At 40.8% G+C, this 125,356-nt stretch overlaps 1 protein-coding gene across 1 annotated transcript; it reads right to left on the bottom strand.

Annotated features, from left to right (window-relative positions):
- Positions 1-4,320: 4,320 nt before the first annotated feature.
- On the bottom strand, positions 4,321-95,313 carry LOC126480244 (dentin sialophosphoprotein-like). The gene is made up of 7 exons (XM_050103849.1): positions 95,197-95,313; positions 95,053-95,115; positions 83,557-83,719; positions 45,829-49,092; positions 29,505-29,688; positions 14,974-15,040; positions 4,321-4,509 (listed from the first exon to the last, which is right to left on the bottom strand). Exons 1-7 carry the CDS (start codon positions 95,268-95,270, stop codon positions 4,410-4,412), a joined length of 3,915 nt encoding a protein of 1,304 aa, XP_049959806.1. The 5' UTR covers positions 95,271-95,313; the 3' UTR covers positions 4,321-4,409.
- Between the last annotated feature and the right edge of the window lie 30,043 nt (positions 95,314-125,356).

The raw sequence follows: 125,356 nt of genomic DNA, 5'->3' as shown, positions 1-125,356 counted from the left end.
TTAAAGTAGTAGTTGAGTTTTGCTATTTGGGCAGCAAATGATGGTTGAAGTAGAGAGAATATAAAATGTAGGCTGGCAATGGCAAGGAAAGCGTTTCTGAAGAAGAGAAATTTATTAATATCATGTAGAGATTTATGTGTCAGGAAGTCTTTTCAGAAAGTATTTGTAAGGAGTGTAGCCATGTATGGAAGTGAAACATGGACGATAAGCAGTTAAGACAGGTAGAGAATAGAAGCTTTCGAAATGAACACATTTTATGGCGTTGAGTACCATGTATAGTAGAGGAACAGTTCAGCTGGCAATAACATTCTTGAAATAGACTAGACAGCCCAGAGTTGTGACTTGAAACCAATGGTACAGCTTTTGGATAAGTTAGAATGTAGACTTCACTCCAGGTCCAATGTCCAATGTCAGATTAGGTGGGTAGATCATGTAACTAATGAGGAGGTACTGAACATAATTGGGGAGACAAAGAATTTGTGGCACAACTTGACCAGCAGATGAAATCGGTTGGTAGGACATGTTCTGAGGCATCCAGGGATCACAAATTTAGTATTGGAAAGAAGCGTGGAGAATAAAAATCATAGAGGGAGACCAAGAAATGAATACACTAAGCAAATTTAGAAGGATGTAGGGTACAGTAGCTACTCAGAGATGAAGAGACTTGCCCAGGATAGAGTAGCATGCACAGCTGCATCAAACCTGTCTTTGGACTGAAGACCACAACAACAACAACGAGAATAGATCATTTATCATGAAAATGCATATTCATACCCAGACAATAACTGAAGTAATCAGCTATTACCACTTAACATCATGCAGCGCACACACACACACACATACAACTGAACATTTTAATTGATAGTGTCATGCAAGTGTGATAGAACGCAGAGACCTCCACTTCTACACATATCAAGGGCACAGCATGTTGCACCCCTACACAGTTGCTACCTCACAAATTATTATTATTATTATTATTATTATATAATGGGTTTAGGCCTACATTCAACCATATATTTCTTAATTATGGGAAACTTTCATCTTAGTCAACAACTCTCTTATCTAGGTACTATGGATATTTTTTTGTCCTGGGCTTATTTCACTCCAGTTCCAAATTGACTTTTAATTCTTGTTGGTGACTGGAGAGCATATGATGTTCTTGTAAATCTTTTGTAGTGATCTAAGCTTTGAAAGTCATTGAGGTCAATGTCTAGTTGCTCAAAGACATTCCTAACTAGTCTTGTCCACTTTACGTACGTCTCTTTCTGTATCTCTTTCTGTCACTGATTATTTATGGCATCAATAAAGATTCTCGTCATTCAAATGTGGTGTCACTTACATAAATTCAATGAGCACTAGTGGAAAGAGCTCATGGGGACATGTCATTTAAAGAGGCCAAATTAATTTCTATTTACTCATTATAATCATGTTTTCTTTGTTTAACGTGTTAAGGATGTATGTGTTGATGATGTTTGGTTTGTGGGGTGCTCAACTGCGCAGTTATCAGCGCCCGTATGAAGTCCCAATTTTTACACAGACCAATTCTTACACAGTCCAATCTAGCCACTGTCACGAATGATGATGAAATGATGAGGACAACACAAACACCCAGTCCCCGGGCAGAGAAACTCCCCAATGCAGCCTGGCATCAAGCATGTATGTGTACGTCGACAATATGCAATTTTATTTAAATATAGTGAATCAATGGGCTTGTAGGATTAAAAAATAACTAGTGAAGGGAGGTAGTTTGCAACATGTTGATTGTATACGTCAGTAATGGTAAATTTAAGTGGTAGTCAATTTTGTTAAAGTTGACAGTTACATTTAAGCCTGCATGTCAGCATGCTGTCGCTCTTTGCACTCAAGGAGGCAGGAGCTAGGTCATTCAATGTAAAAGTTTAGGTTAGTAGTTTTGGCAGTAATATGGTCATGTAATTTAATACTCAAAACTTTTTGTTTCTTAGACTTACAGCAGCATTTAATAAATTTAACTGTTTTTCATAATTGTTTCTGAGATGTTTTATAGGCTTTATTTTTATGTGGTTTTTAAGTTGGTTTAAATATATACAGAACCTTTTTTTGTGGTTCAGCAAAAGTATTTTTGTGAAGACGTGGCACTTCAGTTCTTTACACTTGTGTGCTGTTTAGATGAGTAGATATGTAAGTGAATGCCTGAACAAGTGTTCAACAACTATGCAAGCTTTACTGCACACACAATTTTCACAGATTTAAATAATACTCCATTTATTTCTGCAAATTTCTTTGCAAATCAATTATCTGCAAATTTCTTTGCAAATCAATTATCTGCTAATGTGTAGATAAAGATATACAATTAACCATAACTTTTTTTTAAAACATACAACCTTGGACTTAGTTATCATTATTAATCCACTGAGATTACCCAATTCATACAATATTTTGCAAACTTATCTAAAGAAGGACCTTGCCTAAAAGCCATGTTATTTATATTCCTGTCTGGACACCTATTCAAAGCCGAGCATCTTTCCCATTCTATCCTATTCTCAAAAACAGGTTGAATTGACAAAATACACCTGAAAGCTCTTTAGCTGCATTTACACAGTGCTAAAATACTTACAAACAATTCTCATGGTAATTAAGGTAAAAGTGGTTGTGCATTAAACAAAAGCTGCCTATGTGCTCTTCCTCAGTCACATCAGGACTACTAGAGAGCTCACGAGAAGTTATATTGCTTGTTTTCAAACCATTCATAAGACTGAAACTTCCTGACAGATTAAAACTGTGTGCCAGACAGGGACTCGAACCCCAGGACCTTTGCTTTTCATGGGGAAGTTCTCTACCAACTGAGCTATCCGAGCACAACTCATGACCCGTCCTCATAGCTTTACTTCTGCCAGTAATATTTATTAGTTAACTGCCAGAATTTTTATCTGAGACACGGTAATTACTGTACAGGGCGTTCATAAAAGAATGTTTCAGTTTCAGTGGTATATTACAACACTTTAATTTAGACTATTTACAACAAAGCATACATCACATTGAAGGTAAACTAAACAAGTTTTTTTTCCAAATGTTCAATATATGCACCTTTAATTACATGGAACACGTCCAATATAAAATCCAGTTCTTCCCACACGTTGGTTAACATGTTCGGATTAATGGAAGCAATAGCCTCTTCAGTTCTGTGGTTCAACACTAGCAAATCATTAGGTAGTGGCTGAATGTAGACAAGATCTTCTATAAAGCTCCAAAGGAAAAAATTGCATTGTGTGATGTAGGGCGAATGTGGAAGCCAGCAGAAAAAAACAGTCTTGGACCATTACAAACAATCCAGTGGTCAGGGATTCAGAATTTTAACCACTCTCGTACGAAGAGATGCTAATAGGGAGAGGTTACAGCTTGTTGGCAAATGAAGATTTCAGGTTCACCTCCTAACTGGGGAAACAAACCACTCTAGCAACATATCCAAACAAGCCGCCCGTTACAGTAGCTTCAGCGAAAAAAATTTTCTGCACACATGACGTCAGGACAAAGTGCAGAAAATGTTTAGTTTTAGGGAATCTCTTTGATTTTGTACAGGTTAATGAGGATGTTCTGACCCCAAGATAGGAACACTGTTGCTGTTTACCTTCCTACTTACATGAAAAGTGGTCTCATCTCTTTACCTTTTACATGCACATCCTGCCATTTGAATTGACTATAACATTGGCGGGTGTTTTTGACATATGAGAGACCACAATTTAACTTTAAATGAAATGCACTTTGAACTAAAATTACATATTCAACTGCAGAACACAAAATGCTTTATGCTCAGGAAGTTTGGATATGTGGCAATGTACATGGGAAAACAACAAAGCAGCACTCGAACATGTGCTTATCTATAACTGTCTGAGTTACTCTTTAATTGTGACTTATTAGTGAACACTCTACAACGCTTACAGCTGATAATATTAAAATTTATTATTGGTACACTTTTATGGGCACCCCAAATTTCCTTAAATGACAACAACAATTACCCCAACAACATTTCTCCAAATACTTCTCTTTGTTAAGACTGACAAAATAAATAAATAAAATGAGAAAAGAATAGAGAAGTGTCACAGAAAGAAAACACACAATAAAAGGTTTTGTTCATGGCAACTGGTGACATCACTGTGCACTATTTTTATGAATTACATAAAAGAAAGATATCATTGTGTTTCTAAAACAAATCAGCTGTCAGTGCACAGTTATTTTATTTTGCAAGAATTGTACTGAATCATCCTAGTATGTTGGGAGTTACAAATGGGAATGTGCTTATTACTCCCCCCCCCCCCCCTCTTCCCCCCATCTACCCAGTCTCTCTCTCCCTGTAATACAACTGACCTAGTCACTAAAACCAACTAAAGTATTTTGGTTTCTGCAGACTGTGTGTTATTGACACAATATTTTTAGGTCTTGCTTGATTCACTGCCAAGGTGTAATGATTCATTATCAGAGTCCAACACAGTTGAGATCACAGGGAGCTTCGATGATGCTCTGGCAGGTAACCTGTTGTAAAGAGAAAAATTGCATTTACACACAAATTTAAGATATCAAAGTAAAAATAATTACTTTATTTATCAGTATAGTATTACATGAAATTAACACACTGGCCACAGATAGTTCTGATATACTCTACCTAAATAGCAATGATCACTATGTGTATATATCAACAATGTAGAATCAAACTACAAATATCAGTCTCATACTGGCAAGTGGTGAAGCACTGAGAGCCGTGCTCAGCCATCTGATACAGGTTTTCTAGAGCTCTATTAGTGAATGCTGTGGTGATTCTTTAGATTAGATTATATTCAGTTTTCATTCCATAGACCCAAAAATGAAATAATTCTTGTGGGTGTAGAATACATCAGAAAGCATAACATAAAAAACATAAAACAACAGAATATAATACTCACTGCCCTGATCATCCGTCAGAAGATTGTCAAAACAGGTAAATACATTACAGTTAACAGGACCTGCTAATATGTACAGAATTAATGCTGTATCAGAACGAAACAGTATAGCAGAGATGGTGAGCTGCACATAGGCACAACAAAAAGACTGTCACAATGAAAGCTTTCGGCCAACAAGGGTGAGCAACAGCAGCAGGGCATGATGGGAGTGACAACTGGGTGGGAGTAAGGAGGAGGCTGGGGCGGGGAGGGGGAAGGATAGCAGGGTAGGAGTGGGGGACAGTGAAGTGCTGCTGGGGAGCATGCAAGGACGAGGTGAGAGAGTGTAGAACAGCTAGGTGCTGCCAGGAGGTTAGACGGAGGGCAGTGGAGAGATGGGGCTGGACGGTGGGGGTAGCGGAAAAGGAGAGAAGTGAAAAGACTGGGTGCGTTGGTGGAATGAGGGCGGTGTAGTGCTGTTTCTTCCTTCTCACATATTTGGGTGTATTATTGCGAATTTTTTTGGATGTAATCCTATGTTATTTATATAATTTTTTGCATTTTTTTATCACCATCTTGGAGCCTTGCTCCTTTAATATGTGCCAATACAGAAAAGTTTCCTTATCCCTAGCCAGAACACAATACCACTTACTGTTCCTACTTTGTTGCTTGGCTCATGGAATTCCCCCAAATGGCCATACCATCAAATTATCCATCTCTGGTTGCCATCCCTTCTTCCACAATGATTTCCAGCTGTTCAGATTCTGCCATTTCTTAGCCCTCGCCAGCATGATCCAGCAAAACCATATCAACCAAGCTCAAACCTTCTTGCAATACCTTCTCTCCATCCATAAAATTCTCCTGCTATGCAATCCAAAATTCATGGAACCCATAACATGCATTGAAACTCTTGCCCTCCAGGAACTAGAGCAACATGCACAACGATCTCAAAAAACCCTTCACCCTGCTCACTTACTACTCCCACTTTGGAGTACTACTGTCCACCACCTCTACAATGACCTCCAAACCTTCCCTATGTCCCCTCATAGCTGACAAACCTTGTCTCGCAGACCTGCTACTCCTCCAAAACTCACTCCCACCACCTCATAGAATCCACAACCTAAACACACCCAAATCACAATTATGAACCTTTCCTCCAGAAGCCTTAGCCCCACAGAAATCCAATCATGCAGGAATTGTTAAAGACCTTCTCTCCTTCTCCCGCTCCCTACAGTGGAAAACTTTTTGCCACCAACCTACCAATCAGACTCAACCAAAGACCAATGTTGGACCGTGCCTGACTCAGTTCATCCTCCATCCACCTGTGATCCACCCACACTGCTCCAAATCACCCTGTTAACTTTCCAGAATTTCTTAACCTCAGACCTTGCCTCACCACCAGTCCCCAAATCCCTCAACATGTAAACTAAACTTACATCCGCAGAAAGAACCACAGTCCACCATCTAAAAACTTATCCTGACCTTATGATTCTACCTGCAGAAGAAGGACTCCACCAGTGGACAGATACATCCACCTACAAACCTTGCCACAGTAACCTCATTCCAGAAATCCAGCAGGATCTCCAGTCACTACTCAAATCTTTAGACCCACCCCAGAACCTCTCCCTGGAGTCCATCTCTCTGCTCACCTCTACCACCCCCTGCACTACTACCTTTTACATGCTTCCTAAAGTCCATAACCACAACCAACCAGGGCGCATCATTGTGGCCAGTTACTGTGCCCCCACTGAGAGAATCTCTGCTCTCGTAGACCAAAACCTTCAGCCTATTACCCGGAACCTACCCTCCTATAGACAAGATACCAACCATTTCCCCCACTGACTGACTCTCCACAGTTCCTGTCCCTTGACCACATGATGCCCTGCCCGTCACTATTGATGCTACCTCCCTTTACACTAACATCCCTAATGCCCATGTCCTTACTGCTACTGAACACTACTTTTCCCAATGCTTGACGGATTCCAAACCGACAACCTCCTTCCTAGTCGCCAAGACCAACTATATCCTCACCCATAATTACTTCTCCTTTGAAGGCATTACATTCCAACAAAACTGGGGTACAGCCATGGGCACTCGCATGGCACCATCCTAGGCCAACCTATTCATGGGCCATTAGAGGAATCCTTCCTAAACACCCAGAATCCTAAGCCCCTCACCTGATTCAGATTTATTGATGACATCTTTGTGGTTTGGATTGAGGGTGAGGACACCCTATCAACTTTTGTCCAGATCCTCAACAGCTTCTCCCCCATTTGCTTCACCCAGTCCTACTCAACCCAACAAACCACCTGCCTAGATGTTGACCTCCACTTCAAAGATGGCTACATCAGTACCTCTGTCCATAGCAAACCTACTAAGCACATGCAATACATCCACTTTGACGGCTGCCACCCATTCTATACCAAGAAGTCCCTTCTATACAGCTTGGCCATCCATGGTCATTACATCTTCAGTGACCAGCGGTCCCTCTCGAAATATACCGAGAGGTCTCACTGTGGCCTTCAAAAACCTTAACTACCCTCCCAACCTTGTACAAAAACAAATCTCCCATGCCTTATCTTTCCAGTTTCCCACACCCTCTCAAAGTCTCACCACTCAGCCACAGAGGAGCATTGTCTTCGTAACTCAGTACCACCCAGGACTGGAGCAACTGAATTTCATTCTTTGCCAGGGTTTCGACTACCTCTCATCATGCACAGAAATGAGAAATGTCCTGCCTGCTATCCTTCCCACCCCTCCCACACTGGTATTCTGCCACCCACCAAACCTACACCATATACTCATCCACAACAATGCAACCCCTGCTCCCTGCCTTACCTCATGGCTTATATTCCTGTAATAGACCTAGACGAAATACCTGTCCCATGCCTTCTTGCACCAACACCTACTCCAGTCAGTTCACAAACATCGCCTATTCCATCAAAGGCAGGGCTGCCTGTGAAACCAGTCACGCAATCAAAAAGCTAAGCTAGAACCACTGTGCTGCATTCTATGTGGGCATGACAACCAACAAGCTGTCTGTCCATATTAACGGCCACCTACAAACTGTGGCCAAGAAACAAGTGGACCACCTGTTGCGGAGCATGCTGCCCAATACGACACCCTTCATTTCAATGACTGTTTCACAGTCTGTGTCATATGGATCTTTCCCACCAACACCAGCTTTCCTGAATCGTGCAGGTGCAAACTCTATCTGCAATGTATCCTACGTTCCCCTAACCCTCCTTGCCTCAACTTTTGTTAGTCATTTTTCTCACCCATCCTGCCCCTTACCTGTTCCCATTCCAGCACTACACAGCCCTCATTCTATCAATGCACCCAGTCTTTTTACTTCTCTCCTTTTCTGCTAACTCTCCTACCCCCTCCCCTGCCCTCCATCTAACCTCCCGACTGCACCTAGCTGCCTACCCTCTCTCCACCTTGTCCTTGCATAATCCCCAGCAGCACTTCACAGTCCCCCACCCTTACCCTGCTATCCTTCCCTCTCCCTGCCCCAGCCTCCACCCAAGTTGCCCTTCCCATCATGGACTGTTGCTGTTGCTCGCAGCATGGCTTCAGCTACAAGAGGCTGCAGTCGTGTGTGAAAGTTATGTGTTTGTATGTGAGTGTGTATCATCTATTTTCGACAAAGGCCTTGTTGGCTGAAAACTGATATTGCGACAGTTTTTTCGTTGTGTCTATCTGCCAGTCAGTATCTCCACTGTATGTTGAGTAGCAACTTTTCTTTTCACAATATTGTTACATTCTACCACAATGAAACATAGTTATGCACTTTTAATAAATTTATCATACACAAATACCTAATCTTGACTGCTGTGATCAAGTGCCGTCAAAACTGAAATCTAACAGACATTTTTACTTAAGCTTGTCTAACAGTCCCTGTTAAGATATTCATCTATAGAGTACATTACACAGCTGCTTCAATTCCAACTACATCACTTTAAAATATCACATGATTTAAATGTCATATATTGCCAAAAAAAGAAGTACGTCCTTTTAGAGGCTTCTGATTCACTCAAGATTCATGGTTGCAACAGTGGATATGGAGTACATGAAGTAATTACATTTACACATAATAGCACAAATGGTTCTGAGGTATCAGGTATCAACCCATGCTGAAACACCCACATTAGTATGTGGTGTATCCTCCATGGGTGACAATGCAGGCACCGACTCTGGCATTCAGTTGATCATACAGATGGTGAATACTGTTCTGGGATACATTATGCGATGCCCGCTCTACCTGTTCCCATAGTTTTGTACAAGTTGTTGGCTGATAAGTCGCATGAGTCACTTTTTGCCGCACCATATCCCACACATGCTCGATTAGAGACAAGTTCGGGAATCATGCTGGCCTGGGAAGTTGCTGCACATGTTGCAGAGCATGTTGGGTTTCACAGACAATGCGTGGGTGAGCATTATCCTGTTGGAAAAACACACCACTTTGCCACTGCATGAATGGCAAAAGAGTGGCTCTAACAACTTTCTGCACGTACCGAGTGCTGGTTACCCTCCCCCTTTCCCCCTCACTCCCAGAATCATCAAACGTGAATTAGAGTTGTAGCTTATTGCACCCCAGAACATAATGCCTAGGATGGGACCAGTGTGTCTTGGACAAATGCACCCAATGAGACAGTGCTTACATATCTATGTTGTACGTACAAACGGTCATCACTTGCCTGCAGGCAGAATCTGCTTTCACACAGAAGACAATGACATGCCATTCCATCTTCCAAGTGATCCTCTGATGGCGCACTTGAGCCATGCACATTGATGCTGTGGAATGTGTGGAAGACGGGTAAGTGGTGTGTGTACCCACAGCTCCACTGCTAATAACCAATTCACAATGGTTTGTGTTGACACATCTGGGCTCACAAGCCCTCTTAACTGCGCTGTGGTAGCCGTACGATCTGCCACTGCTGTCCTTATGATATGATGATCCTGGCAGGCATCTGTGCTGAGTGGATGTCCAGAATCTCATCTACTGATGTGAGAATGTTCACATGACCACTGTTACCAGCATCTTTGTTAAATTGATGCTGCAGGTCCAACTTCTCTAGCAATTCTCCGAAAGGATCATCCCGACAATAGGGAGACCACAACTTGACTCCTTTCTAACATGCTCAGCTGGCTGTACGGAGCAGAGTGCGCCTCTATGGCATAGTTGCTGCTTGCTTCACAGGTCTGCACTACACAGAGCCTTCTGGCTGTGAGTATTCCCTATTAGGGGATAGTCACAGATGGCACTCTGGCCACTACACTATCTGTTGGTGGATGACATTGAAACCATTATCAGTACGTCTCCTATCCCTCAAGTGGCATATTCCGTCATCAGATCAAAATCAAAGTTGTCATTCTAGGTGTGCTAATCCTTTTTTCCTGCGGCATATTTTACCTCGATTTCTTGTTCTACTGAGTATCATATGTTTACACTTTGCCAATCCATATAAAATAATTCCAAAAACATTTCTGTCAACAATAGAGTAACAATAAATTTGTATGAACATAAAAACAATCGCTACAGCAGTATGAACGAAACAAGAGATGCTCTGATCACAGTATGGTGTTCCACATTAAACGAAATTGCGACTAGACTACCTTATGCATCTTTTATAAAGTAACTGCATGAAAAAGTGAAATAAGGATGTTATCAGATATAATCATATGCAATGTAAATGATTTCATGAAATTCTTAAGCTAAGCTTTATACCACTTTTGTATCCAATTCTAAAATCAGCTTTTTTCTTTATCTCATTAAAATGTAATTGTTTTTCTGTGTTGCGGTGATAATTTCAGTGAATTTTGTATATGTTATAGATAGTGACTGACAAGTCTGTAGCTCATTATCTTGTATGTCCGCTTTTATGTGAATGAGAGTAATGACAGCATTGCAGTTTTGAGGAATTGTCCCCCTTTGCAAGCATTCTGTAAATAATTTTAAATATTCCTTTGGTGTTACTTTGCTCCCAGAGGATGGAAATAACTGTTCTCAAAACCAGAATAAGTTTTTTGCACTTTTGCGTACATACTGGCAGCACTTAGAATGTTGCCTTCTGAAGATAAGCAGTAGCTAGCCTTTCTGTCTCCTCATAGTTTCATAGTTTTCTGACTTGAATTTTCCTTTTCTGACAGAACATACTGAAGAGCAGATATGGACTCATGTCATACTTTGCTAGTATGAAAGACTGGTCTTAAACAGAGAATTACAAATATCCCTGCACTATGAGCCTATGAGCCTAAAGCTTACAGAACAGCAACGAGAAATACATCTATTGCAAAATTGTTCCTGGCAGCACTACTTACGAGTTATTCAGATTCACTTTAGTTATTTCCCATAAAATCTTCGCTTAACCCTTAATTACTATGGATTATCTCTCAGACTGCTACAATTTTTCGTCTCATGATATTTCACACAATCCAGCAAAGTGAAATGGACTCTTCTGTCTATCTTCTTACTGGATGCAGGCTACACATGCCAGAACGATTGCACTGTTGTTGCTCTTTGTTTCTTATTTATGGCTCTTTAGAGGTCTCACAGTATGTACGATAGTGTTTGCATGTCATTGTTCTGTTGAATGCTACCATTTCTCCATAGTGGAGGAAGCTGGACCTTCCATGTGACATGTTTTACATAAGACAAATTACCCTCAGATGAAGAATTTGGTGATAGCGATAATGACCCTGACTTTGAGATATTTAATGATCACAGCACTAATTCAGAGCACAAAACTGACAACAATGAAGATGTGAGAGCTGATGTCGATGGAGAAGCTTGCTACTTTGGCCAGAACAAATGTTTTCAATGGAGAAAACAGGATCCACCAGCTAACGTAAGAACGAGAAGTCTCAGAGCAAACTCTGCTCCTTTAGAGGTATTGAACCTGTTTTTTATCCAAGATATTTTAGATGAAATCATTCCATGGACAAATCTGAAATTATCTAAGCTTTCAGCAGTTTTGAAATTTGGGAATGAATTGGTTTATAGCTTATTTGCAAACGACAGGACAGGCAGAGGTGTTTTCAGATACCTGTTACTATAGAAAGATTTCTGTATTCATTATCTGCATTGCGATTTGATAACCCAGATGATCGGGAGGATAGGGAGAAACCAGACAAGTCAACAATAATTTCACATATCTTTCTGCATTTAATCGAAAACTTCAACTTTACTACACTGTAGGTGTAACAGTGTGTGTAGAGGAAATGCTTGTACCTACCTGTGGAAAGTGTAGGTTTAGAATGTATATGCCAAATAAACTGGAAAAATATGGCTTGAAAACTCAGTGCCTCACTGATATTCATATAAATCACTTGTATAATGTGTACATTTATTCCAGAAAAGGAAGTGATGGTGATATCCTTTCATACTATGAGAAAGGTCACAGTGTTCCCACACAGGCTGTTCTTTGAGTGGTGAAACCTATTGAAAACACAGGGTGAAGTATTACAGGTGACAACTGGTACTCATCAGTAGAGCTAGTCAACGAACCTTTGACAAAAGGCCTCACATACACTGGTATGCTGAAAAGAAAGAAAAACAAGATACGACAGCAGTTTCTGCCTAATAAAAAAATATTAAAGAACTACTAAAGTAGCTTTGCAGTTACATCTATGAACATTGGTATTTGATGTCTCAATTACAAATAAAACAATACTTGTTTCTGTGCTTTTGGAAACTGAACCCCTACAGGAATGAAATAAGGGATGAGATTATTATGAAAATATTTTATTATGAAAACATTTTTAAAACTAAATTTATGAAAATTTAAATCTGGCTTCTAAGTTAGGGGAGAAATCATGTTTCACTGTTTCTGGAAGTTCAACCCCTGTGGGGGTGAAACAGGGTCACACCAATTCACAGATTCATCATTGTCCAGCCCGAACTTCTAAGGATAGAAATCTGGAGTCTGGAGAGGGTGTAGATCTTTTACTGTAGGCATCATTTATGAAGGGATTGTCTGAAATTCCACTCCTATGGGGTGAAATGGGATGAAAGGCCTTTTGAAAGTGTGTTGCTATTAAGGGAATTTTGAAGCTGGAACTACAAAAACTGGTAGTTGGTATCTCAGTCAGAAAAAAGAATAAATGTTTCAGCATTTTTGGAAATTCAGCCACTAAAGGGACAAAATAGTGGGTGAAAGTTTTTTTGAAAATAAATAATTACTAAAGAACTACTAATGGATTTTTAAGGCTACATCTATGACAGTTGGTATTTGTTGACTTCTCAGTTAGAAATTAAAAAAAAAAAAAAGAAAAACGTGTTTCAGAGTTTCTGGAAATTCAGTCCCTAAGGGAGTGCAATAGGGGACGAAAATTTTAAGAAATATTTCGTTACATTAAAAAAATGTAATGCCAAATTTACAAAAATAGATATTTCACTTCTCAGTTATTTAAATTTGATTAAATAAAATAAAATAAATCTCTGCTGGCCGTAGAGTCTACGCAAGTGAAGCAGCGGGTGCTAGGCTAGTGTTTTATAATAAGGCAAAAGAAGGTGTGGACTGCCTCGACCAAAGGTATGCAGCTTATTCATCAAGTTACCAGAAGACAAGATGGCCTTTGGCCATTTTCTTCACATTAGTGGATGTTACCTTTGGTGTGAATTCTTATGTTCTTATCCAAAGGCAAAGTAATGATGAGATCGAGCTTCATGAAGACTATAGCAAGAGATCTTGCTGAGCCTCACAAAAAGTGTGGACTTTCTATTGGTGTGTGTGTTGGGGTTTATGGGCGCTCAACAGACTTTCTATTGGATGCTTGCCATCAGACTTGAGTGACACCATCAGAAGACTACTTCATATACATGATGAGCCTCAGACACCAAATGAACAGTCCAAAAAATGAAAAACAAGTGCCTTAAATGCATGCAGGTTGAAATATTCAGGGCCTCACAAGACTACATAATTAGTTTATATTTCTTCTTTTAAAAGTAAAATGGGGGAAAGTTTCTCCTTTCATTGAATTATGGAGTGCAATAGTCACCCTACATTGAAATGATGAGCAGTAAACTGAAAGGTGGCTTTGTATAAAATTTCTCATAACTGAAGTGTGCTTTTCCAACTAGTTGTGTTGCAAATCTGTATTATTATCTTCCTGATGATAATCTGTGAGTGAGCAGAGAGCTAACTACCAGCCTTTTTAATAGACCACAAATTTTGTTGTGTGTTATTTGCTTAAATGTTTTAAATCTTGCATTGTTTGAAAACATTCAAATTTCTATTAAGTCCAACTTCTAAGAAGTGCAGTTAACAACAGGGCATGAAAATATATACACAGCAAAACACTGGTTTTGTATATAATAACAAAAAGGTGGCCTGAGAGACCCTCCCATAATAACTGTGTTCCTGCCAGCATCGGTAGTAGTTAATGGTTAAATAACATACAACATTTACTTTTCACCCAATGGAAAAGTAGGAGATCCAACTGTTACCATTTCTTTCTCCTGAACGTATCTGAAATCTTGCTCTCTCTTCACAATACCTAAATTTGAACAATTATGTTTCAACAATTTGGAACATAGTTGACAAATACCTCCACAGCCTCATCTTATATTCTGATGTTAGGTATAATGTCTCAAAGTCATCAAATCTAAGACACACTGCTGTCACAAAAATGGCTTAGGGTTTGGCTACTGTGCATGCCACCTTGGATCCTTCTGGTATAGTTTCTGTCTCATTTCCTCTCCTTCATAAAGATGCCAACTGCATGGGACTCATGACTAATAGTCATATAAGAATGCTTTCTTCTTAAATTCTCACCTTTGGGGTTTGTTTTGTCAGTGAGCCACAGCACAAAAAATGAGAATGATGAGAAGCACTTTTATAACACTGTTTCTGAATTTTCATGAGACTTTATACCTTGTGAAAACATTAGGTACAGCACTATGGCAAATCATACTCCATCAACAGAAGTTGGATTCGTAGGCGGTAACGTAACAAGAGACACAAACGGGAAAAAAATCAATGTAAGTATACCACATTTATCAACAATTAATGAACACAACTTTATGAACTCCAAACACAAAATACTCAAGACTGTAGGAAAGTTTAGTTTACTTTACCTGCCCAGTTTACCTTCTCCTTGCATAGAAGTATTTTCTCCAGTATTTAATGGTTCTTTTTGGTTACCTGAAAAAAGTAGTTCTGAAATTATAATTGTGAGGACAAGAAAATGTTAATTTTATTTTAGATTAAAGTAACTGTCACAAATACGCACACTAGCTAAGGTGAGAAATAAGAAAAAAGAATAAAAATGAGTATATCAACTAAGCCTTAGTCATATTAAATTAAATGTCCAATTTAGGGGCTATATTAAATATACATAATTGTTTTTCAAATGTGTTTGTTTTCTGTTATTTTATGAAATTTTTAAATGCTAAATAAATATTGTAAAAAAAGTGAAATCACAAAATAAAGATACTTCCATCAACTCAGTTACAGTAGTTACATAAAGACAAAATAGTCTAACTATTTCTGAAAATAAAAAGAGGTGATTTTACACTAGGATTTTAGAGACTTGTGTCATAAGCTAAGTAAACTTCTAGTCTTCTCAAGTCTAGAAAAATTTCTAATAAATGATTATAAAATGAAGGTTACATACTTCAGGGAACAGAGAGAAAAGTGAAGTTCTGCTCTCTCTGGTAAGTGCTAAATGTGTAACCAATTGATGCACAGAATTTCTGTTTGGACCAACATTCTGAAATATATAACACTGAAATGCTTGTAAATAACTACAACCGTTAACTGTAACATATATAGGGTACCTTCAGTGAATTTCCTTTGTCTTTTACTGAAGCAACTGGACTCTTTTCTATTGACCAAGTTCAATGGACATAAAAGCAGTAATTTAGTGCTTTGAGACTAAACAGTAAATTTTCTCACACATACTACTGGCAACACATACTTGGAAAATTATGTATACACCTACAATCTTGTTTCCGAAGCCAATTTTCCCAAATTCAAGTAATGTCAGAGACTTGGTGTTACTATTTATCAGAATTGAACTGACCCTCCATCAAGGAAAAAGGTTAGATCGGTAAACAAAGGAAACGATTAAGGCCTTCAAACCACGTCTCGGAGGTGTAGACTGAGGTCACATCTACAGTAAAAAATGTGTCAATTCAAAGAAAATTTGTTACAATGAAATAACAACAATAAAGAAGGTGGCTTTACAAAAAAATATAAGAATAAATACAAATAATACAAAAAAGCCAGGAATTACCATGAGGATAAAGATACCTTGCAAACAAAAGTGGACTGGCATATCACATCAAAAAATTTAGGCAACCCTGTCTAAATAAAATATAGGCAAAAAGACTGCAGAACATGATGGTAATTGAGAAATTTAAAAGTTTATAAAAGGTTCCATAAAATAATGCCCTACACATAAATTCTTCATGGTAGCAACTGTAAGTGTTGTAGACTGTTGGTTCAAGGTCAAAATTAGATCAGTGTGGTGCAAGTACTGCTTCGTCATCTTCCCACTTGCAGTGTCACACACACAAAATGGTGACTCCTTAGTGTTTTGCGTTCTCCAGTTTTCTAAAAGGGAATCTGTAATTTCACTTCAAGGTATTACTTCCATTACTTTGTACGTGTTAACTAAAGTGTGGGAAGGATTTGATTTTAGGTTGAATGTGTGCTGTATTACTAACAGCCACTGACTAGCACACCTCTAATCGCCTAGCATCATCCTGGTCTTGAAGAGGTTAACCACATCCTCCACCAGGGCTTCAACTACCTCTCACTGTATCCTGTGATGAGGGATATCCTACTCACAGCCCCCCAGGTATAGTTCAACTGCCCACTCAACCTACAGAATATCCTTTTCTATACTTATTCTAACCCTAATTCCTATCCTGCCCCCCCCCCCCCCCCCCCACAGATCATTCTCTTGTGGTCAGCCCAGGTGCAACACCTGTCACATACACCCACCCACCATCTCTTACCACAGTCCTGTCACAGGCATTTCCTGACCAATAAAGGGCAAGGCTACACGTGAAAGCAGCTATGTTGTATACCAGCTATGCTGCAATTACTGTACAGCCATTCTGTGTGGGCATGACAAATAATCAACTGTCTACTCGCATAAATAGCCACTGCAAAACTGTGGCAAACTGCAAACTTGACCATCTAATTGCTGAACGTGTTATACACAACAAAAATGACTTAACAGCTGCTTCTGTAGGCGGGACATTTGGATACTCACCTCCAGCACAAATTTCTCTGAGCTATGCAGATGTGAGTATCTCCCCCTCCACCCGTTTTTCAACCCATCTTCCTTCTCTCTCCCCTCCCTTTTTGCCTCTTCATCTTTACCTTTCTCTCTTCCTTCTCCCCCTCCCTCTGTCTTTCTACATCTCTTTCTGCTCTCAATAGAATCATACATAGTTTTAAATGTTGATATGTAACACACAAAGAAATCAAGATGCAACTGCAAAAACCTACGACGACCAATTTTAAACAGGTATGAGCATCTCCCCGGAACTGGAACTGCAGTACAGAAAATCGCTGTTTATTTAATAGTAGATGATTCTCAGCTGTATATAATAATTTCAGTGAGCTTTGCAAGTTCTGCCCAGATCAATTAAGTAACATTTTAGCTGTATCCAGTGGTTGTGACAGTCAAGGTTTCCTCCCAGACAAAATGAAAATTTCAATTATAAAACTGCTTTAGAAGAAAGGAGATAAACACAAGTTACATAATACTGTCCTATTTCTCTTATGAAAACATTCTATAACATCACTGAGAAAGTACTGAATGTCAAAACTGTTACACATCTTGCTGCTATAAGACAATTTTAATTTTTAAAAGGTATATTCACTAACGAACCAATATTCTTATCCTCAAATGTTTAGTGGAATTCTTAAAAACTATGGTGTTACCAGCTGATACATATCCAGAGCTTACAAAATATTTGATATTATTAATCATAATTGATGTGTTTGGAAAGGCTACAACTATGTCTTTCATAATCTGAATCATTACAAATTACTTCCTGGCAAAAGACATCGGCATGGTTTTCAAAACCACATCATGTAAACACAACTTGTGCTTTACTCACATGACGTAGTGAAAGCCTTTGATCAAGGTCTCCAGTAGATGCCATATTTCCTGACTTCGAAAAAGCATTTTAACCAGCACCTTCGCTTATTCTCGAAAGTATGATCACATGGGGTACCAAAAAATATTTTTATTTGGAATGAGGATGTGTTGATAAGGAGGATGCAGAATTTTATCATGGATGGAAAATTTTCGACAGACACACAAGTAACTTCCGGTGTACCTCAAGGAAGTATGTTGGGACCCTTGCTGTTCATATTGTACAGTGATGACTTGGCAGACAATATTAGTTGTAACATCAGCCTTTCACAACTGATAAGGTCATCTATAATGAAGCACTGTCTGAAAAAAACTGCACAAATGCTCAACAAACTTGATAAAGTTACAAAGTGGTGCAAAGACTGACAAATTCCTTTAAAAGTTAATGAATGTAAAATTCAGCACTTCACAAAATGAAAAAAATCAAAGTATCCTAAGAAAACAATACCAATGAATCACAACTGATATCAGGCAACTCATTTAAATACCTGGGTGTAACAATTTGCAGCTATGAAATGGAATGATCACATACATTCTGTAATAGCTAAAACAAGTAGCAGACTTTGACTCATTGGTAAGATACTGGGAAAATGCAAATCAATTTACAAAGTAAGGTTACAAAATGTGAATGTCACTCATCCTACAACACTGATCATGTGAGTGTGACATCAGTACAAATAGGACTACAAGAGCATATTGAATGTATACAAAGAAGGGCAGTTTAAATGGTCAGAGGTTTATAATAGAGATGCTGAAAAACCTGAACTGTCAGATGCTTCAAAAGAGACACCAACTCTTCTTTGAAAGCCTGCTTCTAAAGTTTCAAGAGCCAGCATTAAGTGAGGAATCTGTGAATATTCCACAATTCCATAGATATCAATTGCAATGCTTCTTCCCATGCTCGATATGGGAATGGAGTGGGAAGAAGTCCTAATAAGCGGTACAATGGGAAATATCGTCTGCCATGCAGTTCACAGTATTTTGAAATGTATAAGATTCTTCCAGGATCTGTCCTTGTTCCACCCTTGTTTCTCACACCAAGCTGCAAGCATTTAACATCCACTACTGGATAAAAGTCTCTTCTTGACTTTCTGTTTCTGATACATTTGGACTTAATTTGGAAAACTTTATTTAGTTTTCCATAAGCCTCCCAGCCACTTTTTTTACACTCTTTTGTTTTATTTTGCTCTTCATTTAGTTCTGATCTCCAGCTGCCTATATACACAAAAATCATCGTCTGGATCCACGACTTTATTATTAATTTGTAATTTTATCTTTTGGATATGTTGCTTATGAATTATTGTAGTTTTATTGCAAGAGACTTTTAAACCAACTTTCAAACATCCTTTATTAAGTTCTTTCACTCACTGATAAAGTTTAACTGCACTAGACATGAACAGTTCAATTTCTTTTGCAAAAAAAAGTGATTCACAAATATGTTCCATTAGCCTGTGTTCATTTTCTGTTTTCACAGACTAAAGATCTCAAAATTTCCTCTAGGACTGCTGAGAATACTTTCAGTGATGTGGAATTTCCCTGTCCGATTCCTCTTTCAATGTTGAGTGTTTCACTAAAATGAATCTGCTACCAACTGTAGCACTGATGTCTATACTATTCCGTGTACTAATATACAATGAAACAATGTCTTGTTTCTCAAGAACTGCTAGAACAGATTTTATTGGTACTAAACCAAAAGATTTGTTCTAATCTATGAATACCACCAGATAAAATGATAGTTCTTCCTCACTGCTCAGCTGTATAATTTCCTTCATTACTTCCAAATGGTCCACTGTGTTCTATTCACTACTAAAGCCAGATCGCTGATTTGTCTCATTCAAGTGTAAACATATTGTACATTACAGATAGGCTGCTGACATCTCTATAGCTTTTCTTGTCTGTATCTTTCCTTGTGAAGGTGAGTAATGATGGAATTTTTTTAGTTTTGGGGAGCCATCTTCTTTCACAACTATTCTTTAAATAATTTTGCAAGTAGTTTCTGGATTACATCACCTTGATCTCTAATCATGTCTACTGAAATATCACGAGCTCTTGGTGCCTTCCTTTTCTTCCGACTCCGAATAACTTCATGCCTCACACCTGCCATTACTTCTGGAATGTCATTCGTTTTATTTTGGCTATCTGTGTTTTTTTACTCAGGTCAAACTATTATGTTCCTATTACTGTAAGTTTAAATAATATTTTTCCCTGGTTCTACCTGAATCTTTTTTTCTGTTGTTTGCATAAGTACCTTTGCTATAATTGCTTTGTCTATATTTGTATAACCTACAATTTCCATGACAATGAACTTAGGGTATCACATACAATTACGCACTATCTATTCTTGCATAAACTCTCACATCTTACAAGTCTATGATCAATTGTGGTTTAGGAGTGTCACATCCTGTATGACTATTCGATAAAATGTAGTCACTTTAATTTTCAGTTCCATATTGGCCTTGCCAAGTCTCTTTTCACTTTATTTCCTTCTGCGAGAAAGTGTTAAGGATACAAAATGTGATGCATGTGCAAAAGTAAGAGTACTGAGCCTCTGATGTTCAAAAGTATTCTTTCCCAACAATGTTGGCAGCACTGTGTTCCAGAATAAGGTGTTGGCAGTAGAATTCACAATAGTTTGTCAAAGTTGGCTGAAAACTCTCGTTTTAACGGCATTTTGAAATGAGTATCTGTATTCCAAATCACCTCCAAGGTGAGGAGCACAATATGGTTTCTCTTCGCAAAAGGAAATGTTCTGTTCCAGATTTTTAATGAAATCAAAACAGTTTATGAGGATATTGTGATGAACCACAACTAATGTTACAAGACGTGTTGTTAGTTTGAAGTTGCCAGAACAGATGAACAATGGAATGGGAATCCCTCAATTGTGACTGATAAGATGATTTACAACTTCGAATAAATGATTAGTTGTGACCATCAAATGACTTTAGATAAGATGAACACAATGTTGCCTGAAGTCATTACAGAAACACTCAGTTTTCAAAAACTGTGTGTGAGCTACATGCCAAAACAGCTCACATACCAATACGAAGTCAGCATAATTGTATCTTGATAGGAATTTCTACAGCTCTCCAAACTGAAGTTTGAACTATTCTTCTTCTTTCTTGGGACTGGCAAAGAAATGTGGGCTGCCTACTACATACCTGAGAAGAAAAGACAATGTAATGACAACATCCCTTCTCACCATCAATAAAAAATTTGAAATTCTTGTTTCAGCTTTAAATAATCATCGATTTTTGTCTTTTGGAATGGTAAAGGGTTTGGCTTCATTGAATTTCTGCCCCAGGGGGAAGAATTAATGCTTCATGGTATGTGAAACCCTAGAAAACCATGGAGGATTATAGAGAAGAACAGAAGGAGAATGCTGAGAAGAGAGTTTGCTTCTTGCAAGAAAATAAAAGTCCCCACACAAGCGCCACAATACTGCAACTCTTGGATTCATTCGGTTGAGATGTCATTAATCATCCAGCTCAAAACCTTGATTTGCCACCTTCAGATTTTCATCTTGTCATTTCTCTGAAACTGTTTAAGAGTGAAAAAGTGTTCTACTAACGATGAGGTTCAGAATGCTATCAGGACACTTTTTTGATGAAGATATCAGAAAGCTCATCCATCAGGTCACAAAGTGTATTGAAAATGAAAGTGACTATGATGAAATTTAGTGTTTGATGTATTTCATAAATATATTGGCTCTTGGATTATTAAGCAATTGAGTGCTCTTTATTGCTGGACATTCCTCACAGGTGTCGAGGTAGCAAAAAATCTTAATTGAACTATATATTTGGAGGAGTTATGCTGGGAGTATAAGGAACATAGAAAAAGAAACTATGAGGCTTGTGTATCTGCAAATCATGGCAAGGACGTTATTACAGTCATATCAGTGGAATGAACTCAAGGGAGAAACTGCAACAACAAAAGGAAAATTTACATAGAAGTCAGATAACAGTAAATTAACATATGAACTTGTGGGCTTGTCATAATTTAGTGGTTATATAGTCAGAGATGGATTTGAGGAATGCAAGATACACTTTTGATGGATGTTCACCTCCATCTAGTAAACCAGAGTTACTGTTATCTCGAGCACTGTTAACAACACCATGGAAACCACTTGCAGCATGTGTGTTTAGTCTGATGACTACAGTCAAAACTGGTAATAGCGTTGTGAAATGCTCTTGTGAGTGTGTACAACAAAATCTAAAAATAACAGAACCCAGGATTAATCAGAGAGTTGACAAATTAGGTGTGGGAATGAAAGGATCTGGTTGTGATTCACCTATGGGTTGGCATAAATCTAACGAGATCAACCTTGTAGGTAACGTGATCGAGGGTTGGTTTCTAGAGAAGGTTTTTAGCATCAGGTATGGCAGCGAATGGGGGAAAAATGAGAAATAAGAATGTGTTATGATGGGATATGATTTGAATGAGGGAGAACTTGGAGAACAAAATGCTTGGCAATGTAAAGAGCAGATCATAGACTAGGAAGACAGACACAGTGGGCAATGGACGATGAGCATCAGTGTAAAGATGTTGGAACGTCCTTCAAGGGAACTGCAAGGAGATGATGAAAGGGGTGTCAGGAACGGAAGGTCACAGTCTGAGAGATGAAATAAGGACCTTCTTCACAACATTACAGGAAAGAGAATCAGAACTCACTGAAACAGGAATATCAGTTTGTATCAGAATTTGTAGAAATTTTTCAGTGTAGGGAAATAATCAGTGGGGAATGTGTATACAAGATTACTAGATAAACACATAAGAAAGGATTTACTGTGGGAGAGATGAAGTGGCTCTTAGCTGTTACTGAATGTTAAAGGTGAAAGAGAAGGTCCCAGTAGTTAGAGAAAATGTAAAGAACCTCATTTGAATTTATTGTTGGGATTAAAGGGATCATAGAAACTCCAGTGTGTGGTGCGAGAAATCTTGGGAGCTACAGACAGACTAAGTATATCAGTTTGGAAGTAAATATATTTTAATATAACATGAATAGCAGCAGTGAGACAGTAATTTTTAGCACCACCACAGCTGAACATGGATATCATTATAAGAATGCACTGTATAATAAATACCATCTTACAAGGGGTTAAGTTCTATGTACAAGGACCGTCTGGAAAATGAGTACTATTTTGTTCTTCTGCAACTGTACCCCTAGTGTCACAGTTCTGTACATTCACACTCACTTCTCTCATTCATTATCTTTACATTGAATCCATTACAGTCAAATTGTTGTGTTTACATTTATTAGTGATAATTCAAAATGTTTAAGACAATCTTCGAGCACACTGACTGTGAAGTGCATTCTGTAATACGGTTTTCGAATGCAAAGAATGTTAAGTCATCTGAAATTCACCATTAGTTTGTAGAGATTTGTGGTGAAAATGTAATGACTGATGTAATGTTGTAATGACTGATGGAATGTTGAGAAAGTGGGTGAGACAGTTCAATGGTGGATGAACCCATGGCTAAAACAGATGGTTCACAATAAGTGGTGAGTTCCCAAAATTTTCAAAAACTGTTTTGGATGAGATTGTCACCAACTGCTTAAATTTTCGAAAATTGTGTTCCCACTGGGTTCTGAAAATGCTTCCGGTGTGTTCTGAAAATGCTTATGGACGTCCACAAAACGAAACAACTTGGCAGTGTTTTGACATTTCTTACCCAATACAGTGATGAGGGGATGAATTCTTAAACAGAATTGCGACTGGTGATGAAAACTGGGTTTGTCATGTCAATCCAGAATCAAAACAAGAGTCAATGGAGTGGAGGCACTCGTGATCCCCTCAAAAAACAAAAATTCAAAACAAAATTGTCAGCACAAAAAATCATATGCACTGTATTCTAGAGCAGCACTGTATTCTAGAGCACACAGGGCATTCTGCTTGTCGAGTTCCTCCCCAAGAATGGTCTTCAATGTGATACAATACTGTGAAACACTGATGTGCAATTCAAAACAAAAGCTGTGGAACACTCAGTCAATGTATTGTTTTGCTTTGTGACAATGCACATCTCCATTTTACTGGTGTCACTCAAAAACTTATTCAAGAATTCAGCTGGTAGCAGTTCAATCACCCACCGTACAGCCCCAGTCTCGCACCTTATGACTGCTACTTGTTGTTGAACTTTAAGCATGATTTTGGAGGAAAGTGGTTTGACAGCAACGACGACTCAAAAAACGGTGTTCAGCAGCGAATCTTCACTGGTTGCATTTTTCTATGAAGAAAAAAAAGAAAAGTTGCTTTTCTGCTATGACAAATGTCTGAACAATGGTGGCAACCACATAGAAAAACAATTAAAGAAATGCTCTTTCTTGCAAAAATAAATTTTGGTTTAAAAATGATGTTTTATGAGTTTTTTTCCAAAACTGTACTTACTTTTTAGATATGAATCATACAGTTTTGAGAAGTTGAAGTTTGAAAAGGAGATGGAATCTGGTTTTAGTGCGTGATCAGCATTTGGAAGAGCCAACAAGGACTATCTCAGTATGAGAAAATTTAGTTCAAGATATAGTAAGGGATAGTCAAGTAATAAGATAATGTTGGTTGAAAGAGTAGCAACAGCCCAGTGAAAACAATTGAAAACCTGATGATGATAAATTATTCTTGGATAATCTGGTAACTGTTGAAATGTTTTGATATTAACTCCAAGCTATTTTTGCGTAATCCTCCCAACATCACTGTTGAGGAGAAAGGGACTAGAAGAGTAGTTAGATGGAATGATTAACTGGGGGAGGAGTTATTGAGGAAAGCAATAGTGAATATAACACTATTTTAGTAGCAGCTGAACACAAGGATAAAAATGTGAGACATGTGTTAGATGTGGGGTTCCAAACATAATAGCTGAAAGAGAGTCCTTAGGCAACGAATAAGTTCATTCAAGTTTTCAGTGAGGTAAAGTTTATGTCAAGTTTGGATTTGGCAGTAGGTGATCCTGAAAGTGCACTGACTTCTTACATGGGAGAAAATCCTTTCTGTGGAAGGCACAGCATCTCCATCTTGCTTCCACTGCCTATATATGTCTCTCTTCCAATGCCTCCTCTCTCACTTACACTGAATACTTTTGTCGTCTTTTCCTACTGCCACTGTTTCCACCACACCTCTGCAGCTTAAAAATTCGGAGGTGGGGGCAGGGGGTCCAACTTACTTACGAGGTGGAATCCAGAATTTTCAGGACTGGTGCTGCCATCTTGAAAGTGGTAGTAGATCTTTGCACGACTAGGTGGTGAGAGCTGCATATCTGATGAGTCAGCGTGCGGACTGGCATTCAGCTGGGAGGTGTTGCGTGTCCACAGTGATTTCTGTAATACTCTGTGTTTGGGGTGTGGCGATTTTACGATGGATCCACAAACAGAACAGTGCATGTGTATCAAATTCTGTGCGAATCTTGGGAAAAGTGCTACGGAGACCCTTGCAATGATTCAACAAGTGTTTGGGGGACAGAGCATGAGCCGTACATGTGTATATGAGTGTCATGCTCGGTTCAGGGCCAACCGTACAGACGTTGAAGATGTTTGTTGCCAAACTTCAACAATTGGTTGGTGCAGATCAACGTCGAACCATTCAAGACCTTGCGAATGAATTGGGTATTGGTCATGGGACATGTCAACGAATGTTGACTGATGAATGCATCGTGTCGCTGCAAAATTTGTGCCAAGGATCTTGACTGCCGATCAGAAGGCACTGCGTGTTGAAGTGTGCACGGACCTTTATCAGACCGCATCTGATGATCCAACCTTCTTATCACGAGTTATCACTGGCGATGAGAGCTAGATTTACGTTTATGACCCAGAGACAAAGCAACAATCATCCCAGTGGAAGAGCCCGGGCTCTCCAAGACCCAAAAAAGCGAGACAGGTGAAGAGCAAAGTGAAGAGCATGATAATAATTTTCTTTGATACCAAGGCAATTGTGCACAAAGAATTCATCCCACCCAACTAAATGGTGAATTCCGCGTACTGCTGTGACCTTTTGCGATGGCTCTGTCAAAATGTGCGGCGATGACGGCCCAAACTTTGGCGTCAAGGGAACTGGCTGCTGCATCACGACAACACACCCTGTGACACGTCCTTGCTCACCAGGACCTTTTTGGCAAAAAACAACATGGTGGTTGTACCCCACCCACCATATTCGCCAGATTAGGCATCTTGCAACTTCACGCTGTTCCCAAAACTGAAACTCAAGTTGAAAGGCCATCGGTTCGACACTCTAGAGATGATTCAAGAATCATTTCTGATGGTGATAAACAACCTCAAAGAACAGGACTTCCAGAAAATGTTTGACCAGTGGCAGAAGCACTGGGACCGGTGTGTACATGTGGATGGCAACTACTTCAAGGGTGATGGTGACCATTAGACCAAACGTAAGGTTTTCAACAGATGGCAGCACCAGTCCCGAAAACTTTGGACAGCACCTCGTATTCCCCTATACCCACGTGTTAAAATTTTGGTCCAAAACACACCATCCCCTGTATCTATGAGTTACATTTCACCAGACAGAGAGGATCCAATCAATGACTCTCTCTGATAGCACTGTTGTTTCTCTCTTCCATTGTCACTGTTCTCTCTGCTACTCTCCTGCAGCACAAAAATGCTAAGTATGTTTGCATGTCACAATTTTTGGCAAGATGAGAAAACAAACACCATAAACAATACTAGAATGCATAATTAATAATGAAAATCTTAAGTGTGCTAAATATTTAAGATTTAGATTTCATTATTAATATGCATTCTAGTATTGTTTATTATGTTTGTTTCTGGATTCACTTATAACATAATAACAATAATAATAATAAACTACACAAATTCATATGTCAAGAAAAATTGAAAACCATTTGGTATATTGTTATTATCCTTGGCATGAAGAAATGGAGCCAACTACGCGAGAAAAGGTAAGTAAAAAGTTTATTGTAAATGCAAATTTGGCATACAATGACATGGGTGGAGACCGTGGATGTTATTAGAAGACAAATGTTGATGGTGTTGAGACAGCAACCAGCCACAAATTTATTTTAAGTCCCTTTACTCAAAAGGTACTGTTACCGATTTCGAATCATTACAATTCATCGTCAGACGGCTTTCATGGTTTCATTAGAACATGTGGTACGTTTTTTATTGATCCGTTGTCCTAAAATATAAATAATACATAATTATAAACATGCCACACAGATGGTTGCATTACAGATTTGCATTGGGATGTGACTTATGTGAAATGTAAATTTGGAGTATTTGTTTTTATAGTTTTCATCCAACAGTTTCTGTCACATTCTTATCATTGCACACATAAATTTGTATAATTGAGCCCTTTAGATTTGTCACTGAATACATTTCCAACACATTCTTATCGTTGCATATGTAAATATGTATCACAGAGCACTTTAAAAAAGTACCAATAAGTGACACAGAGCAACAAAATGAAACCAAAATAATTAAAACAGTTGTTCATAATAATGTATATAAACCCATAATAACAGAAAAACTCCACAACAAAATGCAAACAAAAACCACAGATCCACTTAACAGCAATCCACACAACATGCGCTCCAAACCAAACCAAATCAGTGTGCCACAGAAGCCAAACCTAAATATGCTGCTCTCCCATACATAGGCCCACTATCATACCAAATAGCAAACTTATTTAAAAAGAAAAATATCACAATCAGCTAACCCACAAATAACAAATTACAACAAAAAGTAATCCATGATGTAAATACCTCCAAGAGTCCCTACAGTAAATCAGGAATATACAAGCTCAAATGTGATACATGTCCAAAATTCTACATTGGACAGACAAGCAGAAGTTTTGAAGTTAAATACAAAGAACACATTGATGCTTTAAGGCTTAGCAACTTTAACAAATCTGCATTTGCAGCCCATATTGCTAAAGAAAACCATTCAGTGAGAAACATTGAGAACAACTTAAAAAATTTTACATCTAGCAGAAAAAGGAGCCACTATGAATATATTAGAAGAAATAGAAATAAAAGAAGTGCCCCAGACTATACCCTTAATGTAAAAACTCAGTTAGCTAACACCCCTTTCCTGAAAAATTTCCAAAAATTATTTTCCACCCTCCAGAGCAAATAATATTCCTAAACCTATCTGCAGATCAAATAGCATATTTATATGTTACTACAATTGACAGGATGCTAAATGTAAATAAATAATGTATTGTCTTACCCAAAAAAACTTTGACATGGAATATCTATATAATTAATGTAACAGTATTCGCTCTAATATTCACAAAATCACTGTCTCTCTGTACTTGTATAAAGGCGTTTCAGTTGCATAAGTGAATATACGATCCTTTTCCAAACATGGGACATCTTCATAATGTTACAATATATCATAGCTTCTTTGACACTCATATCTTTGTAAACACTTTGTATCTATCAAAACATGTGGTACATCTAAGAAATGTATTCTTTGATAAATCTAAAGTGCTCAGCGACACAAATTTTTACATGTGCAACGATAAAAATGTGGTGGAAATGTATTCAGTGACAAATCTAAAGTGCTCAATTATACAAATTTATGTATGCAATGATAAGAATGTGGCGGAAACTATGAACTCATCTGTTGGACGAAAACTATAAAAACAAATACTCCAAACCGACATTTCACATAAGTCACATCCCAATGCAAATCTGTAATGCAACCATCTGTGTGGCATGCCTATAATTATGTATTATTTATATTTTAGGACAACTAATCAATAAAAAATGCACCACATGTTCTAATGAAAGCATGAAAGCTGTTTGACGATGAATTGTAATGATTCGAAACCGGTAACGGTACCTTTTGAATAAAGGAACCTAAAATAAATTTGTGGCTGGTTCCTGTCTCAACACCATCAACATATATTGTAAATGTTACTCCTCTCAAATCTTATGAAAAGATTTCTAAATCGTAGACAGTAGTGACAATAAACGAGGGAGGGGTAGATCACAAAATGAACTTTACTATGCAGGAAGGTATAGATATTCCCTTTGATTCATAAAATATAACCACAATATCTGTTCTTATCATCATAGTTTTGAAGACTGCGTGACAAAGAAAAGTTTCAGTCAACAGTTTTTTGTTACTTGTGCCCTGAAATAACATACTGGTACCTAAAGTGTCACTGTCAGAATTGGAGACCTTGACTAAGCATATCTGTAGCAGGTAATGTTCTCTATTAATATGGAAATACAAAATTTCATAACATGTCACACAAATGTTTGAATGGTGTGGCTATCAACTAAGCTAGAGCAGAAAATCATTTTATATGGCTTATTACATATACATTACACAGATTCTACAGATTAACATTCAGAGTATTAACTTTGTTACTGTAATGGTGGCATAAACTTTTTTATTAATTATGTGAATGTAATCATTCCAGAATTAGTGATATTTCGTGGGTCGAATCAACTGATTTCAAGAATATAAATAAACAAGCACTCAAGTGTCTGCATGACTAGTTAAGCCTAAATGAAGATCCATACCCCGAAGTGTCCTATTCTGAGTTTCAGTTGCCATCCTGTTATCTAGCTGCTCTGAATCATCTGAGGTGTCAGCGCGAGAAGTCCCTCTTACATGTGGTGCATGTAACACAGGTTGTATTTGTTCTGACTCATCAGAACTATCTTCGTCGGGTGGCAACGTAGTTTCTGCCTTCTTATTTTGTAGCTGAAATTTAAATGAAAATTAAAATTAAATTTCCTGAAGTCACTGACTGTAAACTAATTTATTCCAGAAATAAACCTTTAAATAAAATTAAACAATGGAAAATCCAGGATGGAATGTACAGTATCATAAAAAGGATAGTTGCTACTCACCATATAGTGGAGATGCTGAGTCACAGATAGGCACAACAAAAACACTGTCAGAAAATGAGCTTTTGGCCAACATGGCCTTCGTCAGAGATAGAAAATACACACACACACACACACACACACACACACACACACACACACACATCTGACCACACATCTCCGATGAACGCCTTGTTGGGCAAAAGCTTTTTGTTGTGCCTATCTGTGATTCAGTATCTCTGCTATATGGTGAGTAGCAACTATTCTTTTCATAATATTGTTTAAATAAAATTAAATTCACATACAATTCTAAAGGCTCGTCTATATCAGCCCCGTACACTACCTGATAAAAAATGTCCAGGCATCCCTATGTGATACGGATTGATCGCTAGGTGTCACGAGAGGCAGACCTGCCAGTACAGAAGGAAGTGAGGAGTATTGTGTTGTCAGTAGAAAGCAGTAACAGCAAATCAGGGCAGTCAGGACAGCTCAGTGATTTCAGACGTCAGCTAATCATTAGATCACATGAGTAACAAATTCATAAGGGACATTTCAACCATTCTTAAGTTTTCCAAACTGACTGCTGATGATGTGATTGTGAAATGGAAATGCGTAGGAACAATCATCGCTAACCCAGGACCAGGCACACATCATGTGCTGATTGCGAAAGTCGGTCGAGCATTGTAGAGGCTGGTAATAAAAAATTGCATCAAATCAGCAGAAGGAATAATTCCTGAGTTCCAAAGTGCTGCCACAAGTTCGGCTAGCACAACGAATGTGCACAGGGGGTTAAAAAGAATGGGGTACAATGGTCAAATAGTTCATCAGAAACTAGACATTTTATAGTCAATGCTAAGTGATGCTTCAGGTGGTGAAAAAGTGATGCAACTGGACAGTGGATGACAGGAAATCAGTCACTGGGGGTGGTGAATAATGCTATAGCCCATGGATCTGATGGAAGGGTTTGGGTTTGGGAAACACCTAGTGAACGTTACCTGTCATCATACATAGCACCAACAGTGAAGTCCGTAGGAGGTGTTACATATGGTATGGCAGTGGTTTTCTTGGTTACTGGAGTTGAGAAAACACCTTATGCAGGAGAATATGAATACATTTTACAACACTGATTACTGTGCACAGTATAGGGAAAGTTCGGAGATGGTTCAAATGGCTCTGAGCACTATGGGACTCAACTGCTGAGGTCATTAGTCCCCTAGAACTTAGAACTAGTTAAACCTAACTAACCTAAGGACATCACACACATCCATGCCCGAGGCAGGATTCAAACCTGCGACCATAGCGGTCTCGCGGTTCCAGACTGCAGCGCCTAGAACTGCACGGCCACTTCGGCCGGCAGTTCGGAGATGATGATTGATTGTATCACCATGACAGTACACCCTGTCATAGAGCAGCATGTGAAACAATGGTTTGTGGAGAATAACATTCTTGAAATGGATAGGCCTGCCTCGAGTCCCAACCTGATCCCCATAGAAAACTTTCAGAACGACTTATAATGTCAACTTTGCTCCAGACCTCAGCATCCAACATCACTATCTTCTATTGTTTCAGTTACTGAGCAAGAATGGGTTACCATTCCTCCATGTAAATTCAGACATCTTACTGAAAGTGTTGTCAGCAAAGTGTTGAGGCACAGGGTGGACAAACCCCCCTCCCTCAATGCTATTGTGTGTCCAGATCCTTTTGATCGGAAGGTGTAGTTTTAATATATCACAGAAGTTCATGTTAGAGTACAGACTGTTGAAGAGTGAAATATTTTTTTCATGACATATTGCACTAAAATGTTATTGAGTGGAACTAAAGGAGACACTTTACCCTTTTTCATGTCATGCAGATTGACTAAAATGGGTTGATGATTGCTATCTGTCTTTCCTTCTACACCTGACCTGCTGGGAAAATATTTGAGCTCAATTGCCTACATGACATGCTCAACATATTACTTGACATACAATTTATGTCCTCTACATCCTTTGTGTTTATATTACCAATCTATCTCTCTGCTTGAGACCTACCATCAAATATTTCTAAGCTATTTAATAACATTAATTCCATGTTTTACAAAATACAAAATTATGAACATCCTTCTATCAGATTCTTTATTTTCCCAATATCTCTACTTATAGCTGTCACATTGATTATAATGGCATACGCGAAACTATTATTAAAGCTAATTAGTCATTACTCTACTACAAAAATCAATTTTTATGGCTTTTAATTTTATGAATATATTCACTGACTTATTCCACATCTCTATAATTGGTTGTGAGTAAGTTATGTATTCAATTGGCCCCTATTTGGATGACAGAAAGCTGTTGCATTCATGGCAAATTAGCACACTTTTTGAAACATTAAAAAATTACAGATACCAGGAGAAAGTGTATAAAAAAATCACTAAGAAGCTTATACTTGTGTGTTAATATTAGACAATGTTGTTGTTGTTGTTGTTGTGGTCTTCAGTTCTGAGACTGGTTTGATGTAGCTGTCCATGCTACTCTATCCTGTGCAAGCTGCTTCATCTCCCAGTACTTACTGCTACCTACATCCTTTTGAATCTGCTTAGTGTATTCACCTCTCGATCTCCCTCTACGATTTTTACCCTCCACGCTGCCCTCCAATGCTAAATTTGTGATCCCTTGATGCCTCAGAACATGTCCTACCAACCAGAACCCTTCTTCTTGTCAAGTTGTGCCACAAACTCCTGTTCTCCCCAATTCTATTCAATACCTCCTCATTAGTTATGTGAACTACCCATCTAATCTTCAGCATTCTTCTGTAGCACCACATTTTGAAAGCTTCTATTGTCTTCTTGTTCAAGCTATTTTTCGTCCATGTTTCACTTCCATACATGGCTACACTCCATACAAATACTTTCAGAAACGACTTCCTGACACTTAAAGCTATACTCGATGTTAACAAATTTCTCTTCTTCAGAAACGCTTTCCTTGCCATTGCCAGTCTACATTTTATATCCTCTCTACTTCGACCATCATCAGTTATTTTGCTCCCCAAATAGCAGAACTCCCTTACTACTTTAAGTGTCTCACTTCCTAATCTAATTCCCTCAGCATCACCTGACTTAATTCGACTACATTCCATTATCCTCATTTTGCTTTTGTTGATGTTCATCTTATATCCTCCTTTCAAGACACTGTCCATTCCGTTCAACTGCTCTTCCAAGTCATTTGCTGTCTCTGACAGAATTACAATGTCATCGGCGAACCTCAAAGTTTTTATTTCTTCTCCATGGATTTTAATACCTACTCCGAATTTTTCTTTGGTTTCCTTCACTGCTTGCTCAATATACAGATTGAATAACATCGGGGATAGGCTACAACCCTGTCTCACTCCCTTCCCATGCCCCTCGACTCTTATAACTGCCATCTGGTTTCTGTACAAATTGTAAATAGCCTTTCGCTCCCTGTATTTTACACCTGCCACCTTTAGAATTTGAAAGAGAGTATTCCAGTCAACATTGTCAAAAGCTTTCTCTAAGTCTAAAAATGCTAGAAATGTAGGTTTGCCTTTCCTTAATCTTTATTCTAAGGTAAGTCGTTAAGTCAGTATTGCCTCACGTGTTCCACCATTTCTACGGAATCCAAATTGATCGTTCCCGAGATCGGCTTCTACTAGTTTTTCCATTCGTCTGTAAAGAATTCACTTCAGTATTTTGCAGCTGTGACTTATTAAACTGATAGTTCGGTAATTTTCACATCTGTCAACACCTGCTTTCTTTGGGATTGTAATTATTATATTCTTCTTGAAGTCTGAGGGTATTTCGCCTGTCTCATACACCTTGCTCACCAGATGGTAGAGTTTTGTCAGGACTGGCTCTCCCAAGGCCGTCAGTAGTTCTAATGGAATGTTGTCTACTCCCGGGGCCTTGTTTCGACTCAGGTCTTTCAGTGCTCTGTCAAACTCTTCACGCAGTATTGTATCTCCCATTTCATCTTCATCTATATTCTCTTCCATTTCCATATTATTGTCCTCAAGTACATCACCCTTGTATAGACCCTCTATATACTCCTTCCACCTTTCTGCTTTCCCTTCTTTGCTTAGAACTGGGTTTCCATCTGAGCTCTTGATATTCATACAAGTGGTTGTCTTTTCTTCAAAGGTCTCTTTAATTTTCCTGTAGGCAGTATCTATCTTACCCCTAGTGAGATAAGCCTCTACATCCTTACATTTGTCCTCTAGCCATCCCTGCTTAGCCATTTTGCACTTCCTGTCGATATCATTTTTGAGACGTTTGTATTCCTTTTTGCCTGCTTCATTTACTGCATTTTTATATTTTCTCCTTTCATCAATTAAATTCAATATATCTTCTGTTACCCAAGGATTTCTACTAGCCCTTGTCTTTTTACCTACTTGATCCTCTGCTGCCTTCACTACTTCATCCCTCAGAGCTACCCATTCTTCTTCTACTGTATTTCTTTCCCCCATTCCTGTCAATTGTTCCCTTATGCTCTCCCTGAAACTCTCTACAACCTCTGGTTTAGTCAGTTTATCCAGGTCCCATCTCCTTAAATTCCCACCTTTTTGCAGTTTCTTCAGTTTTAATCTGCAGTTCATAACCAATAGATTGTGGTCAGAGTCCACATCTGCCCCTGGAAATGTCTTACAATTTAAAACCTGGTTCCTAAATCTCTGTCTTACCATTATATAATCTATCTGAAACCTGTCAGTATTCCCGGCTTCTTCCATGTATACAACCTTCTTTTATGATTCTTGAACCAAGTGTTAGCTATGATTAAGTTGCGCTCTGTGCAAAATTCTATCAGGCGGCTTCCTCTTTCATTTCTTACCCCCAATCCATATTCACCTACTATATTTCCTTCTCTCCCTTTTCCTACTCTTGAATTCCAGTCACCCATGACTATTAAATTTTCGTCTCCCTTCACTACCTGAATAATTTCTTTTATCTCATCATACATTTCATCAATTTCTTCATCATCTGCAGAACTAGTTGGCATATAAACTTGTACTACTGTAGTAGGCATGGGCTTCGTGTCTATCTTGGCCACAATAATGCATTCACTATGCTGTTTGTAGTAGCTTACCCGCACTCCTATTTTTTATTCATTATTAAACATACTCCTCCATTACCCCTATTTGATTTTGTATTTATAATCCTGTAGTCACATGACCAGAAGTCTTGTTCCTCCTGCCAACGTATTTCGCTAATTCCCACTGTATCTAACTTTAATTCCCACTATATCTAACTTTAACCTATCCATTTCCACTTTTAAATTTTCTAACCTACCTGCCCAATTGAGGGATCTACCATTCCACGCTCCAATCCATAGAACGCGTTTTCTTTCTCCTGATAACGACGTCCTCTTGAGTAGTCCCTACCCGGAGATCCGAATGGGGGACTATTTTACCTCCGGAATATTTTACCCAAGAGGACGCCATCATCATTTAATCATACAGTAAAGCTGCATGCCCTCGGGAAAAATTACGGCTGTAGTTTCCCCTTGCTTTCAGCCATTCACAGTACCAGCACAGCAAGGCCGTTTTGTTTAGTGTTACAGGGCCAGATAAGTCAATCATCCAGACTGTTGCCCATGTAACTACTGAAAAGGCTGCTGCCCCTCTTCAGGAACCATGCGTTTGTCTGGCCTCTCAACAGATACCCCTCCGTTGCGGTTGCACCTACGGTAAGGCCATCTGTATTGCTGAGGCATGCAAGCCTCCCCACCAACGGCAAGGTCGCAAGGTCCACGGTTCATGGGGGGGAGGGGGGGGGGTAGTAGACAATGTAACACTCGTAATTTTTACACTGTGAGGGTCCCAGTGGGAAACAAAAAGTGTCATTAAAAATTTGATTAGGCTAGCCCCTGACTAGCAGAGAAAATTGATTACATGTTTCACAATATCCAGAAAGCCTAGGGTACAATTAAGCACCATTATCTAGTAAACAAAATTCATATTTATGGAATAGCGAAACAGGCATATACCTGGATGGAAGGCATTCCTATGAATAGAACCCTACATACAATTCTTGATGGAGTGACATCATAACCACAAGTAGCATAAAAGACACCTCAAGGAACAGTGTGGTAGGACTGTTACTTTTCACAGTTTATGTAAATGAATGGCAGAGAAAAATTTATGTTCTTTGTGGCTGTTTGCTTGGCTGTAAACAGGAATGTCATACGACTAGAAAATTATTACAAAATGCTGGAAGACTTGAAGATGAATTGAATTTGGTGTAAAGATCCACAACACCAATAAACGTAATGTAATGTGTGGCATGATCAATGATCAGTAACAGAAATGAGTCACAACCATAAAGAACCTAGGAGTATATGTTTGGAGCAACTTAAGGGAGAATGAATGCATAACTCTAGCCATAGTACAGTTGGCTACCACTCATTTATTTATCAGAATAATCCTAGGAATTGAAATTCACCCACAAAATTCGTGTTTTATTCAATCACATAGCATCCTTGTTTGTATGAGATGTTAGCTCTCCAGTTTTGAAATGCTGAGAGTGAGTTGCATAAAGTATATGGACAGAAGAGTACAGCAGACCCTGTATAGAGAAGAAGCAGCTGTGATAAGATGTGGAGAACATAAAGAAGAAGCTACAATTACACAGAGTGTAAGACACGGCTGCTCATTTTTACTGTCTTGTTCAGTGGATACATTCAGAGGGCAAAAGATGAAGTTAGGGAGAGACTACGAGCTATGAGAGGAATTAAAATTCACACTAAGAAAATAGAGATTTTCAGATTTTCTGATGATATCGCAGTGTTAAGTGAAGATCCGGAACAATTACAAGTGATTCTGGACAAAATGGGAACCATCCTCAGCTCTTCTTATACAAGTAACACGAAAATTAATAAAGGTAAAATGAGAAACTTAGTGGTGATCAGACAAAGCACCATTGCCCAATGCTCACTTAACAATGAGAGGTTGGAGATGGTCAAATCCATTATTACATCCGATGGAAATCAAGGAAAGATATTGTAAGGCAAATCTACCGCACAGAAGCTGTGTTTAACATGAGAAGAAACCTTGTCACATCCAGCTGCATAGGCAAACATAACAGGAAAGACCTCATTTGTTTGTTAGAGTGTGCTGCTGTATGGAAATAAAAAATGGACACTTGGAGAAGCAGAAAAACAGAAAATAACAGCCTTTGAGACATAGTGTTACCACAGAATGCTCAAGGGTTCTTGGGTAGACACAATAACAAATGAAGAAGTGCGCCAACACAGATGGAACACAGGGCTGGCCATCTGCTGAGACATTATGGTATCATTATTAAAAATAAGACTGAAGGGACAGTAGAAGCAAGGAGCGCAAAAGGCGAACTGCGACTAAAATACATCAACTCGATTATGGAGGATACTGGGTGCACCATCTATATCATTCTGAAGAGGAAGGGTGAAGACAGAAATGCATGGAAGCAGCTGCTAATCAACCTGATGCTTGAAGACCTAAGAAGAAGGCACCCTTATTAAGTTGACTTAATGGAAGAAATAAAAACATTTAAAGAAGAGCTGCACAGTTTGTCACAGGTTAGGCAGTTTGAAAGTGTCAACAAAGCTCAGTAAAAGATGCTACCAGAAAGGCAATGTGCATCACAGAGAGCCTCACTCTCAAAATTCCGATCGCTCATGTTCCAATACGAGTCAAGAAACATACAGAGCGTCTAGGTTAAACATGTAATAACATAAAATGTAATAACTTGAGATGTATCTGAGATTTATTGTGATGGTTTGATTCCACACATGTGGTAAATCAAAATGTTTTCTGTGCTTGCTTGTGGAAAATGCTATTTGAGCACGTGTGTACTCCTTTATTCATCTAAACACAAGTCAACAGCCATGGGGACTCCACAGCAGAAGCTGTTCTTTTTGCTTTCTCTTATGGAGCTAAAGTCACTTCATCCAATCATTAGATTGGGAGAGGTAGTCCATCAATTGCTTGGCTGCCTAGAAGCCCATAAATTAAGCCACTTGATTTTTTTCTGAGGGGGTTCAACAAGAATCAAGTGTACCAGACACCAGTTTGTAATCTATCAGAGCTGTGGCATTACATTTGTGCTGCTATCGCAAATGTTACAGTTACAATATTTCAAAACACTTGAACAGAAATGGAATACAGATTAGACGTCTGTCGCATCACTCATGGTGCACATATTGAGGTGAATTAGGATGTGTAAAAAACATTTTGAGTTACAATACTTGTAGGAAAATACCATCAATAAATATCTCAATTACTTCTCAAGCTATTACATCTTAAATTATTACATGATTAATCAGGGCACCCTGTATTACTTCTTCAAACTTATATTTTTCAGTGCATACTGATTAGTACCGACAGTCCTGATGTAGGAAATGGACAGGGAGAGGGAGGAGGTGGGCAAGGGAGTGGGGAGAAGGGGGTGAATAATTCTGATATACCACATACCCTCTGCCACACAACATATAGTGAGTTTGAGTAAAACTATATTTGTAGATATTAATGCAGCATTGCATTAGGAAGTAGTACACAAAGCACAAGATTCTACGCTTTTGGGGGTATTTATTAATTCTTTTTTTTTGCTGCAGACGTTCTTGCTATATGATGAGGTGAGCGCTGCATCGTTATTGCCTAATGTAAGAATGTGAAGTCTTGCAGCAGGTGACACTGAATAGAAAGTTTTTGGGTTTCCAAGTGATTAAAATTAAACGAGCTTTCAGCCAAGCACTCCTTGGCCATTATCAAGTGGTATCACTGTCAGTAGAATGCTGGTTTGCCTTTATGCACACCAGCTGCCAGCTATGGTGTCACTAGTGCTCACATCAACTCCAAATATGGGCATGTGTTGCCTCAGTATTCAATGTACCAGCTCCAAACACATGAATGCTGGAACCCACGTTGTGGTGAGCTGCAGGCCAATCTTTATTATGGGTTTACAGGTGAATTTCATTTCAATGGCTTCTTTAATAACACAGTCCCAGAAGCTGTTAGTGCAATCCACAACAGAGGTTTTGTCAGATTTTGTGTGGTGACCATACTCTAAAGCATGCTCAGTTAAAGCAGATTTCTTGGGGTAGCATAGGCGATAAAATCTCTCATGTTCGTTCTTGTGTTGCTCAACAGTGCATACTGTTTGTCCAATGTAAGACTGGACACACTCGCAAGATATCCTGTAGATCTCAGGAGTTCTGAGACTTGCTGCATCTCTAACTGGTTTCAATAATTGTCAGAGGCCTGAAGATCGATTTGATCATATGTCTTTTCAGCAGGTGGCTTATCTTGCCTGATATAGAGCCACAGAAGGGTAAGAAAGCAAGTTGCTTTTCCTACTTCTCATAGATTATTTTATGGCGATTCTTGCCTGAAATCATTTCATTTATTTCACAAACATTGTAGCTATTGATCCTGAAGATCTTGCATTAATGGCTCAGCTCATAGGGCAAGTTATCAGTGTCTGATATCATTCTTGCAGCACAATGCACCAATGTTTGTAACACAGTACACTTGTGTGCCAGGTGATAATGTCTGATGGCATGCGAGTACATATTGGTGTAAGTATATTTTCTGTAGATGCTGTGATGAAGGCATCCATTTTGTTTGCAGTGGACGAGGACATCACGGAAGAACAATGCTTTCTCGTAGCTACAGTTTCCCAACAAATTTCATCACAGAAATGAATTACAGAGAAGGAGAAAAGTTCAGTCATCTTTCACAATGACAATACAGTGTTGGATCACTGATATTGAGGGTGAGAGATATAGGCATGGAAGCAATGTTGGCGCTTAAGAAAGGACTCAACTTCAGACCTTTGCTGTGGGACAGCCCTATCTGTAAAATAATAAGTGGTGCAGAACAGGCAGTTCACAAGGTACCAGGTGAGGCAGCAGATAAACACAGTGTGAAATGAGCTGTACTCTCACTAAAGCAAAGCAACCAGCACCCATAATGACCAAGGCTGAGCACAATGACCTGTGTGCAGTACTTGATAATGAAAGGGTTGTGGTCCTTCCTGCTAGCATGGGCAATGCAGCCGTGCTTATGGAATACGCAGACTACAATATGAAGACCTGTTTGCTACTGGACAAATATACTTACTGAAAGCTTCCACGTGACCCAACATTGGCGATAATAAAAAAGCATTTGAGTTTCTCAAGCACTCATCAGTGGAAGGCAGTTTTGTCAAGAAACCTAAACCACTTCTCATTATTTACCAAAGATCCACAAGACTGGGATGTCATTCTTCCCACCATGCCCACCACTGGTTCACCAGCATACAAGCTGCTGAAGTACTTGGGCACTCTCCTTGCTCCACTGGTGAATGTCATAGTAAAAGCTCAGTCAATTTAACGCAGTTTAGGGGGGGTGTCACTTTTGATGTGGTGGTGCTGTTTACAAATGTGACTATCAAAGACTCTTTTGACCTAGTATCCCAGTTCTTTTACATCATCTTACTTTCTTTACAATGTCCAGTATTATGATCGGCCAGATGGACTTGTTATGGGAAGCTTGTTAGCTCTAGCTGTTGCAAACCTCGTCATGGAGAATTTTGAGGATATTGCCTTAGACACAGCGCCATTAATGCCTAGCTGTTTCTTTTGATACGTTGATGACACATTCGTCATTTGGCTACATGGACGTGAGAAACTTGATGAATTCTAGGAACATCTCAACAACATTAACAGTAACTTCCATGGAGGTAGAAAATGACAATGCATTGCCCTTCCTCAGTGTCCTCATCCACTGCAAACAAAGTGGATGCCTTGGCCACAGGTCCACAGAAAACCCACTCACAACAGTGTGTACTTACCCATCATCAGCCATCATTTCCCAGCACAGAAGCACACTATTTTACAAACATTGGTGCAAGATACCTTGCAAGTGTGGCCACTCTTATGACAGACAAACAGTACACGGTATAGAACAACATGGGAAGGAGCATGAGTGGTTTTATTGCCTACACTATCCTGAGAAACCTGCTTTAACTAAGCATGCTTTAGAAAACTGTCATCTTGTCAAATTTGACTAAACCTCTGTTGTGGCTCATACTACAGATTTCTCAGACTGTGTAATTATGGAAGCCATTGAAATAAAAATCACTGATAACATCCTTAATAGAGATGGTGGCCTGCAGCTCAGCGAGCATGGTGAGGGATCCAGTGATTACTCGGCTGAAGCAGGGACATCAAACGCCTAGTCAATGTCTGCCCATACACAGCAATGAGCACCAGTGACATCACAACCAGCAGCTTGTATACATAACGGGCATACCAGCAGCCCACTGGTAGTTGTACCACTTGGTAATGGCTAATGAGTGCTTGGCCGAAAGCCTACGTAATTTTAATCACTTGATGTAACTGGAAATCCGAGATCTTATGGTCCAGTTATTGCCTAATGCATTTACCTGCCCTAAACAGCCCGTGTCAAGCTTTTATGTATGGTGGGCCTGCCTGAGCAGCCTGTCTCACCCTGTGCTGAATATTTCTGAATTGCTTTCTGCGAAGTCTCCTTCAGTCACTTTAAAATTTGTCACTGCCGAGAGGACCTTTACTGTAGGTGTAAAAATTAGTTCCTGATTTTGTGTGTTGCCTATGAACAAACGAAATACTCAGAGACGTAAAGATACTTCAATAGTTCCTGATCTGATTTTGGTAACCCACTCCGATAGTGTGTTGATTTCTGAACACAACAGTAATTCAGTGTTCGTTAACATCTCATGTTGATGATACCTACTGTACTGCATGCATTCATCAATTTACTAAGTAAAGAAATAAACAAATTTTAATGAACTTCTCATGGTTGGGATTCACAGTCATATAGTATTTATTAAAAGACATCATAGTCGCCATTGACTGTATAAAATATTTATTGTTACTATTGCAATTTCGGCCTTACGGCCATTTTCTAGTAACACTGCAAAGTTACATTCTGTCAGTATAAAACATGTACTCATGCCAGTTAGTTTTATATTATCACAGAATGTAACTTTGCAGTGTTACTTAAAAATGGCCATAAGGTCGAAATTGCAATAGTAACAATAAATATTTTATACAGTCAACGGCAACTATGATGTCTTTTAAGAAACAAATTTTATTTTAGTTAAGCAGATATTTTTGGATCATACACTGTCAGTTACTTTCTGTTCAGGTTTAGATTGTACTGTTTTGTTGAGTGTGAGGGATGAAAGTCACCAATGATACCATTTTCCTTTACGATAATTTTGTAGTCAAAAGTATCCTATTGCTTTGTTATGGTGAACAACATATACTGATCATCTGTAACAGTATTTGAGTATTGGGATTTGTTGTAACCCCATTAAAAACTTTTGAACTTCACTTTTATTATATCATGAGATTTATTTGGTAGTTTCACGATTGATTTTTTAATAGATTAATTGAGAGCTTCATCACTGAGGGTGACAGGTTGCCTATCTATAACAGCACACTACGTATCTAGTACATCAATGGAAAAGTTCTCATTCCGTTAAAAGTGTTGGCAATGTGTTTCTTAAACTTATTATTATTTCTTGTCCATTTAGAATGGAAAAAGTTCTGTCACTCAGTTAGTAATATTCCATCAATTTAATGTAACTTTTGAAATGAGGTGTACATAATCCAAAATGTTCAGCCTTCCCTGTGTATTTTCTGAAACAACATTTTGTTCATAGACAGCAACAATGGAAAAGATGTGCATGCACCTAAAAAGTTTACGGAAATGCATGAAAACAGCAGGTATTGTGTGCACTTTTCCAATACAATCTTCAGGGCAATGGAAATCAAGGTGTATGATCATTTTCTCATCATCTAAGGATGTCCCATTAAGAGAAACTTAAAAATATTTTATGTTGATATATGAAATGTTTAATATCATAAATAAATGATCATTTTTTTCTATCTGATACAGTGCATGCTGTATTTTTACTTATGCATGCTTCTGAAATGAAATAGACATCACAGCACTTCAAACTTCCAGTCAATATATCTATCAGCACAGTATCTTTGTCAAACCTATTATGAGGCTGACAGTTGAGCCCCAAAAGGGAATCATCAAATGTGTGATTAAGTGAAGACAATCATATTATTTCCAATCAAATTTGTTACTAAACTGTGCTTGCTTCTAAGTGTTTCACTATCACTTTCAGATTCTTCAGATTTGGATGAACTATCGATTATATCTCTTGTTGAAGCATAAGATTGTAATGTTACACCTGCTGACATAGATGACTTAAGACAGTTACTTTTAGAACCTCTGGGCGAGTTTCACTTACATTGACAATGAATAATTAGTCCTCACGGTATCTCCATGATCTCTTCCTCAAGAGAATAACTGATAAAAAAAAAACATTATGATGCCAGTCCTCATAAACAGAAAGACATAAAGTAAAGTAGAATGCAGCAAAAAGAGATGCCAACATACAAAATAGCTGCACACAGCTCAGCAGCCATAACCGTTGAAACCTACTGAGACTTGGGGCAAAAAATCTGCTGCACACTTAAACTCATCAACAACATGCAGGGACCTGAATGCTGGTGCAACTATACCCGTTATTAGTGCTTGGGGAAATGCAGGGATGTCCAAGTTAACTTATCAATAGCGCTCAAGGAACATGCAGAGGCCATGCATAAATTCATCAATAGCACGCTGGAGACTAGAGGAGCGGACAATTTAACTTGTCAACAATATCCAAAATGGACAATAAGAGTTGAAACTAGAAAATTAATAATATGGATTCACAAAAATCACTAAGTTTACACATTTTGTGTCGCAACATTAAAGGTAATTTTGTGCATGAAAATCAGTAAGTTTACAAATTTTATGTATTTTTATTTAGTGGTGTCCTACAGGAGACTTTTTTGAGGTAACTCTTCACTTAGGCACAAAGTATTCATTGCAAATAATATGTAAACAAAATAACACCTAACAGTGCTTCTTCTAAAAATATCAGAATATACTACTCATTTCTGAACCTTGGAAAAAGCAATGAATTCCACATGAAAGTTTTGATGACGTCGTTTATGGTATATATTTAGTAGATAATTTCGTACTATTTTTATTATAAGCAATAAGTACTGTTAACTTGTAAATGTCCTAGAAAATGAGTGCAATGATTCTGTGTGCCTATCAACATTCTTGCGAGTTTTATTGTTCTGATACACCCTTCCTCCCATAAATAAACTATGGGCTTGACTGGGCTTTGGGGTAGAAGTGCAAGTTGCCTACCAGTGAACTGTCAGTTGAAAGTGAAAGCCAGGGGAGCTGTGTTACCTGCCATTATTTGAGAAGATTTGTACATTCTTATGCACATGTTACCATGCACTGTACTCCTGAAACATGGCTTGTGAGAAAGGGGTACTATTTTGCAATCCCAAACATACATGGCACAGTGTTTGTTTCAGGCTGCCTTCAGTTGGTAAGAGCTAAGATTTAATTTAGTGTCAAATGGTGCTTTAAACTATTATATTTAATGTTTGTCAGCTATGTTACTGAAAAATGCAGTCTTCCAGAATCTGGCTACAAAATAGCATCTTAAACTTGTGGCTTTGAGTGGCCTGCAGGTTAAAGTGGAACTAGTCTGAAAACTGTACATTTTTGTCACTCAGCATGCCAGCAACATTGTTTACATGTCCATTGCAGTCTGGAACATCTGAGGTCTCTTGACAAAGGTTTTAACATGCCTCATTATTACAGCAGCATGCCTATCAAATGTCATAGTTTGGTAAACCCTTTTCCAGAATGACCACAAGTTTTTGTTGTTTCAAGTCACTTACATGCTGATACTTTGCTATTTGCAACTAGGCACACAGCCATGTGCTTCCACATTTAAATTTAGTTTTATGGTACTTCATAGGCTATACTTGGTGTAATACTGTTCTTTCTCAGGGGTGTAGTGCAGGTTATGTGAGATAAGACTGAAAACTGTACATTTTGTCATAAAGCATGCCCATGCCCATTGCCCATGCCCATTGCAGTCTGAAACATTCGTGATTTTTGGATAATGGAAGCCTATGCAGCAGCATGCAAATCAGTTCAGTGCATTATAGGCTATGTCTGATTCAACTCAGATCTGTCTCAGCATTCCACCAAAGAGTCAACACTGTGGATGAAGCTGTATAATCCATTACAATCACGTGAACAGGATAGCAGTCATCCCACATAGTGGTCACATTTCAAGGGCCGATCGTCACTTTGTATGGCCCTCTTTCATCCACTAATTTTAACATGCCTCATTATTACAGCAGCCTGTTTACTATGAGTACAATCTAGTAGTATGATAAACCCATTTCCAGAATGACCATCAGTATTCATCATTTAAAATCACTTGCACACTTATATTATGTTATTTGTAACAAGACATACTGCCACTTGCTTTCACATTTACATTTAAATTTATGTTTCTTCACGGACTGTTTGGTGTAAAATTGGTCTTTCCTTTCATTCAGAAGAGAGTGCAGTTAGGTCTAACTGCATGCTATCTCTCTGAAAATGTAATCACTGGCTGGTGTTACCCTGTTGTATATATCTTGTAAGTCTGAATTCATTTAAACAATTCCTTATGTGTGTTGCATTTTCACAGATGTTGATACATTGCTGGAGGAGCTGCAGCTTTTGCAAAATGAATTTCCCATAATGAACAAGTTATTTCTGATAAAAACCAAATAATTCCACAGAAAATGAATGTTGCTACTTACTTCCCATAAGTTTGTACAATTCTTATACACAGTTAAAAAAGAAAGCAAGAAAATCAAATATGCAGACCATTGTTTTCACTCATTTCAAGTTTTCAAGGCAAACAGTAAACAAAATAAGACATAGTACATTAATTTACCACCATCCATTTGTAAGCATTAAAAAAATTTAGAATTTTAACTCGACACTCTGATATGTTGCTACTTTCTGCCACATTTTATTTTAAATCTTTTTTATGTATAAAAAATATAGCAAACTGTGTTTAAAATTGCATTAATAATGGCTTTATAATATCTATACATTATTACAACTCATTCATAGTCAGTGTCACTAGCAATACCTTGAGAGTCATCTGTTGCCTTGTCTTCTTCGGCATTGTTGTCCAGCGTTCTGATGAGTCTTCAGTTGTGCTACTGTCAGCAGCATTATTGTAGCCAGGGATACCACGTTCATAACCCACAGTTGGTTCATGATATTTCCCTCCATCAAATGACTCGGTAAATTCCTCTTCCCCTGATATTACTGACTTTGCGGATTCTAAATCAGATGGCTCTTTGTTTGAATAAGTGTTCATCTCCTCTCTCTTGTCCCCACTGTTTGACACTTTCTCATCTGATTTAGTAATAATATTGCTTTCCACAACCTCTTGATGTCCACTTATGATATCTTTGTGCTGATCATTTCTTGGAGCATCTTTAAATGAATTGCTGCCGTTTGTATGAGCTGTTTCATCTTTCACGTCTTCTGATATAGTGTTAAGTAAGTCAATGCATCTCCCATCACCCTGCACATCGTTACTTGCCTTTTTTGCTGCAATCTCTGTTGTACTGGGAGACTGTTCAATGCCTGTCCCACCATCACTCTTATTGTCAGTAGTTTCACTAGGTGCCAGTACTGTTTCCATACCATTAGGATCTTGACAAAATTCTCCCTTGATTCTTGTGTTTTCTGTCTCCAGATTGTCAGATAAATTTGTTGAGTCTCGCACAGTATTGGGAACAGCTTCACTATTGCAAGCATTTTGTTTTTCTAACATTTCTCTCTGCATTTCAGAATTATTGCTAGATCCCTCACATGATTCACTTGCCACTGCATGCAAGTTTTCAGTGTTCTGTTCTGATGACTTTTGCTGTATTTGAATGTCAGGAAGTTGGTTTTTGTCAAATACTTGACTGGAAGAAATTGCAACCCCATCATCAGCCTTGTCCATTACACAGTTAGGCTCATCATCAGGCTGTGGACTACAACCTCCATCCCCTTCATCAGGTTGTTGGTATGTTTGTTGTTCTAATACAGCATCATTGGTTACATAATCAAGCTGATTGCCACTTACATCTTCTTGAACACTGCCAGTCTGCACACCATCACCATAGAAGTACTGGTCCTCACCTGGTTGTTGATTATATGCTCCCTGTTGCTCTAAATTGTTTGTGTAGAACTGAGGGTCATTGCCAGGGACTTCCTGACTATATATAAATTCTCCAGGCTGCAAGTTCTGGGTGTCCACATCTTGTTGTATTCCAAAGTTCTGATAAGTAGACTGAACTTCATCTTGACCACTGTCACCTTGAAATGCCATCTCATTATATGGTTCCCAGTTCTGATCAGGAACAACATTGTTTGGCTGCAACTGCTGTCCAAAATTAGGATCTGATGACTCATAGGTCTCCACATAAAAATTTTCATTTAATTCTCCACCAGGATTATAATTGTCTTGTACATTCTGTACAGTATCATAAATATAATTTTGATCCTGGGTATTGTCAAATATAACTCCAGATACATTCATGTCGCCACCTCCAGTTTGTATTGGTTGAAGCCCACTGTCAAAGTTTGCAGCTGGCACATCATATGTTTCAGCAAGAACTTCTGGATTAGGAGCCTCTTGCAAATATTGTTCACCATCCTGAGCATTTACTATCCCATTATTATAATCACCATACACAGTTTGCCTGATGTCCTCGGTATAAGCTGGAGCAGTTTCATAAACATTCTGTGGCTGCTGAAGATACATCAAATTATCATTTACATTTTGGATATTACTCTCATAAGTTCCCTGATTTACTTCACTGCCATTTCCTTCAAAATTTGTGTGGTTGTCTCCCCTTGAAAGGTCTCTACTTTGGGACTTGAAGTCAGATGTTATTTGTTCACCTTGTACAGGCAAAGCAGTCCTGTGCACAGCTTTCTCTTCTAAAATTATCTGCTGCTCATTGATCTCTTTATGTCCAGTGTCATTACTCAAACTATACTGCAGCTCGTCATCTTCTGTCAGTATGGCACCACTTAACAATTCAGTGTCATTCACAGAAAAGTCATTAGTTTTTTCTGGCATTGACTTAGTTTGTGAATGAGTCTCTTCAGTATTGTTGGTTTCTTCCATTATTATGTCAAGATTTCTCTGTCTTTCTGGAGAACCTGATGGTTTTACTGTTTCTCTTTCAGAAGACAGAGCTCTTTCGATTTTTCTACCAATTTCAATAGAAATATCATCAGTAGAATTATCTACAGAGTGTATACCATCCAGTTCATCTTTTTCATCGTGGCTTTCTTGGACATAAGTCTTATGTGGAGAAACAGTTCCAATTTCTTTCTGTTTGTTATAATCTGAAGACAAATCTCCTTTAACATGTGTTTGAATATGCTCCTCAAGAAAATCTTTGCTGTGATCATGGTTCTCAGCATAACTATCTTCTGTCACTGGTGTTTTTACATCCTCCATCTGCATTTTAAGTACATGTAAATTTTGCTGATGTTTCATTAGTTGTTCTGCTTTCCGTGGACCATTTGAAACCTTTCCATCATCTGTAAGAGACATATTGAGAAGATCACGACTGGTATTCTGCTCCCAATCTATGTCTGCTGCCATACCAGCAGCCAGATCCTTACTTTCTTTTTTGTACACAGGACTTAAATCTCCCTTCACAGAATTCACTACACTTACAGATCTTTCCATATTGCCCATAATGTTATTTTCATGTAAGAACTGAAGTCTGTCTCGTGGACCATGAATTTCTGTCTTGCTATCATTCAAATTTTGCATTCTGTTCTCAAATGTGGAAGGGAACTTCTGAGTGTCAGAACTGAAGTAAATGTCTGAGTTTGAAACAGCTGACTGCCCTGTCAATCCCAAGTATCCATTTATGATATTTGGGCTGTCATGTAATGTGCCTGTATTGTTAAACTCTGTTTTCATTCCTCTGATATAATTGTTAGGACCATGATCATATTCCAATCCTTTTTTTATTGCAGCATTGTCATACAAATTTGTTGGAAACTTTGATTTACCTCCAGTGACCTCTCTATCTAGAGTGCGTTGCTGATAGCTAGGAAAACCATTAGGGCTCATAGTATCGTCAAAGTTTCTTGGTGAGTACGAAATATCCATTAATCTTGGAGATGATGTTAGATTATCTGAGAAGGAAACAGAATTTCTACGATTGGTTGTGAATGGAGTTGTAAAGCTTTCAGCATATGACGATTCAATGTGCTGATCAAAACAAACTGGGCTATGCCCTGTGTGATTATTTCTAGCAGATGCGATACTTGGACTCTTATTCTTCCATGTTGGATATACACGCTTCAGGTAAGCTTCATAATGTTCCTAAAACATCAACAACAAAAATGGAGAACATTACAAAATTAATCAAAATAAGTGACACAAACTGTCTTGACAAAAACATAATTTCGCAATTTGTATATTTAGTGAGTAAAATAACCATCAAAGATGAAGTCAAGCTCATAAATACACAACAAACAAAATGTTAAGCAATATAATGATAATAGCAACTATTACTATCGCATAATGAGGTTTGAACAAACTATGTGTGTATACAAACTGCCTATTGGCTTCTGTCTCGGGTTCTTCGGCCGACGTTCATCTAATGATTTTTCTGACGTTTCGCCAGCACAAGTGGCTGGCATTGCCAAAGCTTCACCCTCTATTGCCGGTGGTGAACTGGAGGCGAACTCGCGGCCGCAGACTATATGTACCTGGCGCGCCAACGTCCGAGGGCTTCTCCGCGGTCATTTCCGGTGCGGTTCTCCTCTTGCTACCTGCGACGGTCGTTCGCTGCAGTACAGACAGCTTTTTGATGTCTTCCATGCATGTCTCATCACGAGCTATTTCACGTGGAATGGCGATTTCTACGAACAGCTGGAAGGTGTCGCCATGGGTAGTCCTCTCAGTCCAGTGGTGGCCAACTTCTTCATGGAACAATTCGAAGCACAGGCACTGGACTCAGTGACTTGCAAACCTAAGGTCTGGTACAGGTACGTCAATGATACTTTCGTGGTGTGGAGGCATGGTGAAGAACAGCTCGGTGAATTCCTGAGATACTTGAACAGCCTCCATGCCAACATAACATTTACCATGGAAGTAGAAAAGGACAAGAAACTGCCATTTCTAGATGTGCTGGTCACAAGGGACAGCAAAAACCTGGGACACAGCGTGTATTGGAAACCGACACACACGGACTGATACCTGCACAATCTGTCAAACCACCACCCGAGCCAGAAAAGAGGCATGATTAGTACGCTCGTAACGAGAGCAGGACGAATATGTGAGCCTCAACACCTCAAACGAGAAATGCAACACCTGGAAACTGTTCTGCGGAGCAATGGATACTCCACAAATTACATTAGAAGTGTAACAGAGCCAAACACTCGGCGAAGTAAGGAACCAGAAAAAGAAATGTCGGGTACGGCCTTTCTGCCATACATTCCCAGAGTGACGGACAGAATCGGCCGTATATTGCGCAAACACGGCGTAAAGACGATTTTCAAACCGACAAGGAAGATCAAAGAGTGTCTTAGATCGGCGAAGGAGAAAAGAGACCCACTTGCAATGTCGGGAATATACCGTATACCATGCACATGCGGAAAAGTTTATGTCAGAATGACTGGACGATCAATTAACACCAGGATCAAAGAGCATAAGCGACATTGCAGGTTGGGGCAGGTGGAGAAATCGGACGTGGCAGAGCATGCACTGAATGAGACCGACCACGTAATAAAATTCGCCGACACGGAAGTTCTCGCTGTAGAGAAGCACTATCACACGCGCTTGTTCAGAGAAGCTGTAGAAATCCAAAAACACGCGAACAGTTTCAACAAGAAAGAGGAAAGCCTTAAGGTAAACGGATCCTGGCTGCCTGTACTGCAGCGAACGACCGTCGCAGGGAGCAAGAGGAGAACCGCACCGGAAATGACCGCGGAGAAGCCCTCGGACGTTGGCGCGCCAGGTACATATAGTCTGCAGCTGCGAGCTCGCCTCCAGTTCACAACCGGCAATGGAGGGTGAAGCTTTGACAATGCCAGCCACTTGTGCTGGCGAAACGTCAGAAAAATCATTAGATGAACGTCGGCCGAAGAACCCGAGACAGAAGCCAATAGGCAGTCTGTCAACAAGTGGCCACGAAAGCCTTAACAATTTTGTATGTGTGTATACTTGGTCTTTTTCATAAGTCCACAAAGAGAATGCTTTGTATTTTACAAGTTTATCTCCTAATCTAGGTGTAGATATTCATAGATAATTTTATATTACAAGTAACTTCAATATTTTCTGTTTACCGACTCTTACTGCACTAAAGCTGCACTTGCTAGTAGTGCAACCATGGGGATTACCATGTATATTTCGAAAATAATATGTACATCATCTAATTCCACACCTATATATACAGGTACAAAGTGGACGGAAATGTTATGCAAAAAATTAGTAACAAAAAGGGAGAGTACAGTTTTCTAAACCTGAACAGCCAGCATTAGTCAATCATGCGCAAGTGTCAATAGCTACCAGCCAGAAAGTGTAAACGTTCCAACACGTTACTCAATCAGGGAGTCAGCAAATCAAAACACTTATGTGCAACTGTGAGCTAGTTCAGCAGAAAATGGTTACAAGAGTATAAGACTGAACTGCATTCATTACTTTTGTAACATTACGTAAGAGACACTAGGTAGGATGCAACTATACCTCGCAACTAAGCAGTAAAGACACTGTAGCAAATTTGTTAAGCTAATGTAGTGGAACCAAAAAACGCTGACAACTCGAGAGGAGCAGAGCTGATTTGATCATTATGAACGCCATCATAGAGCAGAGCCTCTCTTCGATGACATAAGTATTCCAGTCCAACTAGCTTAGAATACTCTATCAATAGGATTGATGGCGATCATGTTATTCACACTTGATTCTCTGGTTACAGTATAGTAAAATTTTGTGTATGTGATTGTTCTAGGGCTGGTCTTACACTTGCTGCATCATGAGGAGATCAGCAATCCATAGCCATGAATAATGACATCAGCATCCTGTGCTCAAGTCAGCACAACAGCCAGCATGGGTCTACCAACATGGCGCCAGTCCAAGGCAGAAGCTGCCCTAAAACTCCAGCATTGCATGAGCCCGATGCAATTCAGCACAACATCACAGCATCCTACATCCCGTTCCAATCATTGAATATTCCAGATATACAAACATAAGGTACTTCATGAGCCTTCCTGAAATGACAAGTATGAAATAACAAATAATTGCTGGTGTCCAAGGTTTGAACTGGTGACCCCTAGCCCACCAGACAGTGATGCTAACCACTACACCACACGGTATGCAGTAGAGCTTGCAGCAATATACACTGAAAGGCACTTTACAGAGCATGGCTGGGACATTTTCTTTCCTTATCCATTCAAACATTGAAAGAAATAAAAATGAACACCTTTTGCAAATCTAGGAAGACAGAATCCACCTGTTCACCTACATCTACTGTCTGCAAATTGATGTTAAGGTATTGATGAACAAGCAGTATGATTGAAGCAAGCTGTTTTTCAGGCAAATTGCTTCTCCTGAATCCATGATGAGACTTTGAGATAAGCTAGTTTTCCTCCAGGAATACCATAATGTCTGAGCTCTAGTTCAAAGTCAGCAACATTGGTCTGTGATTTTGTGCATCCAGTCTTTTCACATTTTTGTGAACAGGTGTGACTTGCACTCTTATACAGTCATGCAGGATTATTTGCTGCACAGACACTTTTGACAAAAATGAGCTAGGAAAGGAGCTGTTTCCACACCATACTCAATATAAAATATAAATATGTGATGGTCAAACATTGGTAACTTAATAGTCTCAGGCATGAATACATTTTTAAGTGAGTAATGTAATATATTTTCTTCCTGTCTGTTGTCATCAGTTTCAACAACAGATGGATCCATCATAGATTAAATGGAAGGTTTGGATGCTTTCACTAATTTTATTAGGAATTGTTCGGTTTTTCTGATACATCCCTCATGAGATTCTGACAGTGAAAATTATTATAAGTTTTATTCTTGGACCTGCTTACAGATGCAAGATTTACTATTAAGTCTTTTTTGTAGCACGACTTTAGTAGTCTCTGTTTTGAAACATTCTCTGGACTATATAGTAAACCAAGCTGGGTCTTTGCCATCTCTTATTACTTTACTTGGAATTTATTTCTACACACCTATGTTTATAGCATCTTTCAACTTTGAACACAATGGTTCTGCATTCACCAGATCTGAAATAAATGTTTTTATTTTACCAGAATGTTTCTCTTTACTGCCAATGATGAATGTGTATTTTTCCCAGTTGATACTGAGTAGGTTCAAGTTATCACCTACTGCTACGTTACACTTGGGGTATTTTCATGCTATTGAGTTTAGGCTATCTTTGTGTGACTAACTTGTCTGAATGTGGTGGTTGGCAGAAACATCAGATTATTAATTCAACAAGATCTTATGGATTGGCCCTCTTTGATTTTAGCCAATCACACCTACTGGACTTAAAGGTTACTACTTGGGCACCAGTTTCCTAAAGTACTATGAGGCAGCTAAAACAAAACAAAAATGTATAAAGATTTCTGAGTACTTTACCAATGGAAGGTAATTTGATGAAGTATAAATTCCCAAGATCACAGGTTCAAGTCTTGCTAAATGCAAATTAGTATTCTTTTTACTTTTATTGTTAAATTCAAATGTTATATAACAGATATTCAATAATAATTTTCTAATAAAAATTACATATTTTGATTTTAGTTACTAATTTCATGAAAATACGAGCATTGTCAAACAGAGCGATTTTGGACACAGGAGATTTCGGACAGTGTTGTTTATTTTCTCTTCCCTGGCGCATAGCAATGAACTGCTGCTAATTTTCTTCTCCGCCTGCCAACTATAGCTGTTCTTCATGGCAAATTATCATACAGAAAAGTGTGAGATCTGTATGGTATATCTAGATCAACCCTACAAAATAAAGTGCAGGAAATGCACATAAAATTGGGGGGGGGGGGGGGGGGGGCAACCAATACTAAATGAAAGAAAAGAAATGTTGAAGCATTTACTAAATTGGATATTAGATAAAGCTGGCCAAAAAGAGAAGAAATTTTCTAACAATTTTACAGGAGAAGAATGGACACATTTTTCCCTCAAGGCACATTCACCTATGTGAAAATATTAAAAGAGCTTGTGCAGGAGTGAACAAAGCAACAGTTAAAATGTATTTCTCCAATGTAAATCCAATGCTGGAAAATCTCCTGCCAAGCAATATAATCAACTATGACGAAACTAACACGTCAGATGATGGAGGCAAGCAGCAGATATTCACAAAATGAGCGAGTAAACATGCTGAACAAGTGATGGATTCATCGGAATCTAGTGCTTCACTAGTTATGGCAGCAAGAGCCAATGGTAAACTGCTTCCCCCTGACGTCCTTTATAGATCTCAGTATTTGTGGGACATGTGGCAAGAAAGCAGCCCACAAGGAATCCATTTTAATACGAATAAGGGTGGATCGTTTGATCTACCGATACTTGAAGACTGGTTCTTTACAACTGCTTTCCCCTATTTGCAGAAGCAAAATGGGCCAACAATCGTGACTGGGGACACCTTATTCAGTCACGTGTCTTTATGCATTACCAAAGAGAGTGAGCGGAACAATATTTCATTCAATCTCCTTTCCCCTAACAGCACCCACCTCCTACAGCTGCTGGATGTAACTTCTTCAGACCAATGAAAGCAGTGTGGCGAGCCATATTAACTGAATGGAACAAGTATTTTTAATAAACACATCTTGTCAGTAACTCACAGATTGGTTGCAAGCCCAATGTTGATGAAACTGTAACTCTTTGTCAAGCTGGATATTCAAACACAATTCCAGAAATGCACCTTAATACTATCACTGTAGATGAAATTCAAAAAATCCTCATGTCTCTAAAAAGTAAGAACTCTGCAGGGGTCGATAATATTTCTAGTAATTTACTGAAACATTCTTATGTGTGGATAAGGGACACTGTCTGTCATATTTTCAATGCTTCCCTTCAGAAAGCTGTTGTTCCCAGTAGACTTAAGTATGCCATTGTGAAGCCCCTGTACAAAAAGGGCGATAAAACTGAATTAACTATTGATCTCTCTCCTTGCTGACAGCTTTCTCTAAAATTCTAGAAAACCTAAAAGATGTAAGAATGACTAATCACCTCATGAAGAATGAAGTTCTCAGCAAGAGCCAATTTGGCTTTCAAAAGGGCCGTTCAACAGAAGACGCAACCTGTGCACTTGCAAATGAAGTCCTAGACCCCCTTAATGAGAAAATGCTAACATTTGTCTAATGCGTTTGACTGCGTTGATCACCACATTCTCTTGCAAAAAGCAAAATTAGTAGGAACAAGTGATGTTGCAGGCAATTAGCTACAGCCGTATCTCCAAGACAGAAAACAAAAAGTTGTCTTGAATAGCTCAGATGGAGTATGTGATGTTTCCCCACATTCTGAATGGAGTTCCATTACATGTGGAGTGCCTCGGGACTCAATTCTTGGGCCACTATTATTCTTGATTTTTATAAATGATCTACCATCATGTACAAGCCTGTCGTGTAAATTTACATTATTGGCTGATGATACCATAATTTTTATGAGTAGTAGAACAGATAGTAATTTTGAGGAATCTATTAATCACATGCCCTCAGATGTGGTTAATTGGTTCAAGGTGAATGGTCTCTCATTAAATTCCAGTAAGACCAGCTTTATTCAGTTCTGCACAAAAACAGAAAAAGAGAGAGAGAGATAAGTGTAACATGTGGTAAGCAGCCAATAGAAAGAATGGAAACAACAAAATTGGAGTGCACATTGACAAGAAAATGTACTGGTCTTCGCATGTTGTAGATCTCCGTAAGAGGATTAGCTCTGTTACATATGCTTTAAGGGTTGTCACTACATGTGTTGAACCTAACACTGCAAAAGTGGCATACTATGGCTATCTTTACCCACTCATTGAATATGGCATAATTTTTTGGGGCAACCAGCCATTAGCAAGGAAAGTGTCCATTACTCAGAAGCGAGCTTTAATAGTTAAAAGTGATTGCACCCAAGAGACTCATGTAGAAATAGCTTTCGAAAACTTAAAATATACACAACTACATGCCAATATATTTTTTCTCTCACGTGTTTAGTCTGTAAAAGTATACAGATGAAATGAAATGATCGTATGGCATTGTTGGCCGGGAGACCCCATGCGGGGAAGTTCGGTCGCCGTATTGCAAGTCCTTTTTAGTTGACGACACTTCGGCAACTTGCAAGTAAATGATGATGATGATGATGATGATGATGATGATGATGATGATGAAAGACACACAACACCCAGTCATCACGAGGCAGAGAAAATCCCTGACCCATTTCAACCAAACAGTATTTATCATGAGCATAACACACAGAGGAAGAATGACATACACAGCAAGCATAGAAATTTGAGCTGGGCGCAAAAGGGTGTCCACTATACTGGAACAAAACTCTTCAATGCTCTTCCTCCTGAAATAAAGACAGAGATTCATAACAAGACTAAGTTTGAGAAAGCACTAAAATATTTCTGCTGGAAAAAGCTTTTTACAGTCTAGATGAATTTTTAAATAAATAAATCATAAAATTTTAATATTATATAATACAAATTTACATAATTCCACTAAGAATGTTATTTAACTTGAGCTCCGTATCCATTTGTGCTCTGTATCTGTTATTCTGTGGCGCTTTAATGATTCTAAGAAAATATGTATAGGCTTTTTTCTGTATTGCTGCTCAAAGAATTTACTGTATAAATTTTTATATAATTATGTACTCAAATGCCTGTGTATTCTATAAGATTATCATATTGCATTCGTAAAAAACTGACTCGTTCCACGTCCTTCTGAACCCAACACAGTTGGACCTATGGAATACGAAATAAAATAAAATAAAATCAGATCAATCAGGACCATTTCCAAGGATGGTTTTCAATCCCTTCAGAAGCAGACACTAACTAACATTTTGGCAAACTCTACTGAAAACATGAAGTGTGGATTTCACACCACAGGCCTAATCCCATTTGATCTACATCATGTCTTATGGAAATAGCCTGCCATAGGAAAACTGATTTTGATCTTTTAGTAGATTTGATCTTTTAGTAGAATTTCTTTGTTTTCTTTCTATTTTTGATATTTTTATTCAGAACTTTAAAAATTTGTAGTTTAATTTGTTACAAAATAAGAAGTGACCTTTAATACATAGAATTCTTTACCTCAATCCTTATCACTTATATGTTATGAAGGACAACCTTAAAATGTGTTAAAAGTGCTAAAATCAAATAGGAAGAATCTAAGATTTAACAAAAGTCCAACATTTACTTTCTAACTTTGTACAGATATTTAAGAAACACTTTATTTATCTGTCTCAGACAAATATAGGTACACATAGACTTTCTGTTTTAAGATCTTTTATTCGTTATCCAAATACCCCACCACCTCTGTAGAAACAATGCAATCCAGCATCTCCTATGCAAGTTATGGTTAAAATAACTTCAAATTTGTCTGAAATCACACTGTTTGATGGTATCCATAAGATATTAAAATTTGGTACAAAAATATGATATGTCAAGCAGAAATTAAAATAACTTTTTAATAAAGATTATGAATAGCTACAAACATGATATTAAAAAAACAGTATTATTGATGTAGATATTATTTTCATATTATTTTCATTTAACAACACCACTTATTTTTTTTTACAAATTTTTAATTTATCATCAATATTCACATTTTAGGTGATCAGTAAATCAAAATAAAAATGCCATTATTTTTATTCAAAAAACCATGTTTTAAATGCAGTCAACATATACTGAATTTGTTATAAGTTGTCCGACTGGTTTGATATGGCTCACCACAACTTCCTATCTTACGCCAACCTCTTCATCTCGGAGTAGCACTTGCACACAACAACCTCAATCATTTGTTGAATGTATTCCAACCTTTGCCTTCCCCTATAGTTTCACCCTCTAAAGCTCCCTCTGGTACCATGAAAGTTACTTCCTGATGAGTTACACATGTCCCATCAGGCTGTCCCTTCTTCATGTCACTGGAACACATCAATCACACAGGGAATCATCTCATTTGTTATCTTATCAGTCAATCTAATTTTCAAGATCTTTCTATAGCACCATATCAGTTCACCTAATTTTCAACATCTTTCTATAGCATCAAATCTCAAATGCTCCGAATCTCTTCTTTTGATTTTCCCAAAGTCCCTGATTCTTTTCAAATACAATGCTGTGCTCCAAATGTACACTTTCAAAAATTTCTTCCTCAAATTAAGGCTGATTTATCAGTAAAATTTTTAGCCAGAAATGCTCTCTCTGCATGTGCTACTCTGCTTTTTATGTTGTCCTTGCTTCATCTGTCATAAATTATTTTGCTTCCAAGGTAACAGAATTCCTTCATTTCATCTACTTCTTGGACACCAATTTTGATGTTAAGTATTTTGCTAATCTCATTTCTGCTACTCCTAATTACTTTCATCTTTCTTCAGTTTACCCTTATTCAGTATTCTGCAGTTATTAAGGTGTTCATTCCACTCAACAAGTTCTATAATTCTTCTTCACGTTCACCACCCTTTTTAATCTGAGCACTTTGTTATTAGTCTTCCATTCTCAGATTTTTAAAGACCTAACACCACTTTAAAGCATCAAAAACTTTTTCTAGATCAACAAATCCTATGAATGTGTCTTGACTCTTCTTAAGTCTTGCTTCCATTATTGAGTGCAGTGCCAGAATTGCCTCACTGGTGCCTTTACCCTTCATAATGTCAAACTGATTATCATGTAACAGATCTAATTTATCATGTAACAGATCTAATTTCATATGCTTCAGTGGACAGAGTCAGTTGATGTAAAAGTTTTCTGAGTATTGTATCAAGATATATTTTGGCCACGGTTCCTCCTCCTAGGTCTACTGATCAGTAGACCATCTTCTACAACATGCTGGACTCAGAATGACAATCTTCCATCTAATATTGTTCTGGGCGAGGAATCTGTATGTGGCAAGGAGTCTGGTCCACAGTTCGGCCGTGTGTTTGTTGGCTTCATGAAACATGGGAGAATTGTCTGTGTATGTATTTTGTATCTGCACCCTCCTTCCATGAACTGCTCAAATGCCTATAGAAATTTGTCTGTTGTTGTACCCAAGCACAATCTAGGTGGACATACAGGTAATAATGCAAATGAAGAGAGTGATGTACCATTTGTTGACAATGTATCCATTCATGGTGAATAATGGGCCTGCGAAATCTATCCCTGTTACTATGAAAGGTTTCCGTGGTCATTAATGATCTGCGGCGAATGAGGATTTTATTTGTTGGCAAGCTGTATTTTTGCAAGCTTATGTGGTAGGTATCTACACTGCCTGACAAAAAATGAAGCACCTAGGAGAGAAAGTGGGAATGAAATGAAACATTACAAGTTGACAGGGTATGTGATGCTATTCAATTACTAAAAAATCGAGACAAATTTATGAAGAACCAGCAGTATGAGCACACTTATCAGTATGACACTGCACTGCTCTGGCTTACATGCATGCACTAATTCTGTTGAAAAGGTGTTATGAAGCCATTACATCTTCTCATGAGGCAAGCTCACCCACAACTGTTGTAACTGGTCCTTGATACCCTGGATACTAATTGGAAAAGGGGTTCGATCTCCATGGTAGTCCCACACATCGTATCAGGGACAGTAAACGAGGATCTTGCTGGCCACAGGAGTGCCTCAATATCACAAAAAAAATTATAGACAGAGTGAGCACTGTCCTGTTGAAAAATGATACCACAATGCCATCAATGAAAGGTAATATGTATAGGATGTCTCTGACATACTATTATTCCATCAAAGTTCTCTCAATCACTACCAGCCATGACCTGACGTTAATGACGGTTCTTCACACCATGGGTTGGGTTGAGTTGTTTTGGGGAAGGAGACCAGACAGCGAGGTCATCGGTCTCATCGGATTAAGGAAGGACGGGGAAGGAAGTCAGCCATGCCCTTTGAAAGGAACCATCCCGGCATTTGCCTGGAGCGATTTAGGGAAATCGTGGAAAACCTAAATCAGGATGGCCGGACACGGGATTGAACCGTCGTCCTCCCGAATGCGAGTCCAGTGCTTAACCACTGCGGCACCTCGCTCGGTTTCTTCACACCATGGTGCACTGTTGTATTTCTCCACAATATTGGGAAAATGGAACCTCTCCCCAGTCAATGCACTACTTGCCAACAATGGTCATTCGGGGTAGGGGAGAATTGCAATTCATAATGCTGTTCACTAGCAGTCCATGCTTCTCTGTCACAGCACCACTCCAAAGATGGCTGTTTGTGTTGTTGTGTTAACAGCAGCCAGTACAAAGGACAGTAATTCCCTAGTTCAGCTGCTGCAAGTCCAGTGCTTAACCACTGCGGCACCTCGCTCGGTTTCTTCACACCATGGTGCAGGATGCTGCAGGATGACACAGAATATTCATGGAGTCTATTTCTTGTTCCCAGATTGCAGGCGCAGATGTAAAGCCATTACTATGTGGTGGTTGCACAATATGGTGGTCCTCTCTTGTGGTGGTCGGACGCAGCTGACTGGAACCTTGACAATGAGTATGCCTGCTCTCGTATTCCCATGCAATCCAACATTGTGCCACTACAAATCTGGATATTGCACAATTCGACCAGACAGCCAGGCACATGGAGATCCACAATGAGGCCCCCTTTCAAACCGTCCACTGTTGATAATGCTGTCTCACATGATTACACAGCATTTTTGTGTCCTTCACAGTGATAAATCAACAGCTGACACTGCTCATGGCCCTTATATACCCAACAAGGCCTGATAACAACACTAAACATAAACATCACTTATGTATTATGGTGACTGTTCTCACAGTCAAATAGATTCCTAATTCTAATTATTTAATTACCTGTCAATGTTCTGTACTTGTATGAAGTTACATTGACATCCAAGCATGTCTTTTGGGTACTTGACTTTTTTTGTCACACACCACATACAGCTGTAAAGCTGCCTGGGAAGTTATTAAAAGTGAAATAAATAGACCAACAACTCAACTAGCTATACCAATAGCCCCAGATATCTTAAACTCACACTTTGTTAACTTCAGTTTACAACAAGATTTGTCTCCCCCCAATGCCATGCTTGATGCTAAAACTCTTTTAGGTTCAAATAAGAATGTAGTTCATAAATTCTGCTGGGCAACAGTAACTGAAAATGATGTTAGCAAAGCAATAGGCAAACTAAGTAGTTCCAGAGCAGAGGACTTCTATGGTCTGTCAAACTTTGTCATAAAGAAGATACCAAGTGATATTCTGTCCCCTCTCACCACTCTCATTAACCGTACATTACAGCAAGGGATTTTTCCCGACTGTTTGAAAATAGCAGTAACCATTCCCATATTTAAGAAAGGAGATAAATCAAATCCAAGTAACTATCGCCCTATCTCATTAATCCCAATAATATCTAAAATAACCGATGACTGCGTTCACCAACAAATGAATCGCTATTTTGAGAGGAATAACTTGTTAAGTAACTCACAGTATGGATTCAGGTCTAAACTATCCACAGTTAAAGCGGTTGAAAATATTGTTAGTGATATATATGATGGCTTTGAAAATAATTTAATCTCTTGTGCTACTCTCCTAGACCTGAGTAAAGCATTTGACACTGTATCTCATAGTACTTTGATCATGAAATTAAGACACTACGGCATGGAAGAGGACACCCTGAAATTATTAGAATCCTACTTAAGCAACAGACTACAATTTGTTAGTGTAAATGGGCAGCTGTCAAACCCACAAACAATAAAAAGATGTGTGCCACAGGGCTCCATACTTGGGCCCTTCCTGTTTGTAGTATATGTTAATGATATGCCACAGTATTTACCCTGTAAAACAGTCCTCTATGCGGACGATACAACTTTTATCAATTCAGGACTCACTCTTGAATCTGTACGAGAAAAAAATAATATAATATTTGAAAAATCGGTTCATGGTTTAGTGAAAACTCCCTATACATAAATGAAACAAAAACTGAGGAAATATTCTTTAATTTGAAGGTATCAAACAAAGGAAATAAGACTGTTAAACTGTTAGGAATGATGATTGACCAAAAACTTAGCTGGGATAAACATATCACATACGTCTGTTCTAAACTTGCAAGTACTATGTTCCTACTATATAAGCTTAGAAATAATGTCAGCCAAAATTTACTGCTGCATATATTTTGCTTGTATCCACCCCCATCTTTCACATGGTATTCTGCTCTGGGGAAATTCTCCCAACTCAGTATCAATTTTCAGATGGCAAAAAAAAGCTATTCGATGTATAGTGGGTTTATCTCCTAGGGATATGCAGGAAACATTTCAAAAAACTTAACATCATGACAGTTCCTTGTTTGTACATCTATTATTGCTTATTACATGTAAAAGAAAACACAGCTCAATATCCCCTTAGGTCATCTGTCCACACCCATAATACAAGAAGAAACCATACAATTGATCTGCCATACCCTAGATTGTCCAAGATACATAATAGTTATAAATATGTAGGCCTCGAACTGTTTAATATGCTCCCTAAAATTGTACAAACAGTATCTAAAAATAAATTTAAGACAACATTGGGTCAATGGCTCAAAGGTAAAGCATTTTACTCAGTTGATGAATATAAAGATTGTAATATGGCAGATTTGCTGTTTTAACATAGAGAAAGGTACCTCTGCCTGTAGTAGGACCTAAATTTGGAAAAACAATATCTAACATATAGGCATAATAGACCTATTTCAAGTGCTCTATATTTGTATCAATATACTAGGATAATGACATAGTGTTATCAACATGTATATGATAATGACATAATGTCATCAACATGAATACTTCCCACTCAATATAAATTTGTGTAATGTTTCCTTTTTGTTGTAAAATTAACAATATATAAAATTCCAAATGTGTGCTATTGTGGTACACTAACATTCATATGATTTATATATACATTGTTACGAGAATAGAACCATCTTTATACTGTAATTGAATTGATTGACGAAGTCCATTGTATAAGAAACTACTGAATGGCTAATAAAGATTCTTATTCTTTTAGAACTTCCTTGACTGTTTGATGAGCACGCACTGCTCAAATTTCCTCTCTCCATCCAGACATGATGATGTGAACATCTAAGTGGTGAAGTCGAGTGTATTATTGGAATGTGTACAAGTAGTGTTTGCCATCAAGCAATTTTGGGTGATGAATGTGTCTAAAAGTTCAGTGAACTACTGATGTCCTGCAATTTTGAAAAGACTGTCCTGATAAATGGACTGATTTTTGAACTGGTTTGAACTTTGGCCTCCTTGTGTGTAATATATTCCAATGAAAGCTTTTACTGTTGACTCTGACAGATGCACATAAAACAAGAATGTTGCAGTTCGGTTCCTGTTACGTCACTGCTGATGACATTTTTGCATCTCAAATTTGCCATAAAATATAGAATCCGTCCTGTAATGAGTAGTATATTCCAATAAGAGCTGTACTTTGTTAAGTCAAGAGCGGGTTGCTTGGTTCTTACAGCAAGCATCTGGTGATGTGTGTTCTGAATCTCTGGAAATGTCCCGAATGGTACTGACTTATAAGACCAAACATGAGGAGTACCCATGCGCATAATGTCTGCTTGTGTGTGTGTGTGTGTGTGTGTGTGTGTGTGTGTGTGTGTGTGTGTGTGTGTGGGCGCGCACACGAGTGTATACCTGTCCTTTTTTCCCCCTAAGGTAAGTCTTTCCACTCCTGGGATTGAAATGACTCCTTACCATCTCCCTTAAAATGCACATCCTTTCGTCTTTCCTCTCCTTCCCTCTTTCCTGATGAAGTAACCGTTGGTTGCGAAAGCTTGAATTTTGTGTGTATGTTTGTGTTTGTCTGTGTGTCTATCAACCTGCCAGCACTTTCGTTTGGTAAGTCACATCATCTTTGTTTTTAGATATATTTTTCCCACGTGGAATGTTCCTCTATTTTATATATACAGGGTTATTACAAATGATTGAAGCGATTTCACAGCTCTACAATAACTTTATTATTTGAGATATTTTCACAATGCTTTGCACACACATACAAAAACTCAAAAAGTTTTTTAGGCATTCACAAATGTTCGATATGTGCCCCTTTAGTGATTCGGCAGACATCAAGCCGATAATCAAATTCCTCCCACACTCGGCGCAGCATGTCCCCATCAATGAGTTCGAAAGCATCGTTGATGCGAGCTCACAGTTCTGGCACGTTTCTTGGTAGAGGAGGTTTAAAAACTGAATCTTTCACATAACCCCACAGAAAGAAATCGCATGGCATTAAGTCAGGAGAGCGTGGAGGCCATGACATGAATTGCTGATCATGATCTCCACCACGACCGATCCATCGGTTTTCCTATCACCTGTTTAAGAAATGCCGAACGTCATGATGGAAGTGCGGTGGAGCACCATCCTGTTGAAAGATGAAGTTGGCACTGTCGGTCTCCAGTTGTGGCATGAGCCAATTTCCCAGTATGTCCAGATACACGTGCCCTGTAACGTTTTTTTCGCAGAAGAAAAAGGGGCCGTAAACTTTAAACCGTGAGATTGCACAAAACACGTTAACTTTTGGTGAATTGCGAATTTGCTGCACGAATGCCTGATGATTCTCTACCGCCCAGATTCGCACATTGTGTCTGTTCACTTCACCATTAAGAAAAAATGTTGCTTCATCACTGAAAACAAGTTTCGCACTGAACGCATCCTCTTCCATGAGCTGTTGCAACCGCACCGAAAATTCAAAGCGTTTGACTTTGTCATCGGGTGTCAGGGCTTGTAGTAATTGTAAACGGTACCGCTTCTGTTTTAGCCTTTTCCGTAAGACTTTCCAAACCGTCGGCTGTGGTACGTTTAGCTCCCTGCTTGCTTTATTCGTCGACTTCTGCTGGCTACACGTGAAACTTGCCGCACGCGTTCAACCGTTTCTTCGCTCACTGCAGGCCGACCCGTTGATTTCCCCTTACAGAGGCATCCAGAAGCTTTAAACTGCCCATACCATCGCTGAATGGAGTTAACAATTGGTGGATCTTTCTTGAACTTCGTCCTGAAGTGTCGTTGCACTGTTATGACTGACTGAAGTGAGTGCATTTCAAGCACGATATACGCTTTGTCGGCTCCTGTCGCCATTTTGTTTCACTGCGCTCTCGAGCGCTCTGGCGCCAGAAACCTGGAGTGCGGCTTCAGCCGAACAAAACTTTATGAGTTTTTATACGTATCTGTAGTGTGTCGTGACCATATGTCAATGAATGGAGCTACAGTGAATTTATGAAATCGCCTCAATCATTTGTAATAGCCCTGTGTGTGTGTCTATATATATATATACTAGAAGGAAACATTCCACGTGGGAAAAATTATATATAAAAACAAAGATGAGGTGACTTACCGAACGAAAGTGCTGGCAGGTCGATAGACACACAAACAAACACAAACATACACACAAAATTCAAGCTTTCGCAACAAACTGTTGCCTCATCAGGAAAGAGGGAAGGAGAGGGAAAGACGAAAGGATGTGGGTTTTAAGGGAGAGGGTAAGGAGTCATTCCAATCCCGGGAGCGGAAAGACTTACCTTAGGGGGAAAAAAGGACGGGTATACACTCGCGCACACACACACACATATCCATCCACACATATACAGACACAAGCAGACATATTTAAAGACAAAGAGTTTGGGCAGAGATGTCAGTCGAGGCAGAAGTGCAGAGGCAAAGATGTTGTTGAATGACAGGTGAGGTATGAGTGGCGGCAACTTGAAATTAGCGGAGATTGAGGCCTGGTGGATAATGGGAAGAGAGGATATATTGAAGAGCAAGTTCCCATCTCCGGAGTTCGGATAGGTTGGTGTTAGTGGGAAGTATCCAGATAACCCGGACGGTGTAACACTGTGCCAAGATGTGCTGGCCGTGCACCAAGGCATGTTTAGCCACAGGGTGATCCTCATTACCAACAAACACTGTCTGCCTGTGTCCATTCATGCGAATGGACAGTTTGTTGCTGGTCATTCCCACATAGAATGCATCACAGTGTAGGCAGGTCAGTTGGTAGATCACGTAGGTGCTTTCACACGTGGCTCTGCCTTTGATCGTGTACACTTTCCGGGTTACAGGACTGGAGTAGGTGGTGGTGGGAGGGTGCATGGGACAGGTTTTACACCGGGGGCGGTTACAAGGGTAGGGAAGGTGGTTTGGGGATTTCATAGGGATGAACTAAGAGGTTACGAAGGTTAGGTGGACGGCGGAAAGACACTCTTGGTGGAGTGGGGAGGATTTCATGAAGGATGGATCTCATTTCAGGGCAGGATTTGAGGAAGTCGTATCCCTGCTGGAGAGCCACATTCAGAATCTGATCCAGTCTCGGAAAGTATCCTGTCACAAGTGGGGCACTTTTGTGGTTCTTCTGTAGGAGGTTCTGGGTTTGAGAGGATGAGGAAGTGGCTCTGGTTATTTGCTTCTGTACCAGGCCGGGAGGGTAGTTGCGGGATGCGAAAGCTGTTGTCAGGTTGTTGGTGTAATGCTTCAGGGATTCCGGACTGGAGCAGATTCGTTTGCCACGAAGACCTAGGCTGTAGGGAAGGGACCGTTTGATGTGGAATGGGTGGCAGCTGTCGTAATGGAGGTACTGTTGCTTGTTGGTGGGTTTGATGTGGACGGACGTGTGAAGCTGGCCATTGGACAGGTGGAGGTCAACATCAAGGAAAGTGGCATGGGATTTGGAGTAGGACCAGGTGAATCTGATGGAACCAAATGAGTTGAGGTTGGAGAGGAAATTCTGGAGTTCTTCTTCACTGTGAGTCCAGATCATGAAGATGTCATCAATAAATCTGTACCAAACTTTGGGTTGGCAGGCCTGGGTAACCAAGAAGGCTTCCTCTAAGCGACCCATGAATAGGTTGGCGTACGAAGGGGCCATCCTGGTACCCATGGCTGTTCCCTTTAATTGTTGGTATGTCTGGCCTTCAAAAGTGAAGAAGTTGTGGGTCAGGATGAAGCTGGCTAAGGTAATGAGGAAAGAGGTTTTAGGTAGGGTGGCAGGTGGTCGGCGTGAAAGGAAGTGCTCCATCGCAGCGAGGCCCTGGACGTGCGGGATATTTGTGTATAAGGAAGTGGCATCAATGGTTACAAGGATGGTTTCTGGGGGTAACGGATTGGGTAAGGATTCCAGGCGTTCGAGAAAGTGGTTGGTGTCTTTGATGAAGGACGGGAGGCTGCACGTAATGGGTTGAAGGTGTTGATCTACGTAGGCAGAGATACGTTCTGTGGGGGCTTGGTAACCAGCTACAATGGGGCGGCCGGGATGATTCGGTTTGTGAATCTTAGGAAGAAGGTAGAAGGTAGGGGTGCGGGGTGTCGGTGGGGTCAGGAGGTGGATGGAGTCAGGTGAAAGGTTTTGTAGGGGGCCTAAGGTTCTGAGGATTCCTTGAAGCTCCGCCTGGACATCAGGAATGGGATTACCTTGGCAAACTTTGTATGTGGTGTTGTCTGAAAGCTGACGCAGTCCCTCAGCCACATACTTCCGACGATCAAGTACCACGGTCGTGGAACCCTTGTCCGCCGGAAGAATGACGATGGACCAGTCAGCCTTCAGATCACGGATAGCCTGGGCTTCAGCAGTGGTGATGTTGGGAGTAGGATTAAGGTTTTTTAAGAAGGATTGAGAGGCAAGGCTGGAAGTCAGAAATTCCTGGAAGGTTTGGAGAGGGTAATTTTGAGGAAGAGGATGTGGGTCCCACTGTGACGGAGGACGGAACTGTTCCAGGCAGGGTTCAATTTGGATAGTGTCTGGGGGGAGTTGGATCATTAGGGGTAGGATTAGGATCATTTTTCTTCGTGGCAAAGTGATACTTCCAGCAGAGAGTACGAGTGTAGGACAGTAAATCTTTGACGAGGGCTGTTTGGTTGAATCTGGGAGTGGGGCTGAAGGTGAGGCCTTTGGATAGGACAGAGGTTTCGGATTGGGAGAGAGGTTTGGAGGAAAGGTTAACTACTGAATTAGGGTGTTGTGGTGCCAGATTGTGTTGATTCGAATTTTGAGGTTTTGGAGGGAGTGGAGCTGGAAGTGGGAGACTGAGTAGATGGGAGAGACTGGGTTTGTGTGCAATGAGAGGTGGTTGAGGTTTGCTGGAAAAATTTTGAAGGGTGAGTGAGTTGCCTTTCCGGAGGTGGGAAACCAGGAGATTGGATAGTTTTTTGAGGTGAAGGGTGGCATGTTGTTCTAATTTGCGGTTGGCCTGTAGGAGGATGCTCTGAATAGCCGGTGTGGATGTGGCAGAGGAAAGATTGAGGACTTTTATTAAGGATAGGAGTTGACGGGTGTGTTCATTGGCTGAGTAGATGTGTAGGTGAAGGGTTAGGTGGGTGAGGGAAATGGATTGTTCAGTTTGGAACTGGTATAGGGAGTGATGGAAAGAAGGGTTGCAGCCAGAGATGGGAACTTTAAGTGTGAGGCCTTTGGGGGTTATGCCAAATGTCAGACAAGCCTGAGAAAATAAAATATGCGAGCGTAATCTGGCTAGGGTGAAGGCATGTTTGCGGAGGGAATGTAAATAAAACTTAATGGGGTCGTTGTGGGGGTGTTGTGAGGGTGACATGGTATTAGAAGGTGGAAAGTGTAACATGAGGTTGAAATGAAAATAAAAGATAAAAAAATATGGGGAGAGATAAGGGTGAACTAGAAAGTAACTGGAGATCTGGTATGAAAAAAGGCGAAAAAGTGATGGTTAAGTTGATCCTGTGGTGAACTTGGGTTGGTAGACAGCGATGTGCATGAAGGTTAGGTGGTTGTGTTGCCGCTAAAACACGTAAAAGGACGGAGAAATTCGAGAAAATTTCGAAAAAACGTGTAAATGTATTAAAAGGAGTGCTGTTGTGGTGAAAGATTACGAAAATGGGGTTAACAATAGTCTGACGAAGAAATAATGACGTTACAAAATTGTGGGGAGCGGCTAAAAATGATCAGTGATGTGCGAAAAACGGAAGTGGAAATAAAGTGAAAGTAATTAGAACTCGCCGAAATGGTTGTTTAATCCGTGAAAGCAGCTGTTATTGAACTAGAAACGGTGGATTTTATAGCAGCGGCAGTGTTGAAAGCGGAAAATAAAAAATTTTTTGGTTATGGTTTGGAAGTGGGTTACGTATTATTGGGTATATATAGGCGGGATAAAATTGTATTATGGTAAAAAGGGGAAGGTGAATACAAAGTGAGACTACTGGTAAAAACAGAAAGAGAAAATAAGACGACAGGAAAGATTTCGAAATGCAACAGCGACAATAATAAACGTAATTGTTGGGTTCAAATTAATGATATGGTTATAATAGAGGGAAACATTCCACGTAGGAAAAATATATCTAAAAACAAAGATGTAGTGACTTACCAAATTAAAGTGCTGGCAGGTCGACAGGCACACAAACATACACACAAAATTCAAGCTTTCGTAACAAACTGTTGCCTCATCAGGAAAGAGGGAAGGAGAGGGAAAGACGAAAGGATGTGGGTTTTAAGGGAGAGGGTAAGGAGTCATTCCAATCCCGGGAGCAGAAAGACTTACCTTAGGGGAAAAAAGGACGGGTATACACACACACACACATATCCATCCACACATATACAGACACAAGCAGATTTTTTTATATATATATATATATATGAGAGGGGGGGGGGGGGGTAGACAGTGTAGAATCTGAAGTGGATTGTTTGAAGAACTTTGCTGTTACTGAATTACAGCTAGCTAACAAATATGTTGACGTAATCGATGAACGAGTAAAAAGAACAGAAAACATCGTCATTGATGAACTCAACAGATGAAAACCAGAGTTGCATAACATACAATCTTATATTGAAACAAAAAACAATTTAATTGATGAGAAACTAAAATTAAATTCCATACTTGTTTCCGATCAAATTTCTTCACTAAACAGCAAACTGAATGAAGTATCAAATAATCTCCAAACAATCACCTCTAAAGCTGTAAATCTAGAGATGAATATGTTTAGTAGCACATATAGTGGTAATAACATGTTTCAAAACAATTGCAATAATGTTATTATGAAAGCTTTTCCGGGTGATTTTAAACTACACCCTGTCGATTACTTGTACCAGTGCCAGGACCGCTTTGCATCGGGCATGCCAGAACATATGAAAGTGAAATCTGATAAACGGTATTTAGATGGAGAAGCTATATCCTGGGCTAACCTGTGTGTTAACCCAGAAATGACATTTGCAGAGTTTGAAAAATTATTTTTAAACAAATTTTGGTCAGAAAGTAAGCAGGTGCGAATAAAATCAGAATTTTTGAATGGAAGCAGATTTCACAAAGGAGAGATGAAAATGTGAGAATTTTGTGAAAAGTAGCTTAGGACTTTAGCACACTTGATGAATTAATCCAAACTGATGCACTGAAACGACATTTAACAGGCCGTGTTCAGTGGAGTCTTGTTTAAATCAGGTTAGAGGTACAAGAGGAAGGCGAAATTCAGGTCACAGACACCACAATAGACACAATAATTACCAAATAAACAGAGTTGATCATGTTAAAGCATTTTGGGATCTCAGGCTGATGGAAATGAGTGAAGATACTAGTAAAGTAAAAAATAAATTTAATCCTAGTATGGATGGTTTGACTAACTTATTTGCTGAGAGTTGTGTGTTTAGTAATATTAACATTTATGATGATGCTGATGAGTATGGTTTAGTTAGCTTATTTTGTGATGATGAATTTTCAATATCATCTGAAAAAGATGTGGTGGAAAGCAAGGATCATATATCTAAGTTGAATTATGTTTATGTGCTGACACAAATTCCAGTACTTTTGATAGTGATTGTGATGTGGAGGCATACGAAGTTGAAGTTGAGGTTCATGTAGGAGCAGATGATGATGCCAATGAGTATTTTGAGACTATTGATGCTGATGATATATTTTACGATGAATTAGATGGTATAATTTATTTGGAAGTACTAGACAATGATATGAGTAATAGAATGGTAGGATGTGATGATTTGGAATCGGAAAAACCGTTACATGAAAATCGATCGATACCCTTTGAGGTCAGTGAGATATTACAGAGTTGTTACAGTAATTAGGATCAAGATAAGCTAATTAGTGACAAGGTACTGAAAGTATTGGAAGGTAATGAGGAATTTGTAGGAAAAGGTGATTACTGTGATTGTATTAAACACACACACTCTAGTTGTATGCTACCTTTAAGTACTTTACAACCTAAGTCAGGAAACGACCTGAATGAACACATGTTGTTAGGGATGGATTGGATACTGAAAGTTAATGGTAGGTTTGTTTGGTTAAATATGAAGTTAGATTTTATTGATCCAAAATCATGGTGAAACTAAATTATACATAATGTTCTATGAGAACTGTAGCAATAATTTAAGAGGAGTATAAGTATTTGAAGACAGAAATTATTTAGATGAAGATAATGAGCAATTTGATAATCAGGTGGTTAGTGAAGATTTTTCTCAATTAGTATTGGATAAAGTTAACTCAGCACACAATTTAAGTAGCGATGAAAAAGTGACTTGGAGGGATTCCTGTGGGAATGCAATAGCATTTTCAGTGATAAGCCAGAAAGGGTAAAAGATTACATGTGTAATTAATATGATCGATCCTCAGGAGGGGGTACAATCTCTGTGTGTACCATGTGTTTGAACACCATTGTGATGTCATGATTTGGGACTTCTTGTCTGTTTAGTCAGTCATAATTATATTCCCTTCATTTTAGCCCGATATTTAGAAGAGCTTTGTCTCTCTGCAATAGTCAAACCTCTTCGGGCAGGTATTGTAATACCACAAACCCTTTTGGGATCCTGTATCCTCTTCCAGTATCATCCCCACTCTCCCAAAGAGGGCATGCATGTAATATCAGAAATTTACACCACTGTTGCTTTGACTTTGTCTTTTCTGGCTATCTGAATTCGAATACACCGTGGGACACCTACCCACATGTCCAATGGATAGCCTCATTAGAACAGCAGGACGACATGTATCCCAACTTTTGGCACCTAGAACATCCCATTGGAGGAGGAAAGTAAGACCTAACATCACACCCATAAACTATGACCTTCACCTTCTCAAGCAAAATGTTGATGTCAAAGGCTAGGATAAAAGCTCCAGTGTCCACTCTTTTATCCTTGGGTTCCTTCTGGATGCAGCGAACAAAATGGGCTCCATGCTGCACCAGATTAGTACGCAACGCTTCATCAATGGGAAGTGTCATGTCCCAATGGAAGGTAACAGCTTGAATTTTATTGAGCTTGTTATGAGGAGAAATAGTGACTGGTATATCATATAACTTGACACAGGTTTGAAGTGCCCATGATTTGTTGGCGTGTAATGTTTTGATCAGGAAAGATCCATTTCTCATCTTCTCTATTGCTGCAACCTCACCAAACCAATCTTCAATATTTTCAACAAAAAGTATTGGCTTCATTGAAGGGAAAGAGCCACCATCAGTGCAGTAACAAACCAAGAATGAAGCAAACTGTCCACTTCCATTTCTCTTTGCCTGACTTTCGTATTGAGGGACGGTCAATTACGGAAATGCTGTAGGATTGTAAACTTCTGCATTAAAATCACTATTCCCTTACTGATGAGACGACTGTGTTGTAATGGCCACCATCAAGTCTGATCTGTTTCATTGCTGGTCATCTGCCCCAATGCCACTCACTCCAATGCGAGGCTCTCTCTGTGGGTGTCACACCACCAAGGCAAAGGTCTCCTGGCACAGTAGCCTTGCCTGGAGTACCAGTACGCCAAAGTGAACAGGCACCCACTCCTTGGTTGACACGGGGAGGTCACAGCTCAGGCATCAGTAGTGTGATCCTGGCATTGTCAGGGGACTACCACCTAGAGGGTACATGACAACCTCACCACGACAGGCTGGCTACCGCACTCGATTTCTGGTGCAGAAGTAGATCCACTTGATTGGTAGGTGCGAAAGATAACAGCACACAGTAGTGCACAACAGTAAGACATCCTTCTCCAAATGGCACGTACCTTGTTAAAATTTGTAAAGTGGAGGTCAAACCCAGAATGGGGACCAGAAGTAAAAAAGCCAAAAAATGTGAGGGGGGGAAAAAGCATTAAAAATAAAAAAGGGAAAGCAGCAAAAACCTTCAAAAGACCTAATACAGTCACAAGATCAAGGTAAAAAACTTGACCCAATGAAAGACTCTTTTTAGTCAATTCTTATGACAGACTAGGAAGGGCTGTGTGGGGGGAGGGGGTGGGCGGGGGGGGGGGGGGTTTATAAAGGTTTTTCACCATCCTTCCATACTCTTAGTTGCTCTCAGGATGGCCTCTGGACAATTCCTCCCAGGTTACACAACTAGTGCACACTTGGATGATTTTCCTCACATGGCAATATTTCTCTAAAAGGGGTCACCAAACATCTAATATTGGAATTTCCTATCACTAACAGCTGTGTTGTGATAGCAAGAGGGGAGAGATGATGAATGAACAGGAGTGTCAAGGTCTGCCAGCCCTTTCTCATTATCAGCAAGGAGGCAATACCTCATATCTCTTTGTTAGAAGTACAGGGCTAGTCTTGCAGCCATTAGCTACATACAACCTTCCTTGTGAAACAGCTCCAGATGTGGCCATGTCTCACTAGCTGCTATCAGATGATGGCCTGATGCCTGACCAGGGTTCTCCATGGACTACAGTGGCAGAAAGAGTAGCTGGGAAGATCCGCTTCATAATGGGAGATGACTTTGCCACTCCAATGCAACAGACATAGCTTCTAGCTGTTGGCTTGTCACTCACATGGAGAAGAAAGGCTGAATTAACAATAATTTTAAGCTTTTAGTTTTACAAAATTATATTTGAATTTGAGAAGATATTTGTTAGGGATTTTTTAGAATGCATATAAATTACATTACTTGTAATGACGAATGGTAAAAGTGACAAACATTTTTCAAGGTTGTAAAAAAGTAAATTGTGCTATTACTGTATAAAAAAAATTCTATTATAATGTGGGGAGTCTAATTTTTTATTTATTTATTTTTATGTGGCAATTTACAAGACCTCAGAATTAAAGGCACTGAAATGGGACTGCAATAGATTTCATAGTTCACAATTTTTTCTATTTTACAATAATGGCAAAGTAGTTCATTACAACTGCATGGCTGAGACAAAGACAAAGATGCTGAAGCATTATTTTTTGTCTATGAAATTCTTAAAAGTTCATCAGTAGTTAACTGGGGGACCAAACTGCTGCCTTTATGAAAGTAGTATCCAGAACTATTTCTCTGCACAGCAGGACCTGCCTTGCAGCAGAGTGATATGGACTGGCAATATATTTTGTGACAGTTAATTAACCTTCACTCTTCGTAAGGGTCATTCAAAAATTGACTTTTGAGCAGTGCTCGACCAAAAAGTGGTGGTGCATGAATTACGTTTTGCGATTGAGTATATATGCCACCCATGCCATCATAATCTAAGAACTCATGAAAACTGGGCCTTTAGTCACAGCCATCCAAATCTTCTACTGCTTGTTATTACACATATCTCTGGTTCTGCTATACCAAATTTACATTCCTTCCTTTGGTGTATACTGTTGTGACAGTGCCACGAGATTTAAAAGTGCCGCTACGTCAGTACGCGAACATGGCGATAGAGGCGCTCCGCAGCTTGGCCGAGCGCTGGAGCGCCACCTGGCTATGAACGGCGCCAGCCGCATGTCACGGCACGGCAGTGGAGTGACAGATTCGGAGTTGGAAGCATGTAACTCGCTATTGCTCTACGTTGTATATCCACGCAATTTATTAGGATTAAAGGTTATAACACTTTTGGCGACGAGGATGGGATTTTTTTTTCCTGCGTTGTGGAATTGTGTGTTCGTGTCGGGGCAGACAAGTAACAGATTCTGCAAGCGCTCATTGACCAACAAACACAGCTGACGGCTGCTATTCAGGCGCAACAAACACAGCTGACGGCTGCTATTCAGGCGTTGTCGACGTCGCTTACTCATCATCTGTCTTCCTCTTCTCCGCCTCTGTTCCCTCCTTACGACGAGGCCACTGAAGACTGGGAGGATTATGAGAAGCGTTTGCGGCAACACTTCTTGGCTTTCGGCATTGTCGACACTCCTATGCATAAGTCGTTATTTCTATCTTGGATTTCCCCACGGATCTATCAGCTGCTATCTCAGTTAGCCCCTCTGCGGGAACCAGCCTCTCTGTCCTTCCAAGAAATGTGTGACTTATTGTCTAACTATTACCGAAAAAATACCCATGTCGTTGCCGCCCGCGTGTCGTTCTACCGGTGTCGTAAACAGCCCCATCAATCCTACCGGGCTTGGGCGGCGGAATTACACGGTCTGAGTAGGAAATGTCAGTTTGTCACGGACACTCATCATGGGTCTTATGCTGATTCAATGGTTAGGGACGCTATTCTCCGGCTTGCTCCTGATAAAGAAGTTCAGCAACGTGCCTTACAACTGCCAAACCTGTCGTTGTCGGAAGTTCTAAGCATCGCTCAATCTTTGAAGTGTCTCGCGCTGCTGGTGTGCAAATAGACGCGTGGTGTGATGTAGGCGCTGTACGGACCACTTTCGACACAGACAATTTGCCTGTTTCACAGGGGAACGACGATGTGGCGGCGGTTCACTCGCGTCAACAACGTCGCGTTGGGCCGCCCCGCTCGCAGCGAAAACAGCAACCACAGAAGAAGGTTCGTTCCGCACTTCCTTCTTGTCCACGTTGTTTCGTACAGCATGACAGGGCCGCGTGTCCAAAATGTTGGGCCACATGTAATTCATGTAGGAAAAAAGGCCACATTGCTTCTGTGTGTCAGTCCCCTAAAGTTCTTGTCGACGAGGACGAGGCATCGGACATGGACGTTAACTGTGTGCTTTCTCAAACAAATAAGTTCTTCGTTACTGTTCGTGTTCTGGATAAAGACATTCGCATACAAGTGGACACTGGCTCTGCAGTAACTCTCATAAATTCTCGCACGTATTTGGAGTTGGGCTCCCCTCCCTTGTCTCCAGTTACACGAAATCTTATAATAAGGAGAAAATTCCTATCGTTGGCCAGTTTGATGCTTCCACTGCCTACAAGTCTGTTGTTCGGCCCCTCACATTTTATGTGGTGGATCATGCTGGCACTGAAAACCTGTTCGGTTATGATGCTTTCCAGTTGTTCGGGTTCTCCATTGATGATGATGTGCACCTCATATCTGAGGATATTCCGTATCAACAGCTGGATGGATTGTGTTCTGAATTCTCGTCCGTGTTCTCTGCTGGTCTGGGTCGTGCCAAGGATTTTGAAGCCCACATTACTCTTAAGCCTACGGCTCGCCCTAAGTTTTTCCGGGCACGCCCTATTCCGATGGCGTTGCGTGCACCTGTCAAGGCTGAGATAGACAGGTTAACGGCTTCAGGGATTCTCCTTCCTGTTACCTCCAGCGAATGGGCATCGCCAATCATGGTGGTTTCTAAACCAAACGGGAGTCTGCGATTGTGTGGTGATTTTAAAGCCACTGTCAACGCTCAGAGCCTCATTGACACTTATCCTCTTCCCCGTCCTGAGGAGTTATTTACCAAGCTCGCTGGGGGCCAGTTCTTTTCCAAACTTGACTTATCGGAGGCGTATCATCAGTTGCCGTTGGATACTTCTTCCAAGGAATTTCTCTTCATCAACACTCCTTGTGGGTTGTATCAGTACCAGTGGTTACCATTTGGCGTCGCTAGCGCACCGGCCATTTTTCAGCGGTTTTTGGAACAGCTCACGGCTTCCGTTCCCGGCTGCATCAGCTATCTGGATGACATTGTTGTCATGGGGGCCTCCACTGAGGAGCACCTTCGCAATTTGCGTTCGCTGTTTCGGGTTCTGCATTCAGCTGGGTTGAAGTGCAATCTGGACAAGTCCCAGTTCTTCCAACCCTCCATTGTTTATCTTTGTTTCCACTTGTCCCGTGAGGGTATACGTCCTCTACGACAGCACGTTGCAGCCATTACCACTCTACCCCGGCCGTCTACGGTAAAAGAACTTCAGGCGTTTCTAGGCAAGATTGCTTATTATCACAAATTCATTCCCTCCGCGGCGGCGGTGGCTCATCCTCTGCATCAGCTGTTACGCAAAAACATCCCTTTCTGCTGGTCCGACGAGTGTGAGCAGGCTTTTGTCCGCCTGAAGGCTCATTTGCAGTCAGCGCCTTGTCTTGCCACATTCCGTCCGGGTCAGCACTTGATTCTGGCGACTGACGCGTCACAGTATGGCCTAGGGGCTGTTCTCGCCCTTCGGTATGAGGATGGGTCGGAACGACCCATCGCCTACGCTTCCAAGACCCTCAACGATGCCCAACGGCGTTACTCTCAAATCGAAAAGGAGGCGCTCGCTATCATTTATGCTCTAAAAAAGTTAAGCCTTTTTTTGTATGGTTCTAAGTTTCACCTCATCACCGACCACAAGCCGCTCTGTTCAGCCCCTCGGCGTCGCTTCCAGATAAGGCAGCTCACCGGCTGCAATGTTGGGCCTTATACTTGTCTCGTTTTCACTATGAGATTCACTATCGCCCCATGGCCCAGCACGCCAACGCTGCCGCGTTGTCGCGTTTGCCGATGGGCCCCGACCCGGTTTTCGATCGAGATGAACTCCTCTGTTTCCACATTGATGAGGAAGAACGTCGTGCGGTCGAGGGTTTCCCACTTACAGGTTCGCAGGTCGCGTCGGCTACTGCACGGGACCCGGTCCTGCATCAGGTGATCGGTTTTGTTCAACGGGGTTGGCGAGACAGGACCAAGGCCCGGGCATCGGATCCCCTTCGCAACTACCATGCCTTGCACCTTCGTCTGTCTGTTCGTGAGGGTGTTGTTCTTCTGGCCATGGATGGCGCATCTCCACGGGTCGTGGTGCCAGCATCTCTTCGCAAAGATGTTCTCAAACTATTGCACGAAGGCCATTGGGGGATTTCTCGGACTAAGTCCCTGGCCCGCAGGCACGTTTATTGGCCCGGTATTGATTCGGACATCGCCCACATGGTCGCTGCATGTGGTCAGTGTGCTCAACAACTGGCTGCACCTCGTACTATGCCCTCTCCGTGGCCTGATCCAGCCCCTTCCTCGGCACTTATTGGCTACTGTTGATTGACGCCTTCTCGAAGTTTCCGTTCGTTGTTCGATGTCCGTCACCCACCACTGTGGCGACGACGCTGGCTTTGTCCAAAATCTTTGCGCTAGAAGGTCTTCCATTCACGATTGTCACGGACAATGGCCCTCAGTTCTCTTCGCAGGCCTTCCGTGATTTTTGTACTGGACAAGGGATTCATCATGTTACAGCACCGCCCTTCCATCCGCAATCGAATGGGGAGGTCGAGTGCCTTGTCCGCACTTTCAAAAGCCAGATGAAAAAATTCCTTAGTGATTTTTCCACAGATGACGCTCTGTTGCACTTTCTGAGTTCTTATCGCTTCACGCCTCTGGGCGATCGCAGCCCTGCTGAACTCTTGCATGGCCGCCAACCGCGCACTCTACTGCACCTGCTTCACCCTGTCAGGCCTTGTACTGTGTCCCCTTGTGTGGGAAAATACCCGGTGGGCGCCGACATGTGGGCACGGGGGTATGGATCTCGCCCTAAATGGATTCCAGGGGTGGTCCAGGCTCCTCGCGGCCGCCGGCTTTGTGAAATACGTACGGACGACGGCATGGTTGTTCGCCATTACGACCAGATGCGCCTACGAGTGGTGGCCACGCCGGTGCCACCGCCCCTTCTTTCGTCTCCACCAGCCCGAGAAGCCAGTCCTGTCGCTGCTGCCGATCTTCCGGGCGTGTTGCTGCAGCCGACGTCGCTACCTCTTCCGAGTACACCGGAACCGGCCCCAGTCGCGACGCCGCCTTCTCCGGGACCCATCTCGCTGGGGCACACCCCCAGGTCCACGGCACCTATGGATGCTGCTTCGGAGTTTTCCCCCATCATCTCGTCCAGGAGGCGCGTTCCACGCGCAAGCTTCCATCCTGGACATTTTCGACCATACTCTCGTATTTCTCCGCGGGATCTTCTCGGGGCCTCCAAAGAGGCCATGGATGTCTCCGCACTGTCCGTGTTTCCAAGGAAGTGAGTGTTTTTTTTTTTCAAGGGGGGAAAAGTGTTGTGACAGTGCCACGAGATTTGAAAGTGCCGCTACGTCAGTACGCGAACACAGCGATAGAGGCGCTCCGCAGCTCGGCCGAGCGCGGGAGCGCCACCTGGCTATGAATGGCGCCGGCCGCATGTCACGGCACGGCAGTGGAGTGACAGATTCGGAGTTGGAAGCATGTAACTCGCTATTGCTCTACGTTGTATATCCACGCAATTTAAGAGGATTAAAAGTTATAACATATACGCCTAACTTAACTTTTTATCTTTTATATGCATTCACCACTTCATTCTGATGCTTATTTGAATCCATCTTCACTTGATTTCTTCTCTCATCTTTTCTCCTACCATCACACCCATCTCACTCCTTACTTCTTTACAGCTTGAATTTGTTGCTACTATTCATGCACACCAAGTAGGCAATCAGTATGGTGGTTGATTGGAGTAGTTAGATAGATTGAAATCAAATGACTTTGATCAGTTTTGATTGCTTTCTGATTGTTGACAACATTAACTAGCAGAACACACTGTCTTTAGGGCATCTGCAACTATAAAACCAGGAGCAATACACACAGTTAGTGATACTGAAATGTTATGTGTAATTGAGTTAGGGATCATTTATTATTGTTGTGTACATAGTTCCGCGTGGTCAGCGCTTACACAACTTTCCCAATAGAGCGCGCCTCGCTAAGCACAACAGCGCAGACGCAGCACTCGTCCGTCTCCGCACTACGAGATGGCGCTGTCTTAGAGACGGACCACTTCCGCCGATCCGCGTATTAATATGTAACGCAGCCAATGAGATTGCTGCTAACATAGAACCTTTTTTCCTCGCGGATCACACTCGCGCAGTGATACCTGAACACTCGAGGTATTATAACGAGTGTACAGACCTCCGATTAGTCAGTTTGCATTAGTCCGTACCAGTTTGCATTAGTCTGCATCAGTCTGCATTAGTCTATAGTCAAGTTCCAGTCTGCGCCGAATAAGATTATCATATTCCTGTACAGAGCCATGAAGAGAATGTATAGACACTTTGTCAAGTATCAGAGATATGTGAGAATAAGATTAACGTACCAAAACCAAAGGAACTTCAGATTGTCGATTGTAAATAGCATCCAGAATCAAGTTAAGTAAGGTTTATGATTTTTATTATTTTAATAAATCTGTGTGAAAATGAATCAAGTTCTGTTTAAAGTTGGTCACCGTCAATCTGCTACTCTAAGCGTGCAAGTGGCATTTCTATCGTCTGACCTAACGGCAGAAGATAAACACGCCACAATAAGACCACGAGACATATTGCTGACACTCGCCTACTTCGTTAGAGCGACAAGCCAACTAATCTGTTAGTGTGTGTACCGAAGGTCTCATAGTACGCACACCACAATTATGTACTGAAATTTTAGACTCATTAAATTCTTTGTCATCTGCTAGCTACAGCTGATAGCTATCAGAAAGCATTCAGTACCAGTCAACATATTTCTTCTTTAGCCACTTCACAGAGAGCCTTCTTGGAGTATGCAAAAGATACACTCCCTGGTTAATGCTTTGCCCTCTGCCCGTTATGAACTTTTAAGCAACTTGGATGTTGCTGATTGCATTTCATGCATGTTCAGTATTTTCATATATTCTCTTTTGAGTTAGGATTTTAATTTATTATTGTATTTTGACTTTCTATGACAACTGTCGGACTTTTCATTGTCATTTTTTCACTTGATTTTTGATGGTGGTGCTTGTGAGAACATATTGCTTAGTTAGCAAAGTGACTGTGGAAATGTAATGGAAAGAAAAAAAATACTGAAGACATACACTGAAAATTATTCTGTCAATTTATGGTGATTTCATGATGTTCTCTACTAGCTAAGGCTCGAAGCATAGAAATGTAATATGTATGCGACTGTATACATATGGTCTCTCTTGCTGGTTTTGCAAGAGGAATTTGTAAAAACCTAAATCTGCTAGACACAGCCTAAATTTGCTAGACTTCACACAGCCATTGGACTGAAAAAGATAGTGTAGTGGTTCACAACGTTATTTTTCTTACAACTATAAGAATCCAAATACATTTTTAATTCACAGGTGATTTAATTCTATACAGATATCAGGAGAAGTGCAGCATAAATAATATCTCTCATGAACGAACTCTAGATTTCCAAGTGTAAATCTTTGTGACGTAAAAGTGCAGATGAGCTGTTGCCTCATTGACTGGAACACTTGGCAAGTGTAATTCTATACCAAACAGAATCTTTTTTCTGTAATATGTACTTTTTTTTCATTTAACAGCAGTAGCAACTTTTTTCTCTAAACTGCTAAACAAACTGAATAAGGACAATAAAGTCACTGGGATTTTTCTAGACTTGAATAAGGTCTTTGATTCTCTGACTCATCCAGTGCTTTTATGCAATTTAGAAACCTACAGTATGAGATGTGTGAATGAATTGGCATACAATGATTCCATTGTTTTCTTTTTATGAATTTGCCTATAACAATTTGTTTATGCACTTAGCTTTTCACTCTTATTAACTCATGCATTTGTTTTAGCAGTAATCTGTGTCTTGCATATTAGCCTGTATTCCAGCTTTAAGCTCTCAGGTTTCCAAATCTGAACTGCACCCCATTTCCTGAACCTCTCCAGTCCTTTTCCTTCACCCCTCTTACTACTCCTTCAACCCATCTGCCAGAACAAGGAGCCACTGGCTCCAAAAGCTTGCATATGTAAACCCTTTTTTTAAATTAAGATGTGTGTGTGTGTGTGTGTGTGTGTTTTCTCCTGCTGCTGCTTGGTGAGTAAATTTTTATTCATCCAGTCACATAATATTGTCAAAAATTTATGATCTTTATTGTCAAATTCTTATCTCTTTGATATGATACAATGGACTAAAGTTACAATAAAGAAGGGAAGATCTTAACATTAACATCAAAGTGTAATATTCTCAACTGCGTAGTCCCACAGTGAAGTATTTTTGAGCCTTTTTTTGTTTCTTGTGTCTCTTAATGAACTAACACAGCCATGAAACTTGAAGTTAGTGGAATTTGCTTATGATACATAATTAATTAACTGGAGCTGTACCAAACAGCCATCAGTTCAAAACAGTAAAGAGACCTTTGGTGTGATCACAAAACTGAATAAACTGAAACTAAATACGGATAAGAGCGTTGTGATGGAAGTCTTGTTAAATTATAATCAGTCTTAAGTGGACAAATGGTAAGCATTAAATCAATGTCCAAAGTTGAAACATCTGATAAACATAAATTCCTAGGCACTTTGATGGATGGACATCTTGACTGGAAAAACATACCAGCTACAGCTGTAAAAAGAGGAACTGTAACAACATATACATACTAACACACGAAGTAAATATAATAAGTCCTCCTCTTGTAAAATAAATCATCTACAGATTAATCTTCTCACATTTGCAACATGGGATTGAAGCCTACACAGATAGGATATTCTGGCTTCAGAAGAGAGCAGTTAGAATTATTACTAAAATAAATAAGCATAAGGGACTGTTTCATCAAGTATTATTTACTGACTGTGTACTCCCTGTATGTTCTCAAGACAATTATATTAGTAGCAGTATTATCTAATGGACTAAACTTTGTACATATTCATTGTATGTATGGCATGGTGTCACTGTTGTAAACATGCAAAAAATTGCAATGTCCAATAATGTAAAGCTATTACAGGAAATATCTGAAATACAAAGATGCTGAAAACGCTCTACGGAAAATGTGTAAAAGTTTTCTGCATGTCATTTTTGGCCCAGACATCTTAAGATATGCAACAATTCATAACCATGTTCCTTGTAGAACTGTACTGAAGAAGTTAACAATGTATTGTTCTGTATGTCCTGTTGGACTTTTTATTTAGATCAAATATGCACACTGTGAAGCCTACCATTTCCACATAATACAGTATAAAATCTGGAAAAATGCAAAAAGCCTGGATTTGATAAGTTTGAAAATTCTGGCAGTGTTCTTCAATAACAGCAGGACCTCAGCAATCACAGAAGTCATAAACACACACAATATCATTATATTTCACATTAGTAAAAACATAACAATTTTAATGGTCATCTGTACAATAAAATGGTTACCAGAAATTTCATTCTGGTGCAGTTATGCTCATAAAACTGCAGCAAACAACAGTAAATTGCAAATTTGATGGTGTAGTTTCAGGGAAGTCAAGATATTCAGAGCACAGACATTTGGAACACAGAACATAAGGGGGTACGGTATAAACTACGCACCACTAGCAAAACAATCGATGCATACTTAAGTTCTGTCTTACATACGAACTGGACCAGGGCGTGCATTAAACATTTCTGTTCCAATTTACCTGTTTTGATATCTCTATATTGACCTTTCTTTCTGGGAGACATTGGAAAACAGCCAACATAAGATAAAGGACCAATAAATAAACTATATATATGAATGTTATAAAGATAAATAGCAGTCCTCTTTTAAATAATAATGTTTATATATTCCAGACAAATGTGTGACATTATACCCAACTTCACAAACATATAACAAGAGTAACTCCATAGCAACAAATACCAACACCACACCTACAATTGATTTCATAATTAATAGTGTATATTTACCCTTAACAGCTTTAATCTTTTTGATTTTGCATTGAGTGTCGCAGCTCTATTTTCTATTCTGTCTAGTGACCTCATGATCCTGTCATTTCTGTCTCGTCTTTTCCTGTCTTCTTCTAGAAAGCTTTCATACTGCAACTTTAAGTGGCTCAGTCTTTCTTCTTCTCTGTCAAACAGAAGTACCAATGTTAGAGCTCTTAGACATCTCACAAACAAAATGCAGTTAAATACAGAAAATCCAATTAAAATGGGACACACAAAAACTCTTATGGATTATAAGTCCATTTTTTGTTATTGTTGTTATTATTATTTGGGACAAGGGGTACAGGATATCATCGTCAGTGGCCACAGTAAATTAATATATGCTTATATTACATTTATGAAAAGAGAAATAGAAATGAATTTACAAAATGCAAGAATTAAAGTGCAAAAACAGCAACACATAGTTCTGAAAGACATATATATGGCCACTGCTAGAAACTGCTAATAAATACTTCTTTATTGCAACTGGCTTCAATTCCCCAATCATTCTCAGGCACCTTGAAGTCATTTAAAACAAGTTATGAGGAAATGTTAAACCTATGGTGTCAAATACATAAAATCCATCCTCAGTCGCCATTATCAAATAGTAAAATACATTACACTGTTAATAATAAAATGTACCAAATTTCTTGGCAACAGCAACTAAAGATGGATTTTATGCCATAGGTTTAATATTGTCTGGGAAGCTGTTTTAGATAACTTTAAGATAATTGAGGATGATCCGAGAACTGAAACTGGCTGTAATAAAGAAGTATTTGCTAGTAATTCTTGGCATAGGGACTATGATGTTTCCTCCGTATTTGCAAACTGAAGTGCCACCTTCACAAAACACATTCTTATGGGTTGTGTTTGGTTTGTCAAAATCAATTGGTTAACAAGTAATGCATTTCAGCAATCTAGAAAGCAGAGTAAGACAAACTAGTGTTTGACATTCAATGTGTTATCACCTAAAACTGGGGGCATGCCACCTGGCAAATTATGGCTTGCCTTCTTATTAGCAAATCGTGTACACCCCTCCAAAGTGTGTTGCAATGATAGTTGATATGATACTAGCATCACGTCCTGGTGGGTCCTCTTCATTATTGAATGAATCCACATTGAGGAGCCTAGTGTCTTATTTGGGAGACCTCTGTGACTGGAAGGTGTTATGCTACAACTAAATTGTCTGTTTCACTGTTTGTAGCTTTTTATCTCTCACACACAGTCACCACAGATGGTCCTACACTTCAGCATTGAGGTCATCGTTTGTAAAAGGTAGTTTTCAGTTTTTCCAGTGTCAGTATTGTGCATACATCCTTGGCTATTGCATTTGGCAGTTCATTGCACCCAATTCTCATTCACCTTGGTGCTCTACACAAAGTGGGAGAAGAGGTGATCCCGTGGTTGGACTGCGTTAGTTTTTCTGGTGGGTACACATACTGAATATTTTTAAGTACATGCAGAGAGTTTTAACAGAGGAAGTGTTTTCTAGCTGAAGTACTGATTCAGATGGCACACTGGTTAAGGTACAAGACACTCACTCGGGGAAAGGGGTTTCAAATTCGGATCTGGCAACAAAGATTTAGGCTTTCTAGAGTATCCCTAAATCATTCTCAAGATAAAAGTCCAAAAGGTTCCTTAAATATTGACACATCTGACTTCCTAATCAACTCTGACAAGGGAACCTCCCCATCGCACCCCCCTCAGATTTAGTTATAAGTTAGCACAGTGGATAGGCCTTGAAAAACTGAACACAGATCAATCGAGAAAACAGGAAGAAGTTGTATGGAACTATGAAAAAAATTAGTAAAATATACAAACTGAGTAGTCCATGCGAAGATATGCAACATCAAGGAGAACGCGACTCAAGGAGCGCCGTGGTCCCGTGGTTAGCGTGAGTAACTGCGGAACGAGAGGTCCTTGGTTCAAGTCTTCCCTCCACTGAAAGTTTTACTTTCTTTATTTTCGCAAAGTTATGATCTGTCTGTTCGTTCATTGACGTCTCTGTTCACTGTAATAAGTTTATTGTCTGTGTTTTGCGACCGCACCGCAAAACCGTGCAATTAGTAGACGAAAGGACGTGCCTCTCCAATGGGAACCGAAAACATTTGATTGCAAGGTCATAGGTCAACCGATTCCTCCACAGGAAAACACATCTGATATATTCTATACGACACTGGTGACAGCATGTGCGTCACATGACAGGAATATGTTGTCGAGCCACCTAACTTGTACACTTAGCGAATGGGTAAAAAGATTCTTCTACCTTGCCCGATTTAGGTTTTCTTGGGGATGTGATAATCACTCCCAAAAAAGTGATGAAAACATAAGAGTTTGTCACATATACTGAAAATAAAAAATTAAACTTTTAACTCGAGGGAAGACTTGAACCTAGGTCCTCTCGTTCAGTAGCTGCTCTCGCTAACCACGGGACCACGGCGCTCCTTAACTCGCGTTCTCCTTGATGTTGCATATCTTCGCATGGACTACCCAGTTTGTATATCTTACTAATTTTTTTCATAGTTCCACACAACTTCTTCCTGTTTTCTCAATTGATCTGTGTTCAATTTTTCAAGGCCTATCCACTGTGCCAACTTATAACTAAATCTGAGGGGGGTGCGATGGGGAGGTTCCCTTGTGAGCAACCTGAGCTTGCATTTCACTTCTAATGACTTCAGCATTGATCTTCCTTTCTTTTTGTAGCTAAAATATGTCTCACCTGTTGTAGTGCATATTCCAGAGGCACTAATATGGCCAAGCAAAGAACAGCCAACACTGTTCCTGTGATTATATACATATGTGTAAAATGATAAATATGTTATAAATGAAATCTGAAATACTGTTCCTCTTTTACTGCACAGACTCTAAATTAATTATGAGTCACTTGAACATACAGGATGGCAGATGGTATTGTCCCACATCTAGCACTGGAATCTGGCCTACACCAAGTGTTGCAAGGCCTTGTTTCATGCAGATTCCAAATGGCTTAGTAGGACATGGGATATTAATGAAAACTGTATGTATATTTGGTTGGGCAATGAGATGAAATGCTTTCTGAGGCTATTATGCCTTGAAGTATTATAGGTCTTCTAAAGGAAAAAAAGAAAATACACCTGCAAGGTGTTATGTATGAAGGCCTGTTATGTTGCTATGTTCACAAGTGTAAATTCCTAAGGGACCAAACTGCTTAGGTCATCAGTCCTTAGACTTACACACTACTTAAACTAACCTATGCTAAGAACAAAAACACACACACACACACACACACACACACACACACACACACACACACACGCCCGAAGGAGGACTCGCACCTCCGGCGGGAGAGGTCGCGCAGTCCGTGACATGATGCCTCAAACCGAGCGCCCACTCTGCCTGGCTATGTTGCTTTCTCAGCATGTTATCAATGTTGCAACGATACTTCCCAGACTCACACTGGAAGCAATTACAGAGCTATCTGGATTGAAAAGATATGAGATGATGTTTCACCATTTGTTTCAAGATCTTTTCTACACAGCTTGTCAGGGAAATATTATGGTAATTACTAGCTTATGTACGTACGTTCCTTCCTAGGTTTAAAAATGTAAATTAATTGGGACCATTCCATCAAACAGGGAATTACCTTGTTTCCTGATTCAGCTGAACACGGTGACTGTGAGGTGTCACATTATGTGATGAACTTTACTGCAGCCAGGTGCTGTGAAAAGAGCCACAAACTAATCTGAACCCAAACTTGTTAAGCATTTTGTGGCCACTTTTGACTAACTTCCTGTTGGCTTCTGTCTCAGGTTCTTTGGCTGACATTCATCTGATGATTTTTTTTACCTTTTAGCAGCACAAGTTGCTGACATTGTCAATGTTTCACCCTCCATTGCTGGTGGTGGAGTGGAGCCGAGCTTGCAGCTGCAGACTATATGTATCTGGCACACCAACATCCAAGGGCTTCTCTGCAGTCATTTCCGGTGCGGTTCTCTTGCTACTTGCGATGGTCGTTTGCTGCAGCATGAGAAGCCAAGATTCGTTTACCTTTAGGCTTTCTTCTTTCTTGTTGAAGCTGTTCTTGAGTTCATATATTTCTATAGTTTCTCTGGACAAGTGGCTGTGATAGTTTTTCTCTCCAGCCAGAACTTCCAAGTCGGCAAATTTTACTATGTGGTCAGACTCACACAGCACATGCTCTGCCACAGCCGATTTCTTCATCTGCCCCAACCTGCAATGTTGCTTATGTTCTGTGATCAGTGTTGATTGATCGTCCAGTCATTCCAACAAACAGTTTTCTGCATATGCTTGGTATGCGATACATTCACAACATTTCAAGTGGGTCCCTTTTCCCCTTTGCTGATCTAAGCCACTCTTTGAGCTTCTTTGTCAGTTGAAAATAGTTTTTATGCTGATTTTGTCTATCACTCTGGAAATGTATGGCAGAAAGACCGTATCCGACATTTCTTTATCTGATTTGCCACTTCACTGAGTGTTTGGCTCTGTTACACTTCTAATATAACTTGTGGAGTACCCATTGCTCCTCAAAACACTTTCTAGGTGTTGCATCTCAAATCTGAGGTGCTTACTCGTCTTGCTCGCATTACAAGCGTATTAATTATGCCTCTTTTCTGGCTTGGGTGGTGGTTTGATGGTTTGTACAGGTATTGGTCCACGTGTGTCAGTTTTCAATACAGGCTGTGTCCCAGGTTTTCACCATCCCTTGTGACCAGCACATCTGAATCCAGTTCTCAATGGAAAAGTGATGTCTGCAACGTTCTTAACTGCTGAAACTACTGCCCCAACTGCCTTTCTTGGCTACAGTTTGTGTAGTTAAGAAGGCAGGAACACAGAGGGCAGTAGTGAGTGCTTTAGAGAAATATCCACCATTGTGTTCCCAGTATCTCTTGTGGTTCATGAGACCATCATCCTGCAGTACATCACCTACTGGGTGCTTCCAACCCACACAGAAATCCTCGTAGCAGTCTCCCATACCACTGAGACTTTGCGGAACAGTTTATGGAATCCGGGAACTCATGCTATGATATCTTGTTACTCTCCTTAATAATTCAGGAGTACAAATGTTAAGGAACTGTTGGAGATCTCACTACCAGAAAGCCAGTGAAATCTCCAACAGTTCCTTAACATTTGTGACTCTCCAGAACTACATAATTACTCATGACTGAAGAACAGCACTTATCACTCCACCAGTGGACTGGTAGGTGGCCTGAACATATTAGAATGAATGCATTAACAATTTGGTGGACAATAACCATGATGCGGTCTGCCCATTTCTGGATGTGTCATAATGTTTACACATAGCCATTTGCCGTACAGCATGAAGTTAGCCTATTTTAGCATGCATTTCAATAGTTTCCTTTCAGGAACTATCCATTGTTGAATTTGGTTGGTTGGTTTAATGATTAAAGGGACCAAACTCTGATGTCATCAAGCCTTCTACCTGGAATAGGCAAGTCAACAAAACTACACACCCAAGGAAAGAAAACCCCAAGGTATACCGAAGGTCAACAATGCCCAGAGAAACAAACAAGGAGTAAGGAAAGGGGGGAAAGAAAGAAAGGTGAGTGAAGTGCCCCATCCAGGGAACAGCCGGCACCCCATCCAACAATGCTCAAAAAAGACTGGTCACACATAGAAGGTGAGAGAAGCATAGGAAAACACAGTAAGAACACCAGGGCTTAGGTGGCTTTCCTTAGAGAGAGTGAGTGGTAAGAACCCCCTTCACAAACATGCTGTAAGACCGGGTCAGTTCTTGGGGCATCCTCCACTAACACCAGGAATAGTAACTCAGAAAGTTTGAGAGTCCACTGCAGGGCAGCTTGGGTAAGACAGTCCAGAAAAATGTGGACCACTGTCAAACAGGCACCACAACAACAGTGGGACGGATCCTCACAATGGAGGAAATGATCATGAGTCACCCAAGTATGGCCGATGCAGAGCCAGCAAAGGAAGATAGAGTCCTGGTGAGAGGACTGCAAGGAAGACATCCACAAATTTGTAGTCTCCTTTATTGCCCCTACTTTGTTCAGTGAACATGGACTATGCCACTGTGTATTCCAAATCCTTAGAACTTAACAGCATAATACCAATAGGTAATCCGATTCTGGAATACTGATCTCAAGAAGTGGCTTGCAGCACTCAATCTGGCCAGCCTGTTAGAGAGTTCATTCCCTGGAATTCCAATGTGATCTGGTTTCCACACAAAGACCACCAAGTGTCCACTTTGTTCAAGGACAAAAAGGGAATCTTGGATAATCAGTACCATGAGATGGTGAGGGTAACACTGGTCAAGATTTTGTGAACTGCTCAAAGAGTCACTAAGAAGAGGGAGGATTCACCTGTGCAGAAACCGATGTGTACTCAAGAGCATGAGAGATGGCTACAATCTCGTCAGTGAAAACTATACAGCTATTCAGCAACAAGTGGAGTTCATTAAATTCTGCATGAACATAAACAAAGCCAGCATGACCAGCAACCATCAAGCCATCAGTACAGGCTACTTCTGAATCCTGAAACGCTCCGAGAGGAGGGCCTCAGGATGAGTTGAGTCTTTCGGTATATGTGATAGGTCAAGACAGAACTGTGGATGGGGGACGCATCACTGACATTTATGTGAGGGCTGAGAGAAAATGTGGTAGAGTGGAAAGCTGGAGTTCAGAAACAAGGGGCCAGATGCTGATAGCAATTATAACCCCAGACTTGGGCCACAGTAGCAGGAGGTTCATTCACGTGTAAGCAATCAAGCATTGTTGGTGCAGAACCTGTAATGGTGGAACCCAGAATAGAGCAGTCTGCATCCCAGCTGGTGTTACTGAGGCATTGAAGAGCATAGAAGTGTGATGAACATGTTCATTTTAGTTTACAAAGAGTGGAGCAGGAGGGGTAGGAGATAGAATGGGAAGGAGTGGATACGGGGAAGGGAGTGCAGCCTGGAAGAGAAAAAAGGCTGCAATAGGTCAGGGACCCGTGCATACCAGACATTTACCCACAAATAGCTGCAGCCCCCTGGGGTGCATAGTTGAATATGATAAATGTATCAAGATCAAAAATTGGTCATGGAACACAAATGGAAAGCTACTTCTACTGAGCAGTGTGAGTGAAAGTGGGAGAGCACACAGAAAGATTTACTAGTGGAGACTGGTTCCTTGTCAGTGCTGAACTTCAGGTTCTGGTCCACATTTCTGAAGAGATGAAGCTCTTAACAGCTCAACACCTGGTGTATGTGGTAATGCACATTATGTGCTGACAATAAGAATTAAGACCAGCAGCACAGTACAACGAGAGAAAGCCTATTTTCCACGGATTTTTTGAATATGAGGGGGAAGGGTAGGGGTAGAAAAGAGAGCATATTGTCACTCAACTCAGCACATGCATTACTACTTTATTATAATATGATACTGAGTGGGAGTTGTGGGATTAATTTTCCCTCCCTATGAGGTTGCACTGTCTTAGCACAAGGACATCAGCACCTTTGAAATGTGTTTCGAGAGGACATTGTGACACAGTCCCCCCTCAAAAATCCTCAACTTATTTTTGTTACACTGGAATATGATGAGAACATCAGTAGTGACATTTTTTGTCTTCCTCATTTTCCCTTTTCTGTTTGATGAGCAGCAGAGTTTCTGATAGTAGCAAGGTAAGGGACCCTTTTTGGCACCAGTTTAAGTTTTTATCAATATGTAAACCCAAAAAATTGTAGCATTCTATCCTATTTACTGACTCCTGTTTATGTGCTACATGAATAAGACTATTTGTTGTACAGAACTTAGTTTATTGTGCTTTCTAAACATTTAGGGATCATCAGAAAACCACTTAATTAAGTCTCTGAAAAAACCATTAACAATCTCTTCTGTGGCTTTATCTCTAATAGAGCTTATTATAATACTAGTATAATCTGCAGAACGTGCCAATTCTGCTTGTTGAACATTAACAGAAGGCCAATCACATACACAGGGTGTAACAGGTTAAGCGCACATATGTCTACTGCTGATTGAGGATGGTGTACTGAACAACATTACATTAGTATTTACTTAATTTTCAGACTAATAATTACAGCTATTACAAGTCATACGTTTTTAGGTCGGGTAGTACCTCCAAGTACATTATGCTTATTTTCGACTGTGCAGCAGGTCAGATGTTGAAGTGTAGATGTGTGGATACAAAACGGAGTCAATTCTGACTGGTTTAGTTCACTTAGTGGTGCAGTAAACATCAGGTCATCAAGGTTATGATGTGTCTGTGAGAAGACTGTTCAACCCACAGAAAAAACATCCAGCACACTGGTGTGTGAACATATTAAGCTACCACATACAAAAATATCTGCACTTGCCTGTATAGGAATAGGAATGGACACAAAATTGAATCCTGTGGACTCCTCTTGTGATTTCTCCCCAGTCCCTAAAACTTTCTAGCCTTGAATTAGTCAGCACAATTTTTTGCATTCTGTTTGCTAGGTATGATTCAAATTAATTGTGTGTAAAGCCATCAGTCCCATAAAACTTGAGTTTTTCTAAGAGTGTAAGATTATCTGTGCAATCAAACATCTTGGAAAGTTAAAAAGTACCAACTGGCGATAATTTATTATTGGAGGCTTGTAATATTTGGTGAATGAATGTATAAATAGCATTCTCAGTCGATAAACCCTTCTGGAAACCAAACTGTCATATGCTAAATAAATTGTCTGTACTTAAATGTGAGACTACTGATGAGAACTTTACTTTTTCGAAGATTTTGGAAAGAGATGTCAGTGAGGAAACTGGGTAGTAAAATACTAAATATTTTTTTAGTATGCAAATAATGTTGAAGCTTTAATTATTCTAGCCATTATATAAATTTCGCTTTTCCTCGTACAAGATACTCTGTTTCCCTTAGGTTTCTGAATAACTTTTTAGGAAAGAAACTTTCAAATATTGACACAAATTTACCATGGAATAAATTGAATTTAACATTATCATCTCTTTCTACAAGTACCTCATTCTATACCATTTCTTAACTTATGGTACTCTTAAAACATTGTATCCTATTCTCATTTATGAATCTGAGTCTCTCAATTGTATCTCTCCCTAGCATGAAACAGTACAAAAGTGAAGCTAGAGTGGAGTTTTATTTACCAGCAACAACAATGTCATTATAGATGGAGCCTAATTTCAGACATTGTGGAGAAGAGAATTGGCCATAACATTTTTGTACAAACTGTCCAGGTATTTGGGTTGACTGATTTACAGAGATCAAGTAAAACCTAAACCTGGATGGCTTGACGGACATAAGAGCAACCCTGTTTCCAAATGCAGGTTCAGTGCCTTAACCACTGTGCCACCTTGCTTGGAATTAAACAATAAACTGTACTTCCAAAAGTTACTGAAATCCAAAATAGAAGCACTAAGCAAAATACTTTTAGCTATATCACAGTAGAGTGCAAGAAGATTCATAGTAAATGATTATGCAACACAAATTCAAACACATGTAAGTAGGCTTAAATATTATGTTCTCTTATTGCAAATGTTCAAGATTATGCTAAAGCATGTAATGAAAATACAATTTAACACCAGACAGCAATGGAGAAGCTTTGTCAAATTGCTACAATGTCTGCCATAACGGTTACATTCCTGTTCTGAACCTACATAAATGACTTCCAGCAATATTGAAGAACTTTGAAATTATGTTATGTTATGTTTACTGAGTTGTTACGAGCTTCACCTTACTGGACACGGACCAGATGACAGCTGTACAGTCCTGTAAATGTTACGCAACAAAAAATTGTCTTAACATAAAGTCTGCAATTTCAAATGAGTAAAACGTTTTCCTTCTGGTAACATGAATTGATAGTAATGGTCAAACACTAGTTCAGAATATTTTCCATCTAGAGGTATTTTTAATTGTTTTCATGTTTATGCAAGGGCACTGCTTGTTTTGTATATTTCCAATCTCTATGCTCCTGCGAAACTACAAATGTGACTGAAAAGCATCTGTTGAGAAAAAGTGAACAATAAGAATATTGTTTCAAGCAGCTAACCACATAAGGCATGTGTTGCAGAGTTCTACTCAAACATCTCTGAATTCTTACTCACTAAACAGCACATTTATTAATTAATGGCATTTGTTCTCAATAATAAAAGCAACTTTCAGATGAACTACAATTTACAGAAACACAAAATAAAACACAAAAATAATTCCTCAAGTTTCAGATGAATTATGGTTTAAAGTAACACAAAAATAATTTCTAAGAAGTCCTTCCCCACTTGTCTGGAGATTTGATTGGGTTTACATATTCTGGCGTACAGATCTTTAACAAAATCCCTGCCAACACTGGACACGAAAATTAAAAATCTCAGCAAATTCAGATGAAAATTTAAAAACCTATTGCATTATGTACTTCTAAATATGTTCTGACTATTTAAAATCAATAAATAAAAATTCCTGCTAGCAGCATCACAAATAACAATGTTCACTGCAAATACCTATCCATTCCTGCAGATAAATGTCAATGCTCATTGCAAACAGCCACCTGTTCATACAGCAAATACAGAAGTTATATCCTCTGAAAATCATCACTGTAATCAGTTAACAGTAAGCAAGCAGAAGTGGTAGATAAGGAGCATCTATAGCACGAATGAGTAAGCAGCAATTTTGTTTAAGAAACAGAGTTACTGCTAATTTTATTGTGTTCATTTATAGCCCACATACACATATATAATATACCAGTTTAATGATACATGAGAATATATCCAGTGTAAAAATTAGTTTCTGTCAACTACTTCTCTCTGTTACTGTGTACCTTCCCTTGGCTTGCTCCACATCCATGGTGGTTGTTCTTCAGGATGGGAGCTATACAACATGATGAGTGACTAAATGACTGAATAAAACTGATGGGCAAGTAACATTTTATTACAGGTTTAAAAAGAGACTGCACATTTTTATCACGTAGTTTTAGTAGTAGGGAAATGTTTCTGATGTAAGAAATTCTGTGTAGGTTGTTTTACAAGAATAAGTTTTCAGCTGAAAAGCTCAATTATTCTCGTAGTGGGAAAAATTCTAGCTCTAGTGGAAGCAAGTCACAAAGAAAATAACCACTATGCATGCAATAAATATGTACAATTCTGTGCAGTGACAGTAGTAGTGGTGATGGAATAATTAATGTGAGTAATACGACAGAAAACATTCCTTTTAGAGAGAGAGAGAGAGAGAGAGAGAGAGACAATATTTCCATGAAAATCAAATTTAAGACGTACCGCATATCAAAATTCTAAATCAGGTTTCAAGTTGTAATTGTCTGTGAAGCATAACTCTTTGTTAAATTTCTTTCAATGCGGCGCGAGTGAGTCTAGAAGTCTACATAAATGTCAGTTCGTGAATATATAACTTAGGCGACTCACTGTCAAACATTAAAAAGTCCTAACAACAAAACCGTAAAATAAGAATAAAGTAACGTCACTGCATTGGATATTTAAATCGTTAAGGTATCAATATATTGACACTCACTCTTCCTTGCACTCTTTCATCATAACTGAGAATTTTTCTTCCAACTTCAATCTTTCTTCTTCACTGAAAATTGATATATAAGAATATTATTGGTTTGTGTTATTAATTGATGTTTAATTATGGTTATTGGCAGCAAGAAAGTACCTTTTCCGCAGTTTCTCTTGCAGCAATGCCATTTTGCGATGATAAACAGAATTGTGATCAGCGTCGGACATCATTTCAAAACAAATACGCACTACATACAAACTACACCGTACACAAACCGCGCGTTGACGCTTGAAACTGGCGTTTCAAAACAAAAACCAATAACATGCGGGGAACGGGCAGGGACTGCCAACTGCGCCGGTGCTCTCAGCATTCGACACTGTTCCAGTTCTGACGTAGGACAGAAAACTCCCTGCACTCTTAACAATGTTCAGAATTACAGAATGTAATTAACAGTGGTCATGGGAATTCACGAAAGACTGTAATTAATTAATTCAACCGTGTAAAGCAATCAAGTCATAGCGTGTTTGGCGGCAGTAGAGTGCGGCGGCAGACGTAATACCCGCATGGGTTGCAGCTTCTGCGTTCGCGTGATTACGAAGGCCAGGAGTTTCTGTAGCTTTTCGTTTTGTACGTGGAAGAGGTGTTATCGTATAGCACAATGAGCTTTCGCCGAAATTAGATGTGCAACAGCAGCAGGCACTTTAAGTGTCGTTTGGGAGGCATTGCGTGACTCGGTGCGGGAAAGACGTTGATCAATTGCTTGCAATTTTCTTCTGTCACGTAAGGAATCGATGCACTGTACCTTTGCTCTCATGCAGCAAAAGAAAAACAGCTGACAATAAACTGATGTCAGCCACGCAAGCATAAGAATAGTTCAAAGATAGCATACTGAGTAACGGAAAATGACAGTCAGAAATTTTTAAAACTAATACTTGCACCATTTCTTTACGTATCGTACCGGTAACATCTTTTCCCTCTAAAAGTACATTCGATGTTATGAAAAGAATAAGTATGTAGGCCTGCGTCCTTTCTTTTGCTACGACTACGAAAACGCAACTCTAATCGGGCGCGGAAGTAAAATGTGCCACAATACGCGAAGCTGTCAAATAAAGAATGTCTCATGCATAAATTTTAACGGTTTCTTTTGTGAGCTCCTTTGGATTTTGGGTTGTGGCTAGCTTAGTTATCATAGTACCAAACGCAATGTCTTAGGATTATGTGAAAGGAATATTTCGTGCCCGCAAACAGTAACAAAATAACGTGGGCTTCCTTTTAGAAACATTTTGCCAATGGATAAATTCCATTGATTCTTGATTTGGAAGTGGGGTACCAGTTATTTGGAAATGGACAGAAGAAATAAAATGTCACACTCAAGAAATCAGCCTGGCCTTCGACTGTTGTTATTAATGAAAACTTGATAGAAATCTTGATTCCCACTTAGTGAATGGGAATCTGAAAGTTAAGCTTTTGCTCTTCTCGAATACTTCGTGATGCCGTCTGCGTTTAGGAATGCACCACGGTATCCTCATTCGCAGATGAAATTATATGTCACAAAATTCTCTCAATGAGCTGAAACCCGTTGTTTGCCTTTTGCAGAGGATAACCACAATATGTATTGGTGTCTTTGTATATTTACTGCACAGAAGCGTATAGGAAAAAGGCGACATATACCAATCACAGCTGAAAGAGCTTATATATTATGTCTTGTCCAAATAAGTACTTCAAGTCGTATTTCTTTATAGTGGGTGCGTCGTACTCTTAATTTTTGGCCGTGCGTGTCTTGCTAGCTATAGTACGTGAATTTCTGCACCACTACACAATACAACGTAATACAAGGGATATTCATTAAGTAACGCAACACATTCTTCTTTTGCAAACAGGTTGGTTTTAGTCAGGATTCTAATAAAAATCGCATTATTCCCTACTCTTTTGGCTACGAAATCCTATTTGTCAACATAATCTCCGTTCAAATTGACGGCCTTACGCCGCTTTACTGGAAGGACCTGTATACCTGGGTGATACCACCCCACTGGTCGACATCGAAGCCAACATCTGTCTGCAACAATAACCTACTCATCATGTACGTACTGCTTCCCACGGAGTGCATTCTTCATTGGGCCAAACAGTTGGAAGTCGGAAGGTGCAAGAACCGGACTATAAGGTGAATGAAGGAAGTTCAATGAAGTTTTGTAAGATCCTTTCGGATGCGCAGTTTTCTTTGAGGCCTTGCGTTGTCATGGAGAAGGAGAAATTCGTTTGCATTTTTGTGGTGACGAACATGCTGAAGGCGTTTCTTCAACTTCCTGAGGATAGAACAATACACTTCAGAGTTGATGGTTGCACCACGAGGGGGGTGGGGGGGGGGGGACATCCAACAGAATAGCTCCTTCAGTGTTTCAGGAGATCGTTGCCATGACTACCTGCGGAGGGTGCAGCTTTGAACTTTTCTTCGGAGGATTGCTGTTTCGTTTCGGGATCGAAGAAGTGATGAACCCATGTTTCATCGCCTGTGACAATATTCGATAAAAAATTGTCACGACCAGCCTCATAACGCGCAAGCAATTCCGCGCAGATGGTCATTCATTGCTCTTTGTGGTCTTTTGCTAGGCGGCGAGGAATCCAGCGGGGACCTTTGAGTACTCCAGTCGGTGGAGGTGTGTGTCAGTAGTACTAACAAAGATGACTAGTTGTACAGTGAGGTGTCTGATTGCGACCCATCCATCACCGCGAGTGATAGTTTCTGTATATTTCAATATTGCAGGAGTCTCAGCTGCGTGTGGCCGGCCGATGTGTGGAATATCTGACAGGTTTGCGCGACCTTCTAGCTACGATGATGAACGCCTCGCCCAATGACTCGCCACGCTTTTGTTCATTTACATTCAGCAAGCGCCTATGAATATCTGCGATGCTCAACGAGAGCTTTCTGTATAGAACGAAAAATAAGGTTACAATTAGGGGAGAGGGCGCTACCTACACCGAACACAGCCATCGACTGCCGCCAGGTTCACCATGTTGTTGAGCCCAGGAAGTGAGTTTCTCGGTTAAAGTACTGTGTGACAGTCATATGACTGATTGTCAGTCCTTTCCGAGTATGTATTTTAATACAGCATGAAGTATCACTGCAATGCAGTATGAATACGCACTCGAAACCAAATATTGTGAACACACCAATATCGTTGCGATGGCTTGACTTTTTCGGCGTATGGGTATCTGCCCTAGTTTAACCTCCTTGGGAGCGAACTTCAGTTACAAACGCCAGTTTGAAGACTAAGTATAGCACAGGTACCTGCCGGAACTTCATGAAACTACGGGGCTGAAGCAACACTCCTGGAAATGGAAAAAAGAACGCATTGACACCGGCGTGTCAGACCCACCATACTTGCTCCGGACACAGCGAGAGGGCTGTACAAGCAATGATCACACGCACGGCACAGCGGACACACCAGGAACCGCGGTGTTGGCCGTCGAATGGCGCTAGCTGCGCAGCATTTGTGCACCGCCGCCGTCAGTGTCAGCCAGTTTGCCGTGGCATACGGAGCTCCATCGCAGTCTTTAACACTGGTAACATGCCGCGACAGCGTGGACGTGAACCTTATGTGCAGTTGACGGACTTTGAGCGAGGGCGTATAGTGGGCATGCGGGAGGCCGGTTGGACGTACCGCCGAATTGCTCAACACGTGGGGCGTGAGGTCTCCACAGTACATCGATGTTGTCGCCAGTGGTCGGCGGAAGGTGCACGTGCCCGTCGACCTGGGACCGGACCGCAGCGACGCACGGATGCACGCCAAGACCGTAGGATCCTACGCAGTGCCGTAGGGGACCGCACCGCCACTTCCCAGCAAATTAGGGACACTGTTGCTCCTGGGGTATCGGCGAGGACCATTCGCAACCGTCTCCATGAAGCTGGGCTACGGTCCCGCACACCGTTAGGCCGTCTTCCGCTCACGCCCCAACATCGTGCAGCCCGCCTCCAGTGGTGTCGCGACAGGCGTGAATGGAGGGACGAATGGAGACGTGTCGTCTTCAGCGATGAGAGTCGCTTCTGCCTTGGTGCCAATGATGGTCGTATGCGTGTTTGGCTCCGTGCAGGTGAGCGCCACAATCGGGACTGCATACGACCGAGGCACACAGGGCCAACACCCGGCATCATGGTGTGGGGAGCGATCTCCTACATTGGCCGTACACCACTGGTGATCGTCGAGGGGACACTGAATAGTGCACGGTACATCCAAACCGTCATCGAACCCATCGTTCTACCATTCCTAGACCGGCAAGGGAACTTGCTGTTCCAACAGGACAATGCACGTCCGCATGTATCCCGTGCCACCCAACGTGCTCTAGAAGGTGTAAGTCAACTATCCTGGCCAGCAAGATCTCCGGATCTGTCCCCCATTGAGCATGTTTGGGACTGGATGAAGCGTCGTCTCACGCGGTCTGCACGTCCAGCACGAACGCTGGTCCAACTGAGGCGCCAGGTGGAAATGGCATGGCAAGCCGTTCCACAGGACTACATCCAGCATCTCTACGATCGTCTCCATGGGAGAATAGCAGCTTGCATTGCTGCGAAAGGTGGATATACACTGTACTAGTGCCGACATTGTGCATGCTCTGTTGCCTGTTCTATGTGCCTGTGGTTCTGTCAGTGTGATCATGTGATGTATCTGACCCCAGGAATGTGTAAATAAAGTTTCCCCTTCCTGGGACAATGAATTCACGGTGTTCTTATTTCAATTTCCAGGAGTGTAGTATATTCCACTATGTCCCACAACAAATTCCGCATTTTATCAACCGAAATTGGCCGAGAAAAAAGGTGTTGCATTTCTTATTGAATGCCCATCGAATGATTACCAGCCACGCACACTCGGCAATACTGATGACTCTACGACATTTCAAGTTTCTCGTGAATCACCATTAGAAATTACTGCAGAGAAACGGCAAAACGTTCTATTTTAAGCCTTCAAAACATAAGACGCCACAACTGAACATTGATATGCACTGATACTCGGCAGCAGAAGCTCTTATTATTGCTTGCTAATAGTGAACATCATTATCAGTGTAATGTAATAGGCTTTCGCGTGTGTTCCGGTCCATCAGTACCCCACTTTCTTGGAATTCCCGTGAAACTTGAGCTGAATAGCTTGATTTTCTAGTGGCTCATCGCGCATTTGAAGGACATGGTTAAACCATATTTGGTAGTGTTTGAGTTTTTATATTGTTGTATTCGTCTGTCTTGGTTGTGGATGAGATTCAGTCTGCCGCAACCTTTTTGCCCTGCTCAGAAACTTCATATCTGTGGCCATGAATTCGACTCGTACGGTTTCATGCCATACAGGAAGTTGGGCCTACTAATGCATTCCACAACTTATTCTGGGTTTGCGTGTGGCACATCTTTGCCCATGTAGCCTATATTGTCGCAAAGGAGCTGAGTAGCACTGTGGTGTAGTGATCTGGACTGCTCAAATTTAATTTTTATATTCTGTTTGAGTACATTCTAGAAGTATTCACAAATGTCAAGAAACATTCTACTGCAATGTTCTGTAGCTGTAATATACTGTATGTGTTCTTGCTGGAGGCGGCTCACTCCGCACTCTTGTATGTGCAAGTGCTGAATAAACCTTCGTTAACGGGAGGCCCTAGCCACACATTTCCATTCCAAGTGAAGTTAGTGTTCGTCATTCATCTAATTACACCTTCTTCTACGTGACAATATAACTAAAACGCTATTCCGGAACACGCTACCAGTTGCGGTGTAGAGGCAACGAAAATTCGATTTTCAGTATTTCACGTAATTGTTGGCCGAATTTAAAAATCTGAAATGCTTTCATAATGTGCCCATTAAGAGGTGTAATCTATATCCATATTCCACATCTATTTAAAAAGAGTTTGTGTATGTACGTGTTGAAATGTTTTTCTCCATGACCACCGACTGCCACCCACTCGTGGTTGTGGTGACAGATAGCCCTGGTCTCATGCTGTTAGTAATCGAGTTTAATCGCGGTACCTGGCAGTGGGTGAGTGTGGCGAGTAAAGATCTGCGAAATATGGAGCAATAAATACTCTCAGGAAAAGCTACGTACTCTGCCACTTGACGAACTTCACTGCACATGTGAAAATTCATTTAATCATCAATAATACGATGCTTGCGTGGTTTCATCATTCAAATTTTAATAACGACGTATGATTTCAAAAAGATCAGTTTGTAATCTCTCGGCTCGTTTTCGTCAATCACACTTCACGGACAATCAACAGACACAAAGAAAAAACGCAGACTCAAAGATGAAAATACTAGTAATTAACTAATGAAAAATCGAACGGTACACTACAGGGATTTTGGATAAACATTTCGCTTATTGTTCGTGAGTATAATCGTTTTCATAATTTAGCGCGTTTTCGTCAATCACTGCAAATATAGTACATAAACGCGGAATTGTGAAAACAAGAAATTACACTTATGCATATACAATGAACAGTAAATTCCTAATTAAATAAAGTAACATTCATGCCTTTCCAGCTTCATTTACATACTATTATAAGACACTGTTACTAAACCAGTATTGGCCTCGTCGTGTTTCTCACAGTTAAATACGTCTTCGTAACGTAATGTTAATGCCAGTATGGATAGAACAAGGTGAGGATTGTGTACACGAGTATATCACCCACTTCCAGCGACCACGGTGTGGATGAAACAGATTGAGGACTCAATCACCATTATATTGCATCGTTAATGAAACAACAAAAACATTTTCGCATATACGATAAAGTTCGTAAATCATATACTGTTTAGTTTTACCCAAGAGTTTTTATTGCTCCGTATTTCGCGGATTTTTGCCCACCACATTCACCCACTGCCACGCAACGTGACCAAACTACCGTACTAACAGGATAGCTGCATTGGTTCAAATGGCGCTAAGCACTATGGGACTTAACATCTGAAGTCATCAGTCCCCTAGAATTTAGAACTACTTAAACCTAACTAACCTAAGGACATTACACACACCCATGCCCGAGGCAAGATTCAAACCTGCGACCGTAGCGGTCGCGCGGTTCCAGACTGAAGCGCCTACAACCACTCGGCCACAGCGGCATTCATGACATCCTTAACCTGTATGCATCTCATATCTAGAATGGTATTAATGCCTTCTCGTACGCCATATATTCTGACCTGGGAATATTTGTGTACGCTTCCACTGTGCTTACGTCACGTTGTTATACCCTACACGACTCTCCTTCCAGTGTCAGCAGTATCTGAATCTGAATCGGACATGACGTTCTGCACGCGTTGTCACTGTCTTTATGGAAACCAGGTAGCTTATTGCTGGACTCGGTGGTACAACCGTGTTGTAGGGGAACTGTACTCGGTGTCACTTTTTTGTTTAGCGCCCTCCTCCATAAATCATCATCATCGGTGTCACTTTCTTCATCACGGCACGCGTTGGTTGTCGTATCTTGTTTGCATCAAGTTGGACATGTGTATTTTTAGGTACTGCATATTTATCTTCAGCGGCCGCGAGGCCGGCCGTCTCCGTTACATCTTGTGCCTCGTAGAAGGCAGGTTTGAGTCTGTCAATGGATACGGTTGTAGGCACACCCCTGATATCTATTGTAAAAATGTTGTTCTTTCTACCAAGTACCGTATATGGCCCTTAATAAGGCGATGCAGTGGCTTGTGCACCGTGTCGTTTAGTATGAATACGTGGTTGCAGCTTGAGAGGTCTTCAAATAAGAACGGGTGTCGTTCACTTTGTTTTCGAGGTGGCACTGGCCGGAGCTGTCGGATGTGCGGTAGTAATTTGGTCACAAACTCTGACGCATTAATCGTATCATCTGTCACATTACGCATGAATTCCTCTGGTAAGCGCAGTGTTTGTCTGTACACTAATTCAGCTACTGTAGTCATCAGGTCGCTCTTAAATGACGTTTGGAGGCAAATGAGCGCAATGGATAATTTCTCCATCCAATTTTGTCTAGCGTGACACTCAACGGCCATCTTGTTGGCGTTCTACTATTCTCATGGGTGCCGGGTGATAAACAATAGAGCGAAGGTGCTTAGTGCTCAACAAGCTGGCCAATGTTTTGAATAAGTATACCTCGAACTGGCGTCGTCGATTTGTTGTAATGTGAATCAGTACGCAAAATGGGGCGATCCATCCGCGGGAAAACGTTTGTGCTACCGTCTCGGCTGTAATGTCTCTCATAGGCCATCTTGAAAATCGATCCACTATCGTAAGATAGTAGCTGTAGCCTTATGACACTGGAAGGGGGCCCACAGTGTCTGTGTGCGTGACGAAAGTGTTACGGTCGGCATTCATTTCTGGCCATATGAAATTCTGTTTGACTAATTTCTCTGTACCTCCGACCCCAGGAAGTGTAGGTTGTGCACTGAGGCAAATACTTGTGACAGAAACTGGTGAGGTATGAATGGTCGTTCTTTTGCTCCAGACACGACACAGTACACTATGGCATTTTTTTACTGGTACAGTCATGCATTGTAACTTTAACCACGCTACGTGATCCAATCAAATGTGTAGTTCATCATTGTGCTGCTGGGACTGAGCAAGGACCTCATAATCATTTGCAGTGCTTATAGCTTCAGCTCGTGATGGGGCATCTGCTGGTACTTTCAACTTCCATCGCTCATAGATTTTGTGAGTCGTACGCTTACTGATACAGTCCAAATGTCGACGTTGTCTTCGTGATGCTTTCTCTGGTTTCATTTTGAAAGCGATTTATAGTCCTTGTACATCGTGAAGTGTCGACACTCCAACGGGTGTCGGAATTTCCTAACCGCAGCATTCGTGACGTGCAGTTCTTCGTTGTATGCTGCCCAGTGTTGCAGTAATGGTGACAGTTTGAGACCAAAGAATGTGAGTAGCTGCCAACTACGCTCAACTTGTTGCTGAAGTACAGCACGAATAGCGGTAGCGCATGCATCTACTATGAGCGCAAGTGGAGCTAATTGTATAGCCTCTGCTATTGCTGTTTTTACAGCTTGAAAATCAGTATTTGTCTCGTTTCTCCATTGCCCCCTGGTATTCGGCTTCGGTGCACCCTTCAGGAGCTCATTCAGTGGGTCTGTTATCAGTGTTTGACTGCTTATGAATCCATGGTGAAAATTAATGATGCTGAGAAAACGACGTAGCTCCCTAACTGTAATGGGACGGGAATACTTGACTTTTGCTTCCAACTTGTCTTTAGGAGATCCGGTGTCATGGGCATCGACTGCGTATCCAAGAAACTGGACCTCTGTTGCCGTGCACTTTGCAGGATTAATAACTAGACTTTGCGTACACAAACTATCAAATATCTTGATTAAATGTTGTAGATGTTCCTCTTTTGACGCAGACGTCACTAAAATGTCGTGTATATAGATATAACAGGTATCCAGATCTTTTTTGATTTCGTCCACAAAGCGTTGAAATGTGTGCGACGCATTACAGAGTCCGAAAGGCATTCTCACAAACTCAAAAAGACCAAAGGGCATTGTATGATTTGATTTGATTTATTATTGGTCCTGTAGATCAAACAATTTGTACAGCAAAGCACATCATGATATAGGGCAAGTCAATTTGAAAAATTATGTTAAGATGATATATGGTGAGAGATGACAGTAGTGGTACATAACTCACATAGCAGAATACATACAGGATATATAGACAAAATATAAAAAAGGTGGTGTGTGATGAGAGATGACAGTGGTGCATACTGCACATAGCAGAATACATATAAGAGATACAGACAGAATAGGAGTAACAAACAATAATTAAATTATCTTACTAAGTAGAAATATCTACCAGTGAATATACAGCTTATTACAAGTAATTAAAATATTGTGGTACATAGTTCACATAGCAGAATACATATATGAGATACAGACAGAACATGAGTAACAAACAATAGTTAAATTATCTTACTAAGTAGAAATATCTACAAGTGAATAGACAGCTTATTACAAGTATTAAAATATTGTGGTACATAGTTCACATAGCAGAATACATAGGCCTATATGAGATACAGACAGAATATAGATAAGATACAATAATTAAATTATCTTACTAATTAGAAATATCCACAACTGAATAAACAGCTTATTGCAAGTAATTAAAATTTTGTTTCAAGAAATTCATGTACGGAATAGAAACAGTGATTTAGTAGCAATTCCTTTAATTTAAGTCTCATTATTTTTGGGTTTTTGCTTGTTTTTATGTCTGTTGGGAGGTGGTTGTATATTTTAATGCCCATACATTTAACCCCATTCGCATATAATTTTGTGTTGTGGGCTATAATTTGTAACTGTGTTTTGTTTCTGGCGTCATGTGTGTGGCGGTCTGCATTTCTGTCGAGGGCGTCCAAGTACTGTACTGTAAAACAAGCTAGTTCCAATATATAGAGACATGGCAGTAGCAGAATTTTTAGCTGTTGAAATAGTGGTTTACAGTGCTTAGTTCTATTTTTGCATTTCATTATTCTTACTACTTGTTTTTGTAGCTTGAAAACTGAGAGAGAATCAGAGCTCTTTCCCCAGAAGATTAGGCCATAGCTCAAGACAGACTCAAACAGGTCATGGTACACCAGCTTCAAGGTATCTACACTGCCTGTGTCTTTTAATGATCGTAATAGATAGCAGGTTTTACTAAGCTTTTGTGACAATGCCTCAATATGTGGTTTCCAGTTTAGTGTGTTACTGATGGTAAGTCCAAGAAATTTGGTGTCCTGCTTGTACGTAATGTCATCTTTGCCGATAACTATAACTGCATTGAAGGGGGTTAGATTTTGTCTAGTACGGAAGTTCATACTTACAGTTTTTTGAGTATTTATGAGTAGTCTATTTGCTTCAAACACCACCTTGTGTACGTTTTCTTGTGTGTGAGGAATTTGATAGAACACCCAGACTAAGTCAATAGTAAAGGATGTTTTCTTGATGCGTAAGCAAATTCTTGTGTGTGTGGCACTGGATACTGATCAGTGATGGTCCTGACATTGAGTTAGCGGTAATCGCCACATGGGCGCCATCCTTTATTGTTCTATGGCACCACGTGTAATGGGGCTGCCCAACTGACACTGGAGGCTTGACAAATACCTTTTGTCAGCATGCCAAAGAAGTTAGACCCCAAGTATGTGTGTAGGTTGGTGCTCCTGGTGTGGTAAGGATAAGATGTCACCTACTGTGGTGTTCTTCACTGGTGCTAGGGTGCGCAATTGGTTATGTGACCTGGGGGAACTTCCGTAACAGGCGTATATATAGTGTATCCCCCGAAATCACGCGCATTGTCATCGGAATGACACCACATACCCTGCTTCGGCTATCCAGGACAGTGATAGAATCTATCAGTCGCTGATGTTGTAGATAGGAGACCAGGCCCTAAAAAGATAAGAAATCAGCTCCTGGAATGGGTTGTGATACATCTGCCACCGTTAACTGCCATTCCAATCTGTAACGTAATCCGAGATTCAGGAATAGTGTCACGCGCCCGTATGTCCTGATCTTGAAGCAGTTGACGGCAAATAGGTAGTAATCATCGCAGTTGCGGCGTGGTAGTCTGGTTGACAGGTACACTGACACTTTCGCACCTGTGTCTACCAAATATTGTATTTTCGTGTCACGGAGCATGACGTAAAGGCGACGTGTGCTGCCGATACGGACTCTGTGTCGTGCTTCCACTTGCATGGTGGCGTACATTTCCGGGCGTCGTCGGCAAACTTCTTAGGATATCAGCAGGTATTCGACTTAACAGGTGATCGATTACGGGTTCGCAATGATTGACGACGCGACGTAGCCGTCGCCGAGTGTGCATCACTTGCAATGCAGCGATTTGGGTAGTCGGCTCAGCTGACTGCGACTGCAGTGATGAGAGGAGTCCCTGAGGGCACGTTGTCTTGTTACCAAACTAATGTTGATGTTGACACACGTATGTGTTGTGTCTGTTCTTTCGGACATGACTGGAAGAACAGAGACCGCACAAACACACACACACTCACACACATTCACACACACACACACACACACACACAGATATATATATATATATATATATATATATATATATATATATATATATATATCCTGCAGTCGCATATAAAATTAAGGCACATATATAATTAAGGCGAGACGGCCAACGATCTCTTCAGTGCAGATACACACAAGGAATCGCCGAAATGCAGCGAGTAATGAGGATAATGGGGAAGGGTCACATTTGTTGTCTGTGGATGAGTTGAGAATTTGGGTCTGACGGGAGGCGTGCTAGGATAATCCATGCAGGTGCAATGACTACTGTGTCTGGATGGGTTAGTAGTTAGTGCGTCTGCCTAGTAAACTGGAGACCCGGGTTTGAATCTCAGTCCAGCACAAGTTTTCAACTTTTCCCATAGATTTCAATCAATGCCCACTCGCAGCCAACTTCTGTAATTCCTTCGTGTCTTAATGTTGACATACTCGCAGAGGGACACATTTCCACAGCTTTGTCTGCTGTCTGTGCTAGCGTGCTCATGTCATCGGCGCAAACCATTAAAACTTTCGGAAGGTTCGCAAGACAGCCAGATGTTTCGTAGACATCGTTACCAATGGTATCACTCACTAGCGTCCATAGACGTCGTAGAAGCTGCTATGGGACGCGATCGCTGACTACTTGCGTTCGTAAAAGTTTTTCCAATCGCTTCGCCTCTGATTGGGATAGGCGTGTCATTAGAGCGTTTTTGATAGACGCATGTTACTCGATGTTCGGCTTTGCGATGAGGATTCTGCAGCTAAGTCGTCAATTTAGTGCTACGACGACATAGCTGTATTTGGTTTCATCTGACGATATCTGTGCTAACACGAATGGGCTTTCCAGCTACGCAAATCGTAGCACGGGGCTATGTTGCCAGAACGGTGTGGGTGTGCTCGTGATCCTGCTGATCCCGTTGCCTCCAGCTCTTTCTGGCTTTCAACGTGAAAGTAAGCGCAACGCGGCTGGCGCGGAAGGAACAAGTCGGTGTGTGTTGTGACGCAGTCGGGGCCTCGGATGCAATAAGATGCGTCGGAACCGATGCAGTTGGTACTGACGTAATGCGACAGCCGCGGTCACCAAGTATGAGGTTTTATCTCTTGATAATCAATCGTTAATCCCCACGTACATTGCACTAATACTGGCACGTATCAGTGCGTTGTACTCTCTGGTACATGGATCGTAGGTTACTAAACCTAAATCAAAAGTTCAAAGAATATCACATAGAATTGCGAGTCTCATGGAATATTTAACACGGCCACTATGCTTGTCGTAGCGGTGCAGTACCCTACAAGTTTAACCAATAAGACAAGTATAATGTTAGAAACTGAGTCTTTGTCTTGAAGCAACGTAACTGACAGCTCGCAAATACACGGACTTCATTCACCCAGTATTTGAGATTGAAAACACTTAGCGACTTTCAACAAAGATTACTCTTAATTACAAACTTTCACTAAACTGCTTTTCGCTAACACCCCCACAAAATGATGACAGGAAAAAAGTTTATCGCCTACTTCATTTTTGCTGTTCATACAAAGTACAGCAGCAGACATGACGTTTTAATTTAATGTTTCTGTACTACTGTGTCTATTAACAACGAATTTTGCAGACAGTATTCATACGTATCACAAAATTTACATTATTGTACGACGCATAGTTGAGGAGATGTGACTTCATAAACATTTAGATGCCTGACAACTAGCTTTAGCTTGAAATGGCTTGCAGTAAAGCTTCTACACCGGCAACGACGTTTTAATTTATTACTTTTTTTACTGATAACTCTATTCCCAACTCACTTATACAATATCTACATATATCACTTCATTTACCTGGACAATTATGTCACTGTGTGACACACTGAAAAGCCAAAGAAACTGGTACATCTGCCTAATATCGTATAGAGTCCCTGCGGAGAAGTGTCGTTGTACGACGTGGAATGGACTCGACTAATTTCTGAAGTAGAGAGCTGTCCATAAATCTGTAGAGTACGAAGGGGTGGACATCTCAAATTCACATTGCTCTGAGCACTATGAGACTTAACATCTATGGTCATCAGTCCCCTAGAACTTAGAACTACTTAAACCTAGCTAACCTAAGGACGTCACACAACACCCAGTCATCACGAGGCAGAGAAAACGCCTGACCCCGCCGGGAATCGAACCCGGGAACCCGGGTGTGGGAAGCGAGAAAGCTACCGCACGACCACGAGCTGCGGACAGGTGGACATCTCACTTCTGAACAGCCCGTTGCAGGGGGTCCCAGATATCCTCAATAATGTTCATGTCTGGAGACTTTGGTGATCAGCGGTAGTGTTTAAATTCAGAAGAGAGTTCCTCAGTAGCAATTATGGACATATGGGATGTCGCATTGTCATGCTGGAATTGCTCAAGTCCGTCCGAATGCACAATGGACATGAATGGATGCAGGTGATAAGACAGGATGCTTACGTACAATCACATGTCAGAGTTGTATCTAGATGTGTCAGGGATCCCATATCGTCACTCCAACTGCACATGCCCCACACCATTACAGAGCCATCACCAGCTTGAATAGTCCCCTGCTGACATGCAGGGTCCATAGATTGTTGAGGTTGTCTCCATACCCGTATACGTCCATCCACTCGATACAATTTGAAACAAGATTCGCCCGACCAGGCAACATGTTTCCAGGCACCAAAAGTCGAATGTCGCTGTTGACGGGTCCAGGTGAGGCGTAAAGCTTTGTGTCGTGAGGTCATCAAGGGTACACGAGTGGGCCTTCCGCTCCGTAAGCCCATATCAATGATGTTCCGTTGAATGGTTCGCATGTTGACTCTTGTTGACGGCCCAGCATTGAAATCTGGGAGCAATTTGTGGAAGGGCTGCACTTCTGTCACGTTGAACGATTCTCTTCAGTCGTCGTTGGTCCCATTCTTGCAGGATCTTTTTCAGGACGTAGCGATTTCGGGGATCTGATGTTTTACCGGATTCCAGATATTCACGGTACGCTCGTGAAATGGTCGTACGGGAAAATTTCCTCTTCATCGCTACCTTGGAGATGCTGTGTACCATCGCTCGTGCGCCGGCTATAACACCGACGTTCAAACTCACTTAAATCCTGATTACCTGCCATTGTAGCAACAGTAACCGATCTAACAACTGTGGCAGACACTTGTCTTATATAGGAGCTGACGACTGCAGCGCCGTATTCTGCCTGGTTACATATTTCTGTATTTGAATACGAATGCTATACCAGTTCCTTGGCGGTTCAGTGTAGTTCAGGACATACAACGTTGTGGCTGCAAAGGCCCTACATGCGCACCAATTTATAGGCCGACCGACCGCACTCAGTAATTACAACGCCGCCCTCTTGTTGTGACTTGTTTATCTTAAGATGATTGAGTTAATGTTCTACAAGATCCCGCTTGGTTTTACGCAGAAACAAAAACGGGTGTTTTGGCTGTTTTAAATGTGTGTGTGAAACCTTATGGGACTTAACTGCCAAGGTCATCAGTCCCTAAGCTTACAAACTGCTTAACCTAAATTATCCTAAGGACAAACATACACAGCCATGCCCGAGTGAAGGCTCGAACCTCCGCTGGGACCAGCCGCACAGTCCATGACTGCAGCGCCTTTTTAGATGTAACAAAGCCAGAAAGCTGAGAGAAAGCAGTGGACAAAGAAGTGGCTAATGCAAAGAAAGAAATTCACCTACGTTGTGTCACTGAAGCAGCTGAGAGCCGGTAATATTCATAGTTATCTAAGAATGGATGAACTGTGCATTTCGGAGCTGCTGAACAGCATCAAACCATTCTTGACGAAAAAGAATACAGTCATGAGAAAGGCTGTAAGGTATGAGGAGAGGGTGTTAGCTATGTTACGATTCTAGCCACTGGCGGAAGTTATTAGAGCCTTATATTCATTGCTGTTGTATCCCCACAATTATTAACTAAAATTATTCCTAAAACCTGCAGCGCGATTTCTAGTTGACTGAGGAAATACGTGATGGTAAAGCAAAGTAAATAAAACAAAAGACGTTCATGAAAACGTTATTAATTTATTTATGGATGTTGCTTAAAAACTGACCTGTAAGTCTAAGATACTCATTTCAAATTCGAAGAAGGTAGACTAGACATGGTGGTGCCGCACTTCATCTAATATATACAACAGACACATAAGAAATAAAGCATTTAGCAACAGTTAGAACTGTAAAAAACATTCCTCACTCTGCTACTCACAGTAGAAAGCTCGGACAGAGGCTAGACTTTTTCAACACTTATTTCCATGAGGCTCCTCCTTCCTCCTCCTCCCCCCCCCCCCCCCCCTACCCAACGCATAACAATGTCTTGCCGTCTGTCGATGAGCTTGCATACCTCATCAAAAGCGATACAAATAACGGTACCGCAGGTGCAACCAGTGTAGGGGAATATATTGAGAGGCCACACAAATGTGTGGTCCTTGAAGAGGGGCAGCAGCCTTCTCGATAGTTGCAGGGGAAACAGTCAGCATGATTGACTGATCTGGTATTGTAACATCAGCCAGAACGGCCTTGCTGTGCTGGTACTGCGAAAGGTTGAAAGCAATGGAAAACTACAGCCGTAATTCTTCCCGAGGACATGCAGCTCTATATCGGAGGTAATATAGTCCCCCATTCAGATCTCCGGGCGGGGACTACCCAGGAGGATGTCATCATCAGGAGAAACAAAATTGTCGTTCTACGGATCCAAGCGTCGAATGTTAGATCCATTAATCGGGTAAGTAAGTTAGAAAATTTAAAAAGAGAAATGTATAGGTTGAAGTTAGATACAGTGGGCATTAGTGAAGTTCAGTGGCAGGAGGAACAGGACTTCTGGTCGGGTCAATACAGGGTTATAAATACAAAGTCGAATAGGGGTAATGCAGGGATGGGTTTAATTACCAGTAAGAAACTAGGAATGCGGGTAAGCTTCTATGAACAGAATAGTGAACGCATTATCATAGCCAAGACAGACACGAAACCCAAGCTTAACCACAGCAGTACAAGTTTATATGCCAACTAGCTCTGCAGATGATGAAGAGATTGAAGAAATTTATGATGAGATAAAAGAAATCATTCAGATATTTAAGGGAGACGAAAATTTAGTTATGATGGTAGATTGGAATTCGATAGTAGGAAAAGGAAGAGAAGAAAAAATAGTAAGTGTGTATGTACTGGGGAAAGCAATGAAAGAGAAAGCCGCCTGGTAGAATTTGGTACAGATCATAATTTAATCATCTCTAAAACCATGAAAGAAGAGACCTGGAGACACCAGAAGGTCTAAAATTGATTATATAATTGTAAGACAGAGATTTCGGAACAATATTTTAAATTGCAAAACATTTCCAGGGGCAGAAGTGGATTCTGATCACGATTTATTGGTTATGAGGTGTAGATTGAAACTGAAGAAATTGTAAAAAGGTAGGAAATTAAGGAGACGGGCCTGGATAAGTTGAAAGATCCAGAGGTTGCTGAGAATTTCAGAGGGAGCATTAGGCAAAAATTAATTGGAACAGGGGAAAGAAATACAGTAAAAGATGGATTGGTGGCTTTAAGAGATGAAATAATGAAGGCAGCAGAGGATCAAATAGGTAAAAAGACAAGACTTAGTGGAAACCCTTGGAAACACAAGAGATACTGAATTTAATTTATGAAAGGAGAAAGCATAAAAAGGCAGCAAATGAAGCAGACGAACAGGAATACAAACGTCTAAAAAATGAGATTGACAGCAAGTGCAAAATGGCTAAGCAGGAACGGCTAGAAGACAAATGTAATCATTTAGAAGCATGATTCACTAGGTGAAAGACAGATGCCGCCTACCGGAAAATTAAAGAGGCCTTTGGAGAAAAGAGAACCAGCTCCATGAATATCAACAGCTCAGATGGAAAGCCAGTCCTAAGAGAAGCAGAAAGCAGAAAAGTGGAAGGAGTATGTAGAGGGTCTGTACAAAGAAGATGAACTTGAAGACAATATATAGAAAAGGAAGAGGACGTAGATGAAGATGAGATGGGTGATATGATACAGCGTGAAGAATTTGACAGAGTAGTGAATGACCTAAGTCGAAACAGAGTCCCGATAGTAGACGACATGCAGCGGGCAGAACTACTGACAGCCAGGGGAAAGCCAGCGGTGACAAAACTTTTCAATCCGTTGTGCAAGATGTAAGAGACAGGCAAATGTCCTTATATTTCAAGAATAATTTAGTAATTCCAATTTCTTAAGTCATGGTTGAAAAATACTAACAGGAATTCTTTACAAAAAATGGAAAAAACTGGTAGAAGCTGACTTCGGGGAAGATCAGTTTGGATTCCGGAGAAATGCAGGAAAACGCCAGGCAATACTGACTCTACGACTTGTCTTAGAAGATACACTATGTAATCAAAAGTATCTGGACACCCCCAAAAACATTCGTTTTTCATATTAGGTGCATTGTGCTGCCACCTACTGCCAGGTACTCCATCAGCGACCTCAGTAGTCATTAGACATCGTGAGAGAACACCATGGGGCGCTCCGCGGAACTCACGGACTTCGTACATGGTCAGGTGATTGGGTGTCACTTGTGTCATACGTCTGTACGCGAGATTTCCACACTTCTAAATATCCCTAGGTCCACTGTTTCCAATATGATAGTGAAGTGGAAACGTGAAGGGACACGAACAGCACAAAAGCATACAGGCCGACCTCGTCTGTTGACTGACAGAGACCGCCGACAGTTGAAGAGGGTCGCAATGTGTAATAGGCAGACATCTATCCAGACCATCACACAGGAATTCCAAACTGCATCAGGTTCCACTGCAAGTACTATGACAGCTAGGCGGGAGGCGAGAAAACTTGGATTTCATGGACGAGCGGCTGCTCATAAGCCACACATCAAGCCGGTAAACGACGCCTCGCTTGGTGTAAGGAGCGTAAACATTGGACGATTGAAACGTCGAAAAGCGTTGTGCGGAATGACGCATCACGGTACACAATATGGCGATCCTATGGCGCAGTGTGGGTATGGTGAATGTCACCTGCTAGCGTGTGTAGTGCCAACAATAAAATTCGGAGGGGGTGGTGTTATGGTGCGGTCGTGTTTTTCATGGAGGGTGCTTGCACCCTGTGTTATTTTGCGTGGCACTATCACAGCACAGGCATACATTGATGTTTTAAGCACCTTCTTGCTTCCCACCGTTGAAGAGCAATTCGGGGATGGTGACTGCATCTTTCAACACGATCGAGCACCTGTTCATAATTCACGGCCTGTGGCGGAATGGTTACACGACAATAACATCCCTATAGTGGACTGGCTTGCACAGAGTCCAGACCTGAATCCTACAGAACACCTTTGGGATTTTTTGGAACTCCGACTTCGTGCCAGGCCTCACTGATCGACATCGATACCTTTCCTCAGTGCAGCACCCCTGAAGAATGGGCTGCCATTCCGCAGGTAACTTTCCAGCACCTGACAGAACGTATAACTGGGAGAGTGGAAGCTGTCATCAAGGCTAAGGGTGGGCCAACACCATATTGAATTCCAGCGTTACCGATGGAGGGCGCCACGAACTTGTCAGTCTTTTTCGGCCAGGTGTCCGGATACCTTTGATCACATAATGTAGGCTAAGGAAAGGCAAACCCACGCTTATAGAGCTTGCAGACTTAAAGAAAGCTTTTGACAATGTTAACTGGAACACTCTCTTTGAAGTTCTGAAGGTTGCAAGGGTAAAATACAGGGAGTGAAAGAGTATTTCTATATTGCACAGAAAGCAGATAGCAGTTATAAGAGTCGAAGGTCTTGAAAAAGAGGCAGTGGTTGTCAAGGGAGTGAGTCAGGGTTGTAGCCTATCCCCGATGTTATTCCACTTGTGCACTGAGCAAGCAGTACAAGAAACCGGACAAAAATTTGGAGCAAGTATTAAATTTCAGCGAGAAGAAATAAAAACCATGTTGTTTGCCGATGACAGTAATTCTGTCAGAGACAGCAAAGGACTTGGAAGACCAATTGAACGGAATGGACAGTGTCTTCAAAGAAGCATATGAGATGAACACCAAAAAAAGCAACGTAAGGATAATGGAATGTACTCAATTAAATCAGGTGATGCTGACGGAATTAGATTAGGAAACGAGACGCTTAAAGCAGTAGACGAGTTGTGCTGTATGGGCAGTAAAATAACTGATGATGGCCGACGTAGAGAGGATATGAAATGTAGGTTAGCAATGGCGAGAAAATGGTTTCTGAAGAAGAAAAATTTGTTAACACGGAATCTACACTTAAGTGTTAGAAAGTCTTTTCTGAAGGTATTTGTCTAGAATGTAGCCACATATGGAAGCGAAACATGGGCGGTAAAGGGTTTATTGGAAATACAGTCTAAAACCAGACATACTGAAGGTCGTCGGACTTTTATTCTAGGTGCCACATGAAACCATTATAGATTCGCGAAAAAAATGAAAAACTGCTTTATTTCTTGCATCTATATTGCTATACTCCTCGCACGACGTGTCCCACAAGCATCTGCAGTCAAATTTCTCAATAAATTTTGTCCTTAAAGTTTCGTCCATCTTGCACCCTTGCGTTGCAGATGTTTGCTGTGGCTGTGATGCTTCAGGCAATAATACTATGCTGCGGAACACATCCATGCCCTGATCCAGCAGCTCTGTCAGCGTTGAATCAGAGCTCTGATGGGCTTTGGTCGCTTGCTGCTGATCTGATAGCTCAAATAATAGTGGTTCGCGGGATACATACAAATCCTGCTACGGTAGCTCTGCTAGCACACACATCATCTCAACTGAACACAGGTCTGGACGGACGTACAGATGGTAAATGACAGTGCGCACGCAACTGAACTGTAAAAATTAAAATTGCTCGAAGCGTGGGGCGACAAGCTCACACATCATTGGTGCCTGGGGGCCCGTCGGTGTAACTCCGTTGACTGATAGATGGGATAGCACTCTGACACACACACACACACACACACAAGAGTGAGAGCAATGTTGAAGTACCATACCTCACATGATTTTCAGCCATTTTGTTTAAGATTTGCTTCTCAGTTAGGTGGTAATCTCATAACAATTCTATACACTAAAAATGCATGGTTATGCTTCCTCATATCCATAGTTTGTTTATTGCACTGTAGTAATTGCTTATTGCCATATTCAGACAGAGGGTCTTTGTGGAAATCAGCTTAAATTATGTGTAATTACAACAGGAGGTTAAGCGCCTGTTGAAAATAACCAATACTTCGCTGCTAGCGGTTTACATATTGCTAAATTGTAATTTTTTCTCAGATCGCGGAGATGCCCGGCTGGCTTGTGGCAGTTGCGTGTCTCAGGCATGCAGCATCCCTGGTGTGCTCCGTGTCGGGCAGCTGAGAGGAGAAACGTCTGGCGAACGAGGGGATCACTCCACATGATCTCTTCTCCAAATCCAGGCAGGAGAATTGTCATTCAACCAATCACTAACAGCTGCAGCAAAATTGGCAGGGGTTCCATTTGCTGAAACCAGTCAGGAAGTCCCTCACCCAAACGCTCAATTAGAGGCATCAATCTGTCTCTCAGCGCGTTCATATAAGTCTCACACGTTACATGTTCATCAAAGAAGAAAGATTCTAGCAGATGAACTTTCCATGAACCACACCACACCATCATCTTTTGGCAATCCTGCTGTTTAGATGGACTCGTCCAATTTTGATTGCCTTGAGACCAGTATCGAAGTTTCGTCTGTTCACTACACCACTGACACAAAACACAGCTTCATCATTGAACAACACCAAGTTTTTAGTAAAATCGATATTTTCATCTGATTTACCTGCAAACCATTCGCACATCTGCATGTGTCTGTCGGGGTCATCTTCATTTACATGATGCAATATCTGTAACTTGTACAGATGAAACCTCTCTCCTGCCAGTATTTTGTGAATGGTTGACCTTGGAACACCCAACTCCATGGATGTCTCACGAAGTGATTTTTTTGGGCTAGCATGAACCTTGGCTAAGACAGTCTCTTTCGTTTCGTCTGAAGTCTTTGGTCGTCCGGAAAGGGGTTTGACCAATACACTGCCTGTTTTTTCAAGCTTGGTGATTAATTACCTGACGGCGATAAAACAAACAGGTTGACGACGAGGGTGCCGAAGCTCAAATTCTTCCGCAGTTTAACAATACGATCAACCTTTTCGTCCACTTAAGAGTGTTAACTATACTCGTTCTTCTTTAACAGAGACATCATTCACTCTGGAAAAACAAAATTTATTTCAATTATTAGAATTTATTTCATTATTATTTATTTATTTATTAATATTTACAGAATACAGAATATTTATTAGAATTCCCTATGCACCCAGACTGTGGCAACCCGTACATACCAACCTGAATAGTCGTTTGGTTGCTCCTCCCCCCCCCCCCCCTCCCTCCTCACAGTGATGTCAGAAATTCCTAAGGAATATTATCCATCCCTTTTGCCTTATTTTTGCAAGTCTTCCAGCTCCATGTTAAACTCTAACACTAACAATGAATTCCCTATCTCTTCCATATCGACTCCTATTTCTCTATTTATCCCGTAATTAAGACACTTACCCATCATTCTAGACGTCGGCAGTGTACTCTTTCCGCCTATCTGCTCTCCTCTTCGTTTATTAGTGGAATTGACCTTGCACTCTTATTGTTGCCGCCTTTGCTTTAATTTCATGGAAAGTGTCTTTGACTTCTATATATGCTGATTCAGTCCCTCCGACGTCCATTCCTTTTTCGATTTCTTCACATTTTTCCTGTAGCTATTTCGCCATGGCTTCCCAATACTTCCTACTTATTTTATTTCTAAGTGGCTTGTACAGCTATTTTTCTGTCTTCCCCCCCCCCCCCCCCCCCCAAATTTATTTGTACCTCCTTTCGTCGATCAGTTTGAAGCAAAACAAGCGCTGTATCGTTTGCGAGATACAGAGGCGAGCGGTGTGTCGGGACTTAACTCCAGTTCACTGCTAGTAGCGTCACGTCACCTTAACGCGTCTGCGAGTAGCGTAGGAGTATTGCCCCATAATTAAGTATAATATTAAAAGTCAAAATTTCCTTTTCAAAGTTTGTCAACATATATTTTAATGTAAAAACGTTTTAAATGTCAAGTTTTGAAGTAATTAAATCAATAGTTTTCATAAAAACATCGTTTTAAGAAAAAAAATAAGTGTCACTAAATAATAAAGCTAGAAAGCCAGAATTTGTTCATAATGTGCCAATGTATGTCAAAAATAAGTGGTGCATGTTTCAACCGGATAGAATAAAAATTATTGTCAGAGTCCAAGTTTTTAAGAAAAATTGAAGGCGCTAAATATTCTATTTAGAAATGTAAAAAAATGTATGATGCTACAGTTCAATCTAAAAATAATAACTAAGAGAGCACGTTAAGCTACCTCAAATAGTTTTCGAGTAATTTAATGAAAACCAAATTTTTAACTAAAACATACCCATTTGTAGTAGATTAAGTACCTGTAATTTTAATGCTAGAAAATTTTGGTTATAGCACACAAGAAAACTTATTAAATAATAGAGCTATAACAAATTTTAGGACCGAAATACTAATAACAACCCATGCAAGGTATTTTAAAGTTATAGTTCAGAGGTAACGATCTACCATCAGTTCCACTCTACAAATTCTAGAAGGCAAAGTTTTTACTTAAGCGAGCTGAAACTTTTTCTGTACTTTCAACCAGCTTACCAGAATGCATGTAACAATTAAGAAGAATCTAAATTAATTCATAACTTTGTTATTAAAGATTATGTGTCCGAGAAAGTGGTCATTCAGGGACTGTTGCCATGTGCATAAGGCACTGTTCACAAAAGTTCCTGTGGAGGACACTTTGAACATGCTGGCGGATCTTTTTCCTCCTGAAACTATAAAGTTGTTCCGGCACGTGATGACGTGTATGGTAATAAATTTTATGCAATGACGGACGGTATGGCGATGGGCTCTCCGTTGTCTCCATCACTGGCTAACTTTTTTATGGAGAATTTTGAGGAACGTGCATTAAATTCGGCTCCCCTCCGTCCATCCTTATTTTATCGTTACGTTGACGATACATTTATGATCTGGCCACACGGCGCAGAAGCTCTCGAACAGTTCATGGAACACGTGAACAGCGTACATTCGAACATCCAGTTCACTGTCGAGATGGAGAAGGAAGGGAGACCGCCTTTCTTAGACGTTTTAGTACAACGACAGGCGGACGGGCGTCTTGGCCACTCTGTATAGTATACTGTAAGCCGACGCATACCGATTTATACAGAGTTCCCAACATCCTGCTCAGAAGAGAGCCGTTTTGGACACGTTGGTATATAGAGCAATAACTGTTTCTGACGAGGACCACTTAAGGTCCGAGATTAACCATCTGAAGTACGTGATCCGAAAGAATGACTATGGTGCACGCGATATAAAGGCAGCCTTCTCCAAAAAAAGGAAACGTGAAAATGCTGCACACTCACAGGATGAAACACCGATTGCGGTTCTTCCTTTTTGTGGCGAGATTTCCAGCAAAATAGGAAGAGTCCTGCGTAGACGAGGTATAAGACAGATTTTTCGTCCTCCTAAGAAAATCACGGAGATGATACGCCCTGTTAAGGACAATCTCGGCCTCAGGGTCCCTGGAGTTTATAATATATCCTGTGAGTGTGGAAGTAATTATATAGATCAGAAGATTCGTTCCGTTTCCGACCGCTGTGCAGAACACAAACGCCATATTAAAAATAGAGAACTGGAGAAATCGGCAATTGCGGAGAACGGCTTCACGAACAAACATAAAATATTGTTCGATGAAACAAAAATTCTGTCGCATGCCTCCACGTACTGGGATTCTGTTACTAAGGACGCTGTTGAAATAAGAATGAGCCAAAATAACTTTAACCACGATAGCGGATACCATCTGAGCTGTGCAAGGAAACGAGCGCTCGATGCAGAGAAGCAGCAGAGACGTTCCTTCCAAGGTTTACATTCCAACGGAAGCGGTGGCGCCACCGGCGCACACAGTGACATCGTCTGCGACATCAGTACGTAATCGCCAACCAATCATAAGCCGACCAATCAGAAGCCGTCCACGGGCTATAAATAAGGCTACCACAGCAGCAGTGAAAACAGTCAGTTCCTGACGATGACGATGGAGGTAATCGTCGAAAGCTCGAGATTTTATCCAGAACTGACGTGGCAAGAATACCGAGAATGTTTTACATGCATAAGGCGCAGATGGTGTTTCCTTGGCCGTCCGCTGCGGTACATTTATAAAAAAATAGCCCGAGAGGCAGGAAGAAGCAAGGGGTAAAGCGCTTGGCAGATTGCGCTTGTTGTACCCCTTACTCAACCCAGGGTCGACCTTGCCCCCACACTGCGGCATTACTCTGTACCTAACACTAATTAGGCCAGTGTTGGAGTACGCTGCTGTGGTGTGGGGCAACGCGGCCGACTCGTTCATCGCAAAGCTGCAGACGGTCCAGAACAAGGCGCTTAGGTTAGCGCTTCACCTTTAAGCACCGGAGAACTCCACAGAGTAGCGCGAGTACCGCTGCTCAAACACCGATTCCGGCAGGCGGCGCATCGTTTTTACGCGGCCGCCCGGATGTCGGAGAACGACGTCGTCCGCAACTTGGGCAACCAAATGCACTGGCGCCCGACCACAAGGTGGCTAGACCTGTTGCTGGAGTAAAGGCACGCCGCAACATGAGCCGGAAGAACTAAAAGAAGTAACGCAACCGTGAGGAACATTCAGACGAGAAGACAACTTCCAGCACCCCCAGGAAGAAGTAGGAAAGGCGTGATGCGCTCACCCTACAACACACCGGAGTACGAAGCTCCGTGAATGCGTAGCGTAGCGTAGCAGGAAGAAGTTTCACTTCGCAATCAGCCACTGTAAGACCCGCGTCTGTTAAACGCTGGATTGCGATCTGCCTCGGATGACGTCAGAGACAGACTGTGACAAAACGCGTATTTTCTGTAATAACTGATTGTGAACTCTCGAGGACTGTACACCGTCCTGGATCGCTTAGATTTTGCTGAAGTATCTGTTCTACATCTACATGATTACTCTGCAATTCACATTTAAGTGCTTGGCAGAGGGTTCATCGAACCACAATCATACTATCTCCCTACCATTCCACTCCCGAACAGCGCGCGGGAGAAACGAACATCCTAAACCTTTCTGTTCGAGCTCTGATTTCTCTTATTTTATTTTGATGATCATTCCTACCTATGTAGGTTGGGCTGAACAAAATATTTTCGCATTCGGAAGAGAAAGTTGGTGACTGAAATTTCGTAAATAGATCTCGTCGCGACGGAAAACGTCTTTGCTTTAATGACTTCCATCCCAACTCGCGTATCATATCTGCCACACTCTCTCCCCTATTACGTGATAATACAAAACGAGCTGCCCTTTTTTGCACTCTTTCGATGTCCTCCGCCAATCCCACCTGGTAAGGATCCCACACCGCGCAGCAATATTCCAACAGAGGACGAACGAGTGTAGTGTAACCTGTCTCTTTAGTGGACTTGTTGCATCTTCTAAGTGTCCTGCCAATGAAACGCAACCTTTGGCTCGCCTTCCCCACAATATTATCTATTTAGTACACTCCTGGAAATGGAAAAAAGAACACATTGACACCGGTGTGTCAGACCCACCACACTTGCTCCGGACACTGCGAGAGGGCTGTACAAGCAATGATCACACACACGGCACAGCGGACACACCAGGAACCGCGGTGTTGGCCGTCGAATGGCGCTAGCTGCGCGGCATTTGTGCACCGCCGCCGTCAGTGTCAGCCAGTTTGCCGTGGCCTACGGAGCTCCATCGCAGTCTTTAACACTGGTAGCATGCCGCGACAGCGTGGACGTGAACCGTATGTGCAGTTGACGGACTTTAAGCGAGGGCGTATAGTGGGCATGCGGGAGGCCGGGTGGACGTACCGCCGAATTGCTCAACACGTGGGGCGTGAGGTCTCCACAGTACATCGATGTTGTCGCCAGTGGTCGGCGGAAGGTGCACGTGCCCGTCGACCTGGGACCGGACCGCAGCGACGCACGGATGCACGCCAAGACCGTAGGATCCTACGCAGTGCCGTAGGGGACCGCACCGCCACTTCCCAGCAAATTAGGGACACTGTTGCTCCTGGGGTATCGGCGAGGACCATTCGCAACAGTCTCCATGAAGCTGGGCTACGGTCCCGCACACCGTTAGGCCGTCTTCCGCTCACGCCCCAACATCGTGCAGCCCGCCTCCAGTGGTGTCGCGACAGGCGTGAATGGAGGGACGAATGGAGACGTGTCGTCTTCAGCGATGAGAGTCGCTTCTGCCTTGGTGCCAATGATGGTCGTATGCGTGTTTGGCGCCGTGCAGGTGAGCGCCACAATCAGGACTGCATACGACCGAGGCACACAGGGCCAACACCCGGCATCATGGTGCGGGGAGCGATCTGCTACACTGGCCGTACACCACTGGTGATCGTCGAGGGGACACTGAATAGTGCACGGTACATCCAAACCGTCATCGAACCCATCGTTCTACCATTCCTAGACCGGCAAGGGAACTTGCTGTTCCAACAGGACAATGCACGTCCGCATGTATCCCGTGCCACCCAACGTGCTCTAGAAGGTGTCAGTCAACTACCCTGGCCAGCAAGATCTCCGGATCTGTCCCCCATTGAGCATGTTTGGGACTGGATGAAGCGTCGTCTCACGCGGTCTGCACGTCCAGCACGAACGCTGGTCCAACTGAGGTGCCAGGTGGAAATGGCATGGCAAGCCGTTCCACAGGACTACATCCAGCATCTCTACGATCGTCTCCATGGGACAATAGCAGCCTGCATTGCTGCGAAAGGTGGATATACACTGCACTAGTGCCGACATTGTGCATGCTCTGTTGCCTGTGTCTATGTGCCTGTGGTTCTGTCAGTGTGATCATGTGATGTATCTGACCCCAGGAATGTGTCAATAAAGTTTCCCCTTCCTGGGACAATGAATTCACGGTGTTCTTATTTCAATTTCCAGGAGTGTATTTCCAACTGAAGTTGTTCGTAATTTTTACACACAGGTACTTAGTTGAATTGACAGCCTTGAGATTTGTACTATTTATCGAGTAATCGAATTCCAACAGATTTCTTTTGGAACTCATGTGGATCACCTCACACTTTTCGTTATTTAGCGTCAACTGCCACCTGCCACACCATACAGCAATCTTTTCTAAATCGCTTTGCAGCTGATACTGGTCTTCGGATGACCTTACTAGACGGCAAATTACAGCATCATCTGCGAACAACCTAAGAGAACTGCTCAGATTGTCACCCAGATCATTTATATAGATCAGGAATAGCAGAGGTCCCAGGACGCTTCCCTGGGGATCACCTGATATCACTTCAGTTTTACTCGATGATTTGCCGTCTATTACTAAGAACTGCGACCTTCCTGACAGGAAATCACGAATCCAGTCGCACAACTGAGACGATACCCCATAGGTCCGCAGCTTGATTAGAAGTCGCTTGTGAGGAACGGTGTCAAAAGCTTTCCGGAAATCTAGAAATACGGAATCAACTTGAGATCCACTGTCGCTAGCGGCCATTACTTCGTGCGAATAAAGAGCTAGCTGCATTGCACAATATCGATGTTTTCTGAAACCATACTGATTACGTATCAATAGATCGTTCCCTTCGAGGTGATTCATGATGTTTGAATACAGTATATGCTCCAAAACCCTAATGCAAACCGACGTCAATGATATAGGTCTGTAGTTCGATGGATTACTCCTACTACCCTTCTTCAACACTGGTGCGACCTGCGCAATTTTCCGATCTGCAGGTACAGATCTATCGGTGAGCGAGCGGTTGTATATGATTGCTAAGTAGGGAGCTATTGTATCAGCGTAATCTGAAAGGAACGTAATCGGTATACAATCTGGACCTGAAAACTTGCCCGTATCAAGCGATTTGAGTTGCTTCGCAACCCCTAAGGTATCAACTTCTAAGAAACTCATGCTAGCAGCTGTTCGTGTTTCAAATTCTGGAATATTCCATTCGTCTTCCCTGGTGAAGGAATTTCGGAAAACGGCGTTCAATAATTCCGCTTTAGCGGCACAGTCGTCGGTAACAGTACCATCGGTACTGCGCAGCGAAGGTATTGAGTGCGTCTTGCCGCTTGTGTACTTTACATACGACCAGAATTTCTTCGGATTTTCTACCAAATTTCGAGACAATATTTCGTTGTGGAACCTATTAAAGGCATCTCGCATTGAAGTCCGTGCCAAATTTCGCGCGTCTGTAAATTTTAGCCAATCTTCGGGATTTCGCGTTCTTCTGATCTTCGCATGCTTCTTCCGTTGCCTCTGCAACAGCGTTCGAACCTGTTTTGTGTCATCCGTGATAATTACAAATCTGTGTGGCAAGTGGTTACTATTATTTCCAATTTTGCGGCGAGCATTTATTTCGAACATTTATTTGAGTGTTAGTAGTCAGGGCGAAAGGCTATTTTGTAGGAACATTCAGTAGAAGTCGCCTCTAACTGATAATAGTGCTGTTTAGCGTAGAAAGATGTACTGTCAATTGAACATAGTTATTTTCAAATTATTGAACGTGAGATCCTTTACTAAATATATGTATGAACAAGAACTTTATACCTTCATTTGTAATCATAGTCCTGATCCCGCTAAGTAGAAAGACAATCTAAACATTTCTTACAGTGGGCTGGACCAGAGTGTGGACGTGCAGACTGGAAACTATAGTCAGTATGTTCTCCATCGCTTTCTGGCTGACCACAGAAATAGTTGCCAGGCTTGCGTGAGAAAGACGGCGTGCAACACAAGACATAATTTTACCCGCTGCCCCACAAGTTGGAATATTTCTTCGCCATTATCTTGCTTATGCCTGTATTTGTATATTCAACTTCTGTGATCGCTCTTTATAGAAATGCGAGTTCCTCTCCAACTGAATTACTGGAGAGGTCGGAGTTGGATGACCTCTTCAATATGTAGTGGAGCTGAGCTGCTAGTAGTCAGGATAGACTAGTTCACCACCCTAAGTGTGGTTACAGTGGTCTCGTGGGTAGACTTCAGTTTGCTGTCTGACGTTCTGTCATGAAAGCTGCACTATTAAGCACACGGTGGCCCCAAAGGCTACCGATGCTCCCAAGCACAGGAAAGGCTCAGCCGGTGACAGCGTGTTTGGTTCAGCGAAGGCCTGTTATCTCGGACAGCATCCAGCAAAAAAATCCACAGTCGCAGAGGTGCTGACTCAGGGTATTGCGTGGCAGCCCACGATGGCACCTGTGCAGGCCAGACATGGATACGTAGCTCTGGGTGCTGCATGCCAAAGCGTGCAGAATCGGCCAATGGACCAAGTGCAGATGGTGGCAG

The sequence above is a fragment of the Schistocerca serialis genome, chromosome 1 (assembly GCF_023864345.2).
Source record: "Schistocerca serialis cubense isolate TAMUIC-IGC-003099 chromosome 1, iqSchSeri2.2, whole genome shotgun sequence".
NCBI classification, from domain to species: Eukaryota; Metazoa; Arthropoda; class Insecta; order Orthoptera; family Acrididae; genus Schistocerca; species Schistocerca serialis.
The sequence above is the reverse complement of the archived record's forward strand: the minus strand, read 5'-3'. Positions and strand labels throughout refer to the sequence as shown.

Bases quoted from the DNA above. Each gene is read 5' to 3' on its own strand.
- LOC126480244 (XM_050103849.1), bottom strand. From the start codon at position 95,270: ATGATGTCCGACGCTGATCACAATTCTGTTTATCATCGCAAAATGGCA. The intron at 83,720-95,052 runs GTGAGTGTCAAT...TCTGTTTGACAG, and splicing joins ATGAAAGAGTGCAAGGAAGA to AGAAGAAGAAAGACTGAGCC. The intron at 4,510-14,973 runs GTAAAGTAAACT...TCTTTACAACAG, and splicing joins GGAGAAGGTAAACTGGGCAG to GTTACCTGCCAGAGCATCAT.